At 40.4% G+C, this 104,138-nt stretch overlaps 1 protein-coding gene and 1 long non-coding RNA gene across 4 annotated transcripts; both read left to right on the top strand.

The window, feature by feature from the left end:
- The first annotated feature begins 6,590 nt into the window (after positions 1 to 6,590).
- LOC134218315 (uncharacterized) lies at positions 6,591 to 7,567 on the top strand. Its single transcript, XR_009981305.1, has 3 exons — positions 6,591 to 6,769; positions 6,832 to 6,952; positions 7,056 to 7,567. It is a non-coding gene; the product is annotated as an uncharacterized LOC134218315 (long non-coding RNA).
- Positions 7,568 to 25,693: 18,126 nt separating this feature from the next.
- On the top strand, positions 25,694 to 92,656 carry LOC134218316 (gamma-aminobutyric acid type B receptor subunit 2). Of its 3 annotated transcripts, none has more exons than XM_062697257.1 (8): positions 25,694 to 25,797; positions 73,438 to 73,960; positions 89,061 to 89,204; positions 89,268 to 89,543; positions 89,856 to 89,921; positions 89,984 to 90,169; positions 90,229 to 90,773; positions 90,837 to 92,656. In XM_062697257.1, exons 2-8 carry the CDS (start codon positions 73,550 to 73,552, stop codon positions 92,521 to 92,523), a joined length of 3,315 nt encoding a protein of 1,104 aa, XP_062553241.1. In that variant the 5' UTR covers positions 25,694 to 25,797; positions 73,438 to 73,549; the 3' UTR covers positions 92,524 to 92,656. The 3 variants fall into 3 exon arrangements, with proteins under 3 accessions (XP_062553241.1, XP_062553242.1, XP_062553240.1); XM_062697258.1 differs by having other exon boundaries at positions 25,713 to 25,735; XM_062697256.1 differs by having other exon boundaries at positions 25,750 to 26,045.
- The last annotated feature ends 11,482 nt before the right edge of the window (positions 92,657 to 104,138 follow it).

Consider the following 104,138-nt stretch of genomic DNA (forward strand, 5'->3'; position numbering starts at 1 on the left):
GCACCGTCACACGTTGCCATGGTCGGCTGCGTTGTTTTGCGCAACTTTTGTTATCGTCAGAAGCTTCCATGCCTTTGTTCGCCTGACGGTGGTTACCACCCACTGTGAGATGGTTAGTGATTCTGTACGGAAGATGAGCTTGCTTTGTTATCTTGACGGTTGTTGTTGTTGTTCGTACGTGGTTTCCGTCCTAAGGACAAGACACTGATGGAAAATTCATCAAGGTACTGAGAAATGCTCTGATGTTGCAGGTGAATGGAGCGTGAGGTCAACCTTGTGGTGTGTGCGAGTAGGTTAGGTCCAAAAATCATAATTAAACATTTTAAACAATTGTTTTAGTTCTAAAATAGAAACTTTTTTGATTGGGTGGTTATATATGTTTGCAGATAACCAACATCTCTGCCGCTTTATGCTTTTCAACAAAGTTCAGCAGTTCTCAACTCTTTTTATCCCTTTACATAGATATTAATTGCAAGGTTTTTAATTATTTACTTACCTTTTATATTTGTGCTAGTACGAAAGTTTAGCTAAACAGTTTGTTGTTGGTTTGGAGTGTACCTACCACAAACAATATACACTAAGAAATTGAATAAATCTGTAATAGACAAAAACAAATCTTTTGTAATTGCATAGTTTAGTCTAAGCACGCTTCAAAAAGAAGGTAATCAATTGTGGGTTTAAAAGTTCTAAATGAAATATAGGTAAGTTATACACATATTTTATATACAGTAGACGTTCGATAGCTGCAAGTCATTTAACTGCAATGCTTTTTAACTACAATTCGATAGTTGCAACAGTTATCGGACAGTCAAACTTCAAAACGATATCAATCTCAATGATAGATGCGCAATGCACAATCAGATGCGCACTTTTATTGCATCTGACGTCTTTTTTATTTTTTCTTTTTATTCTTTATTTGAGTGATTTTTAAGGTTTTACAAGCATATGACGTTGATTGACAACCGTGTCACCTGCTCCGATCAACGCATGCGACCGGATTATTAAATGCGTACACCTCGGAATGGTTATTGACCCCCAAACCCTTATAAAGAGTTATGGTTATCTTCATTTGTACAACCATTACACAAACAACATAACAACACACATCACAAATTATAATCGGTTGTTGATAACGATCAATCGATCATGCAGTATGATGTATTGCACTACAAAAAATCAGAAGGGTTATATACAAGATACGACCGCCCGACGTAAACTACGTAAAACAGATCATAAGATAATTATTTTGGTTAGAGCCTAGAGTGATTGAAATTATGCTCCCTTATGCTTGAACGATAACATTTGCTGTTTCGGTTAACCTCCTAAATTTTCAACTGAATTGGTTATAATATAACTGAGTACGAGCAGTTCGAAGTTTGTATGAAAATTACTATACAAATCGCCCCCTATGTAAGAGATCGTTTCGTGAGGCGGATCATCAACTATTTAGGGGGAGATCTAACAACGCCGGACACCTCTTAATACCGGACACTACTTGCAGAGGTCCCTCCTTCATCTTATTAAGTACAAAAGGAAGCTATTGAAAAGGCTTCTAACGGCAAGGAATATCAGATCTTCATGTGATAAACTTTGTATACAAAATGTGAAGTTGAATAAAAATTCTTCACACTTGTTTTGTTACACTTACTTCAATTCAATTGTTTCTTCTTGCTGAGAAAGCCACAGAAATTAGCAGAAACAAAAAGTGTAGAGGACATTGAAAAAGGTGGGAATTTGGATTAGGATGTAAAAAAATTTAGCTGAAGAGTCAAATAAGCCACTAACAATTTTTAATATTTACAACTTAAATACGCGAATAATTTACTATTCTGAATGATGTCTTTACTCATGTAACAGTCACATTTGTCACATTTGAACATGATGCAATAGTGTCCGGTACTAGGAGACATTTTTCTGAAACGTAAAATGTTTCACCAAAATTCATCGTTGAAAAACGTGTTCAAATGATCAAATGACACATTCCAGCGTAACGCGACACCATGAGGAGCCGACTTTCAGCGAAAAATTAGGTCTGCATTCGATAATTAGCCTCGGGGACATATGATTAAACAGGTGTAAAATTATCCTCACTAAATTTCTTTTCTGATAGAATATTCATTTTGAGATTTTTCGCTTTGAATATGATAAATATAGCGCGCTGCATTTCGTAACGTGACACCATCGCTGAATTGCACTTTTTTGCATTTTGAAATGCAATTGCGTTTTTCAGCTCTGGTATATGGTTTGGAGTCTCGATTTATTCTAAGCATTTCTCGTATACATCAACAGAAATGGAGCTGTGAATTAAAATCACAGGAAAAAAACGGAAATTATAATGAAAATAACTGAATTGATATGAACACCGCCGCGTTACGCTGATCGACAAACAGTCTCCTGCAAATGGTGTCGCGTTACGCAAACGTGTTTATCGTTGATAGAATACGTAATTTCAGCCGATTTCGATGCGACATGTTATATTTGACACAGAATATTATCACATTATCTATCGTTGAATGTAGTTCGAGTTGGTGGTTACGATCTGAAGTTTCAGTTATTAAAGTTTGAGGGACTAACCTGCACAAATATAGAACTGAACCAATTCCATTCGTATCACATATTCAGTTTTTGAAACAAATTAAAAAGTAATGGGTTTTCCTATTTTTATATTAGTCACACCCAAGTATGACCCGGATCGGTTTTTAAGTACGTGGTCAGACGATCGATCCCCCTAGAAGTGAGTTTTTTACACTGAAAAGTTCTTTATTGTCTTTTTTCTACGTTAACCATTTTGAAATGTGATGATGGCCCAAGAAGCTCAGCAATGTTGAAGAGGAATATTTCTGTCGTTTTTTATTCTACGTTTCTACTGGAACGTTGTCTGTTTTCAACTTTTTATTTATTTCCGAAAAGATTGGAATACGTCTCATGTCTCAACCAATGTTTATCACAAGAACGTATGCGTCGTGCCCTGAGTGCACTACTTTTAACTACATTTTCAATCTTTACGCTATCATCAACACTACTCAGAAAATAAATTCTCAATTTTGAAAATAGTGTTTATCTCCTGGTGTAAAATAATTGTCTTATTATTGTATTATAATTTAGCTCAAAGCGAAGTTCATTAGGATGCCTGATATAATATGTCTTTATTAACGAACTATCCCAATGCTGGTTCATCTCGATTAACATAAAATGGAAATTTTTTTTTCAATTTATCACTCAGCAACCTTTTTCGATAGGCCCTTATTCTTGCATTGGTTTGGTGAATTTTTTTGCCTGGCGCTATTCATTATATTTTCGACTACCGGTGACCAACACTCTTAAATTATTTTACCGATATTGACTGTAAAAATCTCTTTTTTTTTAGTTTTAAAAAGTTTAAAAAATTTTCAAGATGAAATATCGACTAAACTGACGTATGTTCACGGCATCTTCTTTGAGCGCTGACGTTCTCGGCTGTGACGATCTTGGGCAAAGAATAAAAAATGCCGAGCTAGTGAGAGCGAACGAAAGGAAAATTAACTAAAATATTAAAAATCATCAAATTAAATGGAGAAAATAAAACACTAGTCTTTCGGCTCCTCGAAGCTAAAAATATGTTTAAAAATCAAGATAAAACTTGTATTAAAAAACATACCTGCGGCTCCGTAACGCTTCACGTCAGATGAGTCTTTCAAATAAACGAACCATTGAAAAAAATATGATCATACTTGGCATCCACAAACAAGTTTGACGGTTCGTGACATGGTAGAAGGAAACCGTGTTCGTCAGCAAACTGTTAGTTACGTTTACTCATATGAGTGGCATGGTGATATTGCGTGGAAAAGAGAGAGGATTAAAACAGCCTCACAATTTATTCGAAAAAAAAACTCAGTTTCACGTGACTTATTAACGGACGACCCCAAAGGGGTCGCCAAACACCAAACGTTTGTAATTTCCCACCACTCCGTAACATTTTGGTAAGGTAACCTATTTTTTGTAGTATGGAGAGTTACCAAATGGCACACCCCGTTACACCCCCAATTTTGTTACGCTATTCATGTACAAGCCCTAAATTACTTGAAAAAAACCATTGTTATACTGTATCAATAAACCGAAAGCATTTTATCCCTTATTACCGAAGCACATTCAATTCGCGTAACGCGACACCATATTTTTGTACCTAGTGTAACTTCATGGCAAATGGTCCGATTTTGAATCTTAATACACGAAAAGAAAGCTCTTGACGAGTACTAAGAGAATCCGAAATATTACTTTCCCAATGCTTGTACCTTTTGTCTAGTATCAATTATACGACTATTTTCGTAACGCGACACCATTTCAATGTCACTGTTTTCAAAGTACAAATATTTCATGTAAACTAAAATTTTCGAAGCAATACAATGTGCACACAAAAAGATCATTAAAAACTGTATTTAATTACGTATCCATCAATACATTTTCACTCAAATAGGTGCGATAGAGCACATTTGTAAAAAAATGATTAGGGAGTCTTTTTTTATACTAAAAGTCTGCTACTTTGATTGGTTATTAAACAATGTTCTGGAAACATTTTTCAGTGGAAGAAATGTTTTTCTTGTAAATCAATATGTATGTTTTCCTGTTCTACAGATATTGGATCCTAATTTTTAGTTTGAAATTTTGGTCCCTTGGTGTAGAAGTGCGTGGATTGTGTCAAATATAGTTTGTATGAATCATCAATGGTCAATAGTCATATTTTGTGTTTCTTTTTTCTATCTATTCTTCCTTTGAAGCAATATGCTGTGTTTCTATATGCAAAAGGTTAGTAAATTTTAAAGGAAATTTGGGAAAATTGTCAAAATACAATATTAGGGCGAGTATGGAGAAAACCTAATGCGATCGTTCGAAAAATGATCTAGAGTGCGGCGTCGCAATCAACGCAGAAAATGACATTTCGAACGTTAAACGTAAAGACTCGAGCAACGCAGGATACGTTCTGCTAGTATGGTATAAATGGAAACATAATCCGGATAGTTAAAGTTTTTTTTTTGTTAAATGGCTTATGTGTCCGGCATTGGAGGATCTCCCCCTAAATATAATCAACCCGAAGACTTCGTAGAATATTTCTAAATCTGTAAGACGATTGTTGTTGCGAACCGATCGGATTTTCGTAAGCAAAGAATAAAGAAAATAAAAATGTTCATTATTGATATGTTATTCTTTAACGTGCTCAATTTTCACGATTTTTCATTTTTGACACGATTTTGTATTATCTTAATAATTTTTCTTGCAAGCAGCGAACTCTCACTTAACTTTTTAAATGGACCTAAGTAACATTTTTTTCATGAATTAATTTGAATAGCACAATCAACAGAGCACCATGAAAGCTATTGATTGCAGTATTCAAATTAATTCATGAAAAAATGTTACTTAGGTCCTTTTGAAAAGTTAAGCGAGAACTGTTTGGCAATAAAGACGATTTCACTTGCTAAGTTTCCTATGTTGCCAATATACTCATATATTTTTAGATATTAATGACCAACGTTGCAAAACGGTTTTCCGGAAAAAAAACTGTTCTCATAGTAATTCTCATACAAACTTCAAACCGCGCGTGCGTGCTTAGTCAAATTACAACCATTGGGATGTTGGATATATGGGGTCGGGAGGTAGCGAGGATTGTTTTGGTAAACGTTTTGCCGCGTGTAATGTGTAGTTTTCCCGCAAATCATGTTCGATCGCAGACCAATCCATTTATGTTTCGAACAAAATTGGCGTAACTCACTATATATGAAAATGGTTGGATATGACAATTTAAAATTTTCATTTAAAAACCCCAAATTTATTATTCCACAGTGGTTATTCGACGTGGATACACGCTAACTTTCACCTACTCAGTGACTGAGTAAAATTGCATTGCTCTCTCTTTCTATCCCACAGAAATTTTACTCAATTCCCGTCAAAACAGTTAGAGTGTAACCTTGTTTAAAGTTGATAATCAATTTTAATATTCACTTCTTGCTAACATGTCCAGTATCTGTAGCACTTTTTCATAAACACTACTTTTTTTGCTCCGACCGCGGTCATTGCTCTGGTTCTATTTTGTACTTTTTGTGCGAATCACCGCACAAAAGTAGAGCGCAAGAATCAACCGCAGACGGCGGCCGTAACGAAACTGTGAAATTTTATGGGTTGGTAAAGATTTGGAATTTTTAATGTTTTTACGTTGATCATTAATAGTTCCAATAGGCTTAAAAAATTGCTGGAGAGTTGCCGATTCGATTGATAATAAAATCTCGAAAATCCATTGAAAGATAAAGGAGCTATTAGCGTTTGAAATCTATCCTAATTTCGTGACGGTCTCGAATTTGTAAATTTCCGTTTTACACCCTGTATCAGAGTCTTCCCCTTAGACGTAGTTTACGTCAAAAAAGAGCGTGAACGATAGAGAGTGACCCAAAGCAATAACATTAAATCCACCCGGAGCATGTACTGGTACAACAAGATCCTGCAATAACCAACAAATAATATTCCTATGTGTCTGGTCACCTTGATAGTTGCTATAATGATCCTCAGGTTGATGGAGCTACCTATAACTTTCCCTGAGTAACACTCATTCTCCCGTTAACAAAACTGACCACCAGTACATTGCGCGCATACAGAGCACACCCTGACGAATAAAACCACCGAACTGCTTGCAAACGATATCACATAGTGGTCAGAAGTCGCAACGACCAGTGATTTGCCAGTGAAGTTAAAATACGGCAATATAAAGCAATAAAATCTGTGTGGTTTGAACAGTGCAACGAAGGTAGAGGTTGAGCCTAAAAGAAACGCCAAGTGTTTATTATAATAGTTGATTGGCTATTCTAGGACGTATATCTTCCAACAAGTGGATAGCCGAGGATTGGTGAATTCCATTTTTTTGTTCTATTGTTGCTGTTCACAAGATGGGCGCGCGCCTAGAGTGATCGGGTGGTAAAAATGAGAATCGGTGAGAATTTAAAGTGTCTATCAAATCGTGATCTATCTATAGCGAATGATAGAGGAAAAATTCAAATGGAGAAGACTTTGATTGTGTCGTTCATTCCGTCTAGGCCTATTTGTTTCACCAACATTGAATCGCACAATACAGTGGTGGTGACCAAGGTATCGCATGCATCTCGTCAGAAGTTATTCCGTGGTCCAAGGAATGGATGCCGCCACGAATAGCATCGTTGCCAAGCGGAGGATCGCTGTCTGTGGAGCTATCCAGACAGCCTCAAGCATGCTTCAACCGCCGCGGGATACACGGTATACTGACACACTTCCACACTAGGATTAAGGGACTGTAGGTTAGGGATATGCAGAGTAGGAGTAAGTAGAACATTTTTTTGATTATTTATTCTAAATCTCATTTTTCTTATTAAACTATTATATATGTGAAATTGTAACTCTTTCTTTGTTATATTTGGGAGATTCGGGAGACTTTCGGCGTTTTTATATGATTTCTAGCTAAATCGCGAACCTGGTCAATTGGTTTGATGGGAAGGTGATTATTTCTATCAAGCGAGTTAATCTTTCGAATTCTATCATTGTCTCATGCCCAGCTGGATCTTAATTCACTGGATGACAACCGTTTGACGTATTTTTTTTGTAATGCGTTCATTACATTGAACTTTTGTAGTATACCCGTGTCATTTGTTTAGTGCATGTCTTTCTGCTCCATTTCTATTGAAAAGAAATGAAATAGTCGTTTTTATTCAGATATTTTTCAAACTTAATGTGAGGCCTCTTTACTTTTTATAATTTACTCCATTGACTCCATCCAAAAGGAGCAAAAGGTGGGTCATTTAAAAGCAATTTACAGTCGTTCCATACTCTGCCGACCATCACTCATAAGTATCAACAAGAATAGTAAGAACTAGAGCACATTGTGGTAGATCTTACTCCGTAATGCACCACGTAAAGGTGTCTTACCCAGCATTACGGGAAGTTTGACGTATAAAATGCGTTGCAGTTATCGACTAACTTTGCAGTTATCGAACGGCTTCTTCTTCATTGGCATTACATCCATCCCCCCTCCCCCCACTGGGACATTGCCGCCTTGTAACTTAGTGTTCATTAAGCACTTCGACAGTTATTATTTGCGAGGTTTCTAAGCCAAGGTGTCATTTCTGCATTTGAAGACTTCATATTTGGCAGAGGGGCAAATTGGGGCAAGGAAATCCCCTCAGGATCAAGGGCAAGCAAAAAGCAACTGCAAAACGACTTGTCGCCAGTTGTGTGAAGGGGTTTTTTGATCCTCTTAGGTTACTGTCGTCGCTCGCCATCCACGGCATCATCCAGCACCTCTGGCGTTCCAACTGTGAATGGGATGAAGAAATCGATGAAACTTCCTGCGCGTTGTGGCAGCGCTGGAGAAACCTGTTGCCAGAGATCGAAACTATCCGGATTCAACGCTATCATCTGTCTGGAGCTGATGGGTGCCATTCTGGGGGCGCGATTGAGCCAGACAATTCTGAGCATGCACTCGTACCAGATCGCCCGCACAGTTTTCTGGACGGGAATCCAACGGCACCGTGTGTAGTTGGCTCAGATCAACATCGCTACGAGATCGTTTCGACCTTTGGTTGATCGTCGGAAGATACTCCCGGCACCATCTCCCCGACATTTTGTTTGCCAGAAGCTGGGACCGCTTGTAAACGTTCTGCAGAGTTTCAGTAGAACCCGTGGGAAAACCATGTCAGCACCCGAAGGAAATGGCTCGGCGACAGTGCTTCTGCTTCGCGGCAAATAGGTCAACGGAAGCGTGTTGATCATGTCCGCCGCTTCGGCCAGCGTTGTCGTTAAGCTTTCTCCCGTCGTCTCCCATCCGCTCCCAGATACCTCCCATGTGTGGGATACCCGGCGGAATGAATTGCCATGCGGATCCCAAAATGCGGTCGGCTATATAGCAGGTGGCGAGCAAGTGCATCTGGTGCAAGGTTAACAAGTGTCGTCCACGAACACCGAGAATGGCTCCACTACCAGTTGAACGGGTCACTTCTCACCTTCGGCCTTTCAGGTCCGTAGGGTTAGATTTCCTGGGTCCGGTGGAAGTCACGGTTGGTCGGCGAAAGAAAAAAACGTTAGGTGGCTGTCGAAGTCGGAGTCGGAGTCGTGTCAGATGGCCATCTTTTCTGACAATGTCACATCATCAGCTAGTAAGGCTTCAGCATTTGATGCAATCCTTTTCATTTTAAAAAATGTGTCTTTTTCAATTTCATTCATTTTGTTTGTAATTTTCAATTGTTCAGTTAATCTACAAGTTAGGAAGTTGCACCATGTCTTTTTCTTCTTGCCGTGAAAGTTTCTCCAAACAACCTTCAAAAAGGCTAGAGTTACTGGATTAATTTTCTAATTGACGAGCTATTATCTGTTGTTGTTCCCGCTGACACTCATTCAAGAGGAAGGAGTTGGCGAATTTATAATTTTGGTCCTTCGAGCCGGATCAGAATATCCACAACGCCGTCGTCTCAGCTGCAAGACAGGTCGCGTCGGCAATCAGTCGACTGGGACTTTTCGTTTTCCGTTGACCGTCGATAAGCAAATCGAGAAAGTACTCTATGTCGGGAATCCGACTGGTAATCTACTGGTCCATCTACTCGGTAATCAGTCGACTGGGACCTTTCGTTTTCTGTTGACCATCGATAAGCAAATCGAGAAAGTACTCTACGTCGGGAATCCCACATGTCAGTCAATCTACTTATCAATCAGAGGATTGAGATAGACAATTGTTGCCATCTGTCTGACTATTGCAACTATAGATCATGGCATATCATCGCCCCAGCAACAATAGCTTCAACAGAGTTGGTTAGAATAATTTTCCGAAAATCGGGCTTGCACCATCCGTAAATACGTATTGAACCGGATTGGGGGTATTCCGATGATAAAGACATTGCAAAAGCCTTCATTAATCCGGTAGATACCATTAGCTGAACTCCACAACGTTTAGGAGTATAATGAGCATCTCGTATTCGTATAAATTACATTAAATAGGCTTTGCATGATGCGTATATGATTATTGAACCAGATTGGGTGTATACCGGAAATTAGGACATTGTAAAAACCTTGGTTGGTCGGATAGATACCGTGGGTTGAACTCCAGAACGTTTTGGAGTACCTTGAGCCAGAGATGCATCCTAAACAGAATATGAGCCAAGAGCGTGCCTTGGTGTTCTTAGTTTTGAATTCTGAACACAGTTCAGTATGCACTGGGTTGGTACGCAAGCAATACGATCATGATAACTAAGATTCCTTAGATTTGGAACTAGGCAAAAACATACCAGGTGATACCAGCATGCTTGATTTCTATCCGTTAGATGCCCATGTGTTCCATTACTAGCCGAAAAAAGTGTAGCATGCCGTGACTTGAATTTGTTTTTCTAGGATACAAGCTGATAAGCAAGGTCAGTGCTCTTGAACAGTATGCAGTGTTCAGAACGTTTTGAACACGAACACGCGTTCTCGTGTTCAGACGCATCTCTGCCTTGAGCATCTCGTATTCAAGAAAATTGGGTTTGTTTGCATCATGCGTATATGCTAATTCAATCAGATTGGGTGTATATCGACGATGAGGACATTGTCAAAGTCTTGATTGATCTGGTAGATACCGTCGGCTGAGCTTGAGAACGTTTTGGAATACCATGAGCATCTCGTATTATTGAAGATTGAGTATTAAGAACTATCAAACAATGTGATTTAGGATTCAAACATGTCAGATTCATTTGCATGCTTTCAGAAGCAAAATCTTCCCAAGTTTTCGGATATCTGGGTCTTCAGGGTATAGTCAAATTGACCTTCGATATTTGTCCAACAAAGTCAACATCCTGGTGAACAGTTTTGCTGAAGAAAGTGGGAAGCTGTTTCTCTTCTGTGATTTTACCCAGCCAATCTAAAACGCTGAGCATATATGACCCATCCGTCCTGAAAGGGCTAATGTCCTTACCTGCGTGGAAATGTCAACTTTATAAAACTTTTCTTAGCAGATGCATACATTCAATATATTCTACAAGCATTCTATGTAGCTGAAACAGTGACCCATTCTCACCCCCATTTGACCCATTGTCACCCCGACGACGGTACTGGATAAAATGTCTATACGCACCCAAATAATGGATACAAGATTCTTGATTCTTCAATAGAAGTGCGCGCCCATGAAGTAGAGGATATATTTTGGAAAGATTTGCGAATAGATTTCAGTGGAAATTAGAATACTAGAGAACATGAAAGGAAAAACTTTGTTGTACGAGAAAGGCAAAAAACAGCGTAAAGGCTCCCCCAGGCCTAAGCGATTTTAGCTCGTTGTACGGTCTGAAGCGTTGGTTCTCTGACGGCGTTCGGCATCGAGAACTCGGAACCTGGTGATCACACACGAATTCTGACAGGAAGCTCTTTGTCCAATCGATCGCGGTTCAGAAGAAGCGACACGTCTAATCACCGTTCAGCAGCGCTTCCAACGCTTTCGATCGGTTCATGAGAGAGCCCTTCCAACGTTTCTTTGTGCGGTCCATGAGTGATCTTAGCAACGTAGGTTTCGCTGGAGGACTCTCCGCATCAAGAATGCTAGGCAACGTAGATCATCAAATGCGCAAGTTCCCTCTACTTTGGCGATCTTGCCATAGGAAGGTTTGATGGCCAAATTAAATTGATAATGTTTAGTTATTTATTGCGGAATTTTACTTCAGTTAGAAGTATCATCTAGAAGTCATCATCTAGGTATTTGTTTTTTTGTTCGATTCGTTCCTAAATTAAATATTTAAGCCTTATAGAATATGTCCATTACCACTGTTACTTATTGAAAATAATCTTACTCAGTCAAGACCTCTAAAGCACATAATCAGCTAACTAAGAATTAATTGCATACTCAGATCCAAATCCATCCCGATTTAGGAACTGCTGGTGCTGCTAATACGCCGGTGCGTTGTCATTGTTACTGCACTGGTGGTTGCTTTTGCTAGGATCATTCCGCATTGCTCGGAAAGTCAGTTAATTATAATTATTTAATGAGTGCAGTGAAATTATTTCAATTTGATACTTTAATAATTAATTGTCGAACCGTAAATTTATTATTTTATTTACAGAATGGCCACCGCCCGTGGATGAAACGCTATTATATTTCCAACGCTGAATGTTTAGCGTTTGTGAGCTTTTCTGGCTGCAATGGTGGGGATATGTGGGAGATGAAGAATGGAGGCTACGCTCGGTTATGGCGGTGGTGTAGCAATTTTCTGCGATGATTAATTTTTAATGACGATGATCATTATGCCATGCGTGTTTATTTTATGCCCTACCCTGCCGTTCTTGTCGGTAGCAGCAGTTTCCGTAAAGAGCAGTGACTCAAAATAATGAGTTTCCGGTCGGCTTAGAATAATGCGATATTTTTGTAATAGCGCGCATTTGTCGTTCTATGAAATTAAATGTATCCATTATTGAAAAACTAATTTGATATTGCAAATTTCTGTGTGGTGGATTAACTTAATTTCAGATTACTGGTGATGATGGATTATTTACAGCTTCATTCCCGAGATGCAGTTGCACATTTGCTGCATTTTGTCATGCCGTGCGTGCCAAGCTGAATGCATTATGCTGAGATATGTAAATTTGATACAGATCCTGGTGTTATTTTTATAATGATTTGATTCATAAATGTTTGCTAGCTTTTAGCCTTAATCGTCATCAAAGCATGTCTAAGAAAAGTCTCGTAATTAATAAATTTTCGATAGAAGGCTAAGGATTATACCATTTTTGGTATAATAAGCTATTTGTGAGTAGGATTCATTTCTTGGTTATAGCATTGACCTATTGGCTTGCATCAATTTACAAGGAATTCGGTTTAAGCTATCGAAAACAGATAAGGCATGTAATATCTTGGAATTTATAAAGCTAGATTTTTTGCATGACTGTTAATGATGAATGTGGACTTTCAGTAAAGTCTGTTCATTCTTAGCTTTTAATCGACTTATTACTTTTATTTCCTCAGACTTAGGCCGGAGTGGCCTGTACAGTGCATAAAAGTCTTCTCCATTCAGCCTGGTCCATGACTGCACGTCGCGTCGCCAACCACGCAGTCAATGAAGGGTCTGCAAATCGTTGTCCACCTGATCACCCCACCTTGCTATCTACGCACTTCACCTTCTTGTTCTCGTCGGATCGTTGTCGAGAACCATTTTCACCGGATCATTGTCTGACGTTCTGACTAGGCTTCCTCCATCTTATCAAAGTTACGTGTCATAATATCAATGTCGTCGGTGAAACCAAATAGCTGAACGGACTTCATGAAAATCGTACCACTCGTGTCAATCCCTGCCCTTCGTATTACTCCCTCCAAAGCGATGTTGAATAACAGGCACGAAAGACCATCGTGTCAATGCCACTGAATCTCACCAGATGCATCGTCGCCTTGATCAACCGTATCAGTTTATCCGGAAATCCGTGTTCGTTAGCCGCCACAGCGGGTCCCCATCGATTGAATCATATGCGGCTTTGACGTCGATGAACAGATGATGTGTGGGCACGTTGAATTTGCGGCATGTCTGCAATACCTAACGTACGGCGAATACGAATGGTAGAGCGTACGCCCATAAAGGAGTCTCCAGTAGTCTTGCGAAAAGCAGGCCAAGTTCCAGTTGGAATGTAGAGTCATTGAAGTAGAAGAAGACGCTCATAAATTGTACTATCCCAAGGACTCTCTTGCAATTGATATTAGTCGGCAGCATGACATTTGAAAGAGTACCTTGTAGGTGGGCGTGCAGCAATGTGATTACGCGGTAGCTGCTACAATCCAGCTTATCGCTCTTTTTGTAAATGGGACACACGACACCTTCCATCCACTCCTGCGGCAGAAACTCATCCTCCCGAACCTTGGCAATTACCCAGTGCAGCGCTCTAGCCTCACCACCGTGTTTGAACAGCTCTCCTGGTAGTTGGTCAACTCCAGGAGATTTGTTGCTTTTCAGCTGACTGATCTCCTCCTGAATTTCCTGGAGATCGTCTGTAGCGAGTCTCCGAGTCTTCCATGAATGCCTACAGCAATTCTTCCTTGTATTTCTTCCTGCAATTTCTCCAACAATTACAATTTTTTCGCGAGTGCCTCCGGGAATTCCTCCAGAATTTCTCCCTGGAATTCTACCCAGAGTTATTCCGGACAGTATTTCCGCGAATATCTCCGTTAATTTCACCTGGTATTCGTCCTGGAATCTTTCTAGGAGTTCCTAATGGAATCCAGTCTTCCAGGAGTTCCCTCAGGAATTATTCCAAAAGTTTCCTCAGGAATTTCTACGAGAGTTCTCCTCTCCTCCTCCGTAAATTCATCCAGGAATTGCTCTTGAAATTCATCCGGAAGTTCTTCCTGGAATTCCTGGAACTCTTTGATGAAATCCTCCTGGAATGCTTCCATGCATTCCTGCGGGAATCCCTCCTCCGAGAATTCTTCTTTAGGAATACCTTTGGAAATTCCTAAAGAACTGCATGGAACATTTCTCCAGAATTGCTTTGGAAATTCTTCTAGGAATTCCTTCGCAAATATTCATATGGAAATTCCTCCAGGAATTCCTTCGAAAATTCATCCTGATATTCCTCCGGAAATTCCTCCAGGAATCTCTACAAGAATTCATACGGAAATTTTTTTAGGACTGTGCAATTTAACATCGCACATATGAATCACCCATCGTGTTTACATTGCTTGCACTCGCGACTCACCCCGCGATGAAGGAGGAATTGACTGACTGCGAATGTGTCTCTTGCATGCGCAGGGTGCTACGATCTGTCATGTGACTGAAGAACAGTGTATTAGACTTGTTCATGTTTATAGGCCAGTCTAGCGCCACACAACTCCCCTCTTCTCTAAACAAATAACGGCTGGCTTCTATGTTTAAAGAAAAAAATAATTTTACCGACATATTATTAATGATGGGGTTACTCTCTCATAATGATAAAAAGGCATCTTGAACCAAACATTCACTTCCGGCGCATTATTGTACAGCGAGCGTCTAATTTCGTAATCGAAAAACACTATGGATCATCATTATGGTTGCCCAACCGATATGGAAAATCATTCTCAATGCGGGCGTCCCACCACGCAGAATTGGGATCATTGTGATCCGCAATAACACCATTCTTCTTGTGGGCGTCCCACCAACAACGCAGAGGATGAATCTAATGAATGCGGGCGTTCCACCACGCAGAATTGTGATTATTCTGACCCACAATAACACCATTTTTCTTGCGGGCCCACCAACGCAGAGGAAAAAACACTTGAACGCGGGTGTTTTTTCACGCTTAACTAAAACAATAAAACTCTCTTTATTAAACTCCTCGCTGAACTAGCATCCTTAAATTTTTCAACAGAAAAATCAACAACATTCAAAAAGAACTTTTCACAAATTTCGGCAATACAGGCCACCAACAAAATTCACCTAATCGAAATAATGCTTTCTAAGTACAATACTTCTAATCCACGCGATTTCACTGCACTCAGATACAAGGATACAAGGATATACTCAGATACATACAAGGAGCATTGCGATAGCATGCCGGTAAATTCAACTATTACAATCAAGAAGAAAATTATGAAAACAACAACATTGAACATAACACATAGTTTTGAAAATGGAACTTGTAAATAGTTATTTATGGAACAACTCTTTCTCATAAGTAAATTTCAAATTTTCATACGTCTTACTGAAAATCACTCCTATACTTTTTCAATGGTACTTTCAATTTTATTGCGTGTATTGATAATCATACTTTAATTTAAAAGGCGTTACTAAAACCAATGCATATCGCCTTGCTCCGAAGTTAATCATCTTTCACCCATCGCACACTTGGAATAATCCATCAACAAACAAATCCTACCGGCGGGATCAGATTCAATAAACTACTCTATTTAACTAATCTAAAGAAAGCCTTACGAAAGTTACTCTGTTTTACATACCAATCAAAGAGTATGAACCATAAAATGCCAGCACATAAACGTCCCAAACATCCGATGTTTTTCAAATGTCCAAGAACAGCACCCAAAAGCTGGGTCGGTGGATAAAATCAAAACGATTGTCAGAAAATCTCCATAGTAAGCTGTGAAAAAGTATTCTTCGCATAGATGTGAGCATTCTGAGCGCAGTTGAGAGAGTACACGTGAAAATAAACTAATACTATTGAGTTTTTTTATCATTATCATTGTTTACAAAGCATTTCTTTGTTTTCTGTTAGAAATGTCAGTCTTGCCTGTTTGCTGCTAGATTATTCGTGTCATTACGTTCTAGGCATAAAGTGCTGAAGAAAACATTAATAAGAAGTAAAACGTTACAAACATCATTTTGTGTTCGGTTCTACCGCAATCATATCAAAACAAAACCTTAAATGTAAATAATCGGGCTGCCGTTATACGTCTCATAAAACATCTTATAGCTATTAATTTTATATTCGGCGCAATCGCTTATGCAATGCAGCAAATCGAAGAAATAGTTTAACTATTTTAAAAATGACGTGAAAAAAATCGCAATGTTTGCACTGAGAGGAGAGTTGAGGGTCTGAAGCAAAACATTTTGAAAATTATAATCTCTCGAGTCCGCGGCTCCCAGCCCGAATGCGACATCCACACAAATATTACGAAAGCATTTCTCCTTACTTATGCAAAAAAAGCTTCGCCGTTCCAACCTCTTTTCGGCTTCCCGTGAAGTTCGATCAAAACTGCTAAGGGGTCTTACACTTATTACGTAAGCAGTTTTTTCTGGGTTTTTCGACCCCCCCTCCCCCCATGTAAGATTTTTTTCATACAAACAATTTTTTATTTATATGGTGCGTAAGATAACGACATACCCTCCCTCCCCCCATAAGTGCTTACGTAATATGTGTACGGCCCCTAAGCACACATCTATACACAACACGATGGGTGATTCCAAAAGCAACGCCAGCACACACTCCCGCGATTCGTCCCGTGATGAAGGAGGAATTGACTGACTGCGAATGTGTATCTTGCATGCGCAGACTGCTATGATCTGTCATGTGACTGAAGAACAGTGTATTAGACTTGTTCATGTTTATAGGCCAGTCTAACGCCACACAACGACTTTTTCCGCAAATTTCTCTAGGAAGTCCTCCAGAAATTCCTCAGGGAATTCCTTCAAGAATACATCAGGGAATTCCTTCCGGAAACCTTCCAGGAATTCCTTACGGATACCCTCCGAGTATGCAATCTAGAATCCCAACTGAGAATTTCATCCGGGAACCCATCGGAAATTCTTCGAAGAGTTTCTCTACGAATTTCTCCTGAAATTCCACCACGATTGCCTTCCGAATTTCCTCCAAAAATTCCTCAAGGAATTCCTTCAGAAATTTTTCCGGAAATTCATTTCCCGGAGGCATTTCCGAAGACATTTCCAGTGAAATTCCCTAAATTTTTACTCGGAATTGCCGATGGAACCTTCTGGAATTCCATCAGCAATTCCGGGAAAATTGCATGGAGGAATTCCTGGGACCATTCCTGGAAAAATCTTCGGAGGAATTCCCGGAGGATTTCCTGAAGGAACTCCAGGAGGAATGCACGGAAGATTTCCAGGAGGAATGTCTGGGGAAATTTCCGGAGGAATTCCTGGAGAAATTCCCGGAGGAATTCCTGGAGGAATTCCCGGTGGAATTCCAGGACCCATTCCTGAGGAAATTGCTGGAGGAATTCCCGGAGGATTTCTTAAAGAAATTCCCAGAAAGATCCAGAATAATTCCAGAAGGATTTCCTGGAGGAATTCCCGAAGTATTTCCCGTAGGAATTACCGAATAATTTTCCGGAGAAATTCTTGAAGTATTTTCAAGAGGAATTCCCGAAGGGTTACCCGGAAGAATTCCAGGACGGAGCTTCCGGCAGAATTCACAGAATATCCGGCGGGTTTCACGCAGGAATTCAAAGAGTTCACAAAATTCTCGGAGATATTTCCTGAATTCTGACATTGTTTCAATTGATAAGAAAATTATGTTTAGCTTTTAGTACCTTTGACAGATATGTATTTCGACCTCAACAGTAAGGCCGTCTTCAGTGTCGAGTCATGTACGATTTCGCTAATTTCTTCGTCCTACCTAAAACCAGGGTTGAAATATATTAAAGTCAATGCAGTGAAAAACATGGATCTTAGTATACTCTACGCTCTACGGTCAATCTCATCGCCGCCATCGTGAGAAAAAATCTTTGCCGGCACTAACTTTCGATTTACAATATTTTTTTCAACAGTAACCTTAAGGTGATATCTTGGAAACCAAGAGCTTTTTCCTATATTTTTTCAAGAGCACGAGTTTATATAACCGTAACGCACATAGAAGTGAGACAAAGGCAGGACATTTGCTTACTTCTGCTGAACAATCGATTTTATTTTAGTACTGTACAAACATTATTACATCAGATTTGGGAATTTGAAAATTAGAGAAGTAAAGAATCTGGTGAATTTAAAATTCACCATGTTTTTGTGTGAGTTTGAAGGTTTTTTCCCAGCAGAGTAGGCCCACTTGGCATACAAGTAGATATTCACTAGGAGCAACCACCTTAACTGCTACCAACCACCCACCAAGCTTCTTCAACCCACCACCAGGAGCCGCAGGATATGGAGTTGGGAGCAACCATGATGGGTTGCACAAATGGGTGGTACGAAACAGGGACATGAACACTGGAAAAGTCGATGACCGGAGATGGGGGTCATGAACCCTGGGCCTGAAAATAATTTTATAGCTCGTTCACTTATATGGAAAAACTATATACAAATATTTGTAAAATACTTGTAACCTGCGAGTTACGATTAACCCGTTTTTTTTTAGTCTTGTCGCCGAGTGTATTTTGGGTAGTTTGTGCGTCGCTTTAACTGGCTACCCATTATGCTTTTGTTTTTGTTTTAATGGCAACATGCACCACCACTGTGGATTTGTTAATATTTTAATTCGTTTGTTTTTTCAATTAAAGTTTGTTTAGATTTTGTTGTTTAGCGTTTTAAATTGTTGCTTTTAAATTATAGTGTCCGTTAAGTTAGATTTTAAAATAAAGTTAGCGCCAGAGCTCCTCCCGTAGGCTAAAAAGCGACATCAACACAAGCAACATAACAGTCAAGCACGGTGGCAGGAACGATGGCGATTATTTGTTTTTGGTCTGGTCGATGACTAGAGAAAAGAATGTTACGAGCCACGGCGAAGTGAGGACGCATTTCGGTGGATCGGCCGGTTTTGTGTCCGCAAAAAGTGAATTGTGGTTTTTTGAGTTGCGTGCGTCGGCTGGATGGTTAATTCCCAGCATCGTCGGGAGTGGAAAATTAGGAGTTCCCCCGAAAGTGCCGTGGTTCGGGAACGTTAAGTGCTGTGAAGGTGCAGTGCAAAAGGGTGTTGGATCGCCGCCATAGTGGAAAGCTAAACGCAAAGGAAATTTCGCTTCCCGGCGGTCTAGAAAAAGATCCCAAGAACAACCGGCGTCCTTACTGTGGGGGCTCAGCCAGTAGAGTTCCTCGCCCCCGCAGTTAACAGTCAAGAAGGACGAAGCCAGGCAGTGCAAAGGGGCGTATTGTCTGGGGCATAATTCTGTGGAATCTGCCGGGGCCTACTACGGCGAGTAGTCGGTTCGGTGTTGCACACCAGCGTCGCTAGGGGGATCCGATAAAGGAGCTTGCTCTTCCCCCTAGCTAAAAGTCAAGGACGGCTACCGGAAGCAGTCCCTAAAGCCCGAAAGTAGGAAGAAGAGAAAGAAGAAGTCGAAAGTGTGAAGAAGAATAGAGGAAGAAGGCGAAAAAAAAGGAAGAAAGCGGAGACCAATTTGCCTGCTGCTGCTGTGCTGTCGTCGACGAAGGGGCCCCAACGAGAGCAGTGAGTCGACCAGTGCCGTAGTGAGGAGGAGCAGAGAAGGTCAGATAGAATATAAGGTTTTTTTAATTTGAAATATTTTTTCCTTTTTCTCATTTTGTCCATCCGAAATCCGAAGGGAAGTGGGAGTACTCTGCTCTAGGCCGCCCTGCCGGGGTGAATTGTATCAGGGGAAGCTCAGGGCTTTCATACTATATACAAACTATATACAAATCTAAAAACTATATACAAATATTGAAAGCTAGAAGACCAGGATATCAGGTAATTACCCAGCCCCCATCTCCAGATATCTTCCGGGTTCCCTAAATTGTGACCGTAATTGTGATGTGTGCTTTCGTTTCGAACGTCATAGGACCCCGTTGTTCTACCGTTGATTCCATCGTTGTTTTCCCGTGAATTTCAACGCCGTGCTTGTGCCCAGTTTCCCGTGAAGCCCTGCGCCGTCCTAGAGCCCCCTCGCCGGGTAGATTCCGGCACCGTTATTGGCCGAAGACCGATCCGTCAACACATCGGTAGCCTAGGACGCGCAACTGGATCATCAGCTATCCGCAGACGATCCCTCGGCTCAACCTAAGGCGCGGAACGTAGCCAGACGTGGCTGAAGCTTGCGGTCAGTGACGCATCAGACGAGGAAGGATACAGCGAAGAGGAGAGGTGAGAAGAAGAATGGGCCCCATCAGTTAAGGTTAGCTAGTGGATAAGGAAGTGGGAGGAAAGTTAGAAGGAGTGTAGCCAATAAAATCGTGAAAATAGTTGAAAAGTGCTGGTAGGTTTTCCTTAATTTCGAGTGCGAAGATTCCCTGTCCCGCGGTAAACTTCCGAAAGTGTGCCGACCCTGAGGCAGTTGATTCGGGGAGTCTCGGAAGTGCTCCCGGTTGGCTAGACCGGCAATTACAAATATTAAGGAAAGAAAAAAAATGATGAAATGAAAAACATCACCTTTATCCAGCGCTACCTAATATCTACAACCCTGTCTAAAACACACCAACTAATTTGTTCACTGACCGTACAAAGCATACAATGTCCCAATGGGATATGTAATGCAAATAAGAAGAAAAAGAAGAAACACATCAAGAACAAGAAAATTACATTTTTGTTCTGTCGACATGTTTCATAGCAACGAGCTTTTTTCAACATATGTAGTACCCTTTTCAAAGTTTTTTTTTCTATTCGCGATAGTTTTTTGCATGTCGAGATGTATTGATAACTAGTAGCTGATCAGATCCTGCCTTACCCGGGTTGAACAGTTTATTTTAGTGGTGCATCTATTTTGACATGATTGTTTTAGAATTTTTCACAACAGACTAGCTTTATGAGTTTTCATGATTTTCAAATAATCCCATCAAAAATTTCTATCTTTCCATTAATATAATATATGCCGATTAGTGAGGAAATCTTGCAAATCGGTCTATCCGTTCGTGAGTTATATTGCCTCAAAGGAAATGTAAACTCATTTTAATATAATATATTATAACACTGTGCCAGCAAAATCCTTAATGGGTAAAAAAGCACCCACTATGAAGTTAAATATTTCAACTCATTAAAAGAGTAAACATCGTTTACTCATTAATGAGTAAGAGGCCTATACGTCAAATTCAGGGGTATTTTTTATCCATTATCAGAAAAATTGTTTTCGCATAAATCGGTATTTTTTACACTTGCTTTAAGAAATCATTTGAAATTTGATTTTTAGGAAATTTACCATACAAAAGTCACATTACAGGGGGTTCATGGTTGGGTCAATGTAATAGTTCCTATTTTATTTCAATACTAATTAAGCGATTTTAAAACTCCATGTTCGCCTGTCTGCCTCACCGGGTCGCATACCATCGTTATCTTGTAACCGTTCGCAAATCGTCTGAGGGAATTATTTAAACTTTGGTGGCTTTAGCGCCACTCTCGCGTACGAGAGACCACCAGTCTGTTGACTTGCCCGACTATTTTTGAGACAATTCCTCAGGGGAAATCCTCGAACGGTTGCTGGCTGAATTTTCAAAATCACCCGCTGTTACCTGGAAAACCACCCTAAATCCCTTGCCCTGATTACCCTTGTAATCACTTAAGCTCGCTCAACAATAAACGCAAAATCAAAAGAGGAATCGAAGTCTGAGATGCAATCTACCAACGAAATAACGGAAACGTAAAAGAGAACAGCAGGTTCTCACGGAACTGCCGAAACAAAATCAATTGACTCTCAGAGCTTCAAATTCAACAAATTTATTATAATGACTTCATTCGGGTTGGACGGGATTTTGTACTAGCTAGGGGGAAACTAATTCATGGCCATGATTATTCAAGTTTCCACGTACCTGCGCAGGATTTTTAGTAGCGATGACGGGTTCCGGCGGGTGCCGAAGACGGAGGGCTTTCCGGCAGGGTGCCGAAGACGATGTTTTCCGGCGGGACGCCGAAGACGAAGGTTTTCCGGCGGTGTGCCCAAGACGGAGGTTCTTCCGGCGGTGTGCCGAAGACGAAGGTTCTTCCGGCGGTGTGCCGAAGACGAAGGTTCTTCCGGCGGTGTGCCGAAGACGAAGGTTCTTCCGGCGGTGTGCCGAAGACGACGGTTCTTCCGGCGGTGCTGGTGACGCAGTTGTTGCGATGACATCGTGGTACCGGCGGCTTGCCAGTGGGCGTTCGATGCTCCACACGATGGCGGCGTTAGCTTGTGTCAAAATGACCGAACTATAGGTGCGGAGGAGTGGCGGCTGGACGGAAGGCTTCCGATTTGAAACCGTCGAGAGCGTCCGGAATAACCGTCCCCTCGAACTAGTAGCCCACTTTGCCTTACGACCCGGCTTCACGTATTTTTCCGATAAACGGGGCGAGGACTAAAAGAAAGCTACTAATTCTCGGTTCGGGTTCTGTTCAACGTACGATAATGTGCGCCGTACGGGAACCGCGCTCTCGACACCTGACCACCAGGGGGGTTGTAGCGTAATGGTGGTCTTATCGACAGTTTTAGGCGACTGTCGGGCTAGTTTCGCTCGACTATCTAAACGAACTACACTCCCCTCCGTTTGACAACCTCGGAAGGCGGGCCTTAGCGGACACACAAGCTCAATTCTGGTCGCACTGCGACCCACAGCAAAAAGGACGGAACCCCAATTCGACTCCGCTGGTCGTTACACAATTCCAGCCCGTACAAAAAAAGCGCCTACGCGCTTTTTCTGTCTCTATATCTACTCCGACAAATGGAGAGAATCGCGAAAGTGTCAGACGCACTGACCGAAATAAGCAGCTATCTTCTGCAAACTTTGAAGGAACACGTTTCACTTTGTAGAAAACTTAAATTGTTCGGAACTTGGAAACCGCGATACTTCTCTTCCTCTAGTGCGAGCGAAAATGCACGAGCTTAAGGATTTCTACCTTCAAGAAACCTTGAAGGACAATTGCTGGTTATGTATAAAGATTCAAATGGCGATATCAATTTGGCGCCTTCCCAGGATCGAGCAAATGGTTGAAAAAGAGCTATCTAGTTTCAGGAGCCATTACTGCACTCACTGAAACAGTATACCACTTTGCTTAGCCGAGACGCAAACCGCTCGAAATATTTCCTCACCCAAGACAGTCAAATAGTCGGGCAAATACTGATAATATTATGGTCTCGCTTTGGACTGTGAATCGTCAAGCCGACTTGACGACTTCAAGCATTATTTTGCTTAAAAAGAGAAAAACGTCCAAAGCTAATTAAATTCAAATAATCTAATAATTACAACAACAAAAAATAAAGCATAAAATAATTTATTACTAATAATTAAGCTTCAACTCATTTCAATGATATTTTACTTAAAAGGATAAAAACGTCAAAGCTATTTATTAATTAAAAATAATAATTTAATTTCATAATATATTTACAAATGATTTTGCTTAAAAAAATAAAAACGTCTGAAGCTTTAAGCAAATCCAATAAAATTATTCCAAAAAATCCACACCGCGTTACAATCTGTTCACCTGTTAGTGTACTATTTAGATCGATATTATATATCTATATGGGTTTTGCCAGCCTCATCGGGGATATAAAGAACATCTACAGCGGCTTCCTCTGAGACCAATCCCGGAATCGACACCTTTCCGAAGTTCATATATGAACATATAGAACCATCTTTGATTGCGTTCGTGAGCTAAAATAGGTTAGATTGTTTAATTTGTATTTAATAAATGAAAATCGAAAGCTCTCACCATTCTTCCTCCATGTATTTCATAAATGCAAATTGTTTGTTGCTTCCGATCCAAATTTTCAAGGGAAATTTGCTCGATTCCTCGAGCAAGACTCGATCCTTGTTGAGGCGGGAAGACCAAACAATCGTATTCTTCGGATGCTTATTCTCAATCTGTCATCTTGAAACAGATTGTCCTGCCCTCATCAGTGTTGTTATAGGATAACCCCACCGGACCGAGTCGATCGCCTGTCCCACTTTTGCACACCTTCCGAAGAAGTCCGTTGAATTCGAAGTGTTGATGCCGCTGCTGCTGGGAATGATGCATGACAAAGGCTGATTTACGGAAACTTGTTTGCAAAGCTGATTTACGGAAACTTGTTTGCAAAGCTCAACTCGTTTTTCACCCATTAATGGGTAAAAACCTGGAACTTGTAAATGGGCATAAAATACGCATTATATGAAAAAAACAAATAAGGGGTGATTTTTACTCTTTAAAGAGTATTGCCGGGTTTACAGTGAAGACTAGCTCTGCCCATGATCTCATAGTTGACGTATCAACCATTCGAAATTTCAGCGAATTTCATTTATTACGCGTTTACTAGAATAATTCAACCGCTGCAACATCGATACGTTGCTTGTTCCAAGCCTCATTTAAGTGCTTACGGGTTGAAATGTTTTAAATTTGCTATGTTTGTCCCTAAATTATTCGAAATAGATGCGAAAGTGCAATGCAATGGTTGTTACGTCAACTATGGAATCATGGGCAGAGCTGTCATGCTGAGTTCATTGCAGCGTCGCATTTTTTTAAAAAGACAGGATCACCGTCTTCGACCAGAGGTCGCACAGACTGAACACTTAACATCTAGCATGAGACAACGGACAAGGACATTTACACAACACCCAGTGGACCAGTGGAGAACTTTTCGCTTTACGAAAAGTTTTCTCCTTACCGGGGCGGGAATCGAACCCACACTCCATAGCACATGCGTTTAGACGATTGACGTCGTTAACCGCACGGCCACGAAGGGTTTTCTCCCAACTCGCCCTAATATTGTATTCTGACAATTTTTCAATTTTACCGTCAAATTTGCAAACTTTTTGTATACATAAACACAGTTGATCCCAAGGTGAATTGATCAGTGAGGAAATCTTGAGAATCGGTCCATCCGTTCCTGAGTTATTTGGCCTCAACGGAAATGCTAACTTTTATATATCTTTGCAGTGCCAATGATTTATGACTCAATCATAATTAGAATTAGAGCCAGTTGAAAAAGGCATCCATTCAAACATCCAACTTCCAGCGAGTTGTTTCATCAGCCCAGCATGGTAGGTATCAGATGTTGTTTACGAATAAATGCGAAAAGCCCGCCAACAACCACGTGTTGCTGATTTTCCCCTTCGCATTGGAGCTCGATTTGCGCATGTCCGCGGGATATTGCGACCCAGCTGATTTCGTGTCCTCGTGGCATCCGTTCTGGATGCTGTGCTGGTGCTGGGAATGCACCTCGTACATAATTAATGAAACAAATAGAAATGGGGCCGCTGGATGGGGACGTGCGGTGGATGCTGTGGGATTGTTTGGATTTGCCGCTTGTTTTTTTTTCCGAAGTGAAGTGTACGGATGATGAGAGAGCGATGAGAGTGGAAATTCATTCGATGGGAGAGCTTTTGGGATGGCGCTTTCTTGGCTGCTTGGAAGATGATTTTCTTGTTTAGTTGCAAGAGGGACACAGAGTTATTCGGTTGACATCAATCCGCGCTCGTGGAGATTGGTTAGGGCCGGGGGTGGGAAGGGTTGCGATAGAGGCCATTCTTTCCTCGGAGTGGACAAGTGGTACTGCTTTAAAGCTTCAATTTAATGGTTATTTGAGCTGGAGAAGTAAATCTCGAGAACACTCGTGGGAGTTGGAGCCAATTTGGTCTTTGTAGACTAGAGTTTTGTGTTCTGGAAGATAGAAAGGAAAGAAGAGTGAAGGGATGGAAATTTAAGTGTCTTCAGCAGCAGTTTTCGGATATTTCGAATTGTGTCCCACCGGAGGGAATTATTTGTACCGATGTACATCTGTGTTTGATTGTGTATAGGTTTGTGGCTTTGCGGCAGGAATACCTACAGAACCGAACGTGTTGTGCATGGGGAGTGACAGATCAAGATAGAAGCATTAAAGGCTATAAATAAATCAAATCATCGTTTGGCTCGATGTGAGCTTTAATGGATAATCCGGAAAGCGTGGAAATGTGGAGCAGTGTCATTGCCGGAGGCTGTTGGGGAGAATATTTGAAGCATCCAACCATCGACGATACGTTATTGCTGTGTACTGCATTGCACTGCGGACCCGGATAGGCTCGAGTGGTGGCGAACTGGGACGAATTCTAGTTCAAGTGCTCGCCTCTTGTCCCTCGAGCGGATGGGTTTAACGAGCTGCATTGGAGAGCACTTGTGTGCTAAATGCAATAAATTAAAATTCATCCACAAAGGCTCAAACTGGATGGAGGCTAGAGTCGATCGTCGGGCGCTATTTATCTCCATCATCTTTTCCAGACATAATGCGATTGCAGGGGGGTTTAATTCAGTGTTGCAAAGGATGTTTCAATTATGGGTGTGGGGGTGAATAAATTGGAATTCAAATTAGAAGAGTATGAAAATCTAAATTTCTATGCATACAAAATAGAAATATTATATTTCCAAAGAAGATTAATCTCTACTAATAAGTTAGAGGTTAAATCTGATGTTTGTAGGTTGGTTTAGATTAGAAATTAAAGTTTTCTCACAACCTGTGGAAGCACATAAATGCATATTGCAATCGAAACATGTGTAAAGAGCTCATCTAATATCACATCACTGAATAGTTTATTTCTTCTTCTTCTTATTGGTATTACACTCTGGAACAGAGCCGCCTCGCAGCTTAGTGTTCATTAAGCACTTCCACAGTTATCAACTGCGAGGTTTCTAAGCCAGTTTTCCATTTTTGCATTCGTATATCATGAGGCTAACACGATGATACTTTTATGCCCGGGAAAATTGCCTAGACCGGCACCGGGAATCGAACCCAGCCACCCTCAGCATGGTCTTGCTTTGTTTAGTTTATTACATTCGTCTAATACAGCGACAAAATAACGTTTACCGGAATGACACTCACCTGAATAACATGAGAACCCGAATAATGTAACATTTATTTGAATTGAGGAAAAAGAGAGGATTGAAATCCTTCATATGGAAAAAAGGATACCGTGGATTGAAATGCTTCCATTTATCTTTCTTCCATCAAGGCGTAGATAGAAGCATTATGAATACAAACTAAAATTAGAGTTATGTGGAGTAATCTGTTTTATAGAAATGCCATTAACAGCATTGTACAACATTTCGAAAGGCCCTTAAGAAGCGACCGTCTACTCCGTATGCAAACATATGCATTCATTTATTGAATGCAATACTCCGGATAACCTAGTTCTTTAAAAGAAAGTGTCTACTCTATCGCCTTATTCTGATTATTTTCAGAAAATCTAATTCCGGACAGATACGTTCAAAGACAGCGACTGCAAACGAATTCTAAATTCCTTCAAAGAAGAGGGGGGATTGATTTTTTCTATTCTTTATTTATATGATTTTTTTAATTTTAAGTTTTTCACTCGTCGATAGTACCAAGGCTTGGGGTACTTGGCAGTGGGAGGAGGCAGGATGGTACCCTCAGGTCCAACCCTGAGAGACGAAAAGGGAAACTAAGATGTAACATAACAAACAATAAAGTTAAAATACTTCAACTACAGGTCACCAGGTAGGTCCTGGTGACGTTTAGTGCGCTGCCCTCCGGAGGTACTTGAAATCGCTTGATCTCGATCTTGAGCTCCAATTGTCGCGGTCAGCCCTCTAATTTCCTCTGGTCATCCAAATTCAGAAAGAAAATAAAATTCCGTAAATTTTTAAATATATCCGATCGCAGTTTCAAGAATATCAGCTTTAGAGCTTTGAAAATTGATTGAAAGCAGCATATTCGTTCTTGCATTGCTGCAGTAAAAAACCAGGGAATTTATGGCTATGCAGGTTAGGCTACAGTGATGGGTTTGGGGAAGACCAAGGCCCAGCTGACCTTGTTAGAATCGGTGGTTTATGTTGCGAGGGAGTTAGAACCCGGGTTGGGGTTCCCCGTCTGCCCGGTCACTGGAGGGGTGGGAAAGCCCGAAAGTCTCGTGTTGTGGAAACTCACTCCCAAGATTGACCTCGGGATGCTCGTGAAGCCGTTAAATTTGTTTGTATAAGCCTCCATCTTTTAAGAAAGAGATGAGGGCAGCGGTGCTGGCAGCGCCGTCGGATAGTGCATCCCTGATGGTATCCCGTGGGTTCCCTTAGAGCCTGCATCGACAAACATAATGTTCGACGGTGTTGAGAACATCGCAGACGTTGCAGGTTGTATGAAAGGAGCTCCCTTCGTAGTTATGCGAGAGCCGCGTATATCCGGTCCGAAGCCAGGAGATGATTTGCTGTTCATCAAGGTTAGGTAGGTCTGTCCATGCCGATGTGGTCCCCTTAATTTTCAGAAGGTATCCGGAAGTTGTGGCAATCTAGGACCTTTCTCAGTTTTCTAGTACGGCTTTCTTTATTCAGGTTTTTACGTCACCTAACGGGACTACTAAGCTAAAACGCTGGTTGTGATATTCGACTCCGGCAAGGAGATCGGCCGTGATGTTGACAGGCACTACGCAATGCCCCGGAATCCAAGCGAATGTCGCGTTCGAGAGCATTCTCGCTAAGATACTTTAGATTCAGGGGTGCTTAGACTCGTCGCTCTGGAGAGTGCGGAAATTACGCTGGCAGAGTCAGACAAAGCGAGGATAGGTTTCCTGGATGGATAGGGGGTGTCAATTAGTGCCGCGGCTGCTTCGGCCGAAAAGATGCTGCAGATATCAGGGAGGTTGTTTGACACAGTGAAACCGGTCCCGGTGTTCGTGGTTGGGTAAATCTTTGTTAAAGAGCTCGGTCAACGACCTTCTTAGAGCCATTGAAATATCATCCTATTTATAGAGTTAGGCTAGTGGCTGTTGAGGAGTGCCACCTCCTCGCTCCATGCCAGTGTACTCGCGCTCATGGAGGGAGACCGACGCCGGCCAGGAACGGATTCTTTTCAGTGAGGAGAGGGATTCTATATTCTCCGGAGGTGGCTGCGGCGAAAGAGTCGGTGACAGAGTTTCGACAAGGTTAGGTCGGTGATACAGGTCAGTTCCAGGCCATAGAATAGGCGGCTATCAATGATAGCCTCCCGTTGTTGGTTCGATGAGGCTTACACAAAGTCCGAAACAGGTTGACTCTGGTTAGACAACTTATTTGAACTTCGCGAAGGGCAGTAGGAACGAGAGGCTCCGGCCAATGGAGACTCCGAGAACTTTCACAATTTTTTTGTTGGGGATAGGCTGGTCCCCCAACTTAAGGCTCGGTCCGGACAGCTGATGTCTCCACCTGCAGACGTGTCCTTGCACAGATTTGCTGGCTGTCATAGTGAAGCCCACCGAGTTGGTCCAACGGAAGACGGCACTGGCTGCAGATTGTGCTTTGATCCGCGTACTCTTGGCCGAGTCGCCAACGACAACCAGCAGAATATCGTCGGCATATACAATATATATATATATATATATATATATATATATATATATATATATATATATATATATATATATATATATATATATATATATATATATATATATATATATATAAGTTAAAACATTTGGACGGGAATTCGGGTTTTTAAAAAAGATTGCTTCCGACTGCGCCACTCGACTGTTCGTATCGAGAATAAAAACTATATTGATTCAGTCTCTTACTTGCTAGATACAAAGAGCCCTGACTTGGTCCCTAAATGTGCTGACCTAGCGCCTAGCAGCAATGGTCCGGATATCGCGTGGTCCGCCGCGATCGATGTTGCTGAACTGGTGGTTTTGATAACTGCTGATTTAGCAGTTCCGATGTTCGCATGCGTCGTTGATTGTGAGCGTGGTGTTGCTACGTTGATTGAATTGGGTGATGAGTCGAGTTCGCTTCCCCTTAAGTATTGCTCGTCCCGAGCAATGCATTGTTTTGATGAACTGTTGAATTTTGATTGTGCCAATGACCAGAAATGCGACTATGAATGTAACTGCTATGCTGAGCGATGCAAGTCCTAGATTGTGTTTCCATTCCACTGTTTCCATGTGCTGTTTGTTCTGAATATGGAGCTCTTGTAGCTCAGAAATGTTTACGTGTCTTTCGATGTGCTGTGGTTTGATTTTCAGCAATTGTAAAGGTAAAACTATGGGTTGGTGAAAACTAAACTCGTAGTTTTCATAGAGTTCGTTATTAATGTACTAGCTGTATGTACCCGGCCTTGCTCGGAATTGCCAGTTTGATTCGCAGTTTTCACAATCAAACCAATTGGTCAACAGGATAATTGTGTTTTCTTATTAACTTCAAGTATTAACTTCATCATTTGATTAAAAGAAGGCAGATTTCATTTGAAAACATTGACTGATTTTGAAAAAGGGATCAAACTCAAAATCGTCCTATTCCGGGTAAACGTCTATTTCTAAAGAAGGAAAAACATACACCGATGTCTTATTCCGGGCAAACGTCTATTTTTGAAGAAGGGATCACATTCACCATCTAGAAGGAAACACATGAATCATTGCTTTTCACCGGGCAAACCATGATTTCGATGAAGGGTTGAGTTGATCGATAACTCAACAATACCACTCCCCCACACCCTCCCCTCCTTAACTCACTATCGTTGTCTCCTTAATATGAAGAATGTGTATTATAAATTCAGCTGGAATCGGCTAAGGGGAGATCAGAAGTTACACTGAGGTGATTGAGAGCTGAACAATGCCAGTCCCCCCACAACCTTCCCGTTTTCTAAATATCATCCCCAACCCCTATCTTAGTCTTCTTAAGAAAAAGAATGTGGGTTCCAAATTTGGTTGAAATTTTTCCAATGGGTACAGAAGTTACACTGAGCTGATCGATAAGTGAACAATACTCCTCCCCACACATCCTCCCTCTTTTCCAAAGAGCATTCCTACCACAACTGTCGTCATCTCCTTAAGAAAAAGAATGTGTATTCCAAAATTAGTTGAAGCCGGCCAAGTGGTTCAGAAGTTATGCTGGAATACACACAAACATACAAACATTGAGTTATATATATTATATAGATTTCTATGGCCCTTTTCAATAAACATCTTTCAAAAATAGAGACACATCCAAATCTGGTTGGAATTGGTCCTGGGAGTTGAGAGTTACACTGAATTGCTCGTTTTTAAAAGACAATCCCTTCCCCCTTACCCTTACTCTTTTCCCAATTACTATTCCACCCCCTTTGTTATCTTCTCCTTAGGATAGAGAATGTGTGTACCAAATTTAATTGAAATCGGTACAGGCGTTCAGAAGGTACACTTAATTTCTCGTTTTCTGAGCAATACCCCTCCCTTCACCTATATGATACGCTCCTCATAGTGAACATGTGTACAAAATTTGATTAATATCCGTCCTGGGGGTTGGGAGTAACACTGAATTGCTCGTTTTCCAAAGACAACCCCTCCCCCTGTACCATCCCTTTTCCCCAATGACCATCCCACCCCCTTTGTTATCTTTGCCTTAGGATAGAGAATGTGTGTACCAAATCTGGTTCAAATCGGTCCAGGGGTTCATAACTTACTTACGTTTCTGAACAATACCCCTCCCTCCAGATCTCTCCCCCTTTCCCAAATCACCCACCCATATGATCGTTTCTCATAGTGCATATGTGTACAAAATTTGGTTGAAATCGGTCTTGGGAGTTGAAAGTTACACTGAATTGTTCGTTTTCTAAACAAAACCCATCCCAGCATCCCTCCCCCTTTTCCAAATGACCATCCCACCCCTTTGTTAACTTCTCCTGAGGATAGAGAATGTGTGTACCAAATTTGGTTGAAATCGGCAAAGTGGTTCAGAAGTAGTTAGCGAACATACATACATAGATTGGTTTTTATATATATAGATAAAGATAATGAACAATTTTGAAATGTTATCAGATGTATCCCGGTTAAATTTCTGGAACTTATTCCACAGGTGCTGTTGAAAGGTACGTCTTGGTGAACGGTTGTTAACAGCAGCATGCCTGAGGATACAGTCCTGATTTCTGTTGATGGGGATCTTTCCATGAAATTGCATTTACCGTGTGTCTCTCGGATGAGTGGAGCTTCACAAGGATCATCGCTGATGTTTACCAGTTGTCTCCTTTCGCATATCGTCATTGTGGTGCTTTCCCTGCATTGCGATGTGATGGCCATGATTTCGTCTCGGTTGACAAAAGCTGTTTTATACTTTAGTTTGATTGTTCGGTTGCCAAGAGGTAATGGTTCGATAATAACTCTGTTGAATTTCGTTTGTAGTAGCTGCGGAATGTTGACACTGATGATGAGGGTAGAACCTTTGTATGAAAAGAACAGTTGTCGTCAGGTAATTGCTGGTCTCGTCTAGGTCATGCACTTTTAATCCTTGTTTTCTGATCTCCTGTGCTATAGTTTCCATTTCATTAGGTGAAAGAATTAAGTTACTCACAATATTTGTTTTAGCAAGCATCAATGAATATTCAATAGATTTTAATGTTTCAGAGAAAGTATCTAACTGGAAAATAGTCAAAATTTTCTGATTTTCTGTTACAATGTAATCGTCTCGACCTAGAATTTTACGAAGTACATTTTGTTGATTTTTAATTTCATGGTGCATCAAATTGATTCTGTTTTCGAACTTGGAATTTATACTAATTTGTCTGTTATTTTGCTTGATGAGGCTATTTCCTGTTTTCCTTAAATCGTCAAGTTTTGAGTTAATTATATGCAAATCTTCGGAATCTAAATTTCCGGTAACAAATTTAATCGCGCTTCCTAACATATTAATGGAACGTTTGTTTCTACTAGGTTTCATATGAAGTGTATTCAGAAGAAATTTTATTTCCCTAATCTTGATTTTGATAATTTCTGAAAAGTCACTTGTACTGTTTTGGAATTGGCTTATAACATTTTCAATGAATGACAAAGATATTTCAAACTGTGTGAAATCGATAGTATGTAGTAATCTATTATATCCAGTAATAACTCTTCCCTCCCCCCTTTGAAGAATCAACGCTCCTGCGTTGTTGGTGATATCGTGGATTTGGATTATTTGCGCATGAAGAAGGAGTGGTAATGAAAGGATGATGAGTGTGGATTTTAGAAATGTAGATGAAATATGCCGTGTATTGTCCATTGTGTCCTCCTAAAATAAAATAGCATTAGTTTCGTTTCACGTTTTCTTTATGTATCTCTCGTCCAGAGGCATCAATAATTACTCTTCCTTTATCTTCTGATGCTCTGATCGGTAGATATTTACGCTTTGTTTACGTTTGATACCTTGTATTCTTTTAAATATGGTTTTATTTTCTTCGATATGAGGATGTTCTTCTCGATGTTTATTATGGTAATCTAAATTTTTGTTCTGTGTTTTTCATTTGCCAAAATTACTTCGTCGTAGAATTTGTTTTTCTCTTCTAGCATCAAATCAATGTTAAGAGGCCTTTCGTGTCCGTCTTTTAACCCAAAAAATATCTCTCGCGGTTTAAAACCTGTGGCTGTGTGAATCGTATTGTTGTACAAAGTACAAGCAATAAGGAAGATTTCTTTGTTAGTAAGATCAGCGTATTGAGATTTAATACATCGGAAGATTTCAGCCAACGTGGAGTGAAATCTTTCGACTAATCCATTGCTCTCACTATGGTTTGCGGGTACGAAATGCATCTGAACATTTAGGTTATTCGTTAGTCCTCTAATTTCAGCGGATTTTAAAGCGGGTTCGTTATCGCATACAATAAGGCCTGGTGTTCCGTAGATAGAAAATAGTTTAAGTATGCCTTTCCTCATATCGGTTATGGTTCTGGATTTAATTGGGATCAATATTCCAAATCTTGAGAACTTGTCTATTACTGATAAAAATCTAAGGGATTTGGAAATGAACACGTCAATATGTATGATTTCGAATGGTTTTTAGAATTAGGCGTACATCCTAGACGAATTTTATATGGATGTCTGTCATACTTGTTGACATTACATACTTCACATATTTTAATAAATTGCTGAATTTTATACTTCATTTTGGAAAATAGAAACGTTTCGAAATCTGCTGCTTATTTTCCCAAATACCTCAGTGAGCTGTTTCGTGTGTATTGGATATGATGTGGCCTTGTTCTTCAGGTGTTTTAAGATCAATTAGTATTTTCTGTGTTAATAAGATTTTAAATGATTTGCATCTACTGAAATAATTTTTATATACTATTTGTATTGTATTCATTAAATTTTCAGGACAAAGGATACAGTTTGTCCTTCTCAAATCCATATGATCTTTGAATATTCGTATGATAGTGGGGACGCCAAATACCAACTTAGTTATTGTTCGGCGAAAAACTCTGGGAAATATCTGCTCGTATGTATCAGGTTCATCAGGACCTACTTTAAGGATTATTTGGTTATGGAAATAATTAAGGGGTAGCTCTGTGCATTTAATGAACTCAGAGTCATCTGTGTCTGCTGAGTGTGCGCTCATGTCGTCAGATGAGACTTCTTCATTAATATTTAGTTCGTTGCGAATACGTGATAAACTATCGGCTACGGTGTTTTGTTTCCCGGGTCGGTATTTTATCTCATATTCGAACTCGCTAAGTGAAAGACGCCAATGAACTAATCTATTATTGGTGTCCTTCAAATTCAAACCATAAGTTAGGGGCTTGTGGTCAGTGTATAAAACAAATTTACGTCCATAAAGGTATGGCCGAAAATATTTACATGCCCACACTACCGCTAACAATTCTTTTCAATTGCGGAGTATTTTTCCTCCGACTTATTCAATGTTCTAGAAGCAAACGCTATTGGTTTATCGCTTCCTACAGGACCTTGCGAAAGGACTGCTCCAATGGCGAAGTTTGAAGCGTCCGTCGTCAAAAGAAAAGGGTTTAGATAGGTCGGGATATTGGAGAATATCACTTCCCGATAGAATCTGTTTACATCGTTCAAAGGCTGCTACAAATTCTTTTGAATGAGTAATTGTTTCTCCTTTTCTTAGACAATTTGTTAATGGCTTTGCTATTTTGGCAAAATCTCGAATGAATTTCCGGTAATATCCTAGGATGCCTAGAAAACCTCGGAGTTCTTTTCTCATTTTGCGGTATTGGCCAATTTCGAATAGTTGCAATTTTGTCCGGATTAGGCTTTACACCTTCTGAAGTTACAACATGACCCAAGAATGCAACTTCCCGTTGTAGGAACTCGCTCTTGTCCAGTTGGATTTTCAGATTGTGCTTTTCTAAAGTGGCGAAGATTTTTGATAAATTGTCAATATGTTGAGTTAGACTAGTTGAAAAAACTATTATGTCATCCATGTAAACGAGGCATGTGACACCGATGTGCTCTCGCAGAACATTATCCATCACCCGTTGAAAAGTTGATGGGGCGTTCTTTAAACCGAAAGGCATTCTCAAAAATTCATAGTGCCCATTTTCGACACTAAAGGCTGTTTTTGGAATGTCTTTCTCTTCCACTTCGACCTGGTGAAAACCAGATGCCAAGTCTAATGTGGTAAAATACATGCAGCGTCCTAATTTATCGAGGACGTCTGTTATATTCGGTATAGGGTACCGATCGTCAATGGTTTTTTCGTTTAATTTGCGGTAGTCTATGACTAGCCGCCACTTCTTTTCACCTGATGCGTCCAATTTTTTTGGGACGATCCATACAGGAGACGTCCAAGGGCTTATCGAATGTTGAATTATCCCTTGATCGAGAAGTTCAGAAATTTGTCGCTGGATTTCCTCTTTATGGCAAAAAGGATAGCGATATGATTTGGCATGTACCGGCAAATCATCTTTTGTTTTAATGGAATGTTTAATAGCACTGGTAAACGACAAATGTGTGCCTTTCATGAAAAATACATTTTCATGTTTTGTAATCACCTGCAGAAGTTTCTCACGTTCATCTGGATTGAGATGGTCGATTCTTAACTGCTTTAGTAATTTTTCACTGATACTCGGTTTCGATGCTTCTTCAAATGGTGTTCTTGCTTCAAAATTATTGATTTGAGGACGAATAATATTCTCATCTAAATCAATTCTTTTGCTTTCGTTCGAGTAATTCGTGATTAATACCTGAACGTTTTCGTTTTTAGTTGAATAAAGTCCAGAGTGAATAATCACATTTGGTGCAACTACCAAATCGTTTTCCAGAAAAAAGTCTCCGTTAATTCGCGTAGGGAGATTGACTGGTTTGGATTCGTGCGCGTTCAGATAAACTGATTTTACATCTGGGTATCTGCGCTTCATTTTTATTATTCCGTGAGGCAATCTTATTTCATAAGTTGAAGTAAGAATGTCTGCTTTAAGAAGTTGTAAGGATTCGTACCCAATTAATCCGTCAAAAAAGGGATGGAAATCGAAGACATAAAACTTCAATTTCTCAGTGTTGGGAATTTTAAAGAAAGGATTAAATTCGACGATTTGATTAATATTATGGGTACCGTTTATGTTATGAACTTTTGCTGGATCAGTGAATCTACATTTTTCAAGATTTACGTGTTTGGGGCTAACATAGTTTTTATTAGCGCCTGTGTCTATGAGAAATTTCAACAAACCTTTAGTAGTATCCATTTCGACATAAGGAATAAAGTTATTTAAGTCGTTAAGTCGCCTTCCACTCGCTCCCGAAAATTTAGATCATCTACTGAAACAGATTTGTCACTATCAAGGTTATCAGCTTCAGGAGTTTCATTGTTATTATCTGTGTAATTATTCATCTCAACATGTTCAGGATATTCAGATACGTCATACATTTGGTAAGGATAATATTCATCATAAATGGCATTTGGTTCTAGATATTCTTCAAGATGATAATTTGGGCGGTTTAAGTAATTCACTTGATTGGATCTAATTGAGTGATCAATTTCCATTGGTGTGGGTTTCGGTTGCTTTGGAAAGTTAGGATTTGAGGGAATTGTCTGGGTGGTTGTTGACCAAACTGGAATGAACGTTGGGGTGGATGAAATTGGAATGGCCTTTTGCTGTTGTGGAAACTGCATTGGTCTTATTTGTGGGGAAAAATTGAATGGTTTTTGTTGCTGTGGATATATGAATGGTTTTATTTGGTGGTTAGATAGAGGTGGTCTTTGATTTTGAAGATACGGAAATTGGAATGGTTTGGATATTGAAGTAGTCGTAGTTGATTCGACGTAGGAAACTGTAATGGTTTAGGAATATTGTAGGATGGTTTGGCAGGAACTGGAGGTGGTGGAGGTGCCCTAAGATGATTTTTCACATAGTTGTAGTTTCCTTCTTCTAGGCAAAGCCTCAGAGCTTCTTTCAGTGTTTTTGGGGATTGAGCACGAATGATAGGTCCTAGCGGTTCTTTAAGCCCGGAGAGGAAAACCTTTAAACCTAGTTCTTGATAGAAAATTTTCTTTGCTGACACTACTACTGGATTGGGTTCATTTAGATTTAATAAGTTCACTAGTAAAGAAACTGCATGTGAAACATTTCCATAAAATTCTTGAACGCAATTAGTTTGAGTTAATTTAAACAAATCGCGTGTAAGCGAAATTTCGTCTCGCTTATCGCCTAAATGCGTCGTCAGAGTGTTTTTGATATCGTCCCATTCGGTATCAGTCCCATACAACTCCAACACTGCATCAGCCTCTTGTGTTATCTTTGCACGGATGGATTGCATCCATACATCGAAAACTGCGGTGCCTCTAGCCCTTTCTAAGGTTGGCATCAACCTATCAACGGCCTTAATAAAAGTGTTCAGTTTCACTGGATCTCCCGTAAAACATGGCATGTCCCTAATAATCTGTGGACTCTGCATCTGTTTCAAAATTGAATCAATATCGTTATTCGGTACAACAGGAATCGGCTGTTGTTGCAGTAGGGCGATTTCTCGATCCCTTTCATTAATTTGTCTTTGCTCATCAGCGATTTGATCTTGCATAATAAGCAACTGTCTTCCCTGCTCTTCAATTTGAGCGGCGGCGTTAGCCAACTGCTCTTGCAGAGCTTCATTCTCCGCTGCAATTAAATCACGCCTGTTATCCAAATGTGCCATCCTAACTAATCACTATTCACTTCGATAACACTTTTTAACACTGTTAGATTTCGATTATTATTTGTTAACACTATGAATTATCAATTTTAAACTTTGAATGAACTTAAACGCTATTACTTACGATTTATTGGCTCGCTCCGATATGCGCTCTTCGCTAACCGTTGGTGGGTGGAAATCTGCTACGATGTTCGCTCGTCGCCGATCGTGGTGGATGCTATTCTGCCTCCTGGGGTAACGCTGGTTCCCGTCGTGTTTCGAAGTTTAACACAATTCAACGATGTTCACTCGCGGAAGGGTTTCAACCCGGAAAAACTCACTTAACACTTTTACGGTATCCTACCGCACTGCGCCAGTTAAAACATTTGGACGGGAATTCGGGTTTTTAAAAAAGATTGCTTCCGACTGCGCCACTCGACTGTTCGTATCGAGAATAAAAACTATATTGATTCAGTCTCTTACTTGCTAGATACAAAGAGCCCTGACTTGGTCCCTAAATGTGCTGACCTAGCGCCTAGCAGCAATGGTCCGGATATCGCGTGGTCCGCCGCGATCGATGTTGCTGAACTGGTGGTTTTGATAACTGCTGATTTAGCAGTTCCGATGTTCGCATGCGTCGTTGATTGTGAGCGTGGTGTTGCTACGTTGATTGAATTGGGTGATGAGTCGAGTTCGCGTTTAACTTATATATATATATATATATATATATATATATATATATATATATATATAATATAGACTGGCCCAGATTACTATGGGGAGAAAAAAATGTTGTCGAATTACACGGGGCACCCCCCAGAACCAATTTCCAAATCGAATGAGTGACGGAGGTGTATTTTCCTATTCATTTTGGCTGAAATCCCCATACAAACTTCAAATCAAATGCGCCAGCTTATGCAACAAGCGATTGAGCTGAAATTTTCAAAGATTGATTTTCTCACCCAAAGACACAATCCTGGGGGTGCCCCGTGGAATTAGACAACTTTTTGTTTCCTGGGCCAGTCTAATATATATATACAAAATACCCCGTTTATAGATACGAGGAACAACGTGACGGCTAGAACGGATCTCTGTTTTCTCTGCAAAGGTCCTTGAACTTTGATTACCAATTATGAATTGTTAAGAGCGCTCTGTGAGGAAATTTCGGACAAAAGCAAGGAGGTTGCCGGAAAATCCCCACTCTTTCAGCTGCTGGAGGACATATGGGGTCCAAGTCCTGTTGAAGGAGTAATTGAGTAATGCCTTTTTTAAATAAACACGTTTACCCGGTTAAAGGTGTGTTTGCCACACTACCGACTATGCGTTCAATTCCCTAGCAGCACAAGTCGGACTGATTTGATTGCTGCAACTCAAATGTAACCAAATTCAGTTATATATTGATTGCAGAAACCTCTATGCCACATATGTGCTGCTCGGGTTTGGGAATCTTGGGTTCATTTAGTAGCCGCTAAGTTGCGAAGGCCGACAGAGGTCTTTCGTAGCTTAGTTGGTTAAAAGCACCAGTCTAGCGTACTGAGGATCGTGAGTTCGAGTCCCATCGAAGGAAAGTAGTTTCCTCCAATACATTTTTCAAATCATAATCTTCCACATAATGTACATATTCACATCTAATTCCTACTGTTTACACGATTCACTTTTCTAACTTTCAAAGGAAAAGTGTTTTTGTTTTATGCAATTAGGCTAACGGCTCAAATGTACTTAACATTTTTTTTAACTAACTCGGGAGTTTTTTTTTAAACAAAAATCAACTACGTAGCTATTTAAGTCTCTTTTCTCACGAGATCCATTTCGTTTTTTTCCTCGAAAACCGACCAGTGTTGGTAGAATCATACTTAATTCTCATCGATGCCTCTTGTGCGAGCCAACTCGCTTTTCGGTCAGGATTTCGCATAGTTTCGCTCATTCGCGGAAAAATGGTTTCGCTCCAAAAAAGGGTCAAAAAACAATCGAGGCGTACTTTTTTGATTACATATGGTTTCATTATGAATTGTTCTAGGCGAAGAAAGTTAATTCAATAAATATCGTGCAATGATGCAAATCGCGAGTCGAATCATGAACGAATCTATGAATCTGATTGGATTTGACTCGTGCTTGATTTGTATCTCAAATTAGATTTGAGAATTTAAGTTTTCACCAACACTGAAACCGATAGATGATTTATTATAATAAAGATTAGGACAAAAAAAAACCTGAGCTACTTCAAACTCATCGAACTAGCTTAAATTTCAAGTGAGTTTTACTGAAATAATAACGACAGAAGAACACGAAGTTACTCGAAGTTAAACGATGAAATAGATAAATGAACGTCAGAAATTACATCCGAAGCGAATGCAAATTAGTAGCTTGCAATGAACAAAGCTGTTATTGTCCAATCCAATTGAAAATTGAAATAAGTTTTGCTATGAATTTGAATCTGTGGAATATGCCATTTGCTGTCGTATCAAAAAGACGGGGAATTACTTACCCAAGCGTGTGCTTTTGTAGACGGTTGCGTTAGTAATGCTGGGCATCACGTATCACGCGCAACGCCTACTTCGATGTTAACCGTCGTCGCTTTGTGAGTGCTCGTCGTGAGTGAAGCCAACACGTGGTCGGATGCTATAAGCGATAGGTATCATATCTATTAGACCGTGGACCCTGGAAACAAAAAGTTGTCGAATTCCACGGGGCACCCCCAGGATTGTGTCTTTGGGTGAGAAAATCAATCTCTCAAAATTTCAGCTCAATCACTTATTGCATAAACTGGCGCATTTGATTTCAAGTTTTTATGGGGATCTCAGCCAAAATATATAGGAAATTACGCCTTCGTCACTCATTCGATCTGGAAATTGGTTCTGATTGCTCAATTGACGTTCATATAGTTTTCGGTTGATACGATTCCATCAATAAATCCAAAAATTCACAATTCAGCTCCTAATAAATCAGCCGAAAGCTAAGTAAAAGTTCATTTAATCATCGTACAACGTTCTGTGTAATTGTTCTGTAGCATACCAACTGCCGTTTTTGCAATTCTGAGCTCGATAAAGCAATCAGAACCAATTTCCAGAACAAATGAGTGACGGCGGTGTATTTTGGTATATATTTTGGCTGAAATCCCCATACAAACTTTAAATCAATTGCGCCAGCTTAAGCAACAAGCGATTGAGCTGAAATTCTAAGAGATTGATTTTCTCATCCAAAGACACAATCCTGGGGGGTGCCCCGTGAAACTCGACAATATTTTTTTCTCCCCATACTAAGCTGGGCTAAGTCTAATATCTATTTAAAGTGAATGTATACCACACATCCTCATGTTACTGTTACTTTTTAAAAAGTAAATACTTTATTTTTATTTTTATCGTCGTGTAACATATTAGCTTAGGATAGTTTCATGTATTGACCTGTTGCAAAGCGGACTTGGTCGGCGGTATTGTAACCACACACTTGAACCTTTTGAATCAGTCTGGCATGGAATGCATCAGTAGATCCCGCTCGCTGCTTGATGCATGACTTGGAGCGCCTCATTTTCAGCTGCTGTGTCGGTCAATGACTTAGAGAAGTTATTTATTCGCGTGACTAGCTTTGGGTAGCGTCGTGGATCACGAGAGTTTGGTTTCAGATCCACTGCACTTATAATGTCCTGCAAGTTCTTCCCAAACAACAAGTACAATAATTTTGCCTAGTCTGCTGACCCAGCGAAAGTGGATAGCGATGTGGCAATCTCGAAGTTTTCAATAAAACCTTGCCAGTTTTCCATAAGTTTATTGTACGGAACGTCCATCGGGAACATGGGAATGAGGTCTTAGCGAATATTGGTCCCTGTATCCGTGAACCAGAGGATGGTTTCAACTCATCCTTCTCGCTTCCATCTGCCTTGTCAGTAATCAAGAGAAACTGACAAACAAAATTTGGCAGGTTGGACAATAGGCTCCGAAGTTATGACCAAAATACTTTGTGTTATAAAAAAACGCGTCTAGCTCACTTTTAATGCACTTACCCTCAGCTTAGATTAGCTTGATTGACTGTGGGGGTCTCCAATTGCTTTGCTAGCAAAAGCGTAGGATTGCCAATCCGGATATGGCGAGTTCCAGTCTGGAATGTTTTCGGGTTAGAAATTTTCTCGACACCCTGGGCATAGTGTATCCATTGTACTTGCCACACGAGATACATACTCATGCAATAACGGGCATAGAATTAATAACTGAGGAAATGCTAATATAATTATATGTTGAAAAGCAGGCCAAGTTTCAATTGGAATGTAGAGCCACATAAGAAGAAGAAGAAGAAGAAGAAACTTGATTGACTGTACCCATCGTAGTTGCTAGTCGTGATTGACCGAGAAACAACAAATAATGCACAACTCATCAATTGAATAGTTTTCTCGGGACAAGAAAGCTATTCTCACTGTACATGCTTCGGAGTTTCTTTAATTTAAGACCAATAACGATGCCGGTCACGTCCTCACAGTCAATTAGGATAAGGGGAGGAAAATTAGTTCGACACTCATTGCTACAAGAGACCGAAGAATCCTCTTCATCTTCATGAGTAAGGAATAGTATGTTGGTTGGGAACGGAATATATTGGAAATCGCCGTGGTAAGCGATTAATTATTTCATTTGATCGACGCCATATTAATAATGACATAAAAACGAAGACTGATTCGATATCTTAACTACTTCGCGACGACTTAAACACGCACTGCACTCGCTTGCTCGATGACTACTGTAAACTATTCAAGATCGCGCTTGTTTCAACCATGCGCATGAGCCACCGACACCAAATAGATATTTTATTATTTTTTAGGCGAACAAAACACGCACTGCACTTACTTGGTCGATGGCTACTCACTAAATTTAAATGCACTTACCCTCAACCGATTCACTCGCAACAAGTTGCATTCGACGCGGAATCCTGTCTTATTGTTTCTTATTGAATTTTTGGCAGATCGGACAATGGGCTCAGAAATAATGGCCAAAATATATTGTGTTATAAAAAAGCACGTAAAAAAGTCTAGCTCACTTTCAATGCACTTACCCTGAATCGATTTACTCATAAGAAATTAGATTGGACGAGGAATTTGACAGATTGGACTATCACCAAATTCATATGAGCATATCATTGCTTGAAATCAGGCCTGGGAATTGTCGCGTTTGTCAGTGACACCTGACAAGATACATAAAAACATGGTCAGTCAAAAAAAACTTGTCAACTTCCAGTTTTCCGTCGCACGACTGGATCCCCACGACCAGATGACAACTTTTTCCAACCGCGACAATTTGCTTTTGTCGTATGTCTTGTTAGAGCACACATCTGCGACAAAAGTGCGACAACGCATACATTTTCGGCTCTGTACGACGACACAACATTATTGGACCCGAAAGTAAGTTATGTCGCATCATCTGGTTGTCCATCTGCGTGGAGGAGCAATTGGCGCTTTGATGTCGCATGAAGAAGAAGAAGCATAAAGATGATAATCGAAAAAATCTCTAATCTAATCTCTTTCTTCTAAAACTTTTCTCAAACATTCTAAAAGCAATTTAATTAAAAACGGTAAGCAGTACGGGGTTGGACTTTTCTTCTACTGTATAATAAACACAATATTTCTATTCGAAATTTTATTTTATAATATTACACTTAAAACACAGTATAAGAAAAGTCCAACTCCGTACTGCTTACCGTTTTTAATTAAATTGCTTCTAGAATTTTTGAGAAGAGTTTTAAAAACTTCTTCGTATGGTTTCCCGTGGAGATTTTTTCGATTATCATCTTTCTGCTTCTTCTTCTTCATGCAACATCAAAGCGCCAATAGCAGCGGACAAATTTGAAATATCATACTGAAAAGAGCACTTTATAATTAATTATTTCTTTGTTCTCTTGACAGATTTTCTGTTTAGAAATAAGACATTCAATTTTTGCGTTGTTACGTACATAATAATACATAAACAAAAAAAACAAATGTCTCTTGCACAGAGAAAGATCCCCCAGTGTAGAATAACTGAACCATTTAACGCAACGCAAGTTTGCTCGCTTTTCACGCGGTTTATGGAGTTTTCGTACTTTTCAAGCGGGTTTGCATTGATGCTGTTTTTTAACCGATTTTGTTCACGTGGATTTGAAAAAAAAATCGGAGCATACGAAACAGCGATTTTTGATAAAGTCATTTTTACGCGGTTTTTGTAATTTACCCGGTTTTGACTTACGCAGTACAATCAATCGTCCGCGTAAATATCGACGTCAGTAGATTTTAACCGGTACACCGTTTGTAGCAATTGCCTGATAGACGGTTATTTGACTGCAATATTTTATGTATAAGAGAAATACGGAAATTTATTTAAGCGTATATTCTACATTAAGGGCAATTAAGGAACATTCGATACATTTTTGATTGATTGGAATTACTGCACGTTAACTTGGGCGGAGTATTAAATTTTAATCGCTAGCCACGCGCTGTTGTGGGGCCGTACACTTATTACGGTGCATTTTTCAAAACCCCCTCCAATGTAATTTTTTTTTCTTACACATTATTTCACATATTATCAATATAAATATGAGAGTAAGAAAATGATAGTACTCCTTCCATAAGTGCTTACATAATAAGTGAACGCTCATGCGGGCTTGTTCATGCTATGATGCGTGATATGTTTTGACGTAAACTACGTCTAAGGGGAAGACTCAGATACAGGGTGTAAAACCGAAATTTCCAAATTCGAGACCGTCACGAAATTAGGATAGATTTCAAACGCTAATAGCGTCTTTATCTTTCGATGGATTTTCAACATTTGCTTATCAATCGATTCAGAAACTCTCCAGCAATTTGCCAATTCTATTGATACTATTGATTATCAACGTTAAACTATTGAAAATGTTGTTTCTTTCCAAATCGGGTGAAAAATTCAATTCCGTTCATAAATCCCCAACACGGACATCAGATTGCAGTAAGGTACGGGCCTTTTGATCCACTGCTTCGTTTTCCCTGTGTATAAAACGCCCCGTGTTTCGCGTGCGCGCGTCATTTTCATTCTGGATGTCACGGCGAACGGACCAGGGCGTCCAGAAGCGGTCCCAGTGATAACGGCTGTCTCAGCGGTGTGGTGGTGCGGATGAAATTTTTTCGGTCAGTGGTGGTGGCGGTCGTGGAAGCAGCAGCACATCATTTTCACCCGTGTCTCATCTTCGGCCGATCTGGCAATCAACGGCGTTCGATAAGCCGAATCATCGGATGTCGGTCGCGCAGCCCAGTGGCTGCAGTTAATAAGGCACATAAGTGGAAATTAATCGGTTCTTTTCAGGACCATCATTATATTTGGGAGGAAGGTTAAGTTGAAATATTTTTCCTATAGTGCAACCGTTAGGAACTGGAAAATTCTTCGGTGAAATTTTCTAGCGTAATTCGGAGTTATATGATTTTAGTGATTGAGAATGCTGATATTAGACGAACTTTTTTCATAGAACAAAGCATAATTGTTTGGCATCGGTAGCGGAAACATAGCATTAGTGCCGGTCCGAGTTTAGGCTGCCATCGGAAGATTGCTACAGCAATTTATTCACTAATGTGGCGTTTGCAACGATTTGGATGTTGTCGGCACAACATGAAGTTTTCCCGCGAGACTAATTTTGTATTTTTCCTGTTGATTGAAAAAGAAATCGGTTCCGAGATGAACTTTATTCAAAGCGCAACGCTAACGTCGGTAGTTGAATCCCAAGCAAGTATCGGAAGGAGACCATGCAAACAATTGATTCGCATTATGACTGAAAAAAAATGTATGGCGTCAGTATTGATGTTTGCTACAGATTTTTTGACGTAAACTTCGTCTAAGGGGAAGACTCAGATACATGGTTTAAAACGGAAATTTCCAAATTCGAGACTGTCACAAAAATTAGGATAGATTTCAAACGCTAGTAGCGTCTTTATCTTATTTTCGACATTTGCTTATCAATCGATTTGGAAACCCTCCAGCAATTTGCCAATTCTATGGATACTATTGATTATCATTAATGCTTAATTTTTTTCCAACACAAATATGATTTTGAAACAGTATCACCGGCGCGTGCTTACTCGCAATCTACATGCTGATACATTTACAGTTACATCAAACAACTGAAAACCGAAATACGCCACTCCAAAATTACGAGGTGACAATGTTAGAAAGAGACAAAAGATAGGAAAAATAACACGGTGTGTAGTGCCTCCCCGAGTCACAGAGCCACTTTCATTGATGGTAGCCGATCGTTAGTACTCCATATCAAATATCATATCATATCATAGCATATCAAAGAATATTGTGGCCAAATTTAATAAAATTTGGTCAACAAAAACCCCCCTGACAATAATAGAACAAAACCTGCCGAAGCCGTCGTTCCTCCTACATCATACAAGAAAATTTAAACTGAGCGCTGCTAATGTTAATGACGACGACCGCGCGACCCACACCATCGCCGGAATAAAATTTCCAGTAGGAGCTCCGCCGATGCCGAAGGTGGTACCACGGTCTGCTCTCCGTGACATCTCGAACGAAGTGGCTCGCGCGCGCGGAAGAACTGCTTTCTTGTAATCAATAAAGTTGAACCTGTAGCCACGCCCCTTTGGTAAGTGTGTGACGGTTACACAATATTTGCAGTCATACCGGCAACAAAGAGGCGGGACTAATGAGCCATCTTTATTGATTATAAGAAAACTGCTCTCCCACGCGCGCGTGGCCCATTCCAGTTCGAGACAGCAGCATGTACGGACGTGTTTTTTGTTCGCGCATTTTGACGTAAACTACGTCTAAGGGGAAGCCTCGGATCTTCTTCTCCTTCTTATTGGCATTACATCCCCACACTGGGACAGTGCCGCCTCGCAGCTTAGTGTTCGCTAAGCACTTCCACAGTTCTTAACTGCGAGGTTTCTAAGCCAGGTTACCATTTTTACATTCGTATATCATGAGGCTAGCATGATGATACTTTTATGCCCAGGGAAGTCGAGACAATATCCAATCCGAAAATTGCCTAGACCGGCACCGGGAATCGAACCCAGCCACCCTCAGCATGGTCTTGCTTTGTAGCCGCGCGTCTTACCGCACGGGTAAGGAGGGCCCCCGGGAAGCCTCGGATACAGGGTGCAAAATGAAAATTTCCAAATTGGGGACCGACACGAAATCATGTAAGATTTCAAACGGTAATGGCGACATTATCTTTCGACGGATTTTCGAGATTTTGTTATTAATAGATTCGGAAACTTTCCACCAATTTGCTAATTGTATTGTAAAACTATTCATTATCAACGGCAAACTATTGAAAATGTTATTTCTTTCCAAACCGGGTGAAAAATTCAAAAATAATCAATCCCGTTCATAAATCCCCAACACGGACATCAGATTGCAGTAAGGTACGGGCCTTTTGATCCACTGCTTCGTTTTTCCTGTGTATAAAAAGCCCCGTGTTTCGCGTGCGCGCGTCAGTTTCATTCTGGATTTCATGGAAAGCGGACCAAGGCGTCCAGAAGCGGTCCTAGCGACAACGGCTATGGTGGTGCGGATGAAAATTTTTCGTTTGATAGTGGTGGCGGTCGTGGCAACAGCAATACATCTGGCAATTAACGACGTGCGTAGAGCCGAATCATCAGATGGCTGTCGCGCAGTCCAGTAGTTGTTGTTGGCGAGGCACATAATTGGGATTGAATCGGATCTTTTCAGAACCACCATTATGTTTGGGGGAAAGGTTAAGTTGAAATAATTTGTCTACAGTGCAACCGCAAAATTTTTCAGTGAAATATTCTAGCGTGATTCTGAGCTCAATTATATGATGTTTGTCTAGCACTTAACTACTCTTCTTGCTGTGGATTTAATTTTGAACAATGATTCAGTGATTGATAAGTGTTTGAGAAAGTTGATATAAGACAAACTTTTTTCATAGAACAAAGCATAATTGTTTGGTATCGGTAGCGGAATCATAGCATTACTGCCGGTCCGAGCGCGCGTCAGAAGGAGAAGCTGCAAATATGTATTCGCATGGATGGCAATAAAACCTTAAACAAGTAGCAGGCTACCTACTAGAATTATGATCTTGATGGGAAATTTCACTTGACTGCTATCCACGCGAATAATTATCGGCAGCGTCTTTTTATAACGCGCGCTTGTGATTTTGGTACCGATGGAAAACAATCTGCCATCACCAAGCAATTAAGTTTTACTTTGAACAAAATTCATCTCGCCTCAACACGTGACTTAAGTTGTGACTTTCTCTGATGGTAGCCAATCATTGTACTAGACAGACAAGAAAATTTAATCTGAGCGCGAACGACCGCATAAACCACACCATCGATGAGAATGAAATTTCCGGTAGCAGCTCCGCCGAAGCCGATGGTGGGACTACGATCTGCTTTTCGCGACATCTCGAACGAAATGGCCCGCGCGCGCGGAAGAGCTGCTTTCTTGTAATCAATAAAGTTAAACCTGTAGTCACGCCCCTTTGTCACCGGACAACAAAGAGGCGGGACTAATGGGCCATCTTTATTGATTATAAGAAAAGTGCTTTCCCCCGCGCGCGTGGCATTTCATTTGAAATATTGCGGAGAGCGGTCCCAGCATCGGTAGAGATGTCGCAAATTAATCGATTACTTTGATTAATCGATTATTTGTTGTGATAATCGATAAATTTTTAAATCGATTACTTCCCAACGATTTATCGATTCAATAATCGACAAGAATCGAGAGTAATCGATTAATCGGGATTTTACGACAACTATTAGATTTCGATTACTTCAATTAATCGATTCATCGTTATGATAATCGATTAAATTTGATTCGATTACTACTCAACGATGAATCGATTCAATAATCGTCAAGAATCGAGAGTAATCGATTAGTTACTAATCGATTAATCGAGATTTTACGACATCTCTAAGCATCGGCGGAGTTGCTGAGCAAATTTTATTCCAAATACATATGGGATATTGGAAAAGTCGGTTCTTCTCAGGGCTTCCATTCTATACAAAAGAAGATTGAGGCGCAAATTAACCGCTTGGAGACGCCATAAAGTTGCCTGGCGTCCGTATCAGAATCACGAGCGCGCGTCGGAGGGAGATGCTACAAATATGTATTCGCATGGATGGCTTCAGTGGCAGTCAAGTTTAATTCTTTCAAGATTCTTATTTGGTTTTGTTATTCCAGCCTATGGCGTGTGTCGTGTGGTCGTTAGTGATTCGAAATATGCATTATTGGGAATTAATCGATTCTTCTCATGGCCACCAAACATAGGAAGATTGAGGCGAGACGAATTTGTTCAAAGTACGACATCGTAGCAGAATTACGTTGCCGTTCGTAGCAGAATAACGAGCGCGTATTGTAGAGAGCTGCTGCAAATATGTATTCTTGCACTGGCACTAGATTCTTCATTTCACCAAACTGTTTTACGTAGTTTACGTCGGGCGGTCGTGTCTTGTACACAACCCTTATGATTTTTTGGTTTATGATGTTCAAAATACAACAGCTTGTGTGCTCGAGTGTTAATGGCCCGCATAAAAGATTTCCGGATATAGATAATTTCAAACCATTCGTGATTTTTAAACATACATTTTAGATATGTAATTGAATGACGCAGTTGGTTAAACAGGAGAAGTTGGACTAAAATCACCAAAATTCGACACATTATTATTATGCCGTACATATTAGCCGTTTCTATAATGAGCTCGACTTCAAGTGCTGTAAAACCCAGAAACCACACCATTTCAGTGGTTTCCCCACATTATGTCATCAATTCATAATAACAACATTTTGCTCACAACGACAACAATTTTTGTCGCGACAAAATTCAAAGGTGACATGACGAACTTTTTTGTCAATAACCATGACAACTCTCGGGTACTTATTCAAAAGGACGTATGTGATTTTGTAAACAAAGATTCAAACGCCGAATTGTCCAATCTGATAGCCCTCCCACGCAAACCATCACCACAGACAGGTAGGGGAAGCCTTCGGCTATCTGTTGGTGGTGTTGGTTTGCGTGGGAGTGCCATCAGATCGGATAAATCGACGTTTCAATCTTTGTTTACAAAATCACATACGTCCTTTTGAATAAGTACCCGAGAACTATTCTAATCCGTCTGTTTGTGCAAAACCTTAGTCGCGATGGAAAGCGTCACACGACAAATATATCGTAACAAAATAAGTATGTGACAAGATTCAAAATGTCTTGTCGGAGCGAGAGACCAGCAGTACGCTGCATCGAGCTACGTTGGTTAGGTTGTGTTGTCCAGTTTGAGGTGACTATTTTCTCTTTGGTTTTGTTGCATGGTTTTTCTGTATGAAGGTGACAAATCCCAGGCCTGCTTGAAATAATCCGATTTTCATAGAACGGACGCAGACATTTCACTATTTTACTCCTAGCTCCTAGCTCATCTATTTTCGAGCGCACATATCTTACGAAGGTTGAGAAAGGCACCATTACCGCTAAGTGGATTAATCTGTTTTTTTTTTAACTTCCACGATTTATTCTTCAGCTTTTCTCCAGAAATTTCTATGAATTTCCAGACTTTTTGAAATTTTTATGAATTTTAGACAGATTTCTCCAGAAATTCTTCTCAACTTATCAGAAAATTATTTTTAATTTCAACGGGAAATTCTTTTGAATTTATCTGAAAAACCCTTTTGAGTTTGAGATGTGTGGAAATTCTTCGCAAATTACCCGGAGAATTCTCTATTTCGTTAGGATATTACACCCAACCGGCGGTTGTTAGATTTTCTAACAATTCTGTATAAGAATCTACCAAAACCTGTATAAGAGCTGGGCATATGCGAAATTGTTAGATTCTTATACAAATATTGTATAAGAACCTAACAATTTTGTATGCTTTTCTTACAATATTTGTATAAGAATCTAACAATTTCGCATATGCCCAGTTCTTATACAGGTTTTGGTAGATTCTTATACAGAATTGTTTGAAAATCTAACAACCGCCGGTTGGGTGTATCAATGGGAAATATTGTTGAATTGTTCTCGAAATGTTTCCTATAAGAATAATAAATATTCGCGGAAAACTCTTCGTGGTTTTTTCAAAGAAAATTGTTCCAAATTCAAAAAGTGAAAACTTTGTGGATTTCAGAGGGGTAAAAATTTCCAGTTAATTTCCAGGAATGAATTGGGAATTTCCATGGAACCCATTTTATAGTGAAATTATTCAGAAGTTCCTCGGCCGATTTTTCGCACTACGTATACCTTTTCCAGAAAGTGCACATTTAATTCAGTTATGGAGTAGTGGAACCAAATGAAATAGTACTAACTCATTTTTAAAAGTTATGATGTGATAGTTTCTACCACCTCTTCCTTCATAATCATTACTATTCGAATAGAATTTCCAATCACCAGATGGATTTGTTCTGTAATCAAATTCACCGAATCGCGCGCTAAATTTCGCTCTGTGAATAATTTACTTTGGCTACCACATCAGTCATAGCTGCACAATCTTCAAACACAGCCGCACTCAACCTTCCTCACTTGTGCCTACTCTTACGGAAGTTCATGAAAATTATCTGCTCGTTATGCTTTCATGCCTGATTCCTGGTGGGCTTGTGTCGAGTCGAGTCGCTGCCTCCATCATCATCGTTGTCATCATTTCCATGTGCGCTGGTATACTTCCGTTCTCTTACACAGGGCTTGATGCCCTACCTACCTATGGGCAGCAGCACAACAACTGGGCCGCTTTTCGCGTTTGACTTCAAGCAAGAGCTTTTCTGCTAAATTTGCTACTACTCTAAGGGCCGACACCATCGTACCAGCGCTTCAGCTATGGATGCTTGCCATAGAGGATGCAGTGAAATGAATTGTAGTGGATAGTGCAAGGAAGATAGGATCCATACATTATTTCACGTAATTATGCCAGATGGCCTTCGACCAGGCTTCCAGAGCGCACATTACGCATCGTGAGCCACATCAAAATTTGTCGCACGATCACAATTAGTTCGTGTGGGTGAGATGAGACATTTACGGTCTCTCTATATTTCTCTCCGTCGCATCTCACGTACATGACAAATCCGAGCGCTATGCGATTTCTTTACGCATCGCTTTCTTCCAAGAGTGTGCATCATGCTACTGTTTCACATGCGACATATCATGAAACACAGCTCATGAGGCGGTCACATGTGCTGCCTTGAGCTGTACTGCTGTACCAGCTTTGTATTGTTTTGATGAGCTTTGTCAATTCGCTTTGTAGTAGAAGGAAGAGAACCGAACGAGAGCGTTAGTGTGTGAATGTCGTGTATCCAATCATTTGAACCAAAACGAAGGTGTCTGGCGTGTCATTGACTATTGTATTTCCAATTACATATTTAGTGCATAGAAACATTTTACTACAGCACACTCTACGTGAACACTTAGTTCATGAAAATACTAATAGATTTACTCTGAATGGTAATTCTTAAACCTTAATTTTATAACTGTAATTGGCACCATTGCATGGTTTGAATAACCGACAATATCTCCTACATATAATAATAACATATTTGCCCACAATTACACGCGGCTCCCCACCAACCCCTTCCCGCTTTCAAAGGAAATGCCGCACCTTGCTCGATTCTTACGAGGAGATAACATTGCGGCGTTTCCTATGGTGGAATTTTATGCAAACGCTCTTTTAGAAACATTACAGAAGCTGCGCGGTGTATCATATTGATAGCATCATTTAATACTAAGTTAAAATATGAAATGCCGTGTAAATCCATAAGGATGCAAATTTGAAAACCTTTTGGCCATCTTGCGTTGGTTTAGTAACGTGAAATGTAGGAAAATCTTCTAAATTGTCGAAATCAAAATTGGATTTTTTTCATTTTTAAAATTGAATCAACATATAAACAAAATACTATTGCAATGCGCTTGCAATGCTCATATCGGATAATAATACTAGATACTTGTCTCCATTAACTAGTTTAAACCACGGTATATTTTAGTTCAAACCACTTAGAGAGGGAGTAGCCTAGAGCTACAGATCTCTTAATAATCGAGCACGCGCGCTGTTGTTTTTTGTACAACACAGTATTTTATTTTAAATTCCCTCTAGAAAATACTTTGATTTTTTTTTATTTTTCCAGTTAAATTCCATTGGAAATTCTCCCAGGAATTCCTTTAAATATTTCCTTCGGAAATTCTTTTGAGGATTCTTTCAAAGGCTACTTTAAAAATTCCTACGGGAATATTTTTAGGCATTCCTTTGTAAATTCCAGCAAAATTTACAAAGGGCATTGCTTTGGAATTGTTTTTAATATTGTCTTTGAGAATTCGTTTAGAAATTATTTGAGTAATTCCGTTGAAAATTATTTCTAGAGAAATTTCTGAAGGAAATTATAAATGAATTTCCGAAGGGATTATTAAATTAACTTTGGTAACCTGAAGGAATTTTAGTAGAATTTTATACTGTATTTCTGTAGAAATATCTGATGGAATTCCAAAACGAAAATCCAAAAGAATTCAATAAGGAAATTTTAGAAGAATACCTAAAGGAAAGGGGGCCCTTCTTAGCCGTGCGGTAAGATGCGCGGCTATAAAGCAAGACCATGCTGAGGGTGGCTGGGTTCGATTCGCGGTTCGGTTCGGTTCGGTCTAGTAAATTTTAAGGTTGGAAATTTTATCGACTTCCCTGGGCATAAAAGTATCATCGACTTCCCTGCAAAAATGGTAACTTGGCTAAGAAACCTCAAGTTAATAATTGTGGAAGTGCTTAATGAACACTAAGCTGCGAGGCGGTAATGTCCCAGTGAGGGATGTAATGCCAATAAAAAGAAGAAGAAGAAGAAGAAGAAATTTCCAAAAGAATTTCTGGAGAAATTTATCAAGAAATCGTTGGAGAAACTTACTGAATTATTCCTTGACGATTTTTTTTCGAAATTGATCGAAATCTATATACATAAAAATGAATTTCTGTCTGTCTGTGCCTTATAGACTCGGAAAGTACTGAACCGATCGACGTGAAAATTTGTATGTGGAGGTTTTTGGGGCCGGGGAAGGTTCTTAAGATGGTTCAAGACCCCTCCCCGCTTTGGAAAGGGGGGCTCCCATACAAATGAAACACCAATTTCTTCATAACTCGAGATCTAATCAGAAAATAAATCAATTTTAGGCGAAACGAAGTTCGTCGGGTCTGCTAGTATTTCATAAAGTAGGCTTGCAGAAAACATTTCTGGAGGAATTTTCAAAGAATAATCTGAGGGAATTTTTAAAATAAATTCTAGGGAATTCTCTAAACAATTCCCATTGGAATTCCTACGGGAATTCTTGCAGGAATTTATTTGAAAAGTCATCCAAAAATCTTGCGTATTATTATTATTTAAGAAAAATATTTAATTTGTTGGACCTCATGCCTCATAGAGCCCCAGTTTAACTTCGCCCAAGCCCACCAGAAACTAATTCTATCCTTCTACTGCGCTTGAAAGAGAAGGTATATTAAACGATAGAAAACTTTACGGGATGCTTCTTCTTCAGTTGTAAGGCGTGTTGTTTGACAACTTGTCTGTAGCTCATTGCTCTATGGCACATGCCCTATTTATTCTTGCATTAAGACGAGTATATTTGACTCTTTATTTGAAATTAGGAAGAAACTATCTGAATACAACACGTTCATCTTCTCTTGCCTGATTGCTCATCGATTTCCCTGATAATTCTCTGATTTCTCCAGGTTGACAATAATTCCCTGATAATTCCAGTTTTTTCAGGTAGTCGCCACCCTGTTTCTTTACTTTACAAAACAACACAAATATTTTCCCCTTGAAAAAGACACAATCCTCGTGTCGAAACGTCGGGTAAATAAAAAAAACTCGTTGTAATAATTGCAAGACTGAGTAGCCGTTCAATAAATATAATCTTTACTTAAAGTAGTGGAATAAAATGGAATAGTACAAACAAACGTCTTATGACAAGTAAATACATTTCTCTGGAAGCCTCACATAATCTTCTTATCAAGATATTTCCTTATAGGGGGATCAAGTCTCCCGCACGTTTTGAAAATGCCAAATTTTCTATCTTTCTGAAAAATCAATATTTTCATAACTTTCATGAAAAACTAGTTTCAATGATGTTTTTTAGCTATTCAAAAATTAAAATTGCTTATCATGTCCATATAAAAGCGCATACAATTATGCATGTTACATCAAGAAATATTTGAAACAAAAAGTGGGGATCATGTGTGTCCAATTTCCCCTACTGGATCAGCTGCCCAATTTACTTTGGTATTTAATTTGATCAAATTTTCTGTAAACCCTTTCCGTATGGGCAGCGTACATACATTGCTTCACGTAGAAACTTATGGTCGGATTTGTCTGTCTATAAATCTAGCCTACCAATTCTGCAAGCATTACTCCTTTAGAATAGATTGGTAAAAGTAAGCGTTAGAATATGGCGGCATGTTTTCGCGTTTCGGGAATGAACTCTGCGGTATCCTACTAGAAGCGTTTGGAATGTTAAGCTATACAAGTCCACGGAGATGTCAGATATGCGTGTATACCAGAGACGGACCCAAACATTCGGTAGTGTTTTCGTTGATTGAGAGAAGTGTAAATAGGGTTACTGCTCCTGGACTTCATCTCATAGCTCCGATATTGGTCCTACGAAAAACAAAGCAATTGAAAGGTATTTGATTTGTTTATTATTTTTGTGATTTTTTTCAGCAGTGAGCATGCATGTTAGCAAAAAGAAGCGACGAAATTGGTGCCGTATTTCTTTGTTTCGCGATGAGATGAATATATGGACAGTGAGATTGAAAACGGAACAGTTCCCCTACCTAGATATCACAAACTCGTCAAATAATCTTTGGTTTGAGCTTGTCAAATGAACTTTAGGGTATTACTAATCTTCAATAAAATATGTTTTATTGGAAGAGCTTCATATAAAACCTCAAACAACCGTAACACATAAATTGTGTTTAGTGTTATGGCTATGTATATTGTCCATGTTTTTGTGACAGCCTTCTACAATTCTGAACACTATTGAAATTTATACTATAATTTTAGCCACTTGTAAAAAGGTCTATTGAAATTTTGTTATAGTCCAACGCGGTTCAACCGTTAAGGAAATCAATGAATTCCAAAGTACACAACCCAGCCCTGAATAAATCTGCCGAAAGCTAAATAAAAGTTCATTTAATCGTACTACAATGTTCTGTGGAATTGTTCTTTAACATGGCATTTGCCATTTTTGTAGATCATCTTAACTTAACATCAAACCCCATGTTACCTTCATATCAAATGCGCTAACGAATGCAGCAACCAAAGGCAAACTCCGGAGGGATGTCCCGTCGAATTCGTCAATATTACAACAAAGGAACATCATATTGAATTTCTGATTGAAATTCTAGACCAAATGTAATTAAAATCTGATTGATGTACGATAAGGACAAATGTAAGAACTATATTATAAATACATTTCCGAAAAAAAAAACTAAAAGTGAAATAAACTTGTAAATACGTACTTCAGATTTTATCAGATTTTAATTACATTTTGTCTAAAATTTATCATAAGCATTTTAAAATTATCCCCCTATGTGTACCGTGGGATCTGTAAAAGTTAACACCATTGGTTGTCTTCTTCTTATTTTTACTTGTATTCGTCTATATTGTCCATACATTCATAACAGTCCCATTTAAATAAGAAATCATGCAAACATGGGACTATTATTCATTTAAGAGCACCTGGCCGTGTTAAATCTGTGTTTCTACTTTTCCTCTGAAAACAGCGTTCTCTCGGATCTCATACCGTATTTTGTGCTGTACGCTTGATACTACACCAACATTCTCCCATTCATCGATGTAGTATCCATGCGGAAATGAAAATAACGAAGCAAAATAGACAAGCACATGAGCTGTCCCAATGCGCTATTGTACATGTGCTTGTCTCACAGCTATCTCAAAACTAAGTACGGTGAGCTGGAGATGCGATGAGACTTTACTTCATGGGGCACATCGGAAAACGAAGTGCATGCGACAAAGCACACTTGTACAACTAAAATTGTGTATGCTCTGTTGTTGCGTCTCTCAGAAACAAAAAATAAATGAGCCGAGCTGTCGCACCGCTCACGGTCTCATTCGTGTATGCGTGAGATTTTTGGAAGCCTGCCTTCGACGCATTTGTGTGTGAAAATTTCGTTTATTAAAGGCCTGTTTCTTGAACCCATTACCCCATATGACGTAATTTATGGATATTCCAATAAATATTACTAAGAGGAAGAAGGATTTATAGTGCGTCATATCATAACAATATGATAAGAACACGTCATTGATAATTTATTTAGAATAAAAGGTAGGTGTTAAATTAATTACAGAAAGCTTCATTCGTAAGTCAACAGATAGCACATTTAAAAATAAAATCGCTTTTATGTTGTTAGAACTTATCCATTGTTTGATTGAGATGCTGTAGCAAAGGGATACAATGGAGGAGTAGAATTTCGTAGGCGGTACATGATGAGCGAATGAAAGTTCACCGCAGCGCAATCCTTTATCTTTTATGTTTACCTCATTGACCCGTTACAATGGAAATTAGTAGAGTTGCACTGTGGGTCACTTGTGGGTACGATAATGGCGGATATGTTTCTGATTTGTATGTTGCATGATAAAAACCATGATTAATCTACCCAGCAATAATAGTACCTTTCTCATGCATTATAGCAAAAATAATATTCACAATGACTTTGGAGCTCATATCTGGTCTGGCCTATATATGTACAATAGGAAACAATGGAGTAGGATTCTCCGTCGAATGCAACTAAGGGTCTCCACGCCTTCCATCAAGAAGTATTATTTATTCGAGTAAAAGTAAATCTTTTTTTCTTATACAAGAATGGGCAAAATACCACTAGCTCCCGTCGCGGTTGGTATTGCTCATTTTTCAAATTAAATTTAAAGATCCTACTTTCTACCGGATTCCGGACTAGGGTGGCTCAAATTAGTATGGGAAAAACTTTTTTTCAAATTTTTTGATGGGCCGCCCTCTTATTCGGTTCTATTTGATGCCCTGATGCTTTGGACAAAAATTCAGCTGTCATAAGACGAGTTTGAACAATCCCATTGAATTCCACCACTTAATTGTATCCTGACAGATACGTATTTCGACCTCAACAGTAAGGCCGTCTTCAGTGTCTTGTACTTGACTCGACTCGACAAGTCGAGTCAAGTACAAGACACTGAAGACGGCCTTACTGTTGAGGTCGAAATACGTATCTGTCAAGATACAATTAAGTGGTGGAATTCAATGGGATTGTTCAAACTCGTCTTATGACAGGTGAAAACATTCCACTAAAAAGCTCAAAATAATTTTCTTATCAAAAATTCAGCCAAATCGGTCAACGTTTGGCCGGTGCTAAACTCATTGGAAGTTTATATGGAAAAATGTATGTAGAAACATCCAAAAACTGTGAATTGCAGTAGGACGGCACAACTTACGAAGAAAAGCTATGATACTCATTCAGATCTTGAAGAATTTAATACAGAATGTTATGCAGAAAACCGCGAGAAGATTAGAGTTTGCCCGGCTTAGTTATTAGCATTTCTCTGAAGTGGGGTTTGAGCAAATTTCGTTTCTTTTACCTTTGAAAAGAAATAAATTCTCCCCTACAACACTCCAGTAAAATGCTAATATCTTTGCCTAATAAACTCGAATCTTCTCGCGGTTTTCAGCATAACATTCTGTATTTATTTCTAAAGAAACTGAATGAGTATCATTGTTCTTGATCGTAAATTGTGCCGTCCAACTGCAAATCACTGTTTTTGGATGTTTCTGCATACATTTTTCCATATAAACTTCCAACGAGTTTAGCACCGCCTAAACGTTGACCGATTTGGCTGAAATTTTGTCCAGAGCATCAGGGCATCACATAGAACCGAATAAGAGGGCGGCCCATCAAAAAATTTGTAAAAGTGTTTTTTGAGCCACCCTATTCCGGACACGTAGACTTAGTCACAAAAAGCCACTTTGCATTACTTACATTACTTAGTTTTTCCAAAATAATCTACGGACCAAAATTGAATTATTTAAAAAAAATCAACAATTTAAAAAAAATCAAATCAGCCAAATTTTTGAATAAAATTATTTAAATATTATATGATATAATATCCAAATTGCCTACTACATTGAAAAATTGATTTAAAAAAGGCGGTTTGCATAAAAATATTGTTTTTGGTTAGGACAAAATTTTTTCGCAAGGTTTGTAATTATGTTCCCAACGAATCGCAAGATGGTCATTTTTAAAGAAAAAATCAGATTAATCCACCTGGCTCTCGTTTAATTGATTAATTAGCTTAATTAATCAAATACATCATCGGGAAATTAATTGAAATGATAAATTATTTGCCAATGTGTGTGAGGTGCGTGTTTTTTCGAGCTTCTTCATTATATGCTGAAGCTGTAAGCAGCGTTACGGCTAAAAGTGTGTGCCGCCCTGCCTCGTCGCCACCGCCAACATTCTTGAGACGGCGCGTCGTCGTTTAAAATCTGTCTCGCCACTGAGCTATAATGTTTCTCTCAAATTAGAGGAAGTCCGCAGAATTTCCCGATTGATATCTCCCTAGCATCCCGTTTAAACTTCAGAAAATTTTAGGTGAAAATATCAATGATTTCTTTATAATTTCCCCGTTGACATTTTTAAAAGCTTTCCATAAAAAACTAAGAAGATTGTGGAAATTCCGTAGAAATTCTGGAAAAAACCTCGTGCAAATTTTGAACATCTTCTGTATAATTTCTAACCAATTTCTCATGGAAATTCCAAAAAAAAAATTCCTAGGAGAATTAATGAAATCCAAAAAAAATAAAAAATCAAAATTAAATTTTTGAGCGGCGAAGGACCATTCTGCCGAAAATTATTCGGTCAAAAGCCATTTGGGCGAAGGCCATAAGGCCGAAAGTTATTTGGCCGAATATGTCATATGACCGAACTAATGGTTTTACCGAAACCCATCTGACCTTATTTGTCCGACATGGACATACGGCAGAATATGATTCGGCCGATAAGATCACTAGCCCGATAAATTAGTTTGGCTGAATAGGTCGTTTTACTGAAAAGGCCGTTTTGTCGAAATTGTCGAAATGGCCATTTGGTCGAACAATGTGTCCCTTTCTGCCATATATCACTTTCGACTAAATTACGTTTTTGGCCATGTAATGTTCGACCTCATAACCGTTTCGGCCAAATGTTCAAAACGGACAAATGAAATTTTTTTTTATTCGTATATTTATTTGGTAGGCACTCTGTGTTTTTTAACCGCTACTGTGCCGTGATCTACTGTGGTATTCTGCTGCACAGAATCCACACAGAATCTATTTTTTACTTATCCCTAATTCGTTATTGTTGTCGTTTGCCAATTCATCGCATCGAGTAGTTGACCTGGTCAACCAGTTGGGCTGAACTCCAACACAATCCGGAGAACTTAGAACATCCGATCTGAACATTTCGAAATCATAAATCATACGCATGGTCTCTATGGTACTGTCTGATGCGTTGTTATCGGCTTTGTACCAAGCGTTTTTGGTCCGGTAGACCAATTAGTCTGAACTCCAGGACAATGCGGAGAACTTAGAACATTCGATTTTAACATTCAGAATTCAAAAATCATACGAATGGCCTCTAATGTACTATCTGGACATGATGCGTTGTTCTCGGTTTTGCACCAAGCGTAATTGATTTGGCATCTGACTGCATCATGGCTTCCACTTTTAGACAATTGTACCCCGTTTGGCATAAAGTCATTTGGCATAATGCCGTTTGGCATGAAGTCGTTTGGCATAATGGTCGTTTGGCATAACGACCGTTTGGCATAATGGTCGTTTGGAATAATGTCATTTGGCATAATTTTTAGTTTAGCTGTGCGATTTATAAGTAAGATTTGTTGGGCAATTCAGTTACGTGGGTTCCTTCATATGGGCAACACATGATAATTGGGAACGGAATTGTACGGCGTGACAAATTAAAAATGAAGAAGCTTCCTGTCAAAACGGGACCATTTGAAATGTTGACGCACCCATTGACATTGGTTTTTTTTCATGTAAGGGCAATTGAAGAAAGAAATCATGCCGTCTACCGAGCAAATGTACCTTTCGAAAGAAAGGAAATATCTTCCCGTGTCTTAAACCAAGCTAATTCCTGAAATTGAAGGAAGGAACCATTTCGACTCTATGACACTACCCATATATCCATTACCCATAATGGCATTACTCCAAAGGCCACTACCCAGAACGCCATTACCCCGAATGCCACTACCCCGGGACACTACCCAGAATGAGCCATAGTACCCCCAGTAGTCCTGATTTCAAGTATATAGTTTATTTCAGTGAAAATTTATGGAAAAATGGAAAATTATTTATAATATAATGTGATTGATTAATACTTATTTTACAACTTATTAAATATTAGGGCGACTCCAGTAGAGTAAATTACACATTTTTTACGAGATTTTTTCATCGTTGATCCTTACTCTTTTTTCGATCCTTTTACAAAGTTCACCGTGTTGGACTTGCGATTCGTTTAATTAAACTCGAACTGTTTGAAAACAGCATAGAACGAATAGTTCTCGGTCCAAAAACTCCCATTACATATCATGAACTACCTTCGAAGACTGTTTAAGCAAGGGTGTGAATTTCAAATAAAGGGGTAGAAAAAGTTGCTTCTGAAATTTGCCGGTTATAAGAAGGGCATGACGACAAGACCCTAGAATGAGAAAATCTCTTCTGTTCGTCGAATATGGTTGTTCCCCCCATGGCAAGGAACAGGTATAGTTTCGTCATACCTTGCAAACGTGATCATTTAAAGAGGTTTTATCTGTACTGTTCGCCTCATACTGGGCAAACGCGTTTTTTAATAGACAGCATTTTCAACTCTGTTCGTTTTAAACCGAGCAAATGTGTTAATGTAAAAAAGGCATCAGCTCCTGTGTTTGCCTTAAATCGGGTAAATGCGTTCATTAAAAGAAGGCATTATCTCCTATGTTCGCCTTATACCGGGCAAATGCGTTAATTAAAAGAAGGTATTACCAACTCTGTTCGCCTTATATCTGGAAAAGGTGTTCATCTAAAGAAGGCATTATTAACTTCGTTTGCCTTATACCGGGCAAATGCGCTCATTAAAAGAAGGCATTATTAACTCTGTTCGCCTTATATCGGACAAATGCGTTCATCTAGAGAAGGCATTATTACCTGTGTTCACCTTAAACCATTATCATCTGTTTGCCTTATATTGGACAAATGCGTTCATCAAAAGAAGGCATTATTATCTCCAAAACTACAGATTCGGGGTACAGGAGCGGGGCCACCATTTCCTCTCTTGACTTCTGCCGGGCGAATACATTTTCTGAATGAAGGGATCATATATTCCTTTGCTTCAAACCGAGCAAATGCCTGAATTGAATAAAGGAACTATGTCGTCTTTTTCCTTTTGCCGAGCAAATACATCCTCTGAATGAAGGAATCTCATCTTCCCTTGCCTCTAAGCGAGTAAATGCTTGAATTGGAAGAAGGTACCATATTATCTATTCCCAGCCAACAATTCTGTTCATACAACTCATTTGCAATCCAGTTAAGTGGATACTTATTCGGTAAAAAAAAGATCATATAAAATGCATAGATTCCACCTATACGTACAAAGTTGGAGGCCGTACATGCGGAATAAATTTTCTTGTCTACATATATGATTTCATACGAAGTAAAAAGATCCTTTTACAACTTCGTTTATAACTATATTTATCGTTTTTAATGACTTCGTATGTATCAATTTATAACTCAACATTGTAACATTAACAACTTAAGTACCCATATCTAAAAAAATGTTTTTGGCAATATGCTTTTTTCAGCAATATGAGGTAAATTGAACAACTGTGGCAAAAAAAATCCACTGATCCATGATGAATTTTTATAATGTTCTCTTCTAATTATTCTGCATTTACAAATTTTGAAATAACGGACATGCCCAGATTCGATTCAAAGATCTTCGAGATGCCAGTCTTCCAACAATCCTCAAAGCCACATGAACATATACATTGCGAACAAAAAATTGCACATCGCATCATAAAGTGTGATTTAGTAACTCAATCTGATTTCATATAACTTCATTTTTAATGCTTTTTTACTGCTTCATATATGATTCAAAATAATCTTTATGCAATTTGATTCGGATATTTATTTCATTCTTTATGACCACGGTGTGTCTATGGGGAAATATTATTTTTCAAAAATCAGTATCTCTGAAACACCCACCACGTGAAAGTATATGCTCTCCTCTTTCATATAGTGGGTAAACTAAAATGTTCTATCGGGGGATCTAGAACAATTTTTATTTTTTTCACTATTTTTGGTACAAACTCCATAGAAATCTTAAATGATAACCGATTGAATCCCTCCCAGAATGTATGGAAAAATGACCCCCGATAGAACATTTTGAAAATGCACCTACGTGAAAGAGGAAAACCTATACTTTCGTGTAGTGAGTGTTTCAGAGATACTGATTTTTTGAAAATAAGCCTCTTCGGACAAACACACCGCTGACTGTTTTCTTATTGGTTCTCAAACTCGTAAGGACTATTGGTTTTTAGCGTGGAACAACAACGCGGACATTATTGTGCTTTGAATTAAGTTTTCATGTATCTACATGACAATTTATTTTCGACGGAAAACACATCAATTGTAGAATACACCATCTACTTCATATTTTTAAAGTTTATGATATGATTTAAAATGATTCGAAATAACCTCATTTATAACTTTATTTATGTAAGAAGTTAAATAACTTCATCTTGACATCCAGTCAACTTATATATGATTTCGTCATGAAGATCATAATAAAATAACAAATTCTTATCATATCCGATTTAAATCAACTTCATACTGCATTCTATATAATTCTAACTCCATCTGGATATTTATATAATTTCAATTTGACATCCTTATACGACTGCTGGTTTGCTGGGTTGCCTTCTACTGGTCCTTCTGCCATCCTCTGAAAGAAGAGATCTAACTTCCCATCTGCTGGGCAAATGTATCCTTTGAAAAATGGAACCACCATTCTGTATGTAACTGTCGGGACGATGCATCTTTTGAAAGAAGGGATCATATCCTCTTCTGCCTTAAACCGAGCAAATGCTTTAATTGAACAAATGAATAAAATCTTCCCTTGCCTTCGCCAAGAAAATTGCGTCCTTTGAAAGAAGGATCTATATCTTCCCTTTCCTAGAACTGAATATTGCATATATTGAGAATAGGAACCATACATATTCTTCCTTGTGTTATGCCTGACAAAAATTATTTGAAAAAGCATACACAAAGTATGTTTTTAAAGAGATGAATATATGTCATGCAGAAATAAATTCATTTGCTTTTTATAGCCTTTTTTGTGTAAAATTGTTTTTGCCCTTGAGCACTTACAATTTTGCGATTTGACTTTTGGCTGATCCAGAGGTAAAAAGATTTTGAGTGAAATAGGCAGATAATAAAAAGTCTACCAAAGTACCTTCTATCAAGTGATTTGATAGAATCTGAACTTTAATTCGAAAAAATCAATTTAAAACATCTCTCTTATAATGTTAAAGTGTCAAACATTATAAATAATTGAACATATTATGCATAAGTTTCGAAATTGATGATTACACATCTATTATGCCAAATGACCATTATGCCAAACGGCCATTATGACAAACGGCCGTTATGCCAAACGACCTTTATGCCAAACGGCATTATGACAAACGGCGTTATGCCAAATGACCTACCACCTTTTAGACATTACCTGGAATAGGTTTGGGCGTATTTTTACAAGAAGAAGAACCAAATTCGTTTTATGCGCAGTGATTCTTTTCTATTTCCGTACAATCAAGAATGGCCAACCTTCGGTCCATTTAAAACCTATTACAGAACGTAGGTGTTGTCGATCATCAATCAAATGTCAGTAGAAGTGAGCGCTGCCGCCAACATTTGTGAATCTTATAAAATTTGTGGCAAGACCATGCTGAGAGTTGCTGGTTTTGAATCCCGGCTTCGGTTTGGAAATTGCCTCGAGTGAAATAGTTGTATTCTAGTTTAAACATATATTGACATAATTGACAACAAACCCAATTCAATATAAGGCTATAGTGATAAATGATACACTCTAAAATACTTACCCAACTTCTTACACGGAAAATAAAAACGCACTTATGATTTTTTTTTAAAACTGCAATGAGTCAACATTGAATTACAATTTTTAAAACTAAATGTGTTGAAAAACAAAAAAAGATGAATAGATTAAAGAAATTATTTTATTGGATGAAAAACTCAAAAAACAAAATTATTAAAAATCAAAATGTGAAACTGATGAAATCGAAAATTAAAAATTGAATATTCCTAAACGTACTCAGATTGGTTTTAGAAAGCATAATAGTGTCATAAAAATTGGGATGTAGAGGGTTAACGTGTTATTCGGCCAAATGGCTTTTCACCGAAAGATTTTCGGTCAAACGACCCTTTCTGGTACTTATGGACAATATAAAAAAAATCCCGTAGGAAACAAAATTAATACCTTTGAAAATCCTTTGGAATTCCGAAAAAAATTCGGTTCAATTACCGAAGTTTCCGACCTCAACAGTGAGGCCGTCTTCAATGTGTCGTACTTGACGCGACTTCGCTGTTTTACAAAATTCTTGTTCTATCAACTCACGCTTTTGTATAAAATGGTGGTCCGGAGAGGGATCGATTTAGTAACAAGCAATAACAAACCGGGCCTCCTTAGCCGTGCGGTAAGACGCGTGGCTACAAAGCAATACCATGCTGAGGGTGGCTGGGTTCGATTCCCGGTGCCGGTCTAGGCAATTTGCGGATTGGAAATTGTCTCGACTTCCCTGGGCATAAAAGTATCATCGTGCTAGCCCTCATGATATACGATTGCAAAAATGGTAACCTGGCTTAGAAACCTCGCAGTTAATAACTGTGGAAGTGCTTAATGCACACTAAGCTGCGAGGCGGCTCTGTCCCAGTGTGGGGATGTAATGCCAAGAAGAAGAAGAAGAAGAAGAAGAAGAAGAAGAAGAAGAAGAAGAAGAAGAAGAAGAAGAAGAAGAAGAAGAAGAAGAAGAAGAAGAAGAAGAAGAAGAAGAAGAAGAAGAAGAAGAATAAGAAGAAGAAGAAGAACAATAACAAAACGCGTGAAAAGCGACCCCAGGGTACATTTCATAATGATTTCAAAAGAACGAGGTTTTTGTGACTTTCTAACGCATTAAAAATATGTTTTGAAAATGGGCCTGATGCAAAACGCCCGAATGGTGTTTTGGTGTAAAATATTTAAATGCATGTGAAATATTGGTGAACGCATGGTTGTTTGTTTATCTTTGCGGATTGATCGAGAATTTTATGGGTGAGGTGAAAGAATCGCAAATCGTTAAATTTAAGTGAAAATTAAGGAATTTTGCTCAATCTTTTCATTGCAACTCGATAATGAATAACTAATATTGAATTGTAATGGTAATATTCGTTTATAAATGCCCTACGAAAGATTATATGACTGTTTTATGAGTTAAGGCATTTTGCTCCGTCGATGTGTTTTGCACTGTAACAGTAACTGAGAACAGTTCTCTCCTACTAAATATTCTTTGGAAAGTTTTCCAGCATTCAGATACTTTCCTTCTTCGACCACGCCACGACCGTTTAGCGCCATCTTTTCAATATAACGTTATTTGATTTTTATTTCACATGTTTTTGGATTAAGCAATTCAAATTGTTATGAGTAGCAAAAGCATTAAGTTTTACTTTATCAACGATCTGAAGCATAACAGCATAAAACCCTTAAGCTACCGTAATCTTCGTGCAAAAACAAGTCTGAAATATGGCGGAAACGCTTATGCTAATTAGTAATCTGCGTAAACCATTAGATTCGAGCTGTCGTTATTTTGCTTAGAAAAGATTTCTGGCCCACAGTCGGTGGTTTCCCCATTTCTCCATCAACTCCTATAACGATGATGAAAATGGAGCGCACCGGAAGCTGGTTCCTATTTACCTTCGCCTGTTTCAGCGTCAGCAGCATCACGTTCAGACTTTGATGCATGAAGACTATGCCTAACTGCAAACACATTTGAAGCGAAATCGCAAGCTTCGGTGAAAACACCATCCATGGTTTGTGATTTTCCTGAGGCATATCCCATCCAATTCATTCCAACCGAGACCAGATACGCAATCAAGTCATTTATTCTGTTGTTCTTCCCTCGAACGGCAGCAAAGCAACTATAGTTTTCTACTGGTTCTGTATTTTCGCTATGGAAAGTTTTAAAGTGAGTTAGCTGATGAAATTTGTATTCCATCTGTTCTGTGATTTCAACCCTTGCCCATCGTTCTCCAGAATCTGTTTCCAATTAATAACATGACGGTTCTCGACTCGTCGGATTGTTCCATAATAAAGCTGTTAGCCGCGGTTCTCCGTTCCTCTCCGCTCCATGCCATAAACTTTATTGAATTGAGTGAAATATCCATTCAACGAACCCCATTAACATTAGGGCCGATTTAATATTTACTCTACCTCTCCAGTTGTACGACATATTTCCAATCTATTGTAGTAGTCACGTACACGGAGTGGATGGCGAGAGATTAGTGAACGGAGCTGGAGGTAAAAGTCTGAAAGATAGGTCAACCCGTGCCGTCCTTCGGAGGAAACTAGACCGTGCTAGACCGAGTGGATCTGATGGGGTTGGTTGCCTTTGCCTGTTTTTCTTCGTTTTGCTTCGGCGAACGGCCTTCAGTTATGCGAATGGTTTAGATTGAAAAATATACCTATCTGGAAACTCATGAACGACGCTAAAAAGATGTCCTTCTATCTTCGGTAGGTACGATTTGAACATCCGTTTTGATGTTGTGTAATATGTATATTAACATAACATGATTATGTGTAGATATTGGATGTTTCTTTTAGCTGTTTAAATAATGATGAAATGAGTTTCACAATAGATCTGGATCGTTTAAATACCAATTTGATCAATCAATCATAAATTTATGTAAGGTCCTCAACGTTGCTCTCATATTTGGAGAGAATCTTTCTTATCTTATATATAAAAAATCATAAGGGTTGTGTACAAGACACGACCGCCCGACGTAAACTACGTAAAACAGTTTGGTGAAATGAAGAATCTAGTGCCAGTGCAAGAATACATATTTGCAGCAGCTCTCTACAATACGCGCTCGTTATTCTGCTACGAACGGCAACGTAATTCTGCTACGATGTCGTACTTTGAACAAATTCGTCTCGCCTCAATCTTCCTATGTTTGGTGGCCATGAGAAGAATCGATTAATTCCCAATAATGCATATTTCGAATCACTAACGACCACACGACACACGCCATAGGCTGGAATAACAAAACCAAATAAGAATCTTGAAAGAATTAAACTTGACTGCCACTGAAGCCATCCATGCGAATACGTATTTGTAGCATCTCCCTCCGACGCGCGCTCGTGATTCTGATACGGACGCCAGGCAACTTTATGGCGTCTCCAAGCGGTTAATTTGCGCCTCAATCTTCTTTTGTATAGAATGGAAGCCCTGAGAAGAACCGACTTTTCCAATATCCCATATGTATTTGGAATAAAATTTGCTCAGCAACTCCGCCGATGCTTAGAGATGTCGTAAAATCTCGATTAATCGATTAGTAACTAATCGATTACTCTCGATTCTTGACGATTATTGAATCGATTCATCGTTGAGTAGTAATCGAATCAAATTTAATCGATTATCATAACGATGAATCGATTAATTGAAGTAATCGAAATCTAATAGTTGTCGTAAAATCCCGATTAATCGATTACTCTCGATTCTTGTCGATTATTGAATCGATAAATCGTTGGGAAGTAATCGATTTAAAAATTTATCGATTATCACAACAAATAATCGATTAATCAAAGTAATCGATTAATTTGCGACATCTCTACCGATGCTGGGACCGCTCTCCGCAATATTTCAAATGAAATGCCACGCGCGCGGGGGAAAGCACTTTTCTTATAATCAATAAAGATGGCCCATTAGTCCCGCCTCTTTGTTGTCCGGTGACAAAGGGGCGTGACTACAGGTTTAACTTTATTGATTACAAGAAAGCAGCTCTTCCGCGCGCGCAGGCCATTTCGTTCGAGATGTCGCGAAAAGCAGATCGTAGTCCCACCATCGGCTTCGGCGGAGCTGCTACCGGAAATTTCATTCTCATCGATGGTGTGGTTTATGCGGTCGTTCGCGCTCAGATTAAATTTTCTTGTCTAAAGTACTAATGATTGGCTACCATCAGAGAAAGTCACAACTTAAGTCACGTGTTGAGGTTGAGGCGAGATGAATTTTGTTCAAAGTAAAACTTAATTGCTTGGTGATGGCAGATTGTTTTCCATCGGTAGCAGAATCACAAGCGCGCGTTATAAAAAGACGCTGCCGATAATTATTCGCGTGGATAGCAGTCAAGTGAAATTTCCCATCAAGATTATAATTCTAGTAGGTAGCCTGCTACTTGTTTAAGGTTTTATTGCCATCCATGCGAATACATATTTGCAGCTTCTCCTTCTGACGCGCGCTCGGACCGGCACTAATGCTATGATTCCTCTACCGATACCAAACAATTATGCTTTGTTCTATGAAAAAAGTTTGTCTTATATCAACTTTCTCAAACACTTATCAATCACTGAATCATTGTTCAAAATTAAATCCACAGCAAGAAGAGTAGTTAAGTGCTAGACAAACATCATATAATTGAGCTCAGAATCACGCTAGAATATTTCACTGAAAAATTTTCTAGTTCCTAGCGGTTGCACTATAGACAAATTATTTCAACTTAACCTTTCCCCCAAACATAATGGTGGTTCTGAAAAGATCCGATTCATTCCCAATTATGTGCCTCGCCAACAACAACTACTGGACTGCGCGACAGCCATCTGATGATTCGGCTCTACGCACGTCGTTAATTGCCAGATGTATTGCTGTTGCCATGACCGCCACCACTATCGAACGAAAAATTTTCATCCGCACCACCACAGCCGTTGTCGCTAGGACCGCTTCTGGACGCCTTGGTCCGCTTTCCATGAAATCCAGAATGAAACTGACGCGCGCACGCGAAACACGGGGCTTTTTATACACAGGAAAAACGAAGCAGTGGATCAAAAGGCCCGTACCTTACTGCAATCTGATGTCCGTGTTGGGGATTTATGAACGGGATTGATTATTTTTGAATTTTTCACCCGGTTTGGAAAGAAATAACATTTTCAATAGTTTGCCGTTGATAATGAATAGTTTTACAATACAATTAGCAAATTGGTGGAAAGTTTCCGAATCTATTAATAACAAAATCTCGAAAATCCGTCGAAAGATAATGTCGCCATTACCGTTTGAAATCTTACATGATTTCGTGTCGGTCCCCAATTTGGAAATTTTCATTTTGCACCCTGTATCCGAGGCTTCCCGGGGCCCTCCTTACCTGTGCGGTAAGATGCGCGGCTACAAAGCAAGACCATGCTGAGGGTGGCTGGGTTCGATTCCCGGTGCCGGTCTAGGCAATTTTCGAATTGTCTCGACTTCCCTGGGCATAAAAGTATCATCATGCTAGCCTCATGATATACGAATGCAAAAATGGTAACCTGGCTTAGAAACCTCGCAGTTAAGAACTGTGGAAGTGCTTAGCGAACATTAAGCTGCGAGGCGGCTCTGTCCCAGTGTGGGGATGTAATGCCAATAAGAAGGAGAAGAAGATCGGAGGCTTCCCCTTAGACGTAGTTTACGTCAAAATGCGCGAACAAAAACACGTCCGTGCATGCTGCTGTCTCGAACTGGAATGGGCCACGCGCGTGGGAGAGCAGTTTTCTTATAATCAATAAAGATGGCTCATTAGTCCCGCCTCTTTGTTGCCGGTATGACTGCAAATATTGTGTAACCGTCACACACTCACCAAAGGGGCGTGGCTACAGGTTCAACTTTATTGATTACAAGAAAGCAGCTCTTCCGCGCGCGCGAGCCATTTCGTTCGAGATGTCGCGGAGAGCAGACCGTGGTACCACCTTCGGCATCGGCGGAGCTCCTACCGGAAATTTTATTCCGGCGATGGTGTGGGTCGCGCGGTCGTCGTCATTAACATTAGCAGCGCTCAGTTTAAATTTTCTTGTATGATGTAGGAGGAACGACGGCTTCGGCAGGTTTTGTTCTATTATTGTCAGGGGGGTTTTTGTTGACCAAATTTTATTAAATTTGGCCACAATATTCTTTGATATGCTATGATATGATATGATATTTGATATGAAGTACTAACGATCGGCTACCATCAATGAAAGTGGCTCTGTGACTCGGGGAGGCACTACACACCGTGTTATTTTTCCTATCTTTTGTCTCTTTCTAACATTGTCACCTCGTAATTTTGGAGTGGCGTATTTCGGTTTTCAGTTGTTTGATGTAACTGTAAATGTATCAGCATGTAGATTGCGAGTAAGCACGCGCCGGTGATACTGTTTCAAAATCATATTTGTGTTGGAAAAAAATTAAGCATTAATGATAATCAATAGTATCAATAGAATTGGCAAATTGCTGGAGGGTTTCCGAATCGATTGATAAGCAAATGTCGAAAATAAGATAAAGACGCTACTAGCGTTTGAAATCTATCCTAATTTTTGTGACAGTCTCGAATTTGGAAATTTCCGTTTTAAACCATGTATCTGAGTCTTCCCCTTAGACGAAGTTTACGTCAAAAAATCTGTAGCAAACATCAATACTGACGCCATAAATTTTTTTCAGTCATAATGCGAATCAATTGTTTGCATGGTCTCCTTCCGATACTTGCTTGGGATTCAACTACCGACGTTAGCGTTGCGCTTTGAATAAAGTTCATCTCGGAACCGATTTCTTTTTCAATCAACAGGAAAAATACAAAATTAGTCTCGCGGGAAAACTTCATGTTGTGCCGACAACATCCAAATCGTTGCAAACGCCACATTAGTGAATAAATTGCTGTAGCAATCTTCCGATGGCAGCCTATGCTCGGACCGGCACTAATGCTATGTTTCCGCTACCGATGCCAAACAATTATGCTTTGTTCTATGACAAAAGTTCGTCTAATATCAGCATTCTCAATCACTAAAATCATATAACTCCGAATTACGCTAGAAAATTTCACCGAAGAATTTTCCAGTTCCTAACGGTTGCACTTTAGGAAAAATATTTCAACTTAACCTTCCTCCCAAATATAATGATGGTCCTGAAAAGAACCGATTAATTTCCACTTATGTGCCTTATGACCAGCAGCCACTGGGCTGCGCGACCGACATCCGATGATTCGGCTTATCGAACGCCGTTGATTGCCAGATCGGCCGAAGATGAGACACGGGTGAAAATGATGTGCTGCTGCTTCCACGACCGCCACCACCACTGACCGAAAAATTTCATCCGCACCACCACACCGCTGAGACAGCCGTTATCACTGGGACCGCTTCTGGACGCCCTGGTCCGTTCGCCGTGACATCCAGAATTAAAATGACGCGCGCACGCGAAACACGGGGCGTTTTATACACAGGGAAAACGAAGCAGTGGATCAAAAGGCCCGTACCTTACTGCAATCTGATGTCCGTGTTGGGGATTTATGAACGGAATTGAATTTTTCACCCGATTTGGAAAGAAACAACATTTTCAATAGTTTAACGTTGATAATCAATAGTATCAATAGAATTGGCAAATTGCTGGAGAGTTTCTGAATCGATTGATAAGCAAATGTTGAAAATCCATCGAAAGATAAAGACGCTATTAGCGTTTGAAATCTATCCTAATTTCGTGACGGTCTCGAATTTGGAAATTTCGGTTTTACACCCTGTATCTGAGTCTTCCCCTTAGACGTAGTTTACGTCAAAATGAAATGGTCTGTGTTCGTATCCGCATAACTCGAAAACGGCTGGATGGATTTTTTTCATTTCTTCAGCAGAAACATTCGTTATAGTTTCCGACGGGTTTATATGATATTTCCTAATGCAAAAATTACGAGTAAAGTTGAGCAAACCGTGAATAACTAAAATTGTGATTCCTATGCGAATTTTGCATGGGCAGTTCGGAACGCACATTCTCGCCTACTGTGCAGGACAACGTCTGCCGGGTCAACTAGTCTATAATAAAAATCATTTACATCTACGGATTATTGCGAATTATCTAAATTGAAACCAGTCCCTTGTTGTACTAACCTCGTCTAGTAGACGTTTCAAAATGATCCAACAGTAGCGGCTTGCTATCATCTAACTGCATGTGCTGAGTGCAAGCACGTGTTTTCCTGGCGAGAGCAGCGTGCAAGAGCACGGATCAAGTTTCTCCCAACAGCTTCCCGGTACGAGGGTTTACTCTTTTATCAAACCAATGGCAACCGCAGTCCCACTTAAGCTTTCGCCACGGAAGGACGTTCTCATGTGAAGATGGTGGTCCTATTCATATCTGTCCGTTCGCAGAACTGAGTCGTGCTGAAGCTAACCGTTCCAATGTGAGGTAAATAAGGCAAATAGTGAGTGAATGTATGAAGGTGGCGAAGGTGGGTGCGAAGGTGCCCTGTTAACGTGAACAATGTTACTGCGGTTGACGTTTATCCTCTTGTGGTTCATGGAGCTTTTGGGTGCCGGGATGCTATCGCCGACCGCCTCGAGGGAGTACTTTGAAAATTTCACCGCTGCGGCGGAGTATGCGACGAGGAGCAGGATTTTACGGAGTATAGATAAATCGGTGCTGTTGGTGAATGCAACGAAGGTGTTGAATAGGAATTCCATTAATACCGTTTTCGAACGTGCCCGTCCGGCAACGGGGAAGAAACGCATGCGGGAGGTCTCCATATTGGGGCTGTTCGAGCTGAGCACACGACATGGGATAAGAAAGGAAGGATACAGTGAATTGGCGGCAGCTCAACTGGCAGTTCAGCACATCAATCGGAGGGGACTGCTGCTGGGATACACACTGAAGCTGTTAACCAATGACACAAAGGTTTGTATTCTGATGATGATAGTATTCTTCATAATGGTAACAGATGCTGTTATGTGGTTTAATCCCAAACTATATGTGTAAGAGATTTTAAAATACTAACATTAGTCATTCGATATTTATATCTGCTCCTGATAAAAAAACATACACTTATCGATATCACTATCAAACTTGATTTCAAACTATCAATAATGTTCAAAATAGTACTGTCCATATTGAACAAACTACTGTAGTGCTCAACAAATTCAGTAGACTCAGCCATATTTAAATTCAGAATAGCATCCACTGATCGAGCAAAGGGTACTGTGTCGAAGCGTTCTTCGAAATGAACAATTACGCTGTCCATTACCGGGATGTAAACGTTGCTTTTCCAAAAATCGTATGGCAAAAGTTCTTCAGCAGTCTCAATGTATCCAGCCTTACCTAATGGAGATTCAACAACGAAGTCGTCCAACTTTCGTGGTTGCTTACGTCGTTTAGCGATGTTACCTATCAACAGGAATGCAGAATTATATTACATGTTTGTTTTCATGATTTTTGGTTTAGTATTACTTATATTATATTATATTAGTAACATTTATAATTCAACTAGAAAATTACCTGGCTTTAGCTCAATATTATGATCCAACGAAAATTTCTCTATTTGTTTCCATATTACTGCAAACTGATCTCGATCTGCCTTGAGGGCGGCAACAGTGCCAATAACAGTATCGGTAGCCTGTCCAAGGGATGCATTTTTCGCTTGAAAGTATTTTGTTAGCACGTTGGTCACTGAGAGAACCTTGTGGAAAATTATCAAATTTACCACGAATTCAGCCTTACTGATAAGTGTCAATAATCCTGAAGCTTCTACGGCATTCTTACTGCGGAACTGATCGGCTTCATCCTCCAGTGCATTCTTGATTGCTTCAAAATTTACCAAGACAGCATTACAATTATCATATCGGCAACTCCAGCGTGTTGTGCTGAGACTGTTGAGTTCTCGTACTCCTTCGACTATGCCTAACTTGGCTCGTATCTCTTTCAAATGGGCGTGGTTGCCTGGCTTGGAAAAATGCACATGTAATGCCTCCAGTACACTAAAAAAGTTGGTGGATGATTTAATATCCGAGCAAGCATCCACGACAACCAAATTTAGCTTATGAGCCAGGCAATGGATGTATACGGCGTGGGTATATATTGTTCGCATTTTAGCTTGTAATCCCCCACGGGAGCCTGACATGACACTTGCACCGTCATAGCACTGTGCAATCATTGGTACGCCTTCGATTCCCAACCGATCTAAGAAGCCTATAATTAACTTTTTGAGCGACTCTGCATCTCTAGAAGATGAACAGTCCAGGAATCCTAAGAATCTTTCTTCCACTTCTAAGCCTTTCACGTAGCGGATAACTACTGACAACTGCTCCTCTTTAAAGCTTCTTGCCTCGTCTACCATGAGAGCAAAGAAGCCGCATTGTTGAACCTCCTCAACGATTTTAGAAATTGCAATTTCACTGGCAATTTCAATTATCTCATTTTGTAATGCAGGACTGCAGTAATTAACATGACGATCGAATTGGGATGAAAATTTCTCATCAAATTTTCCCAAGACTTCACAGAATTCAAGAAAGTTTCCACGATTTTTGGAAGTAATTTCTTCTCGATGACCTCTCAGAGGCAAACCTTATCGAGCAAGACAGAGAATCACGCCCATGATTTTCAGCAAGTAATCTCGGTTGTGCTCCACTACCTCGAGATGTTTCGCCATTATCAACTCCTGTACATTACCGGATGATTTTGAAAGTTTGTATGCCACAGATCTTTCCAAACACTGGACGTGAGCAGAACACTCCTCGTGCTTTTTTATGGATTCTCCCAACTTCTTCCATTTAGAAAATCCAGATGTAACAAACTTCTCATTTTGATTGCGCGTCACTCCTGTTGAGAACATTCTACAGACATAGCAGAAAATTTTATCGGCGGAAATACTGTACTCTATCCAGCTATGCGCATCAAAGTATTTAGCTGAGAACGATCGCATTCGATCTCCATGCAATGCTTTTGGGAAATTGACTCGTGGTTGTGAGGGACCGGACTGAAGGCTACCTAAATCCTTTGGAACATCGTCAGTGGATGACGTTTGTCCAGTTACTTGCGATGTACTTGGTTCATTATCTTCTGATTGATGTATTATGTCCAGGGAATCAATATTCGGGCAACGCCTAACAATATACTCGTTGTCATCGACAGAATTTGTTACTGACAAACGCACCTAGCGACAAACCTTTATCTGAACCCGAACACAATATGACAAGAATCATTTGCCTTGCATGCTTTTATATTTCCGAGAATACGATGCTAATTTTGTAATCATTGTTCGATTCTCGAATATTTCCATAAAAGCAGAAACTATGATAGCATAAAACCGAAATTTGCTCTAGAAATAATGCAAAATAACAGGTAGAAAGGCTAGCAACACACAGATAGAAAAAGTTGTTGAAATTTACACGAAAGTAATGCACATAAAGGGAATGCCAAAAAGAGCGTAAATTTAAACGATATTATCACCTGAATGTATGCAATTTGTATAGCATTATGTCACTTTTTATACGAATAAGTGTCATAATGCTTTGTAAATTGCATACATTTAGGGTGACTTACTTCCATACTTGTTGGAAAAGATCCATGTACGCCCAGAATAGTGTAATTTTCCACGTCTTTATTATTTACGCGCTGATTACTTTTCATTATTTTTTTCTGTGCATGATTGTCTTCTTTTTTGTTGCTGACAAAATTTTTCGGATCTTTGTCATTATTATCTCTGACAAAAACAAAGCTTTGTCGTTGGTTCGCTTTTATCGCTTGTTTCGCACGCGCATTCCAGAAAAATTGATTCCCTGATTATGTCGATACTCGATAGAGCTTTACTGCATATTGTGCCATCAGCAGCTAGCTCTGAAAATCAAAATTTTAATATAAATTCCTTAAATTATTCGAAGAAGATGACGATTTTTGAAGTTGTTGCTTTTAGTCTCTCAGGATCGAAAAGGTAGTGTCATGTCCCTTTATTCCTTAAAAAATCACAAAAGACGAGTAAATACTCTTCCATTTAATATCACCACTTGGTTGTAACTTCACAGATACATATGTTGGCCTCAACAGTAAGATCGTGTTCAGTTTCTCTTACTCAACTTGCCTTGAAGACACCTAGTGTAAATAGTAGAAGCAGCAACCATTTGTCGAGTCGAATAAAAAACGAGACACTGTAAACGGCCTCACTGTTGAGGTCGAAATATGTATCTGTAAAGTTTCAATCAAGGGGTATAATATTAATTCGTCTTATGATAAACGACGATATTCCACTAAAAGCTCTAAAATCTTTCATATGCTTAAAACCCCGTTTTTGATCCCGAGAGACGAAAATGAACAGCCTTAATCCCATTTTGTTTCAATACTACTGTCTATTAGCACACCATGAAATTTTTTTTTCATTCTGATCAGAACAAAGTAAAATGTAATATTTATTTTGAAGTTATTAAAATTTTCTGGGGGGAGGGGGCAGGCTCCCCCCGGCCCCCACCTATTTACGCCAATGTCCATACTGCGTACGAATGGTAACCACTCGAATTATGTTATCTGCGCCTAGGTGGATCTCCGTCATTCGTCCCAAGTGCCACTGCAACGGAACTCAACGTGCGTGCGATCCGCTCAACAGCGATGCCAGATTGCTTCAACATCAATTCCGTAGATTAACTCAAAAATTTTGGCCAGCCCTATTTCGGCGCTCATCCACAATACAAGATAACAATAAGACCACTAAACTTCAACACTTATTTACATTTACATTTTCATGAAAATCCAAAAACGAAAGAGATTACTAGGCACGGTGCCCTATACAGATTTCCACACTCGTCATAAAGGCAATTGGCAGTTGATATACATATTTTTGACAGTAACTGCTTCCAACGCTGAGATTATCATTTCCGCATTTATAGAACTTTTATTGATTCAACATAAAGCTTAGTATTTGGCCGCAATTATTTGCCGAAAAAGTACATAAAAAGGTGGTTCAGGTTTTATTATACAGGGAATTTAGTAAACTTTGAAGGTAAAAATATCAAAAAATTATTCATTGGCATTTCGGATGAATTCTTGGACTTTTCTATCCATACCACTCGTTATTTTTTGCACAGTAGAACGGTCAACTTTATCTGCCATTTTTTCGCACCACTTCTCCATATAAGAAGAATTTCTGATTGTTTTCCACCATTTCTTTAGTTTTTCTCTGAAAATTGCCTAATATTTTTCGTTGGGGCGAAAGTTTTGGCATTTTGGTAGGTTGATAGTTTTTTCAATAACGTCATTATCATTCGGTTCATACCATTCCTTTACATCCCGTCTGTAATGGCAGCTTGTTAAGTCAGGTCAAAGAAACACCGGACGGATGGCAAAAAACGCTTCTGGAGACATTCCTTCTTGTATATTTGCCCATTTATGGTTGCTCCAATGATGAAAACTTTAGTTTTCTTTCCACAACTGCAGATGTTTTGACATATCATCAATTTGTGGGCAATCTTGCCAGCATAGACATATTTGAATTTTCCTGAGGCATTACCCTTCCTTTTGGCAAGATAAAACTTGTGTCCCGGGAATGGAAAGTCAATTTTAATATTAATGTCATCGCCCAACAAAATACATCAATCGTATTTCGTCAGAACTTGCTCGACCAGCAATCTTGCGTGATGTTTGGCAACCAGGTTCTTTTTCAGAGTTCTATTGGGATGCTTAATGACATCATACGACTTGAAACCTTTGCGCCGACAAATTATTTGAGCTGTGCTGTACGACGCAGTTAACTCTTTCGCTAAATCACGAAGGAAATCCTAGAATTGTTCCGAACTGCTCTGCAGACTTTCACTTGTAGTTTCTGGTCATATGTTCCATTACTACGTCTTTTTTGTTCTACGTGATCCAGCAATAGTGTTTCTCGATAACTTTTGACAGTTTTTACAGTCAATTTCGGTTATTTTAGATACTTTGAAATCATTCCTTCTGACCATGTTGGATTTCCAACGTGAGTGTGAAACATTTGTTCCCATCTCTTCCGTTCCATTTCCGATAACTTGTGAACGTGAGCATCAATACTGATGAAACTTTCACCATAAATTAAACAAACCTTCCGCAACGATGTGATGTGTTTTACTTCTCGGTACGGCCACCAGAGGCGCCGCAGTAATTGGAAAGAAACGGCCAAATACTAAATGGATCAAGCTTTAGAATTAGCTCTTTAGTGCTAATAGGTTTGAGCATTCTTGAATATCGACCCTACATGGGAACAATCCCGAGAAAAGTTTTCATATTTTAAAGACGGAAATGCTCGGATGACAATCCGTAACTACGAAATAAGCGAGGATAGCGTTGGGCCGAACCCAACACTATGCCTAAATTGGATTGCTTCGCAAAGTTGTATAGGAGTAAGACTGTACAGATGTAAAAAACTGGATCCTTTCTACTAATTACACTTGTTGGAGTGAATCCAGTTAGGCTATGCAACTGGTACTTTAGTTTTCTCAAATTTATGCAGATCTCTCTTCAATTTAGGCAGATGATGAAGTTTTCAACACTTAGGAGATCATCTTGACCATTGTAAATTAGTACTGGCGGTGCCAGAGTTGTGATAATGTTCGTTCACCAGCAATTTTGACGTAATTAGTTCATTCATAATTTGGCCAGTACAGAAGTTAAACAAAACCCTATTTTGACGCTGAAATTAAGATAGAAATTAAGTAAATACCCTAAAATATCGACATTATAATCCATATTTGGTTCCTCGAAAAAATTCTTGGAATATTCATCCTGGTGTTATTTCATAAATTTATCCAGAAATGCTTTGGAAAGTCTTCCAGGAAATATTTAAAATAATTCTATATGCAATACTCCCAGGAATTAATTCGGTAAGCCATACACATATTTCTACCTTCAACTTTTTTTAAAGGAATTCCTTCGGAATTTAGGTATTTCATTAAAAAATATTCCAGGAATTCATTTTAAAATTCAAACAGGACTTCTTTTAAAAACTTCTCCGCAAATGAAATCAGAAATTGTTATTGGAAACTCACTAGCTGCCGAAAATTTCTTCGGAAATGTCTATAGGAAAACCAAATTCCGCAAGGAATTGTTCTGGAAATTCTAAGGATTTTTAACGGAAATCTTCCAAAAGGTCCTTCTATAACATTTTCAGAAATTCCTACAGGAATTCCTTAAGAAATAATTTAATTAATTCCCAGAGCATTCGCTACAGCGAAAATTATATTTTTTTTCTGAAATTTATCCAGCTGAATTCCCTCCAAATAGAAATGTTTTTTTTTGGGAATGGATGAAAAAATGTTAAGACGAAATTCTATGAATATCCGAACGAATTACAAAAGGAATTTCGAAAAGATTTTTGTAAAACAATTTTCGAAATTCTTAACCTTCCGGGACTCGCATGGTCCTGGATCGGTCACGCAGTTCCGCCTCTGTTGTAAACGACACGCGAGCTTTTTTCGGAGGTGTTGTACTTTTTACAACGATGCGAGTCCTGGAAGGTTAAATTTCTTCAAGAATTCTTTGGATATTCAGCTAAGAGTTCTCCTCCAGAGATTTCTTTGGAGAACCCTCACGAAATTACTCCAAAAATAAATCCTGAGTATTCTTGGGAAATTCCTCCAGATATTCATTTGAAAGTCTATTAATTTGGAAATTCTTTGAGAACTTCCTTCAGAACTGCCTCCATCATATTTATTTTAGAAAACCTTAGGGAGTTTTATATGGATTTCTTAGAACTTTCAGAGGATTTCCCGTAGAATCTTTCGAAGAATCTTCTGGATAAATTCACAAAGGATGGAAGAATGTTCAATGAAAATTATTTGGAACTCCTGGTGGAGCTCCCGAAAGTATTTCTGGAGGAATTTACAAATGAATTTTTGAAGGATTTTTCAAAAAAAAACTCGAGCGGATTTTCAAAAAGTATTCTTGAAGGAATTTCTGAGAAATTTTTTGAAGATATTTTGAATGGAGTTTCTAAAAAAATTCCTTGTGGAACTTCCGGATGAATTCTTGAAGGGATTTTGAACCAATTTGCGATGGAAGCTCTAATGGAATGCCTAGTTTTTCCAGATATTTCTTCGAGAATTACGTCAGGATTTCCTTCAGAAAAATTTCATTTTCTCATCTGTGTGTTCTGTTTTTATAGCACTAGGTAGTTAGAATTAAATGAGGTAAAAATCATTAATAAATTAAATATCACAGATACTCTAATTGAAATTAAAAGTGCACATTAAAAATAAAAATTTGTAGATTTCCGCAGAAATTTTAAAATTTCCGTAGTTTTTACCTAGATCTAAACTAGATCCGTAGAAAGCACTCAATTCCGTAAATCTACGGAAATTTCCGTAGATCTGGCATCGCTACCGCTCAATGTTAGCCAACAGAATGAATTTTCTTTGCAATCGTAGAATTCTAACTTCATACATGTTCAACATAGAGTCCTATAAGAAGAGTAACGTCATGTGCCACGTTTGACAGGTCTCCTGCTCGTTTGGAACGCGCATTTGTATGGAACTGACAGACGATTTTGTTCCAATTCTGACACTTGACGACACTGTTATTATAGTCACTGTAGTTCAACAGAAACCAACACTCATACTCTTGTCATAGTCGTCACAGACGATGCGTAGTCCGTGCTTTGCTTGCATCCGAAAATTAACACACACACACACACACATTCGCATCCGTACCTCCTTTCTTTTTTTCATTTTTTTCTGCATCTTCATCATCATCATCATCATACTGTTCAAAACTAGTACGACAATCTAAAAGATCCAATATTCATATTGGAATCGAAAAACACATTTTTATCAAACACTCATTGCTAACAATGAACACTATGAACACTACAGGCCTTAAAGTGGCACTAATGTAGCTGTCCCATTGCACTTAACGAAAAACAACATTAACGAAAAACAACATCATGAGACATGCTTATTTAGAACAGCCAGGTTTTCGAAATGCTTATTTACAGCATGGAGCATATGCAATGCCAGTATAATGCTACTACAGTGCTTACTTTAATGCTTATCTGTTACCTGGGTATGATAGCATAAAACCGAAATTTACTGTAGAGATAATGCAAAATAAGGGGATGAAAAGTTAGCAACAAAATTGTCTTCTTTTCTGTTGCTAACAAAATTTTCCGGATCTTTGTCACTATTATCACCGCTAAGCTTTTTCGTTGGTTCTCTTTTGTCGTTTGTTTCGCAAGCGCATTTCAGGAAAATTGATTCCCTGATCGTCTTACATCTCGCAACCCATTCCTGCTTAGCGTTGCATAATTTATGGATGTTTCTTTTGATTAAAGGATTATCATTTAGATGAAATTGTGTCTTCGGACTATATTGAGGTGTTAAACAATACCAAATACAATTTCGCTTCAGTGATTTGTTCGCTAAGTGCTTTCTAACACCAAATTACTCATATTTAAAAGGAGAACTTGTGATAATTTTCGATTTCTGTCCCTTTGTTCTGCAACATAAAGCACTTTATACAATAGGAGAGGTTGGCACGGCAAATGCTGGGTAAAGCGTACCATTGGTACTTCGCGTACCTGAAAGAATAAAATAGACCCCATCTCGCGGTCCTTAGCCTCTTACCCAGCAACTCCTATCCCTACCTCCTCGCGGTGCTGGCCGGGATACGAGCAACCTTAGGGAAGATCGGGTAACCAACCCCGGTGGGAACCCATGGTCGTATGCTGACAGGGAAGGGGGGGGTTTGCTCCTCTCCGAAGGTGCAAATCTTATTGAGCGTCTGTTCTCCATGTCAGGATCGGCTCACAACAGCGTCTGTTCTCCATGTTAGGGGCGGCTGATCATCGTCCGAGTGCCAGCGAGGGACTCTAAGTGAAACTGTGCACCATGGTCCACCGAAAATAAGGAGGAATGGTCCTCCGGAAATTTAGGGGGTTTGGTGTCAGGCCCTGCAAGCCAGCCTTTAACAAATCTTAAGCAACGAACAATCAACAAGAGAGTACGGACCGGAACCATCGGCGAAGACCACTGCGACGAAAAGGGACTAGAGATTGGAAACTCGGTTCGTGGAACTGCAAATCTCTCAACTTCATCGGGAGCACACGCATACTCGCCGATGTGCTCAAGGTCCGTGGATTCGGCAGCGTAGCGCTGCAGGAGGTTTGTTGGAAGGGATCAACGGTGCGAACGTTTAGAGGTAATCATACCATCTACCAGAGCTGCGGCAACACACACGAGCTGGGAACAGCTTTCATAGTGATGGGCGATATGCAAAGGCGCGTGATCGGGTGGTGGCCGATCAATGAAAGAATGTGCAGGTTGAGGATCAAAGGCCGGTTCTTCAACTTCAGCATAATCAACGTCCATAGCCCACACTCCGTAAGCACTGATGATGATAAGGACGCATTCTACGCGCAGCTGGAACGTGAGTCCACCGAAAATAAGGAGGAATGGTCCTCCGGAAATTTAGGGGGTTTGGTGTCAGGCCCTGCAAGCCAGCCTTTAACAAATCATAAGCAACGAACAATCAACAAGAGAGTACGGACCGGAAGCATCGGCGAAGACCACTGCGACGAAAAGGGACAAGCGATTGGAAACTCGGTTCGTGGAACTGCAAATCTCTCAACTTCATCGGGAGCACACGCATACTCGCCGATGTGCTCAAGGTCCGTGGATTCGGCAGCGTAGCGCTGCAGGAGGTTCTTTGGAAGGGATCAACGGTGCGAACGTTTAGAGGTAATCATATTATCTACCAGAGCTGCGGCAACACACACGAGCTGGGAACAGCTTTCATAGTGATGGGCGATATGCAAAGGCGCGTGATCGGGTGGTGGCCGATCAATGAAAGAATGTGCAGGTTGAGGATCAAAGGCCGGTTCTTCAACTTCAGCATAATCAACGTCCATAGCCCACACTCCGTAAGCACTGATGATGATAAGGACGCATTCTACGCGCAGCTGGAACGTGAGTACGACAGCTGCCCAAGCCACGACGTCAAAATCATCATAGGAGATTTGAACGCTCAGGTTGGCCAAGAGGAGGAGTTTAGGTTGGCCAAGAAGAGGAGAGCGACTGAAGCAAACTGATGTCGCCACTGCATACGCGCAGCATCTCGAAGCAGCGTTGCCGGAAGAGGGTGAGCTCGATGGGGCCCCTCTTGAGGACTGCTGGAATACAGTCAAAGCAGCCATTAACGACGCAGCGGAGAACAACGTCGGGTATATGGGTCGAAGTCGACGGAACGATTGGTTCGACGAAGAGTGCAGACAGATTCTGGAGGAGAAGGACGCAGAGCGGGCGGTCGCGCTGCAGCAAGGACCCCGACAGAACGTGGAACGTTATAGACGGAAGCGGAGGCAGCAGACCCGCCTTTTTCAGGAGAAGAAACGCCGCCTGGAATAAGCGGAGGGCGAGGAGATGGAACAGCGGTGTCATTCTCAAGAAACACGCAGGTTCTACCAGAAGCTCAACGCATCCCGCAAAGGCTTCGTGCCGCGAGCCGAAATGTGCCGGGATAAGAATGGGAGCATCTTGACGGACGAACGTGTGGTGATCGAAAGGTGGAAGCAGCACTACGAGGAACATCTGAATGGCGCGGAGAGTACAGGCAGTGAAAGTCAAGGCAGCGGAGGAGATGACTACGCCAGTTTAGCGGACGATGGAAGCCAACCAGCCCCCACCTTGAGGGAAGCTAAGGATGCCATTCAACAGCTAAAGACCAATAAAGCAGCTGGTAAGGATGGTATCGGAGCTGAGCTCATCAAGATGGGCCCGGAAAAGCTGGCCACTTGCCTGCACAAACTGATAGTCAGAATCTGGGAAACCGAACAGCTACCGGAGGAGTGAAAGGAAGGGGTTATATGCCCCATCTACAAGAAAGGCGACAAACTGGAGTGTGAGAGCTTTCGAGCGATCACCATCCTTAATTCCGCCTACAAAGTGATATCCCAGATCATCTTCCGTCGTCTTTGTCACCATTAGTGAACGAGTTCGTGGGAAGTTATCAAGCCGGCTTCGTTGACGGCCGCTCGACAACGGACCAGATCTTTACTGTACGGCAAATCCTTCAAAAATGCCGTGAATACCAGGTCCCAACGCACCATCCGTTCGTTGATTTCAAGGCGGCATACGACAGTATAGACCGCGTAGTGCTATGGAAAATTATGGACGAGAGCAGCTTTCCCGGGAATTCTTCTGATAATTTATCCGGGAGATCCTCAGAGGATCACCTGGAGGAACTGCCGGTAAAACTCCCGGAGGAATTCTCATAGAAAGTGCCGGTGGATCTCCCGGAGGAATTCCCGAAGGAACTACCTGAGGAGCCCCCGTAAGAACTCCCGGAGGAATTTCAGGAGGAACTCCTAGAAGAACTCCTAGAGGACCTCCCGGAGGAACTCCCAGAGAAACTATCGGAAGACCTTCGGGAGGAATTTCCAGCTAAATTTCTGAAGAAAGCCTAAATGATTTCCTAAAACAGCCTGAATGGTTTCCTGAAAGAGCTACTAGTGCAACTCCCGGAGGAATTCACGGATAAACTTCCGTATGAATTGCCGGAAGGAACTTCAGGAGGAATTTCTGAAGAAAACTCCAGGAGAATTTCCAGAAGAATTCCAGTAAAAAATCTTGGAGAATTCATCTTATAGATAAATCTCGTCTAGCTAAAACCTTTGTAGAGGTATGTAGCTAGAGATGCTGGGTCATTAGGCTGAACGATCATTAACCAGAATGAGAACTGGGGAGTAAGAAGTGAATAGTGCGCAATGAGGAAGAAGTAGAGAGCAAGAAAGAAAAAGGAGGAAGAAGTAAGAAGGGAGAAGGAAGAAGGGAGAAGCAAAAAAGAAGAAACAAGAAGGAAGAAGCAAGAAGAAAGAAGGAAGAAGGAAGAAGGAAGAAGGAAGAAGGAAGAAGGGAGAAGGAAGAAGATAGAAAGAAGAAAGAAGAAGGAAGAAGGAAGAAGGAAGAAGGGAGAAGGAAGAAGGAAGAAGGAAAGAGAAAGAAGGAAGAAGGAAGAAGGAAGAAGGAAGAAGGAAGAAGGAAGAAGGAAGAAGGAAGAAGGAAGAAGGAAGAAGGAAGAAGAGAGAAGGAAGGAGGAAGAAGGAAGAAGGAAGAAGGAAGAAGGAAGAAGGAAGAAGAAAGAAGGAAGAAGGAAGAAGGAAGAAGGAAGAAGGAAGAAGGTAGAAGGAAGAAGGAAGAAGGAAGAAGGAAGAAGGAAGAAGGGAGAAGGAAGAAGGAAAAAGAAAGAAGGAAGAAGAAAAAAGAAAGAAGAAAGAAGGAAGAAGAAAGAAGAAAGGAAGAAGGAAGAAAGGAGAAGGGAGAAGGAAGAAGAAAGGGAAAAGAGAAAAGAGAAGAGGGAAGAAGGAAGAAAGAAGAAGAAGGAAGAGGAAAAAGGAAGATGGAAGACGGAAGAAGGATGAGGGAAGGAGGAAGAAGGAAGAAGAAAGAAGGAAAAAGGAAAAAGGAGGAAGGAAGAAAGAAGACGGAAAGAGGAAAAAGGAAGAAGGAATAAGGAAGAAGGTAGACGGAAAAAGGAAGAAGGAAGAATGAATAAGGAAGAAAGACGGAGGGAGAAAGAATAAGGAAGAGGGAAGAGGGAAAAGGGAAATAAGAAGAAGGAAGAAGGAAGAGGAAAGATGAGGGACGGAGGAAGAAGGAAGAAGGAAGAAGGCAGAAGAGAGAGAAAAAAGAAGGAAGAAGAAAGAAGGCAGAAGAAAGAAGGAAGAAGGAAAAAGGAATATGGAATACGGAAGAAAGAAGAAAGAAGAAAGAAGGAGGAAGAAAAAAGAAGGAAGAAAGAAGAAGGGAGAAAGAAGAAGGGGTAAGGTGGAGTGAGAACTTCTCATTTTTCACTTCTTGCTTCTTTCTGCAAATTCGGCCTAATGTCCATTCGGCCTAATGACCGTTAAGCCTAATGTCTATTCGGCCTAATGACCTTCGGCCAAATGGCCTTCGACTTATTGGCCTGACACCGTAGCTGGACCATCATCATCATCAGAAGACCTCCCGGAGAATTCCCTGAGGAGCTCCCAGAGAAATTCTCGGAGGAGCTTCTGGAGGAATTTCTATCACTTGTCGTAAGACGAGTTTGTACAATCCCATTTAATTCCACCACTCATTTGTACCTTGACAGATACGTATTTCGACCTCAACAGTAAGGTCGTCTTAAGTGTTTCGTACTTGGCTCGACTTATAATTTCTATATAATTTTCTGATTAAGCCTAAATGAATTCTAGAAAAAAGACTCAACGACTTCCTGGAAGAAATTCTGGAGAAATTCCCGGAAGAATTTTCAGAGAAACCCACGTAGGAAATGCCGATAGATTTATCTTTAATTCCTGGAGGAGTTCTTGGAGGAACTGCCGGTGCAACTTCTCTAAAAATTCCCGGAGGAACTCCCGGAGAAATTTTCGAACAATCTCCCAGTGGAAATCTTGAAGTTTCCACCGGAATTCTTTTGGAATTTCTTTGGGAAATAATCTAGGAATTCCTCCGAAAATTCCATTGTTGATTTTATTTTTTGTATAATTCCTGTTTAAATTTTCGGTGGAATTCCTGGAGAAATTCTTTGAAATTTTCACAAGAAATTATTCAAAACTTTCACGGAAATGTTTACTGGCAATTCTGCGGATTTTCCATTATTTTCAATGAGAAACAGCATGAAAATTTTTTCTCAAGAATTCCCTGCAGAACTTATAAAGGAGTTCGCGGAGGATTTCTTGGAGTAAATAATGGTGGAATTTTCGGATCAATTCCTGCCGAAATTGCTGGAGAATCCCCGATCCCCGAAGTTGCTGGAGAATCCCCGATAGAATTCCTGGAGCAATTGTCGAAGGAATTCCTGGAGTAAGCTTGCATATTGTTTTACTGCCTATTATATATTAAATATTATTTCAGAGAGGTTTTTTTTAGAGATTCAGATTCTTGGTAACCGTCTAAGACGAGCTAAGTATTCTCCATTTAATTCCACCAATTATTTCGATATCTTTGCAGATATGTATTTCGTTAAAGAGTTACAATATTTTTTCTGAGATGTATGGTTCTAGTTTTCTAAAACTTATGGAAGAAGGCTGGTTATTGATAATTGATTATTGGTTATTGATTTGGTTTCAAAGTTTTTAGAAGAAAATAGTACCAAGCACTTATATTCATGTGTTTTTAAAAAACTACTGTAAAGTTACGATTCAGTAAATCTAGAAAAGTTGCTACGCCCATGGGAATGTTAGTGTGTAGTTATTGTTGCTATGGTTAGACCTGTATAGAAATCGAGAAAAACCTCTGCACCCCCACAATACCACAGAAAGGAAATTTCGTGAACTCGGTAAGGTAGATAAACAGAAGTATAGATCGAGGTTACACTTAGAAAAGTGATTTATTCTATGCGACACTATATGATGTAGTCTTTGACAGACCTCCTGTCTATTAGTCACTAGACTGCCGAGCTCGTCTCTAAAAGTTGAGCAGCTAAACAAGGATATGAGAGAACAATCGCAGTCTAAGAGTTTATTGGAATCTGGATGTAGGAATCACAAATACACCTACGTTTGCATAAAGTCTTAAAAGTTAGGAAGAAAAAGTCTGAAATTCGGAGTCTTAAGACACTCCCACGTAAACCAACACCACCAACAGGTAGTCGAAGACTCCCCCTTTCTGTCTATGGTGATGGTTTGTGTGGGAGGGTTATCAGATTCGACAAATCGACGTATTAATCTTTGTTTACAAAATCACATACGTCCTTTTGAATAAGTATCCGAGTTATGTAAAAATGTTTGAAGAACATTTCTTCTATGAACACTGGGAACGTAATGATTGGCTTAATAGTCATAGCGAGTTTTATATCTTATCTGAGAATGTCCGAAAAATCTCTTGAAATCCGAGAGGATCTTTAAAAAGTCCATAAAAAGTATTCTATAGATTTGATAATTTAGTTTTTGTCCTACCTGCATCTCGGAACGTGGCTGCGCCTCTGATCAGAGCCTTCGCCTTAGACGTAGTTTACATCAAAACTGTTAATAATAATCTGATAAATTGATTAACTAATTGTCAATTTCTAATTTCAGTGCGATCCTGGTGTCGGCATTGACCGTTTCTTCCACGCCCTGTACACACATCAGGACAAGCGAATCATGATGGTTCTCGGATCGGCCTGCTCAGAAGTCACGGAAAGCCTCGCAAAGGTTGTCCCTTACTGGAATATTGTCCAGGTGAACTTTTGTCTGTTCCTTATGAAAATGTGTATGATCCATTATCTCATTCCGGTTTTGCAGGTCTCTTTTGGCTCGACATCGCCCGCGTTGAGCGATCGCCGGGAGTTTCCGCTCTTCTACCGAACGGTCGCCCCAGATTCATCACACAACCCTGCCCGGATCGCTTTCATCAAACATTTCGGGTGGGATACGGTGGCAACCTTTTCGGAAAATGAAGAAGGTCACTCGTTGGCGGTAAACGACTTGGTGACCGATCTTGAACTGGCGAATATCACGTGTGCGGTAACAATCTCGTTCGCAGAAACCGACTTCAAGGAGCAGCTCAAACTGCTAAGGGTATTTTGTTGCACCACCAAAGACCCCGAAACACTCTCCCCCTTCTGCCAGCTATCTATTGTTCCCCGTAGTATCTTTATTGTGCCGTTCAAATCACAGTACGAATGCGGTTAATGAACACTCACATAGTTAGAGAGCATTGATTGTTGTATTCTCGACCCTCACCGTAGAAACCCTCCCTCAGTAATAGTAGTGCGTAGTATTGTAATGTTTATCTCCCGGAGTGATCGTGAAGATTAGGTAAGATTATTCGTTTCTTAAATAATTAAGAAGGGTCAACTGTTTTCATGAGACTTAATTCTCTGCTTTCAGGACAAGGACATCCGAGTGATCATCGGAAGTTTCTCACATGAAATCGCTCCAAAAGTGTTTTGCGAGGTATATTTGTTATTGTATAGGCATTGAAGCAATAATTGTTTAAATTTCGGAATCTTTTCAAGGCCTATAATTTGGGAATGTTTGGCGCCGAGTACGCATGGATTCTTCAGGACACGCACATTTCGTTTTGGTGGCTTGAGCAAAACACTGCTTGCCCTTTAGCAATCTTACTAAGAGCCGTCGAAAACGTATTGTTTGTATCCAGCTACAACAGTATCGTTGGGATGGGAACGGCATTAAGCGGATTGGTACGATAACGTCGATGCCTACCTCTTCAGGATAGTATAATCATGATTTCCTTTTATAGACAAACGATATATTCCTTCGTAAACTGGCTGAGATGAACGTCACCGAGCCTGTGTCGCAATTCGCTCCGCAGACTTACGATGCGGTCTGGGCCATTGCATTGGCCCTACGAGGAGCAGAACGAACGTGGACCCAGCTGCCACACGTCAATCGAACTCGTCTTGCTCACTATGACTACACGAGATTCGACATAGCCAAAGAACTGCTCAGTCAGTTCGACAGTCTGAAATTCAATGGGATCTCCGGACCGGTTTCATTTGTTGGAGCCGATCGTGTAGGCACTACTTCTTTCCACCAGATCCAAAATGGAGGTTTGCAGCTCATTGCGTTCTACCATCCGAAGAATAGCTCTATGGATTTCGGCTGTCCCAAATGTGGAACGGTGCAGTGGGAATCTGGACAAGTACCGATTGCGAAACGCGTTCTGAGACTTCGAGTTGATACCATTTCCCCGTTTGCCTTCTACATGGTGGTAGTTTTGTCCATGGTCGGGATTGGATTATCGCTTCTATTTCTTGGATTGAATCTACGGTTCAGGAAACTCAAGTAAGACATGCCTATCGGGTAGGGGCTCTTATTAAAAACATATTAATTTCTTTTTCTTTTTAGAGCTATCAAACTGTCAAGTCCAAAGTTGAGCACGATCACAGTCACCGGCTGCATATTGGTTTATATGGCTACGATCCTTTTGGGACTCGATCATTCCACTCTACCATGGTCCTCGGTGACCTTCTCTTCAATTTGCATGAGCAGAATCTATTTTCTGTCAGCTGGATTTTCCCTCGCCTTTGGATCCATGTTTGCCAAGACTTTTCGAGTCTACAGGCTGTTCACCCACAGTGCGGGAGGACTGTGTAGGGACAAGATTCTGAGGGATACTCAGTTGATTTCGGTGATTGGTGCATTGCTGCTGTTGGATGCTTGCGTGGTGTCATTCTGGATGGCGGCAGATCCTCTGGAGAGACATTTGCATAATCTAACGCTGGAAATAAGCCCTACAGACAGAACAGTGGTCTACCTGCCGCAGGTGGAATTGTGCCGATCGAGGCACTATGAGAGCTGGCTTGGAACCTTATACACTTACAAAGGACTTTTACTGCTCGTTGGCGTCTACATGGCATGGCAAACGCGGAATGTGAAAATTCCTGCCCTCAATGATTCTCAATACATTGGAATATCTGTGTACAGCGTGGTGATCACCAGCGCTAGCGTCGTTGTTTTAGCTAATTTGCTGTATGAAAAGGTTACCTTGGCATTTGTGATAACGGCAGGGTTCATCCTGATATCGACAACTGCGACACTTTGTTTACTATTCCTCCCGAAGCTGAAGGGCATTTTTGACCAAGGCGAAGTGTACGATCCAGTGATTCGTAGCATGGGACTAAGAATGGAATACAACACACGCCGATTTGTGGTAGACGATCGAAGAGAGCTTCAATTCCGAGTTGAGGTACAGAACCGTGTCTACAAGAAGGAAATCGAAGTGTTGGATGCGGAAATCATTCGATTGGAAAAGCTCTTGAATGACAGATCTTCTCGATCTTCATCGAGGTCGTCTGATCCGAACATCAAACCACTTGACATGCCTCATGACAACAAACATCCTAGTGCGACCGGTGGGCTACCGATGCTGCTACTTTCCGTCCTTCCGCCAATCATACCACGAGCCAGTTGGCCTTCCGTTGATCCTTTTTTGTCACCTATGAAACGTAACGTGGCTTTCAGTTCACAGCCGCGAATTGCATCCGGTCGCGATCGGATCGGTTTATCCGGATTTCGATCAACCAATCTGGAAGAGGGTGGTGGAATGCTGAATCGAATAAGGAATCTTTTTGGAGCACGAATGTATAAAACCACATCGGTATCAGCGATTGGAGGATTAAATATAGCGACAGTCATGCCCTCTAAACTGACCATTTTCGCCGAGGTAGACGCAGAAGATGAAATATCATCGTCGGCTGACCGTGGTAGATCGGAGGTTTTTACTATCAACAAACCATCTGACGAGGATGTACGTCTAACGGGATCGGAACCCAGAGTGAACTTTACGTTGCCACCCGCAGTGACAAATAGGCGATCATCGATAGTACCAACTCTTCGCGAAAAGATCAAGGGTTCTCCAAGGTTTCCTCATAGGGTTTTTCCGACCAGCAGCCTGACTGAATTGGGTGGGGAGCGCCAGAAGATAAGTTTTTTGAGCGTGAAAAGCTGTGAAGTACTGCAGCGCAGCAATCAGGACCCGAAAACGAAATGGAGATCGATGGACTCCTTCTCGAAAAGCATTGGCCAGTGCTAAGCATTCGAAGGATAGATAAATAAAACGACCAATAACCATAACACTTTCGGTTAACATTAGTTAATAGACGGGTGCAATTGAGTGCTGTGTTTTCGTAGAGAGCAATAATAAAGTCGAATCGATGTTAGTTTGTGTGAAGAAAATGCGATGTTTTTTTTCATACAGCGATAATGTTTCTTTTTACGGAATTAGAAAACCTTTTGTGTTCCCTTTTATTGCGAATTTTAGGAACATTTTCTCAGTTCTAAAGGAGGCGTTTTATTTGCTTTGTTATCGATGAAATACTTATATAAAGCTATACTTGGACTATTGGTAAGATGCGCAGCTACTAAGCAAGACCCGTTTCGCTCTTGGAAATGTTCGAGTTGGAAATTTTCTCGACTTCAAGGAAGAAAAGTATCATCAAAGTACATACTTTCTAACTTACTCATGGGACTGTACACCTCGATTTGAAAGATCTCCATCGTGGGCAATGTCCACCTATCGCCTTATTCGTCTTAACCTGTTGCCAAGTGGGATTTTATTCCACTTCTTTTATTTTTTATGGTGGATAGGCCGCCATGAGCCTCTGGGTCTGCCTCTGCTGCGATGTGCAATTGGGTTCCAATGCTGCTGCAGAACGAAAGGCGTCCATGTCCTGTTGATGGCTTCCATCCAAAGGATCTAGCTTTCCACGTTTGCCATAATGGCGGATGCTATAAAAACTTTGTCAATAACTACTTCCCGACACTGAGCTAAAATCCCAGTTTAAGCAATCGTTGATTTTCTTCATAACCAATGACTTTAATTCATAGAGCCTCCTAATGGTGAAAATTCTCACGATGCTGGCTTCCATTTGACACGATATTGCATAGAGCTTCTATGAAACAATTCGTTTTGCAACCATTCAACATTTTCGGAACGCCGTATGCAACCAATTACAAACCACATAATTGCCGCTATTATAATTTCCAATAGCAATCTTGGAATCCCTTTAATCGAATTGACCTTTGTGAATTTCAAGATTTTTGTGTTCATATTTGAACGTTGCCTTTTTTATCAAGGTTTTAATTTATTCTCTACTCATGAATGCATGTCTATTACCTAGCATCCGCCATTATGGCGTGCGTAAAAAACTTGCCCTCTTCGAAGGCGTCCTGTAGAACGTCTGCCAGGCCAACAAAGTAGGGGCCCGTTCCATAGTCTGGGGCGGAAGGGGTGTGTGTGGCCAATCTAACCCCCACTGGATGGCAGTGTTGTTATGGAACAAAGCTGTCTGTATTACAGTCAGATTTCTTTTTACACAATCTGTGCTACAAGTGAGAAAAACATTTAAAATCCCTCTTTGGCTGCATACCTACTACGTTTTTTCATAGCCTGGGACGGAAGGGGTGCTGCCAAAAACCGAATCTGACACCAGCCGAATAACCTTGGACACGCAGAAGGTCAACTAGATTGATGAATATTTCAATACATCCCGGGAGGAGAAGCTGGGTTTTGGTATTGGGATGATAAGACTTCACCGCCAATCATCCGGGAAGATTAAACCAGACCAAGCTCTGACCTAGCGGGTCTTTAGCAGGGGTTACCCTATTCTTTTTGAACCGGAAGACTTAGAGAGGGCAAAAGACTCGGCAGTCGTGAAATGCTGGTATAACGAGTTTCTTTATCCGGGGGTACTCGGAAATTTGCCAGTGATGAAGATCTGGCGTCGATGATCCTCCGGGACTCAGGTGTGCATTCACTTCATCGATACTAATGTTGCAAAGTACTCCCTGAGTGCGTTAGCTACCTCAGAGGGATCGGAGATGGTACGATCTTGTGTGTCGATGTAAATGGTGGGAATATCTGCGCTTGTCACTGGGTACATTCTAGGGTGGTCTAACCGGTAGTATCAAAACCAGTAATACCGGTATTACCGGCCAATTTTGATTACCAAAAATACCGGTATTAGTAACGAAAAAAACCGGTATTTTCGGTGTTTAAAATTTTGCTGCCAGGTTAAAAATTTTTGAATAGTTTCTCAGCAACATGTGTCAGCTAAAGATTTAAACACTATCAACAATTGAATGCGCGCATGATTGAACCTTTTCACAAGTAAGCATCATTGAAGACGTTCACGCTACAGTAAAAATCTTCATTAATCATACGTGATGCTTCATTCTCTTAGGCATCTGTCAAATTATCAATGACTTTATTCTTCAACTACATTGTCGAGAATCGTCGAAATTGTGAAAAAGGTTGGTGTTGTAGTAGTTCTCTAACGGAGAACACTTATGAAAAATGATTTGCAGCAAAAATATGTCCGTTCAGAATTCGCTGATACCAACCAAGACATGCTGGAATAGCATGTTATCCATGCTCAAACAGCTTCAATCCAAATTCAACTTCAGTGATGACGATTTTTTGGCGGTAAGTGAAGTAATTCAAGCCCTCGAACTTGTTCAAGCTGTGAAACTGCTCTGCCGTGAGTTCTGTACTCTACAGGGGTTAGGCAAAATGATTGAGATAGGCAAAATTTGGCCCAAATTCAAATCCTTATAACTTTTTGAAAAATTGATGAAATTGGACAAAACCGGAAGCATTCGACGGCAAATTTAATCAAGATATAGGAACATGTGCGGTCACGAATACTGGCCACCGGACACCGGAGATGTTCCGGATTTTCAGAGGCCATGTCAAAAACACATTTTTTCTGCCGCTCGTATTTTTGTGTGGTTTGAAGTTACATCGATAAACATTATTTTCCTAAAAACTAGATCTTATTGAAAATTGAATGCGGGCTGTTGCGCTAAGATCCGTTGAAAAACATCCGAGATATGGCCATTTCAGTAAACCTGGTTCCGGATACTATGGTCAATTATGTGTATCCTTCCAATCACGTATATATTATCCGGTACCATATCAATATTGGTATCAAACTTCAAGATTTTTCATGGGGATGCTTCAGGAAGCATATGCAGGACGATCAGTTGCCCTGACCACTCTGTGGTAGGTTCCAGGTGCCCCGGGGGAAGTGGCCAATTTGAAAATCGTTCAGAACCCAATCAATTTATTTATTTATCATCAGACTAAGGCCGGAGTGGCCTGTGCTGCACATAAAAGACTTCTCCATTCAGCTCGGTTCATGGCTGCACTTCGCCAACCACGCAGTCTGCGGAGGGTCCGCAAGTCGTCCTCCACCTGATCGATCCACCTTGCCCGCTGTGTACCTCGCCTTCTTGTTCCCGTCGGATCGTTGTCGAGAACCATTTTCACCGGATTACTGTCCGACATTCTGGCTACGTGCCCGGCCCACCGCAGTCTTCCGATTTTCGCGGTGTGAACGATGGATGGTTCTCCCAACAGCTGAAGCAACTCGTGGTTCATTCGCCTCCTCCACGTACCGTCCGCCATCTGCAACCCACCATAGATGGTACGCAACACATTCCTTTCGAAAACTCCCAGTGCGCGTTGGTCCTCCACGAGCATCGTGCAGGTCTCGTGTCCATAGAGAACTACCGGTCTTATAAGCGTTTTGTAGATAGTCAGTTTGGTACGGCGGCGAACTCTATTCGATCGGAGCGTCTTGCGGAGTCCAAAGTACGTACGATTTCCTGCCATGATGCGTTTCCGAATTTCTCTGCTGGTATCGTTATCGGCGGTCACCAGTGAGCCCAAGTACACGAATTCTTCAACCACCTCGATTTCGTCACCACCGATAGAAACTCGTGGTGGGTGGCTCACATTGACCTCTCTTGAGCCTCTTCCTATCATGTACTTCGTCTTCGACGTGTTGATGACTAGTCCAATCCGTTTAGCTTCGCTTTTCAGTCTGATGTAGGCTTCCTCCATCCTCTCAAAGTAACGTGTCATGATATCAATGTCGTCGGCGAAACCAAATAACTGGACGGACTTCGTGAAAATCGTACCACTCGTGTCAATCCCTGCCCTTCGTATTACTCCCTCCAAAGCGATGTTGAATGGCAGACACGAAAGACCATCACCTTGCCGTAACCCTCTACGGGTTTCGAAGGGACTCGAGAATGCCCCTGAAACTCGAACTACGCACATCACCCGATCCATCGTCGCCTTGATCAACCGTATCGGTCGAAATACGTATCTGTCAAGATACAATTAAGTGGTGGAATTCAATGGGATTGTATAAACTCGTCTTATGACAGGCATCCGTATCAGTTTATCCGGAAATCCGTTTTCGTGCATTAGCTGCCATAGCTGGTCCCGATCGATTGTATCATATGCGGCTTTTAAGTCGATAAATAGATGATGTGTGGGCACGTTGTATTCGCGGCATCTCTACAATACCTGACGTATGGCGAACACCTGGTCTGAGGTAGAGCGTTCACCCATAAATCCCGCCTGGTACTGCCCCACGAACTCTCTTGCAATTGGTGTTAGTCGACGGCATAAAATTTGGGAGAGTACCTTGTAGGCGGCGTTCAGCAATGTGATTGCGCGGTAGTTGCTACAATCCAGCTTATCGCCCTTTTTGTAGATGGGACACACGACACCTTCCATCCACTCCTGCGGCAGAACCTCATCCTCCCAAACCTTGGTAATCACCCAGTGCAGCGCTCTAGCCAGTGCTTCACCACCGTGTTTAAACAGCTCTCCTGGTAGTTGGTCAACTCCAGGGGCTTTGTTGTTTTTCAGCCGGCTGATCCTCCTGGATTTCCTGGAGAATCGGAGCCGGAAGTCGCATGTCCTGCGCGCGTGCTCCTAGGTTCATTACCATACCGCCACCGTTGTCTGCCATATCGCCATTCAGGTGCTCTTCGTAGTGCTGCCGCCACCTTTGGATCACCTCACGCTCGTTCGTAAGAATGTTCCCGTTTATGTCCTTACACATATCGGGCTGTGGCACGTGGCCCTTACGTGAACGGTTTAACTTCTCATAGAACTTTCGTGCGTTATTAGCGCGGTACAGTTCCTCCGTCTCTTCACGATCTCGATCTTCCTGCTGGCGCTTTTTCCTCCGGAAAATCGAGTTTTGTCTGTTCCGCATCCGTTTGTATCGTGCCTCGTTCGCCCTCGTGCGGTGTTGCATCTAACTGCTCACATTCGCCGTTATACCAGTCGTTTCTCTGATCCAGAGCCACCGTGCCTAGTGCAGCGGTTGCGGTGCTTCCAATGGCGGATCGAATATCTCTCCAGCCATCTTCAAGAGATGCTGCGCCTAGCTGCTCTTCCGTTGAAAGTGCCATTTCCATCTGCTGCGGGTAATCTTGGGCTAGTCTACCGTCTTGTAGCCGCCCAATGTTTAGCCGCGGCGGACGACTCCGACGCGTGGTGTACACCGTCGAGAGTTTTGAGCGCAGTCGTACTGCAACGAGGTAGTGGTCGGATTCAATATTTGCACTGCGGTAAGTGCGTACGTTCGTGATGTCGGAGAAGAATTTACCGTCGATTAGAACGTGGTCGATTTGGTTTTCCGTTACTTGAATAGGTGATTTCCATGTGGCCTTGTGGATATTCTTACGGGGGAAGAAAGTGCTTCGGACTACCATTCCGCGGGAAGCTGCAAAGTTTATGTATCGTTGGCCGTTGTCGTTCGATACGGTATGCAGACTATCCGGTCCGATGACCGGTCTATACATTTCCTCCCTTCCTACCTGAGCGTTCATGTCACCGATGACGATTTTGACGTCCCGCAGTGGGCATCCATCGTATGTCTGCTCCAGCTGCGCATAGAACGCTTCTTTCTCGTCGTCGGATCTCCCTTCGTGTGGGCAGTGCACGTTGATGATGCTATAGTTGAAGAAACTGCCTTTTATCCTCAGCTTGCACATCCTTGCGTTGATTGGCTGCCACCCAATAACGCGTTGGCGCATCTTACCCAACACTATGGAGCCGGTTCCCAGCTCGTTGGTGGTGCCACAGCTTTGGTAGAAGGTAGCCGCTCGATGCCCGCTTTTCCACACTTTCTGTCCTGTCCAGCAGATTTCCTGCAGCGCTACGACATCGAAGTTGCGGGGATGTAATTTATCGTAGATTATCCTATCGCAACCTGCGAAGCCTAGCGACTTGCAGTTCCATGTTCCAAGCTTCCAATCGTGATCCTTTATTCGTCGCCTAGGTCGTTGCCAATTGTATCGAGTCGTATTATCTTCTATTTCGTTCGTAATAGTTGTTTTTAAAGGCGGCTTATTGGGTCTGCGCAAACCTCCTGTCTCGTCGGAAGGCCGTCGTGTCAGGGCTATTTAGCGTCCCACCTAACACCAGGACTTGGGCTTGTGCGCTTTGAGCGGCACACGGTCGCTTTGGCGGAGCCTACTTACGGATACATGCAGCTTTTTATAGAGGATTAACAGGGCCCACTGTCAAACCCCACCACATCCTAGGCAGGCGCCACAACTCGCAGATGGCCTAGGGAGGGATCGTCAAGCCCTTGGACATAGTCCCTGCTGCCCCCGCAGGGTCGCAAGCATGACTTAGCAATTGTGTGGGGTGCTATATCATGACATGGCCATGGTCCTATTATGGCACTTAAGGGCAAAGTGAAGCCTGCCGATTAACAAATTAATTTGGAAGACAAGGTATTTGTTGATATGATGACAAATCCTGAATATGACGTCTGTTTTTCATTTTTGCGAAAGATCCGCAGGTCGCGTTCCACTTGGTCGATCCACCGTGACCGCATCGCGCCTCTTCTTCTTGTACCGGTCGGATCATTATCGAGCACTATCTCAATCGGGTTGTCGTCTGACATTCTGGCTACATGCCCGGCCCACCATAACCGCCAAAATTGTACCATGTGGTAGTTCTCCTAACAGTTACAACTCGTGGTTCATTGGCCTCCACCACCACCTCCATTGGCTTCCATCTGCACCCCACCATAAATAGTCCGCAACACCTTCCATTCGGAAACTCTAAGGGCGCGTTGGTGCTTCGCCAGCAACATCCAACTTTCGTGGCCATAGAGGCCGACCAGTCTAATGAGCGTTTTGTAGATGGTCAACTTCGTGTGGCGGCGAACTCTATTCAACAGGAGAGTCCAAAAGCATCTCCATGAAAAACCTTGAACTTTGATAATGAGTATTGAGTATTTGATATGGTTTCGAACATTTTGCAAATTGGTCACTTCCCCAAGACACCTGGAACCTACTACAGAGTGGTCATGACAGCTGCTGGTTCTAAAATGCATGAAGAAGTAACACCTCGAAAAATATTGAAGTTTGATACCCATATTGATATGGTTCTGAACGTTTTTCAAATTGGCCACTTCTTCCGGGGCACCTGAACCTACTACAGAGTGGTCAAAGCAACTGATCGTCCTGAATATGCTTCCTGAAGCATCTCCATGAAAAATCTTGAAGTTTGATACCCATATTGATAGGGTTCTGAACGTTTTTCAGATTGGTCACTTCCCCCGGGGCACTTGATCATCAGCAGAGTGGTCAGGGCAATTGATCATCCTGAAAATGCTTCCTGAAGCATCTTCATAAAAATCTTGAAGTTTGATACCCATATTGATAGGATTCTGAACGTTTTTCAAATTGGCCACTTCCCCGGGGCACCTGGAACCTACTACAGAGTGGTCAGAGCATTTGATCATCCTGAATATGCTTCCTGAAGCATCTTCATGAAAAATCTTGAAGTTTGATACCCATATTGATAGGGTTCTGAATGTTTTTCAAATTGGCCACTTCCCCCGGGGCACCTTGAACCTACTACAGAGTGGTCAGGGCAACTGATCGTCCTGAATATGCTTCCTGAAGCATCTCCATGAAAAATTTTGAAGTTTGATAGCCATATTGATAGGGTTCTGAACGTTTTTCAAATTGGCCACTTCCCCGGGGCACCTGGAACCTACTACAGAGTGGTCAGAGCATTTGATCATCCTGAATATGCTTCCTGAAGCATCTTCATGAAAAATCTTGAAGTTTGATACCCATATTGATAGGGTGCTGAACGTTTTTCAAATTGGCCACTTCCCCCGGGTCACCTGGAACCTACTACAGAGTGGTCAGGGCAACTGATCGTCCTGAATATGCTTCCTGAAGCATCTTCATGAAAAATCTTGAAGTTTGATACCCATATTGATAGGGTTCTGAACGTTTTTCAAATTGGCCACTTCCCCGGGACACCTGGAACCTACTACAGAGTGGTCAGAGCAACTGATCATCCTGAATATGCTTCCTGAAGCATTTTCATGAAAAATCTTGAAGTTTGATACCCATATTGTTAGGGTTCTGAACGTTTTTCAAATTGGCCACTTCCCCCGGGGCACCTGGAACCTACTACAGAGTGGTCAGGGCAACTGATCATCCTGCATATGCTTCCTGAAGCATCTCCATGAAAAATCTTGAAGTTTGATACCAATATTGATATGGTACCGGATAATATATACGTGATTGGAAGGATACACATAATTGACCATAGTATCCGGAACCAGGTTTACTGAAATGGCCATATCTCGGATGTTTTTCAACGGATCTTAGCGCAACCGCCCGCATTCAATTTTAAATAAGATCTAGTTTTTAGGAAAATAATGTTTATCGATGTAACTTCAAACCAAACAAAAATACGAGCGGCAGAAAAAATGTGGTTTTGACATGGCCTCCGAAAATCCGGAACATCTCCGGTGTCCGGTGGCCAGTATTCGTGACCGTGCATGTTCCTAAATCTTGACTAAATTTGCCGTCGAATGCTTCCGGTTTTGTCCAATTTCATCAATTTTTCAAAAAGTTATAAGGATTTGAATTTGGGCCAAATTTTGCCTATCTCAATCATTTTGCCTAACCCCTGTATATGAAGCTGACGTTGCGCTCCAATTTATATTGGAGCAATTTTCAAACTAAGCCACAGAACTTGCCGTCAACTTATTCTATGCTCTTAAAGAACGGGAGACGTAAAGCAATTGATCAGACACAATTTGGACATTTTATTCAAGACGTCTAGAGCTATTTTGATTAAGCAAGCGGACGAAATCTTGAAACGTCTAATTATTCCTGATGCGATCTATAAGAAAAAGATGGCTTCCGTTTTGAATGGGATTCTCTTGAAAACGCGAGTGCATTTAGTTTTGGATTCCGGGAGGCTTGTCCTTAAGGGTACTTGACAACTCGTCTAACTTCGGTTGATGCGGATTGGGAAATGAATCACACAGTATGTTATGTTTACTTAAATTTTCTTTTTCCCAGTCCTACAAGCAATGACTTCCCGAGCAGCACAAGTTAGACAAAAATGGTTGCAGAAACTTAATTGTGACTGAATCCAGTCACATATAAGCTGCAGTAACCTAGGTGGAATATGTGTGCAGCTAGGGTTTGACATTTAAAGTTTGTCAAAATATTTTGTTTTTCACCCAAAAGTCAAAATAAAAAGATTTTTTATAACATTTCTTAAATTTTCACAAATACCGGTATTTTACCGGTTTTACCGGTATTGACTCTACCAAATACCGAAAACCGGTATTTGTCAAAAATGGTCAATACCGACCACCCTAGTACATTCGTATTTCTTCATAGTTCAGCGGTGGAATGAGCTGGGTTAACAAAGTCCCTGTTGAATTAATGACCGGCATTCATAATGTTTCTCTTTATACAACTGCAACGCACTTACCTTGCCTGGATGATACGGGATACTCGATGCGTTTCGTACGTACACCTGAAGTCCCAAGTGTAATAATTTAGGCCGGCCTAACATCCTGAAGGATGCCAGCCGGCGGTAACGTGGTCGGTGATATACGAATAATCCGTCTGTACGCTTTAGCTTCCGATTCAAGACTGTCTTTATTTTACATTTTGTTTTATAAAGAAATCTTACATCTACCTCCCACGATACATAAGCATACTTAAAGATAAACGTTTTTTTTTTGTTTACCTCCCTTCGGGTATGCTTCTGCCTGTTTCGGTTCGCCGCGACAGGCAGACAGCATTATTTCCAGTGCATTTTATTAGTCAGGCGGCGCAACCGCTTTGGTCCCTTTCGTTGATACCATTAGTTTCAGGGTGAGAGTGGTGAATCACCACATTACTCCCCCATTAACGAAAAAAAAACGTTTTTCTTTAAGTGTATAATCTTAGGTTTACACTGATCATAATACAAAAAACTAAATTTTTATGTTGAATATAAAATTTTGATTTACAATTTGTGTTTTATTAACGTTTCATGAATACTCCTTGTAATATATTTTGAACTTCCTTATACTTTTACTATTATATTATTTATTGTTAACCGTTTTGATCGCCTTTTGAAATGATTCAATTTAATGTCTTCTTCTTTTTCTATTTTTTTTGTTCACAATTCTTGTTTAATATTATATTGTCGTATAATTATGGGCCTCGTAGTGCAGGTCCCTCTTCCCCCAACATTTTGGTTTGAGGCATGAACCAATAAATGCGGAAAACCAAATATGTTTTATGTATAAACGTGATCCTATCTTCCCAAAAATATGATTTAATACGAAATCTGATATGTTTTCTGATATGATACTTTTCCTTATATTGGAATAATAAAATAATCCTATGAATGTGCTATGGGCTCTAACCACTGGCACTTTTGCTCTGGGCTCCGACCTCTGGCACTGTGGCTCTGGATTCCGACCTCTGGCTTAAAATAATGGATCATAAAAAAATGTGCTATGGGATCTAACCACTGGCACTTTTGCTTTGGGATCGGACCTCTGGCTCTCTGGCTCTGGATTCTGACCTCTGGCTTTAAATAATGGAGCATGAATGAATCTGCTATGGGATCTAACCACTGGCACTTTTGCTCAATATAATATTCCTTCTTGAAATTAAAATACCATATCAGATCATATAAAATGTGAGACAAAATTAATAGTGTTTCCTTTTATTCAGAGGAAATGAGTTTCACGTTCACATGCTCATTTAAATGATATTTCTATGCACTCAAGGAAGAGAAAAATACGACGATATAGATGCCTAAAATTTGTCTCTTTCTAACTGCATTGTTATTAGTTAGCAAATATGTGAAATGTATTCGTGATGTATTCGTTTTCAAAAATAATTTGGTTGTGCACCTGTTTCGAATACTAAAAATAGTATGTTCTATTATTTTTTGATGCACTTCCCTTTCCGAATATGTTGATCCTTATTTAATCACTTGTTCTTCTGTTGTTTCGTAAAGGTTATCAGACGGATTGTGTATTTTGTTTTAGTATCTCGTATAACTCCAATCTCATTAAATATTAACAAATTGAAAAAAAAAAATCAAAGCAAAAGTTTTCATTTTACAATTTTTTGGATAATGAATACTTTTTGATAAATAAACGTGATCCTCTCTTTCCAAAAAAAAAAAAAAACATGAGAAAATAAAATAATTTTAATACGCGATCTGATATGTCATATTCATTGTGTATATTTGCATAAAAAAATGATCCTCGTATACGAACGTGCTGTGGGCTCTAACCACTTGAATTTTTGCTTTGGGCTCGGACCTCTGGCTCATTGGCTCTGGATTCCGACCACTGGCATAATAAATGGATCTTTAAAAATGGCTCAGTATTCTGACCTCTGGTTCGTAGCTCTGGGTTCAGACGTCTGGCCAAAAAAATAATGGATAAAATTGACACCTTTGTAAGGTACTTCATTTCCGTCTACGGAGGCACCCCGCAGGGCGCTGCAGGAAAGAAGTAGGGTCACCAATAACTTTTTCAACTCATTGAAAAA

The sequence above is a fragment of the Armigeres subalbatus genome, chromosome 2 (genome assembly GCF_024139115.2).
Source record: "Armigeres subalbatus isolate Guangzhou_Male chromosome 2, GZ_Asu_2, whole genome shotgun sequence".
Taxonomy (NCBI): Eukaryota; Metazoa; Arthropoda; class Insecta; order Diptera; family Culicidae; genus Armigeres; species Armigeres subalbatus.

Bases quoted from the DNA above. Each gene is read 5' to 3' on its own strand.
- LOC134218316 (XM_062697257.1), top strand. From the start codon at position 73,550: ATGTTACTGCGGTTGACGTTTATCCTCTTGTGGTTCATGGAGCTTTTG. The intron at 89,544-89,855 runs GTATTTTGTTGC...CTCTGCTTTCAG, and splicing joins AGCAGCTCAAACTGCTAAGG to GACAAGGACATCCGAGTGAT. The intron at 90,170-90,228 runs GTACGATAACGT...TTCCTTTTATAG, and splicing joins GAACGGCATTAAGCGGATTG to ACAAACGATATATTCCTTCG.